Genomic DNA, 144,179 nt, shown 5'->3' with positions numbered 1-144,179 from the left:
CAAGTTCTCGTTAGTTCTGATTGATTGTGATGCTGTGGACAGACTTCCAAGAACCACAGGGCTGGTTTATAGCGTCTCCGCTATCGGTGCATGATGTGCTCCAGTGTGCACGTTTATTTCAGTGAGATCTTTTAAAACGTTTTCGCAACCTAATTAATGCATCAATCTCCTAAAAATCGAGCCCAACGCCCAGTGCACCCTACTTGTACATTTCCTCGACAGTAATGAAGTGCCGAACAGCCGATCGATTTCGCAAAATTTAGCACAAAAAAAAATCGAGCCCAACGCCTCCGATCCTTAAATACCCCAAATCCTAAAATCCAACTGAACCTGTTAATAAAGATTTTTGAGATAGGATAGCAGACTTACCAATGGGATGTTCGCTGTTCAAACCGTAAACAGTGTTGAAAAGTTTCATATATTTGGAATATTTGCCTAGTTTTTTTTACCTTCGCTAACCCTAACGTGCTCCTCGTCGATCCTCGCTAAAATGCACCCTTGTACTGGCTCCAGTGAGCCCGGCACTCACTAGTCTATTATTTTCACCAAAATATATGAAAATTTATGCAAATGTAAATCAGTACAAATTGCTCTCTGATGTTTTACTTTTTCTTGGTTGGGGAAACAAGCTATGGAGAATGTTTATTTTTTAAGGCAAGATATATTTCTGGTCTTTTCCATCTTAACTATTGACTTTTAAGCTTTTTCATGGGGAGACATATAGTTCTTTTCGGCGGCGCATTCATGTTTCATCAGTCCACCTGAGACGCCTTTAAATGCGTGCACTCTGAAATTCGTGGCAGTAATTTAGACAAAATCCTCACTGTATATTAATGAAAGACGGCCCCATGGCACCGCTCCTATACTCCCCATTCAGTGTAAACAAAACCACGAGACTCGGTTTGAGAGTGGTCCAAGGAAAATCTGCTGGAAAGGAAACATGCTGTTGGGGATCTGGCACAGACTATTCAGCGTCTGCACCTGGAGTTCAGAGATTTAAATGAGATCTGTGTTACATCTATAAACTCTTCAGCAGCCGCGAATGGAAGAAATTCGTACCGTTTGAGGCTTCATCCAGTCTTAAGCTTCAAACCAGCTCCATATTTAACGAGTATACTAACGCCAAAGAAAATTTTAAAAATTGTGTGTCTGTTATTTGGTCCCCCTCAAATTTTGAACCTCACACAAAAGCCTAAGATGATGCAGTGGACGAAGTTTATTTTTGCAGGTCTGATTGAATCGCTAAGACGGAAACTGGCGCATTCGAAGTTTATGATTCCAACGCGAAAATGATTCGGTCACATTTCTTACTCTCAAAGACACGCAACTTGTTCGTTTGAAAATTCAGGACTAAGTTTATTTATTTTTGTTCACTCCCTCAGGAATGGCCAACTTGTCCTTGTTTTGGATGCTACTTTTGTTGTTTAAAAAAATCTATTCTCTTGATTCACCAAGGCTGAGCTGTTTGCAGCTTTTCTGCTTGGTCGCATCTCCCTCTCGCTCCCCCCTCCCCTCCCCCCACCGAGAACGACAGGCCCCTAATTAAAAAGCAGCCAATCGGAACCGCCGGAAGGAAGCCGCGCGCCCGAGCCTGGCGGTCGGAAGGTGTCAATCACTCAGCGGGTAGCCAATCAGCGGGAGGCTCTGGCTGAACTTCCTCCTTTTTTTCTGTGGTGTGCGGGGAGAGCGCGGCGCGGCGGCTGAGGTAAACACTGGCTATGTGAGGAGGGAGCTGTCAAACAGCAGCTTTCCCAAGTCCCACCAGCACCAGCATCCCACACACAACAACAAAACTCTCAGCAACAACAACAACAACAAAAAACAGAGCGAAAAAGCAACAAAAAAAAAGAGAGGAACTTAAAACAAAAACAACTCACTTCATTTCTATTTATCTCTGGCAATCAAACAACAACTACATCTACAAAACAAAACAGGCGAGAGAGGGGGAAAAGCCATGGCGACAGCGACGTCCAATCCCTACATGCCGAGCAATAGCATCCTGTCGTCCAACTCTATCGTGCACAGCGACTCAGGCGGCATGCAGCAGGCGGCCACGTACCGGGATCCCTCGAAAATGGTGCAAAGCGACTTCATGCAGGGGGCCATCGCCAGCAACGGCCACATGCTCAGCCATGCACACCAGTGGGTAACGGCGCTGCCGCACACCGATGCCGGCTCGCCCTGGTCCTCGGCCATGGCCGGCAGCCCCTTGGGTCAGCAGCAACAGCAGCAGCAGCAACAGCAGCAGCAACAGGACGTGAAGCCGTCGGTGCAGGTCGTGGGCCGGGACGAGCTGCACACGGGAGCGGCTCCCCTCCACCACCACCGCCCGCCTCACCTGCCGCCTCACCAGCCGTCTCACGGCGGCCACCCGACCGCCTGGGGGGCGACCACCACGGCTCACATGCCTTCCATGGGCTCGGCCGTTCAGCCTCTCATCTACTCGCAGCCCGGATTCACCGTCAACGGCATGCTGAGTCAGGCGGGAGGGCAGAGTCTGCACCCGGGGCTGAGGGACACGCCGGAGCTGGTGGACCACGGACAGCAGCACCACAGCCATGAGCACTCGGACGAAGACACGCCGACCTCGGACGACCTGGAGCAGTTCGCCAAGCAGTTCAAGCAGAGGAGGATCAAGCTGGGCTTCACTCAGGCTGACGTGGGCTTGGCGCTGGGCACCCTGTACGGCAATGTCTTCTCCCAGACCACCATCTGCCGCTTCGAAGCATTGCAACTGAGCTTTAAAAATATGTGCAAGCTCAAGCCGCTGCTGAACAAGTGGCTGGAGGAGGCCGACTCGTCGACCGGCAGCCCCACCAGCATCGACAAGATCGCGGCTCAGGGCAGGAAGAGAAAGAAGCGCACCTCCATCGAGGTGAGCGTCAAAGGAGCCCTGGAGAGCCACTTCTTGAAATGTCCCAAGCCCTCGGCGCAGGAGATCGCCAGCCTGGCAGACAGCCTGCAGTTGGAAAAAGAAGTTGTCCGGGTTTGGTTCTGCAATCGGAGGCAGAAAGAGAAACGCATGACGCCGCCGGGAGGAGTGCAGCAGACGGACGATGTGTACTCACAGGTCGGCAATGTAAACGCCGACACACCGCCCTCTCACCACGGACTACAAACCGCCGTGCAGTGAAAGCAAAACGCAAAACATAGGCTGTTTAGACTGGATTTTTTTAAAGGACAAAACGAAATCAACAAGTTCAGGACTATCGCATTGATAGCAGGTTTTCTACTGTGATTGTGAGGCTGGCGATTGCATAGAATGAGTGCACCAAAACTGCAGATGTCTTCTTTTTAAAAATAACAAATCTGAACCCCTGGCTTGTGGTGACCGACAGGTGGACCCCAGATACTTCCAGATAAGTGTGTCTACATTTGCCTGCTGTTTCAGAAAGACTGGTTTATAAAATAATTTCAGATTTGGTCCAGTGAGATCGGATCGGCCGAGAACGCTGGAAGGTGCCTGGTGTACTTCCAGAGGCTGATATTTCTTGGCTCTATCAGGTGCATAGACAACACTGAAACAGAAAATTATTCATTCTGTTATTTGAATACTGAAGACTGTCCCTTATATAAAACATTGTAATCTGCAAGAGAAAAGGAGGTAATCCGCACTGACTCAAAAAAAAACCGGTAAAGGGGGGAGGGGGGGGGGGTCTTAAAAACACAAAACTTCTGAACAACGTTAAACCTGCCAGGCAGGGGAAATTTCAAGAGAAAACAATTAATGGGTTGATCCAAAAATAATGACAGATGGAACTTTCAGCAGCGAGGCTTGTTGGAAAAGACAAGACAAAAGAAAGACTAGGGGATTTGGGCGAGAAATCGTCCCAGATGTGGCTTTGATGATTGGTTCATTATGTTGTGTTCGACCTCATTCCCCTCCCCCCCCCCCCCAAAAAAAAAACCTTCGTCCGAATGTTTTCTAATTTCATCTCCAGCCCATTGGAGTAGAAGCATTTTTTAATAAAAAGAAAAAGAGAAAAAAAAAACTCCACCATCTGCAGCTGCACTTATTGAACTTATCCTCTTCTAAAAACCATTGCCAAGTTGAATGAATGGGTGCTGTGGATGCGACTGTATAAAACTGCCATTTCCAAGCAGTGTTCTTGGTAGGTTTCAAATAGACTTTTCAAAGACGGCAATATAGAGTCAGTAGATCAGTTACTGATCTAAAAATATTTACTTTATATTTTCATCAAAATTGACTTCTTTTAATATTTTATTCAGAATACCTATAAACTGCTGCAAAACGGTAATTTATTTTTCCCCAGATCTTGTATTAGATGTTTTCAAAACGAGCACAAATAAATGCGATGAAAAAATGGACAGTTGTTAGGTAATAAGGGTATCTTTTGATGTGATAATTTGATTGTAATTTAATTTGAGTAGTGATTCCGTAAGAGATGATTCAAGAAATAAATTTGTTAGAGTCAAACGATTTTGTGGCTCATGTGTCTGGTGTACAATGACAATACCTCAAAAAATTGCAGAAAAGCGTTAGTCTGTTTAAGACGTATATATAGAATTTATTTATGAACCATAAATTAATTGCCATATAATTAAATCACACTTTAATAACTAATATCGTTATACGTTTAAATATTCAACGTTTATTTTTTAACTCGGAAAGTATAATGTAGGTTAAAACTACGTTATGAATTTATAAATTAAATCCAATTTTGTCTGATTTATATGTTATCAGAATTAGGTAAGCTTTTAATCGCGGTTACGTCCCGTTTGTCTTGTGTCTGTTTTCTCTTTTTTAAGGAGTCTCCAAAATGCATAGTGCAACAAGCCTTTGCTTCTGTCCGATTGCGTTTGTATGATTTTATTTTTCAAGCTATTGATTTGCCTTATTTTTTGAGAGCATGAATTAGCTTTATCAAAAAACTGGTCTTTAATCAGACAGTTTGAAATAGAGTTATTTAACTAAAAAAATGTTACAACTATTTGGGAGGGAGGTAAAGGAAATTTCAAAAAGAGGTTCAGGCGCAGGTCACAGCTTCATTGAATGGGTTGTGTTGATATAGTTTAGACTGGTTTACTCTGCATTTCAAAAACAAGACCCAGTGGAATAAGGGCGTCTGGATATATATTTTTTAATCAAAGATGTCTTGTCGAATAACTCCCTGTACAGTTCTGCTGGTCAACCGCGTTTCTTATTTAGGGAATATGTTAAAATGAAAAATAAAATGGACCATCATAAAGACGTTGATTAACAGTTAATGTTTTACTTAACTATGGACAAAGGTTATAAGCAGAGTTCACTGCTGTTCAGGTTTTTCACAAATATCTTTGCATGATTTATATCAGTAGCACCCCACTAAAAATGCAGTCATTGGAATCACAATGAGGTGTAATCACCTATTTTAATACTGTATTACTCTTCAACAGTATAAGGTGAATATATGAGAAATCTGTTTTGAAGTATTCAGAAAGATACCCAGTCCAATACTTTCAAATATCGGCTTTTCCTACAATTTGATAGTTTAACATTCTTCTCAAATGACTGGTGCGATATTTTTGTTATGATTTCACAGTATCTGTATTTTCTGGTACAATATTTATAATCTAGTCTAGATGTTTTCCACTGTCAAAACGTTTGGATTTCGGGGTGGGGAGGTTGATATGGTGAGATGCTAGGCGCAAAGAGATCCGTTATTGTTTTAAAATATAAAATAACCAGAAGAGGTGACAAGGCATGTTAGGTTATTGGCACCCTCTGGGTTGAATTCTTTCTTTCAACAGCTCAGTGTGTGACGTCAGTTAAGTGTTATATTACAATTAGATCTTGGAAAGCCCGATCATGTTGCCGTTATTATTATTAATTTTTCCGCCGTTACTTTAATTCCTTTTTGAGGAGAACTGTATGTGCGGAGTGTATCTAGAGAAAGTTATGTGTCAGCGCAGCGTTGTATTGGCAATTCTCGACCACAATATGAGAAATTGATCGGTGGAGGTATATTGACCAAATGGAAACATTTCACGGCACCTACGGCCACCAGAAACAGCGTTGATAAGTAGCACAGCGATACTAGTGAAAAGTGGGGACTATGAGACATTAGCGTTGTTAGTAAGACAACGTTCGTGCTGTTCGCAAATAATAACACGTGATTCTTAAAATCCAATTTTTGTACACATTAAGTGTGCTGCTTGTTAGGAAATGATCAGAACTATATAAATTGTCCTGGAGGATGTTGTTTCCTGCGCCCAGCACAGAGTGAAATCCAGAATGATTTATGCGTCAATCTTGAGTGATTAAAAACTCTGAAACCCAGTCTGGTCCTGATTTTCTAAGTGTGATGTTTGTGGGGAAATTAAGCGTTGAAGTCAGATTATATGGAAGTGTTCCATTAGATACCGGGAGAGCCACTGGAGAATTGCATGGCATAGGAAATTGTGTTCCATATTAGTTCAATTTATTCTGGAGAAGTTGCATGTAAGGCTCCGTTTGAAGCAAACCCCTCATTGTACTCAATTCCGTGAAGATCCACTGGAAAAATAGCCAAAATTAGTGGGAAAGGCAGAATCAGCGGTAAAGTGTAATGTGAATTTAAACGATATTTTCTGAGGCGGTAATTTTTGATTCGTATGTTTCTAATAGTACAGCCTGGATCCGGGTTCTTAGCTATTCCGTTTCTCATATTTTACAAATTTGTGTTTTATTATCTCATTTCCTTAGCACCCACTTTTCTTTTCACTTATTTCATTCTTATTTCCGTTCGCCAAAAACCATGTATGGTTGCAACAAATTTAGTATGCTTGTAGGAAGATCCCTGCTGCGGGAATATCAACCTACATTAATTTCTGTCTCCTTTATCTATCTTTCAGTGACACCTTTAACTACTCTCGGTTACCAGCGGTTCACAATTTCTCAGATGCCTCGTCCCATGTTTTGTCTCATAGTGTGGAAGCCTTAATTGTCACAGTCTTTCCTCTTCCAAAACGTTTACCTATCATTTATTTACAGGGTGTATTAGCGTATTAAAGTGCATGTGCAGAACTGTAGAGAAGTTGCAATACACACACGTATGTATTATGTGTTCGTGTGTATTTCTATCTTATCTTTTAAACTTATTACTCAATGTATATCCGTTTACTTGATTCCTTCTCTGTTACATTCAGCGAGATGTTGTGATTATGAAAATTCTATTTGAGATAGTCATTGCTGTCGGCTTCATCCGTTAAAATCTATTCGCATTTAAGTACAATAGTCACAGAGAAGGGAATGAATTGCTGAAAAGAGCTCGAGGTGGTGAGGTAAATTTTAAAATAATTGGAGGTTGTTTAGAACCAGGCGATGTTCCAAAATTCTTTCCCCATCAGTCTTTGAATGGTGTTTGGCGTGATTAATCTTTATTTAAAAAAAAGCAGTAAGTTAGAAGAACATTGTGAAGTTACCTCACCAGCTCTTAGTTTATGTTGAAGTTGTGCTGCCAACTTAAATGTTAATTAATCAAAACTCGCAAACTGGTGCAACAGGTGTATTTTGTACTGAACTTGTTCAATTCCGGTAGCATTAATAATGCAAGTTTTCCATGTCACAGCGTGGGCAACGAATTTGCGTTTTCATTTTTAAAAACTTGCGTTGTCTTTAATACATATGGCTTAGATTTTAAACAAATTGCCAAATCTATGCTTCCTTTTTTGTTTAGCTTGGACGGACATGAGAACAATATGTGATACTGACGTCTGGTTGTATGTTGTGTTGCTTTATAAATAGAACAGAATCGCCGCCAAAAACAAATATTGGTGTGATCTTAACACATAATGCGTTTTAACGTTTGGGGTTGGGGTGGTATAAGGAAATCAATTTCTAGTTTATTATGTTGTATTAACAAGGTATGCAATAACTTAATCTACGCAACAGTTTGACAGCATGTTACACGTCAGTGGCAGAATGCATTGTGCAACAATAGTTTTTAAAGCTTGAGTAAGCGAGATTGACCACTGCGTGTTCTCATAATCGATCTTAATTATTATCAAGATATAAAATACACGGTATGCATACCTAATGTTGTGAGGGACCTTCTTACTACATATCGAGATCAAATGGGTTTCATTTTTACAGAAAAAGCGTATTGCATTGTAATGGGGAGCACTGAAAGGTGAATCCACATGACGCAATGGTGTTTTACGGGGGATTCTTTATCTTTTCAACTCAGACTACGTTGGGAACGATATTTAGTGCAGAAATAGTCACATTTAAGCGCAGGTATATATTTGGACCTTTGGGAATCTAATTTGTATTTTAATTGCGAGCCATAGAAGCCCATCTTGGCTCAAGTCAAAGTGCTTCCATTCTGCTGAGACTGCCCCTTTCCCATTGCAAAAAGGCTGCAATTTCAGGTGTCACAAGCTCCCACTGGTTCACCCACCCCTCCCCCTTGAAAAATAACGTTGCAATTCACAGGCTTTTACGTCCAATTTATTTTATTTTTAGGCGTATCGTCCCAAATAGAGATAGAAAAGCAAATGTCTCTGACAGAATGCAACATCCTTGTCAACTTAGTGTGGTTTGTATTCCTGCTGCACGAGAGAAGGCCTTGAGTTGGGGTGTCTGTCTTAACCGGTGCTAGCGTATTGCAAGGGATTTTGCCGAAACCAGACAGCCTTGCACGTAAGCCAGATACTGCCCATCCTACAAGTTGTATTCCTCGTGTCGACCATTCATTAAAACGCAGCAGCCTTTGTGGGGGGGGGGGGGGGGGAATCAAATTTCTCGGATTGATGAGCCAGCAGAGGTTGCGTCGCAACATATTCAAGTTAAAAGAATATGCATTTTTGTATTACTATTTATTGGTAGATCAATAATGATAGAATGACAGTTTCCCAGATTCACTTGACTTTAGTGTGTTTTCATTCAACGCTAGGGATGTGTTCAGAACTTGGGAACCGAATAAAGTTTTACTTATCATGAAGAAGGGAGATACATGTTGCAGGGAGTACAAACGGATTCTGCTCGGTTACACTGCTTAGTAGCACATCAAATCTTGGTAATCAATTGACGTCCACTAGCATTAGATTTTTTTCTAAAAATGGATTGTGAAGATGATCTCTGGAATAATTGATGAATTCAGATTCTCTCTGGTTATTTCTTGCTATGCGATTTGGGTGCTTTTTTGACGGTTCCCCATGCAAGGATGTTGCAGATTGACTAGTGAAAACGAAGCGTGTGCGTGTGCTTGGCCAGACTGGGTGGTAATTGAACAGGTCACTCCATCTGGTGGGACAACATTTTCACTTCGGGCCTGAATCCCAGTGTTGCGATAAACCTCCAGAAAACCCAGTGAGATTTCAAAACAAGGCATGTAGGAGTGGCAGTTTTCTGTTTGTGCTAAATTTACTATGCAAGCAACTTTTTAATTTCTCAATTGCTCCGATTTCTTATTTACTTACCTCAACCGTTCCTTTATTTAGCAGCTAGATTCAGATTTGTTACAGAGGTCAGCGCGAAAAATGTATAATGCCTATTACATAGCATCTTTTTAAAGGTCTGTAATAAATTTGCCACATTCAAGGTGGAATTGTTATAAAAAGTGCATAGTTCGTGTTGTTGACGCCTTGGACATATAAGAATTAAAGCATTACTGTCCATAAATGTTAGAGTTAAATTACTGCCTAGAGGCAGCTAGATACTGCCTTAGAAGACCCGCTATTCCGTTGTAGATATTATTAGAGTCCAGCTGAAGTTATACGATTGTTTGCACTTTTCATTTTATGGCCAGGAATGCTCACTGGTTCTGATGATTTGATCATTAAAATACGATACTTTCATTCTTTGATCTTTACCGTCCTGAAGTAATTATTAGATGGGGTAGTGCAATCAATCTAGGCCTGAAGTGATACCGTGCAATTATACTCACTCAAAATAACTTAAAGAAAAATATCGGAGTTTTTAGCAAATTAATCCGCTGTGGGGTTAGCCGAGTCTCAAAAAATTTCCGCACAGCTCTACAACGGTAGGGAGGTCTTTGTTCAAGCTGCATTGTTGCACCAGAGGAGAGACAAATTGACCTTATGCATACTTTATTACAGACCTTGAAGATATGCTCCTGGACTGTACTGCTTAAATTAACTGTCTATCTCACAACATAGCATTTCTACCTGCCAGTTTCATAAAACCACAACGTTGGCTTTTTGGTGTCATGCTGGTATGTGTGGTTTCCAAAACCAAAATGCCAAGAATGTTTAAAAAAAAGCCTTAATGTTTCTTTTATTGCACACATCACTGATCGGTTACAGCTGTACTTTACACACTGGTCAACTTGACCTCACAAATTACCACCGAAAAAAATACAGTAAAATTGCTAAATGTGCGCGCCCAAATATTTATTGAAACTTTATAAGCTAAAAATAATATTGATTCCGCCAAATACAAAGGTACTTGAATCTTGTTGTTACTATTGCTAGTTCGATAGTGAGGTTAATTATCGCTATGATGCAGTAGACATAATGGGAATATATTCGGTGAATATTCCATTTTATTTGCTGTTATGCTCGTAGTTATCTCAGATGACGGTCGATTTGGAGCCTGGTGGGAAGAATTAGTACGTGGGGGACAAGGATATCAAAGTTAGAGCAATTTTGACGAGAAAAACAAACTTGACAGAATACGGGATGGGGGGAGGAGAGATAAGATTTGAAACATCAAACAAGCCCCGGGGCGTGTTAACCCTTTAACCATAGACCTCATATGCAAATTTACCACAAATATTGTTGTTTAAGTGTTTCCAAGATACCTTCAGATGTTAAGCTAACTTCTTCATAAATAGTAGTGCAATGAAAAACTGGAAGGAACGATACTTTCTTCAGCTTTTGATTCACGAGTGAAATTGCAAAATTTGCATTTATCGATTACTAAAACATTATACATAAAAGCGGATAATTACTGTTGACGTTCCCCTATTTACTATTCAATATGCACTAAAAGGTAGATCCTGAAGTTAAAATAATCAGATTCATGTAATATTTGTAACGAAACATTTACGTTAAGATACATGTTAACGTCAGTGATTATTAAAACCTGGGATAACGATTGCGTCGAGCTTTGAGAAGCGTTGTTCAGAAATAGTACTGTTCTTAAATTGAAGAGGTAGGTGAGCTCAGCATTGTTACTGTTCGTAGTATTTGTATTTTTTTTTGTATATACATGAAATGTGAGGTTAATCTTTGTGATGTGGAAAAGGTAATTTAGAACTGAAGTGCACTGACTACCAGACGAAAGGATTGTACAACGCAAATTTCTATCAAAATATACGAGGGCTGTAAATGTGTGCCGTATACTCATCAACATGCACATATAAAAGATGATGTGGGACGAAATAACCACATGCACACTACCAAATATACGGTTCGATGTGCATGTACACAATACATAATCAGTAGGATAGAATGTGCACGCACCTTAAACACATACACAATGAAACATGCTTGTTAATACGAATATGGTACATCTGAATGCAATGTGGAGCAACATGCAGGTACATATAGTTAACAGTGAGTCTTAAATCTTGGTTTTGTAATGACATTGAACATAACGGTATGAAATGCTTGGACAGATGCTTAACAGCACACGTTCTCTTAGCTTGCTCCTCACAATGAACAACAGATGCCCCTTGCTATCGCTCCATTATATCCTGCTGCAGAATTTCAGATGGCACCATATGGTTGGTCAAGTCTGAGTTGAACAGGTATGTGCAATTTTGAAATGTATTTCGGAGTTACTTTGAGTCTGGCGAGTCATGTTAGATTGCATAAGTCGCACAATAAATTTAGGGATGCGCTAGAATTGGAATGAGTTGACCAAAGATCGTCGTTCTTGAATACCGCTGCATTTGTTTGGAGGAAAAAATGTTTTTTTTTACAAGGAATTTAGAGAAGGTGAATTCAGATATTGTAGTCACTGCTGTTCCTCTGGGTTTGAATCGGAAACATTTCCAGTCTCTGATAACGTTACTCTCGTTGGTCCTAATAATGATTTAACAGTATTTTAAATGCACAGGAATCTTTTATCTGCGGTCACCATACACCACAAAATTATTTTTACAATTCTGTCAGTGCTAACAAAATCCAATGACTTTGTCATTTCGATTTTGGTAATAAATTCGTTAAACATTATCGTTGAGACAAGCCAAAATAAACAAAAAGTTTTGTTTACTATACTCTTCATCTTGGTACATGTACTGTGCATCTAAACTATAAGCTATGGGAAGAAGCATTTCTTCGAGAGCTGCCCTTCTAGTTATATATCTCAATTACCATGCTATTTTCCCACTAATATTCTAGTAATTAAGAAATGTGCATAGGCCTGCGTATTCCCCTCATCTTGCTTGCTAATATTCAGCGCACCAGAATTAGGAGAATATATGTGCAATTTTTTTTTTTAAAAAAGGAAATATATGTTCTTTTTTAAGTGAGAGAAGTCTTGGAATTCTCAAAGGTTTGTATTTATGAGAATTAAATATGACTGGCTAGTATCAATAATTAGGACATGAGCTCACGAGTCCATATTTTTTGCATTTTTAACTCAATTAGTTTTCCCACAGAATCACACAGACAGTGTTTATGCTATGTGTACCACATTACAAGTATTGTACATGCAAGTATTCTAAAAATTGGGTTAAGTTCAGCCGGTAGCCAGCTTCTACATTTGAGCTTACTCTAATAGTCTCTAGGCATTAAACAATGCTGCAAATTCAACCCATGCACAATAAAACTAGCTGCGCCTTTGACCAAGCTATTCCAGTACAGCTACAACACTGGCATCTATGTGACAATGTAGAGAATTGCCCAAGTATGTTCTGTCCCCAAAAGAGAAAGACAAATCCAATCCAGACAACTAGCACTTCATCAGTTTACTCTTAATCATCAGCAAAGTGATGGAAAGGACTATTGACTATGCACTCCAGTGGCACTTACTCAGCAAAAACCTGGTCATCAATGCTTAATTTGGGTTCAATCAGGAGCACTTGGCTCCAGATCTCATTTCAGCCTTGGTCAAAACAAAAGAGACAAAAGAGTTGAATTCCAGAGGTGAGGCGAGAATGACTGTCTTTGACATCAAGGCAACATTTGTCCAAGTGTGCCATCAAGAAACTTGAGTAAAAATTAAAATCTGTGGAAATCAGCAGAAAAATTCTCAAGTGGCTGGAGTCATACCTATCACAAAGAAAAATGGTTATGGTTGTTGGAGGCCAATCATCTCAGTCCCAGGACCTCAGCAGTAGACATCAGTGCAGTAGTTCCCCGGGGCAGTGCTCTAAGCCCATTCATCTCCAGCAGCTTCATCAATAGCCTTCCCTTGATCATAAAGTCAGGAGTGAGGATGTTTGTTGATAAGTGAACAGTGTTCAGTTCTATTCACAGCTCCTCAGATAATGAGGTAGTTTGTGCCAGCATGCAGCAAGACCTGAACAACATTTAAGCTTGGGCTGATAAGTGGCAAGTAACATTTGCACTACGCAAGTGCCAGGCAATGATTGTCTCCAATAAAAGAGAGTTTAACCATCTTCCCTTGACATTCAATGGCATTACCATTGCTGAACCCCCACCATCAACATACTGGGGGTCGCCATTGACCAGAAAGTTAACTGGACCAACCACATAAATACTATGGCTACAGGAGCATGTCAAAAGCTAGGTATTCTGCAGTAAGGGGTTCACCTCCTGACTCTCCAAGGCACAAGTCAGGAGTGTGATTGAATGCTGTCCACTTGCCTGGATAAGTGCAGCTCCAACAACACTCAAGAAGCACAACACCATCCAGGACAAATCAGCCACTTGATCAGCACCCATCCACCACTTTAGATATTCACTCCCTCCACCACTGGCACAATGTGGCAGTGGTGTGTACAAAATGCACTGCAGCAACTCACCAATGCCTCTTTGACAGCATCTCCCAAACCTGTAAGTTCTTCCATCGAGAAGGACAAGGACAGCAAGCGCATGGTAACGCCACCACCTTCAAGTTCCCCTCAAAGTCACGCACCATCCTGACTTGGAAATATATCACCATTCCTTCATCCTCACTGGGTCAAAATTCTGTAACTCCCTACCTAACAGCACTGTGAGAGTACTTCACCACAGAGGCTGCAAAGGTTCAAAAGGATAGCTTACCACCACCTATTCAAGGGCAATTAGGAATGGAAAATAAATGCTGGTCTTGCCAGCGATGCCCACATCCCAGGCATGATTTTTTTAAAAATACAGATGGTAGGCAGTGCCCTGAACACAAGCAGTTCTTTTAAATCACCAACATCCTTGCTTCCAATCCATACTCCACTACCTTGCAGTAAATAACAAAAATAATGGCAGCAAATCTACTAAACAAAGATTAATTTTTAAAAATTAAGGAAATTAACTTTATTGAACACTGCAAATAACTTTTCAATTGAAGAGTTTATGTTCATTGAGGCTATCTGAGAAGCAAAGACCCAGGAGAAATGCTTAATGTGTATTATTGAAACCTCGGTTACTTCAGAAGTCCAGAAATTACTTTAATACTAGCCGAAGATCGGTAGGCAACGATATCAAGGATCAACTCGTGTACAACTATTTGATATTTTCTTTTCATCAAAATGACTTTGAATATTGTTAGAATGTTTAAACATATTTTTCTTAGAAAAATGTGTCAAATCAACTTCCAGATATAAACGGCGTTTGATGCGTTGACCACTGGAACACAGATAACAACTGCTATTGAGAACAATAGAGTTCAATTTCGGTGGTTACAAACCTTATTAATGGTTTGTTACAGTCCTCACGAGTACATGCTGAGCGCATTGTGGTACATTATAGTGATCACTCCGTTAGCCCGAAGTAAAATAGCTGTGTAACATCGTCAGAGAGCTGGCCACATTTCGGAAGCAGAGGGATTTTGCAGCACGCAAGTCTCTTCAGAAGTCTTGATTAGTTTAGAACGACTTGCAAACGATACCCCGTGTTTTTTACATAACATCCATGCAGACAGGCTGTTGCTTAGGTTGTTCTACACATCCCTAAAGCCCCGTAAAGCCGTATCTGGCATGTAGGGGCATATCAGCACTTTTCTGCAGAAATGAATGACCGAAGTGGTTCTGAAGCGTGTTCGGGTTCGCCTTTTTGTATGTAGTGATGCTGTTTAACGTTCGATGATAGCACAGTACATTAACACAGGATATCAAATGAGGAGGATGGTGTCTGACTAGATTTGCAGCATTATGCTTATAGACATTTGTATAGATATGGGGCCAGGATAATGCGACAGGTGGGGAGCAGCTTGTTGGGTGAAATTGGAGAGCAATAGTCAATACGTTCTTTGTTAGTCTCTTTTGCCGCATAAAACGTAAGTCCTGTGACCATAAAACTGACACATGAAAACCAAACTTAGACCTGGAAGATTGAAGGCTAAAACTGCAAGGTCAGGCTTTATATTATAGCATCTCTACGAATTGTCTTAAAGCAGCAATGGGCTCACCAGACAAATAACTTACTCCTTTATACAGATAATTTATGACAACCGACAAGCGCAACTAAATCATAGAATCATAGAAATTTACGGCGCCAGAAGGAGGTCGTTCGCCCCATCGTGTCTTTGCCGGGCCGAATGGAGCTGTTCAGCCTAATCCCATTTTCCAGTGCTTGGTTCCTCGCCTTATAAGTAACGGCACTTCAAGTGCACATCTAAGCACTTTTCAGGTGCGATGAAGGTTTTCTGCCTCTACCACCCTTTGAGGCACTGAATTTCAGACCTGACCACTCTCTGGGCAAAACCATTTCTCCTCAATTCCCTTCTAACTCTTCTACCAATTACTTTAAATCTATTTCCTCTGGTTATTGATCTCTCTGCTAAGGGAAATAGATCCTTCCTATCCATTTTATCTAGGTCCCTCATAATTTTATACACCTCAATTAAATCTCCCCTCCGCCTCCTCTGTTCCAAAGTCCTTATAAATGCAAAACTAGTTGCCAATAAATGTTATATTGTCACCAACATTGTGCTTTGTCATAAGTATAATCCTGCGAGAACCAGTACGTAGTTTGAATAATATATTGAAATCCTATGCTTGAGCCAGACAGCAATAGAACTCTTATAGGTTGGAGGAATTGCCGTTGTTGGTTTCTGTACACCCGGGATCGTTTCTACAATTTAAGGGACTAATCAAATCCCATAAACCGCGCAATATTTATTGTACATTAGTTTGGAAGAACATAGCTGGTGCCTTGCGTTGTTAGCAACTCATAATCGACGTCCAATAGTTGGCAATAGTGAGCCTGGTCTCCATTCCAGGTTATTGATCTTTAGCTACTCACACTTAACACATCAGTTAAAGGGTATAGTGTAATGGATAAAACTCGATTTAATACAGAATATATATAGTTAGGTTTTTTTTAGATTGATCCTTCTTGAGTCATTCTCTTTTCTTCCCTTTCCCCTTTCTTGGTTCTCAGCATTTTATTGAATTGGTAAATATGTGCAGGGCAATGGGGAAAGAGTAGTGGAGTGGGACTAATAGGATAGCTCTCTCAAACAGCCGGCACAGGCACGATGGGCCGAATTGCTCCATCTGTGCTGCGTCAGCCTATGATTCTATGGCTCTTTATTCATTATGAGGCTTGGAAGATGACAAGGGGGAGGGGATGTTACGATCACCTACTCTACCAATGCTGCACTGAAAGTGAACAATAAGAGATACGTACATAATAAGGGTCACTGACCTGAAATGTTAACTCTGCTTCTCTTTCCACAGATGCTGCCAGACCTGCTGAGTGGTTCCAGCATTTCTTGTTTTTATTTCAGATTTCCAGCATCCGTAGTATTTTGCTTTTATTATAGAGATACGTACATGTTGTGTCCTAGTGATAATAATATCATCTGATACAACCAAGTAACACGTAAGCAATCGATTTGTGAATATTATAGTTCGGATTGATGAGTTCTATCAATACTGTATCAAAGGCCCTGTGCTATAATACTTAAATAATACAATTGTAAGATCATTTAACACTTTTATTATGTCTGAGATAGTTTTCTGTATAATTATATTACCAATGACAATATACTTAACTTTATCAAGATATACATTTTCACGGACGTTAAATCGTGCATAACATACTAGAACTTTGCGTTCTAATTTGTGTCACTGGCACGATACTTTGTGTGTTCTGTGAAAGTAAAATCTGTTTTGTTCCAACTCCCTTGGCTCACCTACAGCTGAGAACTCAAATTGCCCAACCCTGCCCTTAGCACTATGCCAACTCAATTGCTGTGCTGGGACATCTACTAGGAAGCACCCAACGGTCACAATCACCTGGGGATAACTGTCGCTGCAATTGGCCTGCCCTCACAGGAAAGTGTCTGGCCCTCTCGATACAGCAGCACGGTTGAGATATAGGAAATGGAAGCTACACGGCAGGTCTGCTATGATGGTATGTGTGCATCACCGGACCACCTGTTATGATTGATCCCTAAAATTCTCTGTCGTCACAATATGACGTGGAACCCACCAGCAGTGTTCATATTCAAATATGCAAACTATTTACCATTAGGTTTCAAGCGAAAATGTTCACCTCGAGTATTATATATAACCTTGGAGATGATATATGTAGTGTGGTACATGGCATTATATATTATATGCGGAAAGGTGTTTCAAATAGTGTGGTGAATGGTTTATCCAGTGTCGGGCAAGTTTTTTTCTACCTAGTGTGGGGAATTGTTATATATAATTTGACGAAAGGTTTTAGCTAGTGTGAGAAATTACATCATTGCGGTATGATATATAGTGTGAGTAATGGTGTATATACAGGTTAGAAACTGGTATTTACAATGTAGAAAACGTATTACATATAGGGTGAAGGATGATTATATGTGGCACGGGGAATCGTATATGCACTGTGACGAACATAATTTATTCTGAATAATGTTATTACTTATGAGGTGAACATGTTTATATATAATATAATGAATAATTATATATAGGATGGTGGATGTTGTTACATAAATTGTAAAATACCATATGATATAGTGCGGGAAACTATGTTACATATAATGCGTAGAACGATATTACAGAGAATATTATACAATATAAAGAATGTAGTGTTGGAAATTTATATATGTAGTCTGGAAATGACACATAGTGTGGCGAAATGGTATAGTTAGTGGGAACGGTGTTGTATATAGCGTGGAGAATGGAGTTGGATCTAATGCAAGGAAAATACTATGTACCATGTAGGCAATAGCTTTATACATTGTCATGGAAACAGTAGAAGTCCTCGAGGTGGCCAACATACCCAGTTTATACACACTACTGAGTCAGCGGCGCTTGAGATGGCTTGGCCATGTGAGCCGCATGGAAGATGGCAGGATCCCCAAGGACACATTGTACAACGAGCTCACCACTGGTATCAGACCCACCGGCTGTCCATGTCTCCGCTTTAAAGACGTCTGCAAACGCGACATGAAGTCCTGTGACATTGATCACAAGTCGTGGGAGTCAGTTGCCAGCGATCGCCAGAGCTGGCGGGCAGCCATAAAGGCGGGGCTAAAGTGTGGCGAGTCGAAGAGACTTAGCAGTTGGCAGGAAAAAAGACAGAAGCGCAAGGGGAGAGCCAACTACGAAACAGCCCTGACAACCAATTTTACCTGCAGCACCTGTGGAAGAGTCTGTCACTCCAGTATTGGCCTTTATAGCCACTCCAGGCGCTGTTCCACAAACCACAGACCACCTCCAGGTGCTTACCCATTGTCTCTCGAGACAAGGAGGCCAAAGAGAGAAGAGAGAGATTACATATAGTGTGGGTAACACACAAACACTATATATATATAGAGAGAGAGAGAGAGAGAGAGTGGAGATTGTATTCTATCTTAATATCCCATTCTTTTTAGGATGCACGTATTATCCAGCATTTCCTAATACAAGCAAGTGACTCGCTCCTAAGACTCTACAAGTACCACTCTGGAGTGAATTTCTACAGATTTATAAGTATGTTTGACGTGATATCTGACTTTGCGATATAACAAAAGGTTGGGTAACAGCACAGTCACTAGGAACAATTGATTAACTATATCTAAATGGAGGCTTGGACTACAATCGTTTCATTTTCTCACAACTACCCGTCATTGTCCATAAATTGCATTGTGTAGGGAATTGTAAAATAGCATTTTGTTGTTTTGTGAAATTGCACGGGCATTTTGAGCTTTGGGGAATTATTATTGTAATAATACACCAAAGATAACATGAACCACCACAGGTAAGTTAGCGAAGGTAATAAACGTGGCATACAAACAGAAAATGCTGGAAATGCTCAGCAGGTCTGGCAGCATCTGTAGGGAGAGAAACAGAGTTAACGCTTCAGGTCAATTACCTTTTTATCAGAACTGGTGAAAGATCATCGAACTGAAATTTTAACTTAGTTTTTCACACCTGCTCAGTATCTTACTTGTTATATTTATTTCAGATTTCCAGTATCCTCAGTCTCTTACTTGTATAATAAAAGTAGTGTTAGTTTACCTGAACAGTCTACAGTCGGAGCAACGCTCAAAAGTTTGTTCTTTTCACCAGTGACGTAGTTACTGTAGATTTATCTGCAAATAACTAGCAAAAAAATTACACAGTCGTTGGCAGTCCTTTCACTTTAAATCAATATATTAACATTGTCGTCTTCAAATGTGCTTAAAATTTTCGTCTTGTTTGTGTTTTCTCATGATATTTATAATTTTTAATTTCAAGGTGATCTATCTAAATATTGTAGCAGTCTCCGAAAATATGACACCGTGAATGAAGCTGCATTTTGCACGTAAGACCGTCACATAATTCGAAGGTGGACTTTTTTTTAAACCATTTTTGGAAGACAACGGTTATGATCAGATGAAGGATGTCTGTGCTTTTGGTCTTGTTATTGGACCAACCTAGTCTTCAAAAGTGCCCTCTTTTATATGCTAAGAGTGAGATTTTTAACTTGGGGCACAACTTGCGTTGAACTGCGGAGAGTTGTTATTCTAGATTTGAAGTCACTAATAATCAGCCTAAATGTATTCACAATCTTCAAGAAGGACTTTCATACAGACCAGAGGGGATACTTGCATCCCATCACTTTGTGCTTGATTCGATCCCAAGTCCCTCAGTTGGAAGAACAGTTGTTAATCCATTCACCATCCAACTCTCCAGCCGTTGTTCTTGTTGCTTTGCAATACCGCACTGAAAACACCTACAACCGTGTTTGTGCGCATTGCTGCCCCCTACTGCCGGATGTAAAGTTTAAACTGTATTAACTTGATTAGCGTTCAATGGATTATTAGTCAGATCTAAGAGTGAAACCAATGTTTTCAATAAGAGGAGTGATGCCATTTACAGTACATTTATAAACAATTTAAAGAATTCTGCCATTAAGTGACTTAAGATAGACAAACTCATTTTAAATTTCAGTTGAAATTGTGGTGGAAAATTCAAAAACACACCGTCACGAAACAACGTATCACTAATTATTTAAAAGGATGTGCAGTTACCAATCTATAGAGATTCATTGGAACTGCACCATCTCAGCAATATCTCGATAATGTGGTGTGTTGTGCTGGCTACATTTACTCAGTTACCATTTGTCTAATGGGGAGTGATGCCAATTATCATGGAGACTGTCCATTGATGTGAAAAAAGAGTTGCATTTATATAGCGCCTTTCACGACCCCCGGACGTTTCAAATCGCTTTACAGCCACTTCAGTGCTTTATGAAGTGCAGTCACTGTTGTAATGCACTAAATACGACAGCCAATATATGCACAGCAAGCTCCCACAAACAGCAATGTGATAATGACCAGAGAATGTTTATTGTGGCTTTGGTCGAGGGACACCAGGGCAAACTCCCCTGCTGTTCTTCAAAATACACTTTCTTCATTTCTACCCGGATACAATCATGTTTATGTTTATTCATACGCGCACCGGTGTAAAACTAGTCCTGACGGCGATGAAATATATTTAATGATGGGTGGAAACTTTAAAGACTAGCTGTAAAGAATTTAGTTATACAGTTGGCGTTGATCAGCCGACTGTCCCCGTCCCATCAGCGCCAAAAATATTCAACAGGGACTTTACCACACTGCTGTGGCAGAGTTGGAAGGAAGCTTGTGTCTGTGATGCAAGGTGCAAAGCATAGCAGTCTCATGCTGTGTAATAATAAAACTAGCCCTGATGTCAAGGGGAGTATGTTCCAGTCGCTGTCCAGTTTTCCATCCTGTTTCAGATGTAGTGTATTAGATTGTATATTCTTTAGGTTTTATTCCTCCCTCCCCAGTGTGTGTTCACGTCACATTGATAACGTGCTGTCCACTTGACATTTGCAGCTTCTCCTGAGTTTTAGTTCCGCGTTCATTTTGCCCACAACCCATCGGTTTGCGGGGCTGTGGTTAGTTGCACGGAACACTTCAACTCTTCGCTTTACCACACACGGACGCATCAAACCTATCGGCCATGCAGATGCATCCCTCCGCATGATTTCATTTCAACCTCCACTTACCCCACCCCTGCATGCTTTCATTTCAAATACGCCGGTCTTACGACACACGTATAGTATCATCTCAAAAAAAAAAGTCCCTTTCGACCCCGAGGGGTGATTAATGGGGACACGCTCACAAAATGCTAGCTGCTGCTCTCTTCAGGCGCTTGGCAGCATCCATTCCGGGCGCGCTTCCATCATTTCAAACAGCAGCCCATAATACTTTCACTTTGAACATATGGGTGATGTCGTTGAGACAGGAAAGTCACGAGGATTTTCCTTCCGAGTCTTTACAGCTTGTCAAAAGGTCAAGCAAGACGTGTATTCTATTTATTACGATGCGCATGAATGTGAGCATAAATGCAGAGGGATTGATATTAGCATATAGCATGTTATAGTGTATCAGGGCAGTTCGTGCAAACCTCTGCAGTTGAGAAGTAAAGCCGCAAGCAATCAATGTTATGTACAAATAGAGAAGGACATTTTATCGCCACTGAGTGGTCAAAAGGTGGCTTTTCACGCAGACGTTCAAAGAACTGCAAAGGATCGATACTAAACATGAAAAATTGGCAAGTAGCCAATGTAAATTGCTAAACTGCACGATATTCACCTGGCTCCGGAATTTGCAGCAACTCTGCTCTCCATCATTCGCGATACATGCTGCCATTAGCAGTAAAACAATATTCCACAGTAACTGGAAAGGCAGAAACCTAGCCACAACATATACTGGGTAGGAATATATGCATAAACCGGGCAATATACAAAAAAATTGCCATCCCCCAAAAAATCCTGCAAAAGCACCCCCTTTCTAGTTTACACTCCCGAATGTGAGATGTTTATGTGAATCAATCTTTCAGATAGAAGCAAGATTACACATTCACCTGGTAAATTTGTCGGCATCTCTGTCAGTGCAGCAGCTCTATTGAACAGTGAGCGGAGAGTGAAGTGAATGACAGGGCTAGCGGTTGTATCAAGCCTGTCTTTAATCGTTAGCACATATTCATACACCAGCACCAGTGACAGAGCAAGGGAATATTCTTCGCTGACCCCGAGTGCAGATCCCCCTACCTCAAACAGATTAAAAGTCAAATGACCTTTCTAAGGATAGTTGCTTTGAACAGAAGTTCAGCAATCAGAACACATGAATTATCAGCTTTTTTGAATTCTATAGTCCAGTAGGCATTTGAGTTTATCAGTCACATTAAAGTTTATGAAGTTCTGATAATCACCTGGTTGATTGGTAAGTACTTGCATCGAGATGTTAATCGAAATCGCTGAGTAGTTGTGTGGAATTCCGGTTTCGGGCGGTCTTTGATCATTGTTCAGCAGTTGGACAAAATAGTTATACAACCGGCGAGCAGAGAAACCAGGAATTAAAGATGCGCTGCTTATCAAAACTAAATACGGCCTCAAAAAGCAAAATCGTATAACCCTGGAATCGTGCTATTAGCTTTCGATCAAAACAACACACACTTTTCACATCCTCATATTAAAGAATGTTCAGTCTCAATGTTTAGATCTGTTAGGTTTGCTGATAAGAAGGTTGAATTTATTTACTATACTTTTTAAATTTTTAATGTCTCTTTTGTTTGAATGTTAACTATTTGTATCGATGACATTTTCGTACACCATTAAATTAAAGGATGAAATAAATGCTCCAATTATATGCGATGGGGATACATAAATATTTAAAAGCCTACAAAAATGTCAGCAGATTAGTGTTGGTCACGATTTTTAGATTATCTGCAATGAGATTTCGGGTGGACTGTGAAAGACTGATTGACTTTGAGCTGAAGGGATTCAGTGCAGAATGAGGTGAAAACGTACAGATCGATGAGTGGGGATTAGAATGGATCTGCGGAGAGATTGCAGGCTCTGACACCAGCGGCTGATCGTTACCAGTGGATCTCTGACGATTAAACGACAAATCCCTGTTTAGTAGATCACCACCGATTGATGCCAATCCCCAAAGAATTATAACAGAGAGCATTCATGGTGTCTGTCGGGAACATCATTCAATGAGAATACGGTCATTTTAAATTATTTCGCATGTGTAATAATGGCAAAGCTTGAGATCTGCTTTCATGTTTTCTGTCTGTAATATAATATCCAAATGTCACTTTTGTTTTATAAATAAATACTAATTTTAAGGAAACAGCCACACGCCCTGCTATTTATCCTGTAAATGTTGCATCAAATCTACCCCACGTAAACTAGGTCATTTTTAGTTCAATGACTGTTAAAAAGTTATTATGTCAGATTCTAGTGGTTGCCAGTTACATCTGTCTTCATTTTAGCGACTACAAATCCCAGGATCCCTCACTATTTCAGATTGACCAGCGAATGGCTGACAGGGACTTGGGACTGTCTATATTTATCAGCTCTCACCGTGACCTATCAGTGTGTCACATGACCTCCCAATACCTCTGTCAGAAAGTGACTTGGAAGAACACGCCAGGGCAAATCTTAAATTGCCAAGCGTCAGAAATAAAAACAGTGAACAAGGTTACCAAACCACAAAACTTTCCTCGTCAGACCAAACCAAAAGGACAAGCTTGGTTGCAAGGTGCGAAAATCTCTGTTTTACTGCTTCACTGGTTCATTCCCGCAGTTAAATTCCTAATTTTCCTGCATTTATGTTTAAAGAATAGTACTAACAACGGCATGTCAATGCTCGGAAACCAGTATCCCCGGAGCTTGTAATATTTTTGAATATTTTCGGAGATATGACGGGAACAACTCAAAATCACCAATTCACTAAATTGTTTGACTTGATACGTTTATTGAGGAGAAAGAGAGCATTCCTGAAAATGACCCTCTTACTGATGTCTAATGGTCTAGAATCACATTACTGGCCAACACTTGACCTGCACACAAATCTCTGCAGTGTGGCCAACCTTCTGTGACCACCCGTTTCTCAAGTGATTTCTCGATAGATTTCAGTCTGATAGATATTTCATGATCAAAAGATAGAATCATATACAATAAAGGATTCTGGAGACTGATCCCAGATCTGCGGGTAAACCCGGGGGATTGCAGAGTTTCGTGTTTCTCCGGTGCCACGGTGACCGTCTTTCTGCAGTTGTTCCCTTCAGTAGAGCTTGACACTGATCCTATTAAACTGCTACGAGGCCACATTTGCCCACTTTCAGTCTTTAGCATTGGTCTTGCTTTCAATCACAAATATTTCAGTGTTACATCCGGCATTAGAATTGAAAATCAGCATATTATTTAGAACCTATATATAAGCTACATATTAAGCGGGAATATTGAGCTTAAACGACCGTTTTTATTTTTTAAAACCTATTTTAAATGAATAAATTTTGAAAAAATCAGAAAACAACCATAAAGAAATTGAGTCCCTGACATTTAAATATATGTTAAGGCAAGCCTAAGAATAAAAAAGCCTTATGTACAATTTGGAAAGTCTCGTATCCTGTCACTTTAAAATGGTAAACCCACCCCGCACGGATGTGATTCCGAACTATTTTTTCGTTTTTAGCATCATATTAGGGGATAGAAATCATCGCAGTACTCGCGATTTCGCTCATTCACCTTGCTGATTTTTTTTACATGTCCTATCATCTCACAGGTCGTCAGAAAGACTATAGATAAAAACACGAATTAAGAAAAACAGCACCGATCGGTATCTCAAAATCAAGGCGCTATATAATTTAATTCGAAGCAATATTCTGTTATGAAGGAAACAGATTTAAAAAAAATTATGAACGGCGTGAGATTTTAACTCTTTAATCAGTTTTATTGTTAATGCCTGATTTTAAAATAAAAAAGTATCTTCTACAATTTAATCTAATTTTTCCCTGTGAAAGGTGAACAATTTAATATATATAATTCGCGCAGCTCTACCAATAATATAACTGAAATTTCTGATCTGAAGTCTTATAGGCCTTTCAGATGGTTGACTTTACTTTGAATGTAAAATGCATGTTCTGTATGGGAAAATTACAGTGTATTAATACATTCACATGTCCAATCCAATCGTGCTTCTTACCAATAACTAGCAGGGCGCACTTTAGATAGGCGCCAATTTAAAATGTTCATATAACCGTTTGGATTAATTGCAAAGGGATTTTATTGAAACTACATGGCGGGGAGGGAGGGGGGGTGGGGGGGTGGGGGTGGGGGAAGGCTTCCTTTAATTCCTCCACCATTAAACATACTTTCTTGTGACAAGTCTCTAATGAGGACCTTTCATCTCAGATTTCTATGAAAAAATGCAGAGCCGGAGCTCGAATAATAACCCTTGCTAATAACCTGAAAATTCAAATAGAGTTACCACAAATGTTAGGAAAGAATTGTTTTAAGAAATGAAAATTACAGAGCCCAAGAAAATGTCTTTGGAAGGTTTAATGTCACAGATCTTGCATTCAAATAAATAGCAGACCTGTCATCGCAACAGAATAGATATTGGAAAACTCAAAATGTACAATACAGGTAGAGTGTATACATATAAAACATAAGTCTTGTACTTATCCCGCTCATTCAATGGAAGGACATTGAATTGGTTGAGATTCCAGAGCCGATCATTGCACTGATTTATAAACAATAACCAGCGATGCTGCAGTTTTAAACAGGCCAGGCGCTAAACCGAGACTAATCTTTCCACCCTCAGCCTTTCCGGTAATTACATGCCGAGTTAAATAGATTGAAAAAATAAAAGCGAATTTAAAAAATAAAACCGTCCGGGCATGTAGTTGATCCCTTCTGTTGACTCACCGATTGCTGGGCTGCTCCGTGCGCAGCAGCAGCAGCGGATCTGCGGACTTTGACATGTTTTAGCAGATTTTCCAATCAGCCAACCTTCACAATAAACGCATTAACAAATTAAAATGAGAGAGTCACTTCACTTGCATACAACGAAGTCCTGCTGAAAATTCCGTTTGCTTTATTTAAATTGGCACTCAAAGTCTACAACAGGTCTTTGGAGATCCTGCAAAAAGAAGGGGTTTCTGCTTTGTTATGGAAACAACAAATCTGTTTAAACTAAGGAGCGGGGACACTGGACAGAAGCCCCTAATTAATATTATGCAAGACGAAGTCGAAATTCGTAGCAAAAATGAAAACAAATGTAAAGCTTTCCTGTATATATTTTCGTGTGATTCTGTATTATTTCGATGTTAACGTCAGTCCTGTTTAAATTTTTTGAAACGTCATCGATTCAGTGGGTATAGCTTTAAATATTCATGTGGAAAGAATGAATTCTTAAAGGAGAACGCGCTAGAATTGCAGATTTACCCTTAAAGGTACGCATTCATATTTTGGCAAATGCCATATCTCGGACAGTGCGGATATGAGTTCCTGTCGCAGCTTTTTTTCTTCCTAATACCAATTCCTTCTTCTTTGGTCTGATCCCATACATACGAATGTAAATTCAGACCCATCAATCATCCTTAACGATCTAGTCTGGTCTCACTTACTGAACCAGTCCCCAGAGACACAAGAAAGCTTTGCTGTGTTTGGAGCAAATGCTTAAAAACAGAGAAACTAGAAAAATAGGACTAAAGACTAAATCTCCAATTCGAAAGCTAGCTATTACAGATGATACAATTTTGACGAATATTCGAAATCTAAATTATTTTAATCATTAATTAATTTGATAACTATCTATGTGAAGTACAAAAAAGTTTACAAACCGAATTTATTTTTAAAGGACTATATTTTTGCTATCTTTTTTGGAAACTTAAAATGGTATAACATCACGCGCGTTTGAATGTAACACATTCGTATAGGTGTAAGTTTGTTTCAAAACAGAATACTTTTCTGCTTCAAAGATAAATTTAACATTTCTGTGTAATGAACAATTTACATTAAACTAAGGTTTTGTTTTAATCTGAATGGTCAAATTAACCTTACTTAGTGCAAGTAGAATCTTAACATTCTGATAGTAGAGATTAACCCACGACTAGAATTTTTCAAAGAAACATCAGATATCACTGACGTCTTATGTATAACAAAAATTCGGTTCTTTATATGTAATATTTTTCCAAATAGACTCAATTTACATTTGTCTCATTGAATAAGGAACAGATGATCCACAAAGACCAATTGCTAAAGTCTTTACCGCCATCTAGTGTTATCAAGAGTATTACGGGACACCTGAATCAATGGTACCCTGTTTATTTGGTTCGAAGTCTAAACTGATGAAAATCCTTGGTGTTCTGAGAAACAAATGAACACTTCTATATATTCTGTCACAGAATAGCCCAGATTTCAAGGTCAGTGGTGAAGCGATGGCGCTCATGGTTAACCTCAAAGAAAGCTGCCCACAAAGATCTAGCAATCTCTGTGGCATGCATTTCCCCTTTCCTGGCATTAGTTTGAATCTGGCACCAAGTTAAGGAGATCTCCAGGTGTCAAGCAACAGTCATGTCATCAAGTAGGGTAAACAGCCAATCACATTGAACTATTCTCACAAACAGCAATCCTGGGAGTGAAATACACTGATTATTCTTCACTTTAAATTGAGCATATCCATGGCGTTAAGGCAGAATTTGAAATATCATAAACAAACTTAAAAATATATACTTTTAAAAACATGCTTTATCATAATGGAGAAATTTGATATTTTACAAATATAAAATTAGTTTTCCAGGGCCAAAGAGGCTTTTCAGTTGTAATTATAAAGTTAGTGTGCTGTTAAAAACCCAGTAACATCTTATTCAACAAGGTGGAACTTTTTCAAGTGTTTTTTTTTAACAGTGAGACTAATAGTGTGAAAGCGCAAGTTCTTGTCAGTTCACTGATTTCTACTGGATTGCAATCAGTGGGACTTCAACAGCACACCCTATGGAGAAGTGTAGAATCACTGACAGCAACTTCTAGATTTCTGCATTTAACTGTGCTTGTGCACACTCCAGAAGTTTCTGTCAGATTCAGAGGAGCAATGATGGTGAATGCTAACAGTTTCAATGTCATTACTACTGCAAATCTAGCCCAAGACATCTGTGAAACCTTTCGATCTTACAATGTAAAAGTTACTGGATGTCTAAATTTGGATACCTACAAATGTGTACGAATTGGATAGAGGTTCACTCTGTGCCTGGCCGTGCTGTTCCTCATCAAGTAGTACGTTGACACTGACACCAAGTATTATTGTCCATTCCCTGAAACTGACATTCCTCACCTTGGAGAAAATATTAACCATCCTCAGAAAAAAGTCATTAATTTCTGAGTCCTATTTATGTATGGTACATTGTAAATTCAGGAGCATATGAGAGAATCTAGCCATTAAAATGTCTTAAACAGTGAGATATAAAAGTGAAGAGTGAAATTCCATCCTTTGTGTTTTGGATCCACCCACAATTGCAGATATCTCCTAGACAATCAGGGTTCCTCAAACTGCTGTTCATTCCACATCCTGAGATCTATACTCAAGGTCATGTGCTGCCACATGCATACCCTTGACCTCTCTCTTCAGCAGCACTGACACACTCTGTTCACTGTTTCATTTCATCCTTCATCTCATCTGACGCTTTAACAAAAAACTTTTTTTCTTCCTTTCAGTACCAAGCTATAACAACTCATGGGTAGCAACATTCTCCTGGATCTTTTTTCCCCTTAACTTCCGTCTGACCCCACCTCTTCTAATTTTACTCCTTGCCATGTATTCACAATACCTTCCAACCTTCCCCTCCCCCACCCTGAACAATCTGTCCTTAACAAAGGTTTCAGCTTCATCCTCTGTGCCCCCACTAAAATGAATTCAAAACTTGGCATGACACTGAGCTCTCCTGTTTTCTTCACTTCTACGCTCACTTTCTTTGGCCAGGAGTCCTCCCCCCACACACAGCAGACCCTTTTACCCATCTCCAATATTATCCCTCCACCAGGATCCCTCCCTCTGGCCTCTTCGCCTATCTTGATCTTTTCATTGAGAACTGTAGGCATGACATTGGTCGTCTCAATTTCTCTGTTCCCCTCACTCACTCTAACTTGTCTTGCCCTGAACTTTCTGCACTTGGTTCTCTCAGTTCCAACCCTAACACGTCATTAAACCTGCCGACAAGGGTGGTGCTGTTGTTGCCTGGCCTTCTGACCTTTATTTAGTAGAGGCTAAATGCCAACTCTCTGGCACATATTCCTACCTCCCCCGGATCATGATCCCACCACCAAACATGAAGACATTGTTTCCAGGACTTCCACTGACCTCATCCCCTCTGGAGATCTTCTCTTCATGGCCTCCAACCTCATAGTTCCCAAACACAAACAGCCCGCTTCTACCTCCTTCCTAAGATCCACAAACAGACTGCCCTGGTTAACCCATCGTTTCAGCCTATTCCTGCCCCACTGAACTGATTTTTTTTCTCCCCTTGTTCAGTCTCTTCCCACCGACATCTGTGACTCTTCCAATGGTCACTTTAGCAGTTTCCAATTTTCTGGCCCTAACTGTCTCCACTTCACCATAGACGTTCAATCTCTATAAACCTTCATACCCTACTAGGACAGTCTTAGGGCTCTGCACTTCTTCCTCGAATGGAGGCCCAACCAGTTTCCATCCACCACCACCCTCCTCCACCTGGCTGAACTTGTTCCCACATTGAACAGCTTCTCTCTTCATTCCACTCTCCTCCTCCAAATAAAAGGTGTTGCTATGGATTCCTGCATGGGTCCTAGCTATGCCTGCTTTTTTGTGGGAGATGTGGAACATTCCTTGTTCCAGTCCTACTCAGGCTCCCTCCCTCATCTCCTTTTCTGGTACATTGATGACTGTATCAGTGCCGTTTCCTGCTCTCACCCTGAACTGGAAAAAATCACCAAATTTGCTTCCAATTTCCATCCTTCTCTCACCTTCACATGGTCCATCTCCGATACTTCCCTTCCCTTCCTCAATTTATCTATCTTTGTTTCTGGGAATCAGCTATCAAAGAATGTTCACTATAAGCCCACTGACTCTTACAGCTACCTCGACTACACTTCCTCATACCCTGCTTCCTGTAAGGATGCCATCACATTTGTTCTGCAACCTTCCATTCTAGCTTTTATGATATGCCTTCCTTTCTCCTCAAACAAGGAGTCCCCCCATCATGGTTGACAGGGCCCTCGACCGTGTCTGTCCCATTTCCTGCACTTCTGCTCTCACCACTTGCTGTCCCTCCAGAACCATGATAGGATTCCCCTTGTTCTCACCTTCCACCCATCCAGCCTCCATAATCAACGGATCATCCTCTGCCATTTCCGCTACTTCCAGCATGATGCCACCACCAAACATATCGTCCCCTCCCCTCCCCTGTCAGCATTCCAAAGAGACTGTTTTCTCTGCAAAACCCTAGTCCACTCCTCAATCACTCCCAATACCCCCTCCCCTTTCCATGGCACCTTTACATGCAAATACAGGAGATGCAACACCTGCCCTTTTACCTCCTCTCTCCTTACTCTCAAAGGCCTCAAACACTCCTGTCAGGTGAAATGGCAAATTACTTATACTTCTTTTAATTTAGTATACTGCATATGCTGCTCACAATGCGGTTCTTCGTTACACTGGGGAGACCAAATGCAGATTGGGTGACTGCTTTATGGAACACCTCCGTTCAGTCTGCAAACATAACCCCGAGCTTCTTGTCGCCTGACATTTTTAATTCTCCACCTTGCTCTCACATTGACCTCTCTGTGCTCGATCTCCTGCATTGTTCCAATCAAGCTCAATGTAAGCTTGAGGAACAACACCTCACCTTTCGATTAGGCATTTCACAGCTTTCCAGACCCAACATCAAGTTCAACAATTTCAGAGCATAATCTCTGCCCCCATTTTGTTTCCTTTATCTTTGCAGGTTTTGGGTTTACTCCTGTTTTCCACTTGTTTTTGCTTTTGGGCAGAAACTGTTTATCATTTTGCCATTCACACCTCCTCTAGACACATCTTTTGTTCCTTTACTTGTCCCATTACCACTCACTTTGAACCTGCATCACCAATTCTTTTGTCATTTAATCTCTCCTGCCCTCCACCCTATTACAGACCTTTCCTTTTGTTCTTTTCCCACCCTCCCCCCTTTCACTTGCTTAAAACCTATTACATTTCTAACTTTTCCCAGTTCTGATGAAAGGTCATTGACCTGAAACATTGGGCTGAATTTTACCAGCCCCTCGATGCCGTGGGTTGTGGCAGGGGGACCAGTAAAATTCTGCAGGGAGAGGCCTGCCTTGACCCATGACGTCGAAAAGGGACCGCCGCATATCACTGGCAGTGGGGGGACCTCGGTGTGGACCCCACCACCTGGTGGTGGGCCCTTCATCTGCCTATTAAAATGAACCTAAATGAGATGCAAATAAACTTACCTGCAGGCGATGGCCATCCCACGCCAATTTTACGGCCGCCATTCATCCTTTGCACACCTTCAGAGTTCAGTACGGAATTCCGAGGCAAGAGCCTGGTGGGGAGGGGGGAGGAATAAAATCTTCATGGCAGGAAGGGTGGGGGAACATGGAAGACAATTTTAATTGGCTGTGGGGATGGTGGGAAGGGGTTACAGCCAAATGTTAGAAGGTTGGGGGTAGAGAAGAAAGTCAGTTTTGTCAATAAGGGCCAATGAAATGACCATTGGGGGATTGGTGAAGGGCCTGCATAACTTTATTGTGTGTTAATAAAAAATTCCTTAATACCGTACCTTTAAAATGTAAAATGACTTCTAAGGATTTAAAGCCCTCAAAAAATGGCGCCAGCGCCTGCACAGTGGTGCCGGACACCATTGCCAGGGATGCAGCAGCCACCCCCTCTACATCATCGGGTGCAACCGCTCCGCCCCCTCCACCTAAATGAGCCCCCGCATGTAATATCGCAGGGGCTCCTCGGCAGCATGTCTGTATCGGAAGGCCACCGAGTTCCAAGCGCACTGCCGCAGAGCGCAGCGCGCTGATAAAATTCAGATCATTAACCCTGTTTCTGTCTCCACAGATGCTGACTGACCTGCTAAGTATTTCCAGCATATTCTGTTTTAATTTCAGATTTCAAGCATCCACAGTATTTTGTTTTTGTTTATATAAAATTAAGATCGCCAGGGAGTAATTTGTGTATTACAGGCTTTCAGTCATATGGTGAACAGGCTGCCTTCCCTTTTTAATGGCTGTATGTTTGTCTCTGTATCATGGACTTCCTTTCAGGGTCTTCAAGCAGTCAACAAATCTTTCTTGCCACAATCTGGGAATCACCCCACAAATTTGTTCTCAGCGAACAATAAATTACGTCAAGCATTCAGAGATGGGTCTGTAGGACTCAGTCCTTCATTTTCCATCTCTAGGTAAGTCCCTTATTTTCTGCTGTTTCACTATTTTCCTCGCATTCTTCATCAAGCACATTTATTGCCACCTCACTCTCTTTCCTTGTACTAAACCTCTACTGGACATTGTTGTTTTTGAACAACCACATTTATCCTACTCTTTTTTTCCCCCAACTATTGGGGAATTGGATACCAGGAGGTTACTTTCACTAATGCATTAGAGATATATTGCATTCAATCTTCACATTGCTGTCTAGAGTTACTTCTCTATGCACCAGCCAGTTATTCTGTCTTTCATTTACCTTTCAACTGCACATTCAGAAGTTGGGGCTGTTATTGCCATTTGTTCTTTTTGTACATGCTCCTTTTTAGTTCCAAATTGCTTACAGATAATTGTGGTTTCACTTTTTGCCTTAAAGGGATGACTTAAAAATATTAATTAGCAGCTCAATCTTTTCAGTATCACGCAATATCTTTTAATATTTCTTGTCGGAGGAAGAGAATGCCAAAATTCAGAAATACAAGTTGCCCAAAACTCAGAAGTATCCAAAATTGAGTCACCAACATGTTGGTTCAGTCCATTTATTACTTTTATGATCTCAAATCTCTAAGGAGGCCAGTATAAAGCTCAAGACAGATCAGTGTTCCAGTAAACATCAATGCAAACTCGAGGAGCAGCACCTGATCCTTCGATGAGGCACTCTACAGCCTCATGGACTCAACCTTGAGTTCAACAAATTCAGAGCATGACTGGCCTTTTTTATATTTTTCTATTTTTTTTATAATTTTATTTTATTTTTTAACCATGTGCCTGTTTTTTCATGTGGACAGAGTTGCTCATTACTCTTGGTATTAACACTCTCTCTGGACTAATGCTTTGTCTTTCACCACAAGCATTAACACGCTCGTTGCCTTTGCCCCATGACAGCTTTGTTATTTAATCTCTCCTGCCCTCTGATCTATCACACACCTCTTTGTTCTCTTCCCCACCAAACCCCAACCCCCCCCCCCCCCCCACCCCCTTCACTTGCTTAAACCCTAATTCTTTTCTAACCTTTTCCAGTTCTGATGAAAGGTCACAGACCTGAAATGTCAACTCTGCTTCTCTCTCCACAAATGCTGCCTGACCTGCTGAGTATTTCCAGCACTTCCTTTTTTAAAAATTTATATTATATATACAGATCAAGACATCTGTTTTCTGCCACTTTTATCTACATTGCCTCATTGCCCATATTTGAGTTTGTTTTGAGTAAGTTTCGAGAGGATGTAGTCACAGAGGCAGCTTCACAATCCACCCCACTCCTGATTTTAGATGCTTCTACCTCTGCCTGGATATGCTTTACGGACTGTTGCAGTCTGGTTTCCTTGCCAAACCTGACTGACTAGGATCCTTATAAAAACAAAATACAATGGATGCTGGAAATGTGAAACAGAAACAGAAAATGATGGAACTACTCAGCAGGTCAGGCAGCATCTGACCCCAGAAAATGTAATGCCACTCACCTGTCATGTCCTCATGAGGTTCTCGATCCTCTTGCTGCACTGTCTTCAGGTTAGAGGGATCACACTTCTGCTGTTGACTTGCATCCACACTGCTTGGTTGGAGAAGCTGTCCACTTCCTCCCATCCTTGGGAGAGCTCACCTCACTGCAGCCCCTCAGATCCCACAGCAGGACCTCCAGGTAAAAGCAAGAGACCCAAGGCCAGCCTTCCCAGGTCTCCTCTTCATTGTTGTGGTTGCTGCAGCCACAAAAATCCAAGAGCTGGTGAGCCCTTGTAACCCATACCAGGATCCCTTTAATTAGAAATAGTTTCCTTTGACAGAATGAATGCACCATCCCGCTTGATAGTCTGTTCCTTCACTATTCGATTTCCTGACCCGCAAATGGTCCCACCATTCCGGCAAGGTCTAAGATGATTAAATTCTGTCCGTCAAGTCAAATGATGCTTTGTACTTTTCTAGGACTTAATTGCTGCACTTGCTGTACAACAGTGGCATTCCCTAAAAGCTCTCCAATAGTTGATCTGGTTACCCTAAAAAAGGAGTTTGCTGGTTGCATTAACCTTCATGAGACATGTGTTCTGTTGCATACCTTGGACCGAAGCTTTATCTATGTTTCATCAAAGTATATTATCAGCAGAACATAGGTTCTACATAACAACAGTGTTTACTATTTAAATATGAGTTGTTTGCTGTAAAACACATTGAGATGTCCTGAGAACCTGATAATGTACTTTCCTTGCTAATTCAATTAATCCACAAAGAAATTGCTTTATTAGATTTCAAAGTGAATTCCTTTGAAGTTCAGGGCTGTTGTTACCGTGGACTTTCACACATCAAAATCCTACAAACAGCAATGGAATGCTTCTAATTGGGCAGTGTACGTTGAGGTAGGAACATTGTTGGCCAGGACACCAGGAGAATTCCCTTTTTAAAATACTGTCATGGCATTCTAATCAAAGACCTGAGCAAGCCACAAGTTAAACATCTCATACAAAGGACACTATCTCTGGCAATAGAGCATTTCTTCAGACCTGAACTGAGGATTCAGCCTAGATCATATGCTTATTTATGTATGGGAGTGGATTTTGAACCCTGATCCATCTGACTCAGAGGTGAAAATATGCTAACTGAGCCAAGCTAACATTTGTAAAATCACTGTGATACTACTTCATCATTTCAAAAACCTATAGCCTAGAAATGTCTGTTAGCAAATGAGTGCCTGTTGGCTAGCATCAAAACAGCTTTATTCCCAGGGGCGCAGTATTTTATTATTTTGGTGAAGAATTTATTATTTTCTCTATTCCCTTTTCTTGGAGACTGGCAACCATACCAACATTAGCCAAAGGCTGGGAGAATAGTATACAGCCAGCCTTTATCACTGGGGCTCTATAACTGGTTTGTAGGAGGTGAGTGATCTTCTGATTATCCTCCCTTCCAACTGGAGTAGCTTGATCTCTGTTCAGCACCTTTCCTCAATGACATAGTTCAGATCATGCATGCAGCCTCTGAGTTAATATTCCATGGCATAGTACATTGGATCCGAACTGATATCCTTGGGATCCTTAATGTTTCCAGTAACAGCAATTAAAAACTATGGTGTAATGCAGATTTCATTGCATGATATTTAATGACCCATTATAAAATTTATTTTGCATGCAAGCTATGTTTATACCTAAAAGTGCTTTGCTTTATAGTAGCTTTTTATATTAATGCTTTATTAAGACATTCGCCAATTGTTTTTAAAATGCCAAAACAAATAAACCCTGATTTGAATCCCTATGAAGGTGCTTTGCAATGTGGATTTGAATAGATTTAGTGAAGAAGGTCTCATCTTCACCCTCTCTGTCCATCATAGTCAACAAGAAATGTTTTACTTTGCTGAATGAAGATGTTAAGAGGATGATAGCAACAAGAACTACCAGCAGCACTTTCATGGCAAACAATAATGACTTGTGGCATTGCCGGTTTTCAGAGGTGAAGCAGCCATTTGGAAGAAATAGCGATATTTCCTACTAGGGTGCATGCCGATGATTCAATAAGCCATAATTTCTGAGAGCCGAGGACAAAAATCAGGACTTCCATGTTAACTGAACAAGTTTTTCCACTTTGATTCATAAATGATATAAGAAAAGTAGCTGACGGGGAGTTCAGTCAAAACCAGATTTTAGAAAAGCGTTGAACTAAATGTCTGCATATATGGTTTTGCAGAAGCTTATAACCTTATCCAAACATGTTATTTTTCAATATTTTGCACCTTTTTGCACTGCTGATTGCACCTGCTCGATGGTATGCTGCAGTTAAATTGCAATGTAATGTATTTGGGTGAAATAGAAGTTAAAATGCATCATATCAATGGAGTCTTCACTAGAAGCAAGTGTAGCACACTTCACTGCTGTCTGAATAATGATATTTCATGCAATTCAAAAAGAAAATAAAAATTCTTGCACACACCCTCCAACACACAGAGCAACGAAAACATTAGTCATTCAAATGTAATAGATCATTTGTTGACTGTTCAGCAGATGAATAAATTATATCTGCACCTGTCATAATGTTTGATTTACCTCATTTATTTTTTGAGTGGAACACTATTTAATCTCTCTGCACCTTTATAACACCAGCCTCCCCTATGAAATATTTGAAGTTTTGTAAACAAGGTGGGAATATCCACATTTCTAGTACCACTTAAACCTGTCACAAATGTATTATGACGTATTGCAAAAATAACATGAAAGTGTAAAAATACAACAGAAAAAATGTGGCATTAAATTGTTGGAAAATATTTTTGAAAATAAGCCCTTCACGTTGTAGCAATTTGATAATTTAAATTGCTGGGCACAGTATCGTTAGTGTGATGTTAGGCAGTTGTTATAATGGCTCAAAATTTCCTGTGTCAGGGCAATGAATGGTGTCTGCTGTTAGACTAGTCCTTGCCCATTCAATGTCAACAAAAGTTTGCTCTTCAAGTTGCTGGAAGTGCTAGACGGAAATGATGTTACGCCTCTACAGGGCATCTGGGATTTGAGTGTACAGGGAAAGCAAAGGTCTTATCGCCTTAACCAATCAGATTGAAGTGTTAATGAAGGATTAAGAGAAAGAGCAAAATGAGACAGAAAGAAAAAGTTACAAAAATAAATCTCTAACCACAATTTAAACCTGAAGGAATGAAATTGCACACTTTATTAGCTTTTAGTGCCAGAGAGGTTGACTGGCTGTAATTAACACTTATCAGATTGTGAAAATGGTACTTAGATTTGAAATGACTTGATTTAACTTTCTGTGATGAGTTTACTTTAAAGGCCGGCTCAGGTCTGCAAATGAAACCGACCTGAGCCCAACAGAACCACATCCGACCCCAAGCACGACCCGGCCGGAGTCCTTTCATTTTTTCCCACGCCCGACCCGACCATCAGTTAACCTACCTTCCATTTTTCACTTTGTTGCTTACCTGCACAAGCTTAAAATAACTGTAACAAAGCCACATTTCAAATCCAAAAAGTACATTAACATTGGAGCCACTTACCGGAGATGGTGATAGAGCGTGTCCGACCCGGCCTGACCCGACCCGAGCCCGAATGCTAGACCAGGAAAGTGCAACCCAACCCAACCCAACCCGAATCCGATAGATGTCATCGGGTCCCACAGGTTCGGGTTGGGTAGCCAGCCTTTAGTTTACTTCATATGTACCATGTAAGTACAGGAACTTCACACCACTCAATGCTTTTGGAGAACCAGACAGTGAGATGCCATATTCACAAAACTAACAGCAAAGCTGTGGGTGGATCTCCGACAGCAACTTGTTGATTTCTGCATTTAATTGTGCATCTGCCCTTGCCTGAAGTTGCTGTGACATTTGTACATAAATAACGGTGAACACTATTAACCTTGCCGTTATTTTGACAGAAATGTTTGGGCCAATAAATTGGTGAGGACAATGATCTTAATGCATATTCAAATTACCACTCAATGCACTGCATTACTGTTGTTTCATGTATTATTAAACAGGTTGATCAAAATAAGTGATTGCACATGACTACATGCATGTGTGCATGCTCTTGAACTGCTTCCACAATAATATCTATATTACCACAGTTGTAATTACATTATATCCCTTTTATTTTCATTCTGTTTTAGAATGTCACAATTGTAAGCTTTTCCGTTATTTTGTAACCTTGAATAATCACTTGGCAACAGTGGTAATTACTGGTCATATCCAACTTAATATTTTTGGTCATTAGTGCTGAAATTCTAGATAGAATAGCAGGAAGTGATAAGATAAGAATGTTACACAATCATCAGGAATCATCTTAAGGCACAATAGCACATTTTAAGTTTTACTATATCTGAGCCCTTCAGGCTTCCAGAATTGCCATTAAATCATTTATGAATATTTATTTTATTTAATATATAGACTATGCGGTAAAGAAATTCAAATATTTAAAATATCTTTGCGTGCATCCTTACTTAAATGAAAGCAATTGTCCTCTGGGTGTTTAATGGCATCCTACCATAAATAAATATAAGCTGTAGGTGATGTGAAATGCTTTCAGGTAGGTAAATAAAAGTTACTGTGCATGGCTGAAGGTATCAAAGGATTGGTCTTCCAGGTGATCTGCAGAGTTATTCACTTCGCTGCATTTATGTTACATAATATATGTAGGATTTAAATCAGTATGAGAACAGCATGGCTTTACAGCGCCATCAACTCAACAAAGTTTCTTTTGTCAGTCAAACATCAAAGTAAAGTTAAATCTACATCCTTATTGAAAGTCATGCCAACAGAGAACTGGGAACAATCTAATGCAACACTTTTGAGGACTGTAATGAACTTCTACACCAAAAATAAAGAAAAAAGCTATACAGTTCATTCAACATTTAATGTTAATTAAATAAAATGTTATTGTTCCATGCATTTCTCTAATTCTACATAATATTCCACATTCAAAATTGGAAGAAATTTATTGCAAAAAAAGCATGAATACTTTAAACTTACAAAGGTTATTCAGTACCCAAAGGGTTTAGATGGAGTAATGCATGCTTGCATATTTACAAAACAACTTTTAGAGTCAAAGCCTGTAATTACAGGCCAATCACTCAACACAGAGCTCTTGAACCCATTAAAGCTTGGGCATGGTTGGTCAAAGATTTCGGTCAGATGTCAAGGTCACATATTTCTGGTTCCAGGCATTTTTCAAACTGTTCCAAAGCTAAACTTTGTTTCAAAAATAATGGATACCTGGAAATGATTATAAAGCAGTAATCTAATTGTGGGGTTCAGATTATATCATAAACCATGAAGACCGAAGCTCCAGTATTTTATAATTATTGTGTGAACCCCAAGATTTGATTGCAATGGTAAAATATGTTGCTAGCATATCTTTATTGCAGCTTTAGTGTATAGGATTTAATTTCATGTGTGCCTGCGTGTATGGGGATGGGGGGCTGGAGGTTGTAGGGGGGGTGGGGTGGGGGGGGTAGTGTGGGTAGTGTGGGTGGTTGGTGGGGGTTTGAAGTATCCTGTTTTTGTTCAGTTTTTGTGCTGCAGCAGCTGTCATTACAGACAACAATGTTAGTGTGCTGTAGGTCATTGATGTGTGATGGTATTCCCATAAGAGGATTAGTGATTGTGACATAATTGTTACAGGTTTATTTGAAATAATGTGCAAATGATTACTGGGAAACTTTATGTCCAGTGTCTATTATTATTATTTTTTATTAAAAAGGTATTGGCCCTGAAATTAAGTTGGGGGATATTATCGGGTAACGTTTCTGCTAAAATAGTGAGAAGAGAAAATGTAAGTGTTAATATTCACACAGTAGTATTGCACAGCTTAATTTTAGGGTATTTGTGTCTTTGATATTGTGTGATAGTGTGACTATAGAAACAGGAGTAGGCCATTCAGCCTCTCAAACCTGTTCCAGCATTTAATTAGATTTGTATCTAAACTCCATTTATGCCCTTTTGCTCCATATCCCTTGAAACGCTTGTCTAACAAAAATCCATCAGTTTCAGGCTCAGTCATTCCAATTGATACAGCATCTACAGCCTCTTGGGCAGAGAGTTCCAGATTTCCACTACCCTTTGTATGAAAAAGTGCTTCCTGATTTCACTCCTAAATCACATAGCTCTAATTTAAGATTATGCTCCTTTGCTCCTTTGTTTTAGATATCCCCACTAAGTCATAGAGTCATAGAGTTATACAGCACAGAAACAGGCCCTTCGGCCCATCGTGTCTGTGCCAGCCATCAAGCACCTAACTATTCTAGTCCCAATTTCCAGCACTTGGCCCGTAGCCTTGTATGCTATGGCATTTCAAGTGCTCATCTAAATACCTCTTAAATGTTGTGAGGGTTCCTGCATCTACCACCACTTCAGGCAGTGCGTTCCAGACTCCAACCACCCTCTGGGTGAAAATTTTGTTTCCTCAAATTCCCTCTAAACCTCCTGCCCCTTACCTTAAATCTATGCCCCATGGTTATTGATCCCTCCGCTAAGGGAAAAAGTCTGTTCCTATCTAACCTATCAATGCCACTCAAATTTTGTATACCTCAATCATGTCCCCCCTTATCCTTCTCTGTTCTAAGGAAAACAACCCTAGCCTTTTCAGTCTCTCTTCATAGCTGAAATGCTCCAGCCCAGGCAACATCCTGGTGAATCTCCTCTGCACCCTCTCCAATGCAATCACATCTTTCCTATAGTGTGGTGCCCAGAACTGTACACATTACTCCGGCTGTGGCCTAACTAGCGTTTTATACAGCTCCATCATAACCTCCCTGCTCTTATATTCTATGCCTCGGTTAATAAAGGCAAGCATCCCATATGCCTTCCTAACCACGTTATCTACCTGTGCTGCTGCCTTCAGTGATCTATGAACAAGTACACCAAGGTCCCGCTGACCTTCTGTACTTCCTAGGGTCCTACCATCCATTGTATATTCCTTTGCCTTGTTAGTCCTCCCAAAATGCATCACCTCACACTTCTCAGGATAAAATTCCATTTGCCACTGCTCCACCCATCTTACCAGCCCATCTATATCGTCCTGTAATCTAAGGCTTTCCTCCTCACTATTTACGACACCACCAATTTTCATGTCATCTGCAAACTTACTTATCATACCTCCTATATTCATGTCTAAATCATTAATGTACACTACAACAGCAAGGGTCCCAGCACCGATCCCTGTGGTACATCACTGGCCACAGGCTTCCACTCGCAAAAACTACCCGCAACCATTACCCTCGGTTTCCTGCCACCAAGCCAATTTTGGATCCAATTTGCCAAATTGCCCTGGATCCCCTGGGCTCTTACCTTCTTGACCAATCTCCCATGCAGGACCTTATCAAAAGCCTTACTGAAGTTCATGTAGACTACGTCAACTGCCTTACCCTCATCTATAAATGTAGTCACCTACTCGAAAAATTCAATCAAATTAGTTAGAGACGATCTCCCCCTGACAAAGCCATGCTGACTATCCCTGATTATTCCCTACCTCTCCATGTGGAGATTAATCCTGTCCCTCAGAATTTTTTCCAATAGTTTCCCAACCACTGATCTTAGACTCACCGGCCTGTAATTACCTGGTCTATCCCTGCTATTCTTCTTGAATAATGGTACCACATTCGCTGTCTTCTAGTCCTCTGGCACCTCTCCCGTGGCCAGAGAGGATCTGAAAATTTGTGTCAGAGCCTCTGCTATCACCTCCCTTGCCTCACACAACAGCCTGGGATACATCTCAGCTGGGCCTGGGGATTTATTCACTTTTAAGCCCGCTAAAGCATCCAATACTTCCTCCCTTTCAATGTTAATATGTTCAAGTATATCGCAATCCCCCTCCCTGATCTCCACACCTACATTGTCGTTCTCCACAGTGAAAACAGATGAAAAGTAATCATAAGTAATATACTTATAAAACGCCTTAGGATTTTCCTTTATATTGACCGCCAATTTTTTTTCATGTCCCTTCTTCACTCTCCTAATTATTTTTTTAAGTACCCCTCTACACTTACTATACTCCTCTAATGCCTCCGCTGTTTTCAGTGCTCTGAATCTGCCATAAGCCCCCTTTTTTTCCCTGATCCAATACTCTATATCCCTTGACATCCTGGGTTCCCTGGACTTGATGGTCCTACCCTTGACCTTAACGGGTACATGTTGGCTCTGAACTCTCACTATTTCCTTTTTGAATGACTCCCACTGGTCTGATGTAGAATTTCCTACAAGTAGCTGCTCCCAGTGACTTTGGCCAGATCCTGTTTTGTCAAATTGAAATCGGCCTTCCCCCAATTCAGTACCTTTATTTCTGGCCCGTCTTTGTCCTTTTCCATAACTACCTTAAATCTTAGAGTTATGGTCACTATCCCCAAAATGCTCCCCCACTGATACTTCTACCACTTGTCCAGCTTCATTCCCTAGGATTAGATCCAGTACTGCCCCTTCTCTTGTAGGACTTTCTACGTACTGGCTCAAAAAGCTGTCCTGTATGCATTTTAAGAATTCCTCCCCCTATCCCCAGCTGATTATTAGGTAAGTTAAAATCCCCTACTATTATTACCCTATTATTTTTACACCTCTCTGAGATTTGCCTACATATCTGCTCCTCTATCGCTCCCTGACTGTTTGGAGGCCTGTAGTACACGCCCAGCCAAGTGATTGCCACCCCTTTTGTTCTTAAGTGCTCGCCATATGGCCTCATTTGAGGAACCTTCTAAGATATCATCCCTCCTTACTGCAGTAATTGACTCCTTGATCAACAGTGGAATGCCACCTCCTCTTTTATCCCCTCCCCTATCACACCTGAAGATTCTATACCCTGGAATATTGAGTTGCCAATCCTGCCCCTCCCTCAGCCATGTCTCTGTGATAGCAATAATATCATAATCCCATGTGATAATCAATGCCCTCAATTCATCTGCCTTATTAGTAAGACTCCTTGCATTAAAATAGATGCAATCCAGCCTTGCATTTTTCACTTGTGCCTTAACAGGTCTATATTTGCTCTGCCTTCTGGACTGACTCAGTTTCTCTTCTATATTTGGCTGTGCCTCACCCCCTACTGTACCTCCACTCTGTATCCTATCCCCCTGCCAAATTAGTTTAAACCGCCCCCCCCACCCCCCCAAAAAGTACTAGCAAACCTCCCAGCAAGGATGTTGGTCCTGTTCCGGTTCAGGTGCAACCTGTCCAACTTGTACATGTCCCACCTTTGCCAGAAACAGACCCAGTGATCCAGGAACCTAAAGCCCTCCCTCCTGCACCATCTCCTCAGCCACGCATTCATCTGCTCTATCCTCCTATTCCCATACTTGCTAGCACGTGGCACAGGGAGTAATCCAGAGATTACAACCTTTGAAGTCCTGCTTTTTAATCTGCTACCTAGCTCCCTAAATTCTTGTCGCAGGACCTCATCCCTCTTTCTACCTATGTCGTTGGTACCAATGTGTATCACGACCTCTGACTGCTCACCCTCCCCCTTCAGAATGTCCTGCATCCGCTCTGTGACATCTTTGACCCTAGCACCAGGGAAGCAACATACCATTCTGGAGTCACGTTTGTGGCCACAGAAACACTTATCTGCACCCCTTACAGTAGAATTCCCTATCACTACAGCTCTTCCACCCCTTTTCCTCCCCTGCTGTGCAGCAGAGCCCTCCATGGTGCCACAAACTTGGCGGTTGCTGCTTTCCCTGGGAGGTCATCCCCCCCCAACAGTATTCAAAGCAGTATATCTGTTTGAGAGGGAGATGGCCACAGGGGACTCCTGCACTACCTGCCCGCGCCTACTACTCTGTCTGGTGGTCACCCATCCCTTTTCTGCCTGTGCAGCCATTACCTGCGGTGTGACCACCTCACTAAATGTGCTATCCACGACGTCCTCAGCATTGCGGATGCTCCACAGTGAATCCACCTGCAGCTCCAGCTCCATAATGTGTGTAGCCAGTAGCTGCAGATGGATACACTTCCTGCACACATGGTCATCAGGGACACTGGCAGCGTCCCTGATTTCCCACGTAGCACAGGAGGAGCATATCACGGGGCTGAGCTCTCCTGCCATGACTTACCCTTAGATTAATTAGCTACTCCCTTAATTAAAAAATACTAATTACACTAGGGGCCTTGTTCTAAACACTACAATCTAAAGTTCTTAATAAGTTATACTGAATTAAAAAAAACACTTTAGTAGTACTCACCTTATCACCAGAGGATTTTTTTTCAACAAAAAAAACTTTCCCTTATTTTTTCAGCTATTTAAATGCACTAACAGCTGCTACTCACCCAACCAGTCACCTTGCAGATTTCCCATGATGTCACTAAGTTTTTTTTCGAGTCTCAGCGCGCACCAAGAGAGGGAGTAGGTCCGCCAGCTGCCACCACTCCTGTCTTCAGGTAAGTGAGGGCCTCGAGTCCCACACTCTCTTTTACAGCTCCCGCTCTGGATCAGCTTCCACCCAGGTCCGCCAGCCGCCGTCACTCCTGTCTTCAGGTAAGTGGAAGACTAAAGGAAATAATTTCTCTGTATCACCCTATTGAATACTTTTATCATTTTAATGATCTCAAATAGATTAACACTGCCACCCCACTCCCCCCACAACCACCACAAACTACTTTCTAAACTCAAGGAATACAAATCAAGTTTATTCAACCTGTTCTCATAATTTAACCTTTAAACCCCGGTAGAATTCTGATGAATTCTGTATTGTAACTCCATGAGGCCAATATTTCTTAGCTGAGGTTGGTGTCCAGAAATGAATGTAGATGAGGTCTGACTGAGGCTTTGTACAACTGAAACATCGCTTTCTCACGTAGTTATTCAATGCCATTGTGAGCTTTTAGAATTGCTGATTGGTCCCTGTGAGGAGGGTATAAAGAAGCTCCAAAGAGATAGAGACAGGTTAAGTGAGTGGGCAGCAAGGTGGCAGATGCCGTATAATGTGAGGAAATGTGAGGTTATTCACTTTGGCAGTAAGAATAGAAAAGCAGAATATTTTTTAAAAAGGCATGAAACTTTTAAATGTTGATATTCCGAGAGACTTGGGTGTACTCATACACGGAACACAGAAAGTTAGCATGCAGGTACAGCAAGCAATTAAGAAGGCAAATGTCATGTTAGCCTTTATTACAAGGGGATTGGAGTACAAGAATCAGGAAGTCTTGCTACAATTATATATGGCTTTGGTGAGACCACACCAGAAGTAGTGTGTGCAGTTTTGGTCTCCACATCTGAGGAAGAATATACTTGCCTACTTGCCTTGGAGGCAGTACAGCGATTGGTTCCAGGGATGAGAGGGTTGTCCTATGATGAGAGGCTGAGTAAATTGGGCCTATACTCTCTAGAGTTCAGAAGAAAGAGAAGTAATCTCATTGAAACATACAAGATTCTCATGGGGCTTGAAAGGGTAGACAATGAGATGTTGTTTCCCCTAGCTGGGGAATCTAGAACACTGGGGCACAGCCTCAGGATAAGGGGTCAATCATTTAGGACTGAGATGAGGAGAAATTTCTTCACTCAGAGGGTTGTGAACCTTTGGGATCATCTATCCCAGAAGGTTGTAGATGTTCCATCATTGAGTATTTTTAAGATTGAGATTTTTGATCTCTCAGGGAATCAAAGGAAATGGGGAGCGGGCAGGAAAGTGGAGTGGATGTAAATCAGCCATGATCATATTGAATGGTGGTGCAGGCTCGAGGGACCAAATGGTCTACGCTTCCTCCTATTTCTTATGATCTTACATTCTTATGTCCATGCTAACTATATTTTAAGATTGAACTACCAGTTCCTAATATTGGTCCATATTAATCACATAATACCATGGACAAACCAAACCCCACAAGAATACCTAAGTTGGCCATTTTCCAATTTTATTTTTAGCTTTCTATTTTTAATTATCTTTAGCATTCTATCCTTTTCTAAATTGGCTGAAGCCCAACCAGTGTGGATTCTCTGCTCTGCTGACCCAAATCTCACCATGGAGCCTATAAGTCCAACATAGTTATTCCACTCTGTCCTGTACAACCCATTCTTGACTCATACATGTCTTTCTGCCTCTGCCTTCCAGACTTAATGTCCAGCCTGACATTATGGCCTGAATTTTAAGCAGCAGCATGCTTTGAACTTTGCAGCCTTCTGACATGGAAGTACCACCGAGGAGCATCAGCGATATCACGCGTGTGGGCTCATTTAAATGGAGGGGGCGGAGCAGCCACCCCCTATGACACGCAGGCGCAGGCGCCATTTTTAAAGGGCTTTAAGCCCTTAGAATTAATTTTAATTTTTACAGGTACACAAATCCACATTTTTTTATTAACAATTAATAAAGATGTGGAGACCCTTCCCCAACCCCACAATGGTCATTTAATTGGCACTTATTGTCAAAAAATACTTTATTCCCTTCCCGAACTTTCCCCCCCAACTTTCTAACATTTGGCCTCTAACCCCTTCCCACCATTCACACAACCAGTTAAATTTGTTTTCCCCGCTCTCCAACCCCTCGCACCCTGAAAATTTTATTCCTCTCCCCTCTCCACCAGGTTCTCGCCTTGGAACTCCCTATGGGGTTCTGAAGGCACGCGAAGCAGGAATGGCGGCCATAAAATCGGCGTGGGACGGCTGCCACCTGCAGGTAAGTACAGTTACATATTATTAATGTTAATTTAAATATGCAGATGAAGGGCCCACCACCAGCTCTGTATCTATCTTATTCCCAACTAGTGGGGTGAATTTTACAGACCTCCCGATGTCGGGGGTCATGGTGGGGGGGGCCGGAAAATGCCTCCAGCAGAGGCCCACCACGGGCCTCAATGCCAGGAAGGCCCGCCCCAATATTTCCGGCAGCGGCAGGGCGTCATGGCGGCCCCCCTGCCGCTCAGCGACAGGAGCCAAATTTAAATATGTAGATTAATGCAAATAAATGAATTAATTACCTTCACGCTCCCGCCATCTGTCCCTGTGTAATATTCGTGCCGGTGGCCGGCACTCTTGCACCTTCGAATCCCTATCTGGGGATCCGAGGAGGAACACTGGTGGGGAGGGGGGAGCAGGTAAGTTTTTCAGTGCGGGAGAGGGGGGAGCGGCATCAGAGTCATCTCATTGGTGTAGGGGATGGTGGGAAGGGTTAGAGTGTAAAGTGTATGAACTTTGTGGGGGGAAGGTCTTGTGCATAAGGTAAGTGTTTTTGTGGGGTGGAAGCACAGGTAATTAATTCTATGGTTATTGAGGGGGGGGTTGGGAGAGGGGCAGGATACATTTATTTGATATTTTCAAATCATTTTTACATCAATGCTTCTCTAATTATTTAAATTGAAATGTAGGGCTCGAAGCCCTTTAAAAATGGTGCAAAGGCTGCTGATGCCATTGCCTGGGACGGACAGCCCGCCCCCTCCAAGTCATCGGGGTGGGCGTTCCGCCCCGGTTATTTACATGAGCCGCCACATTTAATATCGTGGCGGCTCCACAATTCGCAGCCCACACGGGTGGACTGCCATTGTTCGTGTCCACCTGCCGGTTATGGTGGCGGAAGTATAAATTCTAGCCCAGTGTGTTTTAGTGGCCAGCCTTTCTGCTATTGATTTTTCCACTATTTCTGTTCCTGCTCTTCTTCCCACAAGTCACATGAATAAGATAATGGAACTACCGAAGCCCATGCCCCATTAAACAGACAGAAATCTCATGTGGTTAGTATGACAAATTAATAGTTAACAGATCCTAGTGAACCATAAAAACCAACATAAAGCAAACTTTTAGAAAGCTTTTAGCATATATGCGCAGACATACATAGTAGATCAAATCTAGATCTGTGCATGAGTTTCAAAGGTCCACCAACTGCAGCATTCTCAGAGCAAATTTTATAACTGTTCTATTTAGTAATTGAAATAATCAAGGGTCCAGTATGTTTAAAATGGAAATTATACAGGGAGCTAACATTCTCTTGGTTTAATTATTTCTTGGGATCTGTTGCAGTTTAAATGCACTGGAAAATATTAGCAATTTCAACAACAATAACAACAATTTGTATTTGTACAGCACCTTTAATGTGGTAAAGCATCTCAAGCTGCCTCACAGGAGCGTTATCAAAGTTTAACACCGAGCCACATAAGGAGATATGTGGCTGATGACCAAAAGCTTGGTGGAAGAGGTAGGTTCTAAGGAGCATCTTAAAGAAGGAAAGAGAATTAGAGAGGTGGAGAGGTTTAGGGAGGAAATTCCAGAGCTTAGGTCCTTGGCAGCTGAAATTATGGCCACCAAAGGTGGAGTGATTAAAACTGGGGCTGCTCAAAAAGTCAGAATTGGAGGAATGTAGAATCTCGGAGGGCTGCAGGGTTGGAGAAGGGTACAGAGATAGGGAAGGGTGCTGCCTTGGTGGGATTTGAAAATTTGAAAACAGGATGTGAATTTTAAAATCAAAGCTTTGTTTAAATTTGTCAGCGAGCACAGGGGTAATAGGTATACAGGACTTGGTACGTGTTAGGACACAGGCAACAGTGATTTGGACGACTTCAAGTTGATGGAGGGTAGAACATGGGAGGCAGGACAGGAGTGTATTGAAATAGTCATGTTTAGAGGCATGGATGAGGTTTCAGCAACAGATGAGCTGAGGCAGGGGTGAAGTTGGGCAATGCTACAGAGCTGAAAATATGCAGTTTTAGTCACTGATATGTGATTGGAAGCTCATCTTAAGGCCAATATGACACAATTGGATGGGTTTTGAATGGGTTAAAATGGGTCTGTTATGTCCGCAATGACCTTTGAGGCCACAGGAGGGTAAGCAGCAGCTTCCAAATGGTGGAGAAGGACGCAGAGGAGAAAGACAGGTGGCTCCTCTGCGCAGAAGGAGGTACTCTCCAGAGAGGGTCTACAGGTCGAAGCTCAACTACCTACAGATGTCCGAGAGGCAGTGCCAACAGAGATGCCGCCTCTCCAGGGAGGCTGTCACTGACTTATGCTCCATGATTTAGGACAATCTGTGCTCCAGGGGACTTGGTGGAAATCCATTGACGGTCACCATGGCACTAAACTTCCACTGAACTCTGGAGCATTCCAGGGATCCACTGGGGAGTTGTGTGGGATCTCACAGCCTGCAGCCCATTGGTGCATCAAGGAGGTCACCAATGCACTTTTCAGGAGGGCTGGCAACTATGTGCACTTCCACATGGATCCCACCTCTCAAGCTGAGAGGGCCTTTGTGTTCAGGGCTATCACTGGATACCCCCAGGTGTAGGGTCTCATCAACAGCACACATGTTACCATCAAGGCTCCTGAAGACTAGCTAGTGGTCCTCATCAACAGGAAGGGCTTCCACTCCCTCAATGTGCAACAGGTCTGCGATCATCAAAAAAGGATCCTGCAGGTCTGTGTATCCTTCCCGGGAAGTTGCTGCGATGCCTGCATTTTGTGGCAATCCCAGGTACCAGACCTTTTCTGGCCTCTTGCACACCTTAAGTGATGGATCCTTGGAGACAAGGGCTACCCACTGAGGACATGGCCACTGATGCCTGTGAGGAACCCACACACAGCTGCAGAGGAGAGGTATAACTTCTGCCATGGGATAACGCGATTCAGTGGAGCCCTTCAGTACGGCGAGGTTCTCATGTATCGTGGTCGTCTGCTGTGCATTGCACAACCTGGCGCTACGGGGGAAGGCATTGAACAATGAGGAATGCGAGGAGTGTGAGACCTCGGATGATGAGGATGCAAAGGAGGAAGCTTGACAGGCATTGCCAGATGAAGGACCACAGAGACAATAGGAGAGACGCCATCAGATATGGGCAAGGGAGGCTCGTGACACCCTTGTACATCTGTATTTCCTTTGATCCTTACTGCTAGTTGTACATTGACCAATAAAGACTTATCTTTATGCAGCCCTGTTGTTGCCTTCTTTCCTTCAGGAAACAATCGCTCATTGACCAGTTATGCAGCACTGAGCTGCCAGGCTCCAGACTGGACCCCTCATAGCATGATGCTTTACCTCGAGCCTCCACAAAAGAGTGGGTAGAAATGAAGCACCAAAGGCCTTACAGAAGAGGAAGGAGATCTTGTTTGTTGGGGAAAAAATCTTTGATGATTGTGACAGCAAATGCTACCATCAACAATACACAATCACCCACGAAAACCCCGTGCTTCTAGGTGCTCTCCTTCATTCTTCTGCATGCACTCCTACAAGGTGCTCCCCCTGAGCTGTCAGCTGAGGTGGAGGCAGGCTTCTGACCTTGCTGCCCCTTGGCTAGGGATGACCTTGGTGGCCTGAGGCCTGGTGGGCCCTGGCATGTTGGAGTCCTCCTGCACAGAAGTAGTAGCACCCTCTGTTGACAGGGATGATGGAGGCCCTGGCATTGTTGGCAGAGGGGCAGAGGAACTGCAGGTGACACCAGGAGCACCCTGAGAAGAGCCCCCAGGAGCGGTGGCCAGCCGCTCCTCCTCTCTTGCAAGGCAAACTTGTGCCTCCCTGCTGACCTGAAAGCGTAGAGGACCTGGTAGTGTGTCCAGGTCCCCTATCAACCTCTTGCCTTGCCACTGCTGCCTTGTGCTCATGGTCCAGACGAGGGTATGCAGGTCTGCACAAATGTGCTGCAGACAGTGGGCAGAATTTAGTGGAGTTGGTGGGGCTCCTGGTGCTGGGCTGAAAAGGCAGTGGGAACCCCACCACGGTCATTCGGAGCCCCCCAGCTCTATTTAACAATGCCCGGGTGATTAACAGCCTGGTACCGGGATCCCGCCTCCAAGAGCTGCCAGCCACTCAGAGGGAGTGGTGGCCACTGCCGGTACTGCAGGAGGCCTGGAAACTAGGTCCAGTGCTGGAGACCTGGGATCAGAGGTAAGTGAGGTGGGATCGCTGGGACCAGTCCAGCGGGCCCCAGTGATGGGGGGAGGGAGGGTGGGCATGGAATTCAGGGGAGGGTGTTCAGGGAGGCCACAGATTGCCCATGGAGGAGGAACCCTCCCCACGCCTGCAGGGAGGTCGCCTTGTTTTACTGGGCAATCTCCTGGTGTGGCGGATTCCCACCCCCCTCACCACTGGCTTAATTAATTAACTGATGGTGGGAAGAGGCCCTTAAGTGGCAGATAATAGGCCTCCATTGGCCTCTGGGCAGGAAGGCTAAATTGCCATGCAACGGGAAGGCAACGGACCCTTTGACCTCTGCCTCCTGCCACAATTCTATGGGTACCCCCCACCTCCTAGACCACCTCCGGGGGGCCCATTAAATCCAGCCCCGTGAATGCTCTGCTGGATCTGGCTCTCCATCAGAGATGCCAGTCTCTCAATGGAGGATGCCACTTGTGCACCAAGGCCGGACGGACTCCTCTATCGTCTGCACTTGGGCACGCATAACCTCTGGTATCTCTGCCAGATGTTTTGCCTGACCTCCCACTGCAGCTGCAGCATTTCCCGTGATGTTGCCGACACCAGAGGCACGTCATAAGCCTGGGGCTCAGCATGGGCCTGGCCTCCCACAGCCCTCCGACTGTCAGAGGCCTGGGCTGTCACAGCCTCCGTCAGCTGCTCGGGCACTTGTGTGCTATGCGTTGTGTGAATCTAACTGCGAGCGCATATCCACAGACATGCAAGTATCTGTGTTGGTGGAGGGTGCGGGAGTATGAAGTGATGATGCACCCTCTGAGACTCTGTCCTCCCCCTCAGAGGTGGCAGGCTCTCCCACAGTCTCAGAGAGTCTTCAAGTAGGCACCGTGTGACCTGCATGAGAGAACAGAAACATTGAAGGGTCAAGGGCCTCCCCTCCTGAAATAGCACACATCCCTACTTTGGAGATCCCTGTAGACACTGGATGCCTGATGAGCGCATGGCTCCATCGTTGCAGATGCACCCTTTTTCTCCATGACAACCTTGTCTTGGGAAGGTGCCCCTGTCTCTCCATCCACAATGTATCTTCCATCTTGTGGTCCATCCTGTGGTCCAGCCAGCTCCATGGCCTCAGGACATGGAGAATCAGCAGCCCACCGCCAGTCTTGATCCACTCTCCCTGATTGTCTGCAATCTCCTCCTGCAGACAGAGGAATGGAAGCTGTTGGTCCCTCAGCAAGAACAATCCCAAGCCATAGGCTAGTAGTGGTCCAGCTGTTACTAATGAGAGCACACGGATGCCTCCTGCATCCAGCCCCTTTCCAGGGACCTTGTGAGGGTCTGCATTGACAAACAGCTTCCTTTTAGGGCTATTTCACCATGCTTCAGACAGTTTGTCTGAATCTTGTGACCATTTGTCTGGGTGGATACTCCCTTTCCACCCAACACAACCTCCTGCTTTGCCAGATGCAAGGCTCAAGAGGTGAAGGCACTGAGAGGTCATTAAGCATTGCATTTAGGTCCTTGGTGTGACCCCCAGCTGACCTCCTCTGTTATCTGCAGCCAGGCTTGCTTGTCAGGCTCCCAGCCCTCCGCCTCCCGTCCCTAAGTAATAGCATATGCCACCTTTCCCTGGCAGCCTGTAGGAGCACCTGGAGGGAGGTATCACTGAACTGTGGGGCCACCCGGGGTCTACTTTCCGCCATCACTCTGCAGCCTTTTAGAACTCTGCCACTCCTATGACTGCAGATAGCAAGACTGAATGCAGGTCTGACAGCCCTTTAAAAATGGTGCCAGCACCTGCCACAACATCAGCTGACACCAGCATCTCCAACTCTGCACTGCTATTGACCACATAACTGGTTGGCCCCCACAACTCTTTGCCTTTAATTAGCTGCGCTCCTGGCCCCAATGTGGCACCCACCTGGTTCCAGTTTCGACGGCGGGACCGGCATCTATTAAAAAAAATCCAGCCACTGTCTCTGTTAAAATATCAGACAGAGTAAGTTATCAAATGTTCATATGGAATCATTTCAGAATTTCAATATTAAAAGTTAGGGAAAGAATTATACTTAAAAAAAAAATCAAGCTTCTCATATTTCAAACAACTTTTTGATAACTACATTCCTACGTTTCTCAAAAAGCTAAAGGCTGATTTTAACTGTACATAGCTGGCAGCAGAATCTGGGTGGTTGGGCAGTTAAAATGGGAAATACAACTTACTAGCACAGATACCACTGCCATCACGCTGATTGCAATATTAACCTGCACTTCTGAGAAGGCGAGAGTGGTCGCCCTTTCAACACACAGATCAGATTCAGATGGCAGCATCAGGGCCCAATCTAACTGCAATATTAACTGGAGGCATGTGTCAGGTAGAAGTTGTGTCTTCCTTGCTGGCAAGATGAGCTTGCGCAACAGAATGCCTCGAAAGGTAAGTGGATTTTATAATTTTTTTAGTTTTCTTGGATCACAAGGAAAACTTGGGTTTTCCTGCCCTGCTTTATCCCAGTGCCTTCCCTACCACTTACCTAGGCATGGGAAACATTTCTTCGGGTCTCCACTGGTGGGCCCCTGGTACTTGACATCCTGCTCCTGTTTGCTGGGTAACTGGTGCTTTGAGTCGGGTTTGGTTAGGAAACTGAAGAAGCCTATGCAGATGAGGCCCGGGAGTTAAAAATCTCTTGGGGTCTTATGGTCCGGACAGTTTATCGGCTGCCTCAGTTGCGCCTCCCCCTGGTGGCTGGTCCCAAGTTAAAATCGGGGCTTTGTGTTTTTTGATGCTCAAACATCAGTATTTCTTATTTTAAATTCTTTCAATGATTGTTTTAGGCAATTAATGGCCCTAATCCAACTGAACACAAGGAAACACTATGCAGTTAGTGTGGCAGATATCGGGAAAAGGACTTTAATACCTAATACATTCTAGTGGACCATACAGACCAACATAAGAAAACTTTTAGAAACTTTTTAGCACATAACTAAATGCAGATGAGCATAATAACATGTATCATTCACAATATTTTCCACGGGAGTAATATATTGTTTTTTTTGACAATTCATCATTTTATTTGCAGAATATCTCTAGTTTCACCATTTCACTCTGTTGGTGTTTTCATAATCACACTGCCAGTATAAATGTCAGGGAAATAAACTTTCATACAATGTAACCTCTAATGAACCTCTAATTAAATGTAATGCAATATGCTTTTGAAACAGAAATTTTGTCTACCTCTGATTTGAATTATTACTCTATGGTAACACACAATGAATAGAGGATACAACTTTTTGAATAATAAATATTTTCAAAAATCTAGGTTTTGAAAAGTTTTAATGTATTTTGCACTAAAAATAGAAGTATAATAGTGGCCCTATTTACATGACTACAACAGAAATTCACGAGTCATCTCGAAACAAGGGTGTTTCCTGATTTTATTGTTCTAACACCCACTGTGAAGTGATAGCACAGAATGGATCAGTTGTGTTTTGTATGGTATTCTCCCCTTGTTTGCTGTGGAGGTCCAGTTGAACCACACATCTCCTGTGACCAGCAAGAAGTTCAGATGACCTGTTCTGAGGTTTCTTCTAATGCCAATCTTCAGCCAGATGCCAGGATCTGCCGAGATTTGGTAGCAATTTTCTTTTGCTCCAAGTGGATGCCAGGTACTTCCCTTCAGTAACATGGCTGACAGTGGAACAGGGAATCAAACTTGCACTTTGACACTCTACCGTGATAAACATTATCAAAAATCTTTATACCGTTGCATCATGACTGGACAGATTTTTTTTATCCAGCCGAACATCTTTCGAAATAATGTGGTACCTAATGAAACCGCACAGAATAGGAAAATGATTAGTCATCATAAAATACATGTTCCTGTAGAATTTGTCGATGTGTTTGGCATTACCCAACAGCACATCTCTTTGTAATAAGTCAAGTTCTATGAAGAACTCTTTTCTCTTTCCTCACTCATCTTGTCTGCTTCTCTCCTGGATGGTGTTTATCCTGGGGTGTGGTTTCAATAGTAATGGACATGATCCACTACCCTGCTGGGGTGACCTTTACACATGTATGAACCTTGACAGTGAGTTTCAGAAAGCTTCACAGAGAGGCATCACAAAGTGTGATCCTGTCTCAATTTTGCTCTAGTGTGTTTGGCTCCGCTACTCATTTGCTAAATCATCAAGGGAGCTCTGTGAAGTTATTAATATCTATTAACAAGTGTTCTGTGCAAATACTATCCATTTCAATATGGGAAAGATGTCTGTAATGCCTATACACACGTTAGATTGGATAGCAATATTATTGCGTGTTTGGCAAAAAAATACTGTGAATACTGGAAACCTGAAATAAAAACTGAAAATTCTGGAAACACTCAGCAGGTCAGGCAGAATCTGTGAAGAGAGAAAGAGTTTGTTTTAGGTTGATGACTTTTCATCAAAATTCACTCAGCATTCTGATATAGAGGAGGAAGATCTAGCTATGTATATTCTAAGTTGCCACTCAGGCTACAATGACATTATCATAGACATAGAGCTATTGGCTCAATTTTTAAATATTTGGCCAGTAAATTACTCAGTTTGTGATCTGACAGTTATGTTGGGGGACTGGTCAATGGTGCTGTCCAGAACTTACCTCACCAGAGTTTGCAGGGTTGGTGGGAAGATATTACATTAGCTTGGGGCAAGTGGGTGCTAGAACCACTAGAGATGCATCATTGTTTCTGACCTGTCCGATGCCCATGGAAACTCACCCATTTGCCTGCTTTCGGAAGGGCTGGGGTAATTGTTCACCACACCACTCCCCCATCCCATAATATATGAGCACTCTGAGCAAGGGGGCCAATCTGCAACATTTTCAAAAGAAATTCTGAGGTCTTTGTTGGTCCAAGACACTTGCTTGGTCTGGAACCTACCAGTGGTGCTCAAATATTGGTATCAACAGTGAAGGATGGCATTGAAATTCTTTATAGTGAAGTAGAATTATAGAAAGCAACACTGAAACAGATCTCTGGTTATCAACACTAGAAGGGCATTTAAATGAATACTTTTTAAGGAAAGCAGGTTTGCAGATCTCATGTTGAAATGAGACTCTACCTTGCAGCACTGATGTTGACCATCATTAGTTATAGTGCTGACAGGACTGATGACAGTCATAAAGTTGCTCATTCAGTGTGATAGAACATCTCGTTTCACTGTAATGTTGAGAAGTTGTCTCTCCTTTATCACTGATTATCTCTGCTTGTGTCCTGAAGTATCTTATAAACAGATGAGACAAAATCGCCAGATTATTTTACTTACTATAATGAATTGTTGAATGTATTTGGACTGAAGCAAGATCACAGTTTTAGCACAGTGCTTTGTCTTTCTGCAATTTGCCAATGTCCCAAAGCACTGTACAATACAGTGATAATTTAATAATACATCCTATTTGTTTTCCAAGCAAAACTATTACATGACAGTGGAGAAGGCTAACATCATTTTTTTTTTGTCTCTCCTTAAAAGCATTGTGTGCATGCAATGACATAAGGGGATATGAGGATAGTGTGGGAAAAAGGCACTGAAGTGGATGACCAGCCATGATCGTACTGAATGGTAGGGCAGGCTCGATGGACTGAATGGCTTACTCCTGCTCCTATGTTCCAATGCATGTGTAACATGTTACGGTCATGTGAAGAGGGGTCAAAGGGCTTCCCTCTTTTCCCTCTCCTTGTTTGACCACAATAGGTTTCATTCTTTTTTAAAGTGGATGGTACTGGCCAATTCAGTAAGTGTTTTATTACTTACTTGCTATGATCAAAACAAGAACCAGTCGGACAGGTTTTGCTGAGTTTAACAAAGAAAGAAGTTAACCTTATTGTACTTAAACTGAACTAAGTAAAATAAACTACGCTCCAACTTTCACATACACACACAAAAATAGGTTACAGAGTGAGGAAGGGTAAATTGATTCAGCTAGAGTCCATAAAAAAGGGGTATACAGTCTGTGGAGTTTGGTGATTTGGCTGGCTTCTAGCTGAATTCGGTGGTCCTGAGACTTTAAGTTTGAAGAGATAGATGACTGATTCGGTGGATCTCTTGGAGACAGCAATGCGGATGATTTCCTCCAATCGGCTTTCTGATTGTAGCCGGAGTATGCAGAGGTGGTCAGTCAGCGGGCAGGGTTTGAAGCTTGCAAGCTGGAATGAAGTGAGAGAGAGACAGGAGTCTCTTGGGTCTGCTAGTGTCAGAGTCCAGATGCTTCTCCTTGCTGCTGCAGAGAAATGCCATCTTAAAACCACAGATTGAGGTGGGGGGGGGGGGGGGGGGGGGCTTGTCACATGATTCAAGCATGCTAGTTAGCAGTATATTTCTTTTTGCTAAAAAGAACAGGCAGTTCCTTTAAACTTCCTGGGTCTAGGTTCTTGCTGGGATGAGCAGACATTTAGCCTCCACCACACAGGCCTTGCAATGTAGGATAGTGTTGCAAACTAGGTGGCCATCTTAAGCTGCTAGCAAAGTCATCTTTTATCTGTTCCTGTTTAAATTTCTTTCAAAAAATAAATTCAGATCTCCAGGCAGTAGATTAAAGAAAATTATCATTCAACAAAGCATGTTGACGTGACAAGCACATAAGCCATCCTAATCTTAGCAAATTATATATTTGTTGTTTACTGATTCACCCATTGTTTGGGAATGGGAATGTGTGGAGAGCTGTATTCAGTGCTTGAATTAAATGATATATTTGCCCATTAAACTGCAGCTAAAGCTGATGTACAAGGGAAAAATATTTGCTGCAGAAGATGTTGCAGAGGTACACGGCATTTTTGCCCACGTCTCACTGGTCTCTGCATGAGATGTAGTGTACAGCAAGTTGTTATGCACTTGCTCCAATATTTAGCAACTTCTTGAGGCTATGAATGTAAATGTTGAAAACAGAATAATAAAACAAACATGGAGACTACTGTAGAAACACATATAGCCAATATCATAGTACCCTGAATGTATCTTTTTATGTACTGTAGTAATTAATAGCTACCTTAATGGTCCATGAGTTGAACTTAGCTTAAGGTATCAGATAATTAATGAAATATACATGCTTCCGATCACAGGGATCCTCTCTGATTATGTAACAAGGAAGATGCATCCATGCTAGTGACAAATAACAGATGCTGCAAATATTGCCAAGCAAGTATTCTTGGCTTCAGTGAGCTCTAGCTATATTTGGAGAAGCTTGGAAAAAGAAATTGTAGATCTTGAATTTATTGTAAATGATATTGCAACAATAGGCTATAGTCAAGTGAACCATTCATCACGTATTTTATTACAGCAAATAATTAAATGTAATGCTCACCATAGATACTTGTTTATAAGTATCATGGTCAAATCTATCAGCAACTACTACTATGTCCTAATTTAAGTAGCAGAATCCCTTTTAAAAATTCACAGCTTTGGCCTTTGCTTTAACACAGCAAGGAAGAATACTTCTAGAATTTTGTCAAAGTCAATGTCCAGGATACCTAGAAGAAAAAAATGCAATTGCTCCCCAGATTGTGCCTCTATGAGCAGGAAAAATATTGCCACAGGCTGTCTTATAAATATTTAATTATGTTTGGAAAACAGCAGAGACTTTAAACTTAAATGGGAAAAGTAGCCACTAAAGTGTCAGGTGACATTTGGAGATTGACCTGTGAAGCTTTTCATAGAGGGTTCCTGATGCAAAATATATGCTTTCAGCTGAGCAGTGGCCCACTTAGTAGTACTCTCACTTGAGTCAGAAGGTTGTGAGTTCAAGTCCCACATCAGGGCCGGAATTTAATGTGGAGGCGGTGGCCCTGCCCACTGGCTGGAAAGTTGGGGTGAGATGCCTTCTCCTAAAAGATGCCTTGGAAGCCACAACTGTATTTTATGGTCCTCAGGCAATTAACTGTTGGCAGTCATGGCTTCTGCCCCTCTTAGGTATGATGTCCTGCCTTCAAGAGCTGCCAGGAGCAGTGGCCACTGCTGGGACTGCAGCAGTCTCTGGTGCAGCAGCCATTGAGGAGGCTCAGAGTGCAGGTGAATGGGCTTGGGGATCACCGGGGCCAATTAGACAGGCCCCAACGAGGAGCGGGCATTGATCATGAGGCAAAGGGGAATCTTCCTGCAGGCGCAGCACTTGCCATTGGTCACAGGGTGCCTGATCTGGAGGGCCCATCCCCCCCCCAAACCAAGCTGCAGGGAAGCTGCCAGGTATTACTGGGCGGCTTCCCTAGGTAGCGAAGTGCCCATCTTCCGCTGGTAAAATACCAGCGGCAGCGGAAAGTGGCTATTCATTAGCCACTTAAGACCCTCAATTGACCAAAGGATGGGAAAGCCGCCTGCTACCTCCCCTGCCACTGGTAAATTACCAGCAGTGGTTGATAGGCAATGGGCATGGCGTCCCCTGCCTTCGTACCCGATTTTACGTCACCCCACCCCTCCCCAGCCTCCCAGACCACCCCCGGGGTTGGGGGGGGGGGGGGGAGGGTGACGGCGAGTGTAAAATTCTAGCCCAGGACCTGAGCACAAAATTCAAGGCCAACACTCCAGTGCAGTACTGAGGGAGTGCTGCACTGTTGAATGTGCTGTCTTTCAGATGAGGCGTTAAACCGAGGCACCTTCTGCCCTCTGAGGTAGGTATAAAAGATCCCATAGCATTATTTCGAAGAAGAGCAGAGGAGTTATCCTCAGTGTCCTGGCTAATATTTATCCCTCATAAAACCAGATTATCTGGTTATTATCACATTGATGTTTGTGGGAGATTACTGTGTGTAAATTGGGTGCCACGTTTCCTACATTACAACAGTGATTACACTTTAAAAGTACTTCATTGACTGTAAAGTGCTTTGGGACATCCTGTGGTCATGAAAGGCACTATATAAATGAACGTCTTTTTCTTTTTAGTGACTGCCTTGTTTAGCTCTCCACATAGATTATATAGATTCCCAACTGAAGTTCTCTTGTAACTAGCTCCAACAAATAATCCTACTAATATGCAGTAGGAAGTCAAGATCTTGTAGTGCAAGAAAGTACAGGAGAGGAAGAAATAGTAGCAAAGACAGCCTGAGGACATAGGAAATGCAGGCAGGTTCACCATTTTTAACTTTGTTGAACAATAATATTGATGAATAAAGTGCAATAGCACAGCAAATGCGTCCATTTTTAGTGCTATTCCCACAACTCTCCAAATAAAAACACCAATCAGTGTCCAGGACGATCTTACGTTTGATCTCTGGTCTGAGTTAGCTGATTTCAGCTGGAATGGCAGTTGGGGACATTACAATTGCCTTCAGCACCTCTGAGTGAGAGAACAGAAAAATGTGCTTGGGTTTTTGATCCTGTTTGCTACTGAGTGACATGCTGCTAGCAAGCGCCCACATGTGGATATCAGACATAAACAGGACTGAGCTTGGCTTTGATATCTATCCCTGTGGTTAGATATGTTGACACCCACTGGCAGACTCATATGTGAGGAAGAAGTAGTTGGAGGAGGTACCAGGGAACTGTCGGTGCTCACAAAATCATATATCAGCAGGAGTTGGTACCTTCAGGATTGGAGGGAAGAAAATTGAATGAATAATCAGCTTGCAGGTACAATGTGCCACTGCTCTGATGTTGTAGTCCTGATCTCAAGAAGCAAACATGATAGCGACTTCAGACAGTGGTACACCCTTCTTCCTTATACAAGAAGGCCAGTTGCATGTCAAGTGCCTTCATGTTACAGGTTGATGAAGAAAAATCATTGATTAAGATCTTACTCTAATTGACATGGGGAAAAATGTGTGACCTGTACTAAGAAAAACAAACCATGCAGATAAAATTGCAGGGGTTAAACGGGTCATAGACAAAACGGTGAAATGCATATTTGGAGCCAGAGATAAGATTTTCTGAGTGTAAGGGGAGAAAGCCTTATGTGGGAGTGATAATCCAAAATCATGTGATACATAGCCAATATCAGAGATTGTAGTTGTGGGAGCATGATATGCTAAGGGTTAATACTATTTCACCACCACTGCAACTCTGGAAATATTAGATTAAATATGAGGTCAAGCCTGGAGAAAGAAATGCAGGCAGAGTAAAGAAAGGTGGCAGCTCTGCAATGCAGCCATAAATATGTGATTTACTCATTTAAAGAGACATGTTAAATTATATTCCCTACAGATGGTTATGCAAAACAATAACCACCTTGGATTCTGATATATATTATAAATACATCTGGTAATGATTTCTTTCAAGCTCAAACAAAAACAGAAAATGATTGAAACACTCAGCAAGTCTAGCAGCATCTGTGGACAGAGAAACAGAGTGAACTTTTCAGGTCTGTGACCTTTCATCAGAACTGAGAAAAGTAAAAAATCTGTTACGACCGAGTGAGGAAGGGGTCTCAGGCTCCCCTCTTGGCCCTTTTCTGGTTTGGCCATAACAGGGTTTATGTTTTAAAACACAGTGTTTTTAGCTTAACACCTCAGTGAGTCCTTGCTCACTGCTCTCTAATTGTAATTGTAAATGAACCAACCAGACAGGTTTTCTCAGGTTTAAACAAGAAAGATGCAAGTTTATTAACCTTATCACTCTAACTTGGCTAAAATCACTAAAGTACGCAACGCACCCATGCTAGCATGCATACAAGATAAACACACACTCAAATAGATATAGAGGGGAGAAAGAATTAAAGGGCGAGGTTTAAGTGGGTTGGCAATAAATAGAATTCAGTTATTGTCTTTCGATTTGGATGTAAAGTCCTTGATTGGAGTTGAGGTCTTACAGTTTTCACTGGGGTCCAGTGCACACTTTCAAACTTGTTTCTCTGGTACTGGAAGGCTGAAGAGGTCCTCTGTCTTGAGGCTTAGGCTGCTTCTATGGGTCCCTGGGACTTTGCTTGAGAGAGAGACAGGGAGAGAGAGCTTTCTTCTCTTTGGTCTTCAAATTTCAGTCTGCCCAAACCTTTCTGTGAGGCACAATTCAAACAGTTCCCAGTCTGGCCAGCAGTTAAGTCACGTGACCCGCTCTTTGTTTGAAACAGCATCGTCTGCGAGGGTTGTTGATTCTCAAAGTTCTCCAGTCACACTCGGTGGTGGGTGGAGCTCTGGCTCTTACACAGACAAAGAAGGTTGATTATTATGATTGCCTAGATCAATCTTGTTAATTGAATCAGTGAGCACTCCTATTGACTCTCTATTCAACTGTCTCTCAGAATGCAAACATGCAGTCATGTTTCAGCTGTCCAACTCTATGGTCTTTTTTTAGACAAGTTCTGTGCAATGTCCAGAAAAAAAAGACGTTCAAGTAGTGTCCCATCTGATGAAATTAATATGTTTCCATTTGGCAGGCGTGGTTTCTGTCACAAATGTAATAGGTTGTGAGCAAGTGAAAGGGCGAAGGTGGGAAGGAAAACAAAAGGGAAGGTCTGTGATAGGGTGGAGGGCAGGAGAGATTAAATGACAAAAGGTTTCATGGTGCTAAGGCAAAGGGAGTGGTAATGGGACAAGTAAAGAAACAAAAGATGTATTTAGATGAGGTGTGAATGACAGGATAGCAGTCGTCTGAATGCAAAGTAGAGGAATTAAGAAAGAAACAAGAGAAAAAAAGCTAATAAAAACAGAAAAAACAAATCAGCAAAAAAAAACACAAAACAAAAGGGGCGGTGGTAGTGTAGTGGTATTGTCACTGGACTAATAAACCAGTGACTCAGAATTTTGCTCTGGGGACCTGGGTTCAAATCCCAGCAGAAGGTAGAATTTGAATTTAATTAATAAATCTGGAATTAAAAGCTTGTCTAATGATGGCCAAGAAACCATTGTTGATTGTTGTAAAAAAAAGAAATGGGCGGCGCAGTGGTTAGCACCACAGCCTCACAGCTCCAGCGACCCGGGTTCAATTCTGGGTACTGCCTGTGTGGAGTTTGCAAGTTCTCCCTGTGTCTGCGTGGGTTTCCTCCAGGTGCTCCGGTTTCCTCCCACATGCCAAAGACTTGCAGGTTGATAGGTAAATTGGCCAGTATAAATTGCCCCTAGTATAGGTAGGTGGTAGGGAAATATAGGGACAGGTGGGGATGTGGTAGGAATATGGAATTAGTGTAGGATTAGTATAAATGGGTGGTTGATGGTCGGCACAGACTCGGTGGGCCGAAGGGCCTGTTTCAGTGCTGTATCTCTAAATAAAAATAAATAAAATAAAAATGGGGACAGAGTTTATGATCTAAAATTGTTGAACTCAATGTTGAGTCCAGAGGCTATAAAGCACCTAGTCGAAAGATGAGGTGCTGTTCCTTGAGCTTGCATTGAGCTTCATTGGAACACTAGCAGTCCAAGGACAGAAAAGTCAGAGTGGGAACAAGGTAGAAAATTGAAATGACAGGTGACAGGAAGCTCAGGGTCATGTGTGTACACCACATCCACAGGTGCCCCTTTATCTACATTGCTTGTTGCTTCCTCAAAGAACACTAATAAATTAAGTAAACACAATTTCCCTTTCACAAAATCATGTTGAGACTGCCTTATTTCATTGAGACTTTCTAAATGACCTGCTATAACCTCCTTAATAAGATTCCAGCATTTTCCTATGATAGATGTTAAGCTAACTGGCCTGTAGTTTCCTTAATTTCTTGAATAGCAGATTAACATTCACTATTTTCCAATCTGATGGGACCTTTCCAGAATCGAGGGAATATTGGAAAATTAAAACCAATGCATCCACTATCTCAGCAGCCACTTCTTTTAAGACCCTAGGCTGAAGTCCATCAGGACCTGGGGACTTGTCAGCTTTTAGTTCTAATAATTTTCTCAGTACCCTTTCCCTGGTGATGGTAATTGTTTTAAGTTCCTCCCTCCTTTTCAACTCTTGATTCACAATTATTTCTGGGATGTTATTTGTATGCTTTACAGTGAATACAGATGCAAAAGATCTGTTCAATTCCTCCACCATTTCCCTATTTACTCCCCAGACTCACTCTCTAGAGGACCAACACTCACTTTACTTACTCTTTTTCTTTTTAAATACCTGTAGAAACTCTTTTCATATGTTTAGCTAGCTTCCTCTCATACATTAATTTCTCTCTCATTATTCTTTTAGTCATTCTTTGTGTTTTTTTATATTCTGTCCAATCTTCTGACCTGCCACTACCCTTCACTGAATTGTACACTTTTTCTTTCAATTTGATACTATCTTTAACTTCCTTCGTTAGCCACGGATGGTGCGTCCTTCCCCTAGAGGCTTTCCCACTGGAATGTATCTTTACTGGGTGTAATGAAATATCTCCTTAAATGTCTACCACTACATCTCTACCGACTTATCCCTTAACCTAATTTCCCAGTTTGCTTTAGCCAGCTCTGTCTTCAAACCCTCATAATTACCCTTATTTAAGTTCAAAACAGTCGTCTTAGATCCACTGTTCTCACCCTCAAACTGAATGCGAAATTCAATCATTTTGTGATCACTGCTACCTAGGGATGCCTTTACTATGAAGTCATTAATTACTCCTATCTCATTACGCATTACCAGATCTAGAGCAGCCTGCTCTCTGGGTTGGCTCTAGAACATGCTGCTCTAAGAAACTGTCCCAAAAATACTTCATGAAATCATCTTCCAGGCTACCTTTGCCAATCTGATTTGTCCAATCTATCTGTAGATTAAAATCATCCATAATTAACTTTCTCACAAGCCCCCATTATTTCTTCCTGTATACCCCATGTGGTTACTGTTAGGGGCCCTATAAACTACTCCTACAGATGACTTCCTATTTTTACTATTTCTTATCTCTACCCAAACTGATTCTACATCTTGATTTCTAGAACTAAGGTCACATCTCTCTATTCTACTAATGTCATCCTTAATTAACAGAGCTACCCCTCCACCTTTTATAGTTTCCTGTCACGTACCCTTAAATATTCAGGTCCCAGCCTTTGTCATCTTGCAGTCATTTCTCTGTGATGGTGATCAGATTATATATATTTATTTCTATTTGAGCTATCAATTCATTTGTTTTGTTATGAATACTACACACATTCAAATACAGAGCCTTTGGTCTGTCTTTCTACTATTTACGCAACCTCTAGCCTTAGCTGCTTGCACACTCTTAATTTTGTACATTCTGTCCCTTCCTGCCACGCTCTGATTATTATTTCACTTATTGCTACCTTAGTCTATTGCCTTGTGCTCTCTCTTTAATTTATCATATCTTCTCTCACTTGATCCCTCACCCCCACTACGTAGTTTAAAGCCCTCTCCACCACCCTAGCTATACAACTCGCCACAACACTGGCGAAGATCGTCCCAATGGTACAGCTCCCACTTTCCCCAATACTGCTGCCAGTGCCCCAGGAAATGAAACCCACTTCTCCCACACCAATCTTTGAGTCACACATTTAACTCCCTAATTTTATTTACCCTACTCCAGCTTGCTCGTGGCTCAGGTAATAATCCAGGGATTATTACTTTTGAGGTTCTGCTTTTTAATTTAGCCCTTAGCTGCTCATACTCTCTATGCAGAGCCTCTTTCCTAGTCCTATCTCCATCGTTGGTACCCACGTGGACCACAACAATTGGATCCTTGCCCGCCCACTGCATTTTCCTCTCCAGCCCTGAGCAGATGTCCCAAACTCTATGTTTCTGTAAGTGTCTCTGTGTGTCTGCAACTCGGTCTCCAACTCATCAGCTGAGCTGAAGCTCCTTGAGCTGCAGACATTTACTACAGATGTGGTTGCTGTGAATCACACTGGTGTCCAGAGCTCCCACATACTGCAGCTGCAACACATCACATGCCCTGTCACCTTATTGTGTTTTAAATAACTAATTAACTATTTACTTAATTAAAATTTAAATTAATGCCTCTCCTCACCAGCACTTACTGCATTAATTTAAACCTTGGTAATAAAATAAACCTTACCACTTAAAATAAAACAGAACAGTAGACTCACCAGCTTCTTACTTCCCTTCTGCTTGCCTGGCTCAATTAATTATAACTTAGCTGCATAAATTTTAATATATTCTAATTTCCAGCTATTAATACTATTAACACACACACTCTAACAGCAGTGTACTAACCTAGCTATTTGCAGAGATTCCCTAACAGCAGTCGCTCACCAACCAATCAACTTTCAGCTTTCCTGTGATGTCACTGTTTGAATTTTTTCAAACTCAATCAGTGCGCACCGACTCCTGAAGCTGTTTAGGTGCTCCCTCGCAGGTCCGGCTCCTCTCCTCTCCCTGAAGGTGAGTGAAGGCCCCAAGCCTTGTGCTGTATTTATCCACTCCCGGTTCTAGGTGCTCCCATGCAGGTCCGGCTCCTCTCCTCTCCCTGAAGGTAATAATGACAATCTACCATGGCATATCTGTACTAATGATTTTTAATGCTTAAGCAGTAAAAGTCACTTAACCAATATAAATGAAGAACTTTAGAGTGCACACATTGGGCTGAATTTTATCAGCCCATTGTGGGTCCTGGCAGTGGGACCGGATGAGGGTGACGTGGTCGCTCGTCACATGTGCAGCCAGCCAACTACGATCACATGGCGGCCGGCCCATTTGAATGCAGGAGGCGTGGGGCCCATCCCATTGGACGATGGGTGTGGGCGGTGAGATGCTGATGGCGTCGTCAGCCGAGATGAATGCAAGTGCTGGCGTCATACTTTAAGTGCTGCCAGCGCTGCTTGAACTGATGCTTCACTGATGACTCTGGTGCTGCATTACTGCTGTGCTGCTGACACCCTTGCCTGGAGGCCCTGTTCTATTGACCAAGGCCTCATAAGGCCTGTAGCTGTCCAGAAGCCAAGAGGGACCATGTCAGGCAGAAGACATCGGGTGGCCCCACTGTTCAGCGATCTCTCCCTGCAGAATTTCCTCCATGTTGTAAGGGAAAGGGGGGAGCTCCTGTTCCCAAGGGACAGCAGGAAGAGACCCTCCTGCCTGACCAAGTAGCCTGGACAGAGATCGCAGAGGAGGTCAGCAGCCATGAGGTCACCCTCCAAAACTGGGTCCAGTGCTGCAAGAGGGTCAATGACCTCCTTTGCTCCAGGAAAGGGCGAAGCTTGGAGGTGAGATCCTGGACATCTGAGAACTGATCCTGGCAGAGGAGGAGACCCTGGAACTAGCAGGTTCCCAAAGCAGCCGATCCATAGCAGACAGAGAGACTGGAGTGTCCACCCAAGCAAGTGAGGAGGCATTGTGTTCATATGGTGACCACCAACCTTCTAGAGAACCACATCACGCATGGTTGGCATAGGCAGATCCATGCAGCTGAACCCATGAAATGTTTGTTTTCTCATGAAGGTCCTGGCACCTCGGAGGGAACATTATCTACTGGCATCACTGTAATCCCATCATCCTCCGAGGATGAAGAGGAAGAATCCTCAGAGGGTGCACCATCACACTATTCCCCTGCACCCTCCACCAGCGCAGATACTCTCACCTCAGAGGGTTAGCGCTCGGGCTTAGACACAGGGTCACAAGCAGGTGAGAACACCACACACACATCCGAGCAGCTGACAGAAGCCATGGCAGGCGAGGCCACCAACAGTTGGAGGACTCTGGGAGGCCAGGCCCATGCTGAGCCTCAGGGTGATGTTGAGCCTCTGGTGTCAGCAGCAAAGAACATGCAGGAGCTGCAGAGAGAGGTAAGAGAGCATCTGGCAGAACTCCCAGAGGCAATGCACAGTTATGAGCAGACGATGGAGGAATCAATCCATGTCATGAGTGCTGCCATGTCTCAGAAGTGCGAGTGCACGGCTTCCTCCATCGAGATTTTGGCGACCCTCCTGGAGAGCCAGATCCCAGAGCTGTGCACAGACCTGCACACTCTCCCCTTGGCCATGAGTTCAACACAGCAGTGGCAAGGCAGGAGATGGCACGAGATGCCTGGTTTCTTCTCCAGGTCTTCCTCTGTTTATTGTCAGCAGGAAGATTCAAGTGAACCTTGAAAGGGAAGAGGAGGCTGACAAGCAGATCTGGGAGTACTCCCAGTGTGGACAGTGGCTCGTCAGCCCCTCCGTCAGTGAGCCCAGCTCCAGTAACCGCAATGACTGTGCAGGAACCCCTCAGCCAGCCAGGGCCCTCCAGGCCTCAGGCAGCCAAAGTCATCCCAGGCCACGAAGCAGCGCGTTCAGTTGCCTGCCTCCACCTCAGCTGCCAGTGCAGGGGAAGTACTTCATGAAGCACATGGAAGCAAGAGGAAGAGCACCTAGACACACTTGGGGTTTCATGGGTGCGTGCAACTTGGTCCTGTTATTGAGTATTGTGAATGTTTCAATAAACGGAGGTCACTTTCATTGCTGAGAATCCCTCATGCTTTCCCTGCTGTCCTGTCTGATGCCACCTTCACGCTTGCTCCCTCAATGGGCTGCCAGTGCAGGGGCAAGCTGCATATGGGCACTTTCTCAGCTTTGTACATGCACCTGGCGAGCCTGGGTGCAAGGCACGGTAGTGCGATAGGGAAGAGGCGACAAGTAGAATACAGTGAGGTCAGTCTTTATTGAGTTCATTTTGAATGGGTAACATGGTGACAGAAACCGGGTATGTATAAGATTGTTCTGAGCCTCCCTTGCGCGTCTCTCAATGGCCCTCGCCTACAGTACAAGGGCTTCATCAAACCGCACTGCCTGCTTGGCAGCCTCCTCCACATCCTCCTCACCAGATGAGGAGTGGCGACCAATCATGTCCTCTTCATGCTAGGCTTCCCCCGTCTGCAAGGCTAGATTATGCAGAGCGCAGCAGACTCCCACAATATGCGAGACCTTTGCTGGGGTGTACTGCAGGGCTCAACCGGATTGATCGAGGCACCGGAATCTCATCTCCAGCAGCCCAAGGGCCTGCTCGATGGTTGCTCGGGTGGACCCATGGCAGGTGCTGTATCTCTCCTCTGCTACAGTGCGACGGTTCTTCACAGGTGTGAGTATCCAAGTCTTCAATGGGTAGCCCTTGTCCCCGAGAATCCATCCCTGAAGGCGAGCGGAGGGCCGGAAAAGCTGTGGAACTTGGGACTGCCTAAGTATGTAGGCATTGTGGGTGCTTCCTGGGAAGTGGGCACACACCCGCAGGAAATGTTTTGGGTGGACCAGTTGAAAGTTTATGGAATGAAAGCCCTTCCTGTTGATGAAGGCCGCTGGCCGCTCTGTGGAAGTCTTGATGGTCAAATGTGCGCAATCAGCGATGGCGCCGAATCTGATGGCCCTCTCAGCCTGACTGTCAGGGTCGGTCCAATAATGCACATATTCGCCAGACCTACTGAACAGGGCAGTGGTGGGCTGCCACCTGGGAGACCCTACACATATCCCCAGTGCATCCCTGGAAAGATCAGTAGGTGTACAAGTTGAGTACCACTGCGATCTTCGGGTCCAAGGGCATAAGATGTCCACCAAGGTCTATCGGTTGCAGTTCATCTTGCAGCATGGTGCTTAAGTCGGTGACGGCCTCCCTGGAGATCCGCAGTTTTTGCTGACACTAGTGTTTGGATATCTGGAGGTAACTGAGATGAGTCCAGTACACTCTCTGAAGTAGATAGGCCCTTTTTGGCATGGCTGCCTGCTGTGGCTCTCCTAGTCAATCTTCACCAGCTTGCCCAGCCGCTGCCTAGTCTGCCTCCCTCTGAGTCTCTGCTGCAAAGACTAGGAATCTACAAAGACTGGCTGTAAGAGACCTATTCTGGCTAGTCGCTCCTCATCCTGTGTGCTGTTCCTGGAGAGATGAGCTTGTCTTTGGAACCTTACCCTTGCCACTGCCCACTGATCATGTGCCTAACTTTGCTGTGAGGGATGCACCCCCTTTGCACCCACCCTTGCCTTGAGGGCTACACCCCCTCTGTGCCCACCTTTGCCTCGAGGACTGCACCCCCTTTGCACCACACTTGCCTTGAGGGCTGCATCGCTGATATGCAACGGCTGCCGCACCCCACCGTTGCCCTTCCTGGAGTCATGTAACATTTGCTGTGGCTGCCTTCCTATGGCACCACAGAGGCCAGGGATCTGAAGGCATGTGATACCTATGCTTTGTTCACTAAATAGAAAACTCCCCATTAAATCCGAGTCAGCTGATGCAAATATATGGCCAATACCTTTTCAGTAATTATAATTGCAGTCTCGCTGCATTATAGCGGCAACACTGCCTTGGAGCTTTCCTGCCACTGACAAAATCTGGAACCGACATCACGACATCAGGTTTCCGGGCAAGCACCTCTACTCCCAATTTTGTGGCCCCCCCCAAGCCTCCACTCCTGCTCCTGCTGGCTAGATAAAATCCAGCCCATGTTCTGCAAATTATATAATGGTTAGTTTAAGAAAATTGTTTTACCAATTGGCTCTGGATGTACAAATAATTTTTGTTATGGAGGAAGGTGAGTATATTTTTGGTAGGACAGTACAGTCTCCAAACTGCAAAGAAGACAACAAGCAAAGCAGCATAACTTGGTATGGAAGACTCAGATGACCTGGCAAGATGTCCAAAAGAGGCTGCACAATCTACAAAAAAGTGCAAAGGTAAGGCATGAATGCTACTCTAAAGTAGCAATGTAAGACATCAAGGAGTTGACTTTCATTTGCTTACTGTCCCATTCATACTGGAAAATGGACGGTAGGTAAATGAAAGTTTGAATTAAAGGCCCACGGAACGTGAAGCATTAAGGCTGGCAACTTTGACAGATAGCAGAAAGTGGTCTTGCACAAAGTGTGGGTTATGGTTGTTTAATGTACGAGATGGGTTCTTCAGATATGCATTGAAGAACACTGTGTTTCCTGTGCTCCATGAAAAGACAAGAATATGATACATAAGCATACTTATTGATTTTGGGAACTGCATGGGTAGGCGGTGGCGTAGTGGTATTATCACTGGACTAGTAACCCAGAGACCCAGGGTATTCCTCTGGGGAAATGGTTTTGAATCCCACCACAGCAGAAGGTAGAATTTGAATTTAATTAATAAATATGGAATTAAAAAAGCTCGTCTAATGATGGCCATGTAACCATTGTCGATTGTTGTAAAAACCCATCTGGTTCACTAATGTCCTTTAGGGAAGGAAATCTGCTGTCCTTACCTGGTCTGGCCTACATGTGACTCCAGACCCACAGCAATGTGGTTAACTCTTTCATGCCCTCTGAAATGGCCGAGCAAGCCGCTCAGTTCTACCTAACTGCTACAAAGTCGATAAAAAGGAATGAAACCGGACGGACCACCCGGCATCTACCTAGGCATCGGAAACGACAATGGCAAACCCAGCACTGTCAACCCTGCAAAGTCCTCCTTACTAACATCTGGGGGCTTGTGCCAAAGTTGGGAGAGCTGTCCCACAGACTAGTCAAGCAACAGCCTGACATAGTCATACTCACGGAATCATACCTTACAGACAATGTCCCAGACACTGCCATCACCATCCCCGGGTATGTCCTGTCCCACCAGCAGGACAGTCCCACCAGAGGTGCTGGCACAGTGGTATACAGTAGGGAGGGAGTTGCCTTGGGAGTGCTCAACATCGGCTCCGGACCCCATGAAGTCTCAAGGAATCAGGTCAAACATGGGCAAGGTAACCTCCTACTGATTACCACCTACCGCCCTCCCTCAGCTGATGACTCAGTACTCCTCCATGTTGAACACCACTTGGAGGAAGCACTGAGGGTGGCAAGGGCACAAAATGTACTCTGGGTGGGCGACTTCGATGTCCATCACCAAGAGTGGCTCGGTAGCACCACGACTGACCCAGCTGGCCGAGGCCTAAAGGACATATCTGCTAGACTGGATCTGCGGCAGGTGGTGGGGGAACCAACACGAGGGAAAAACATACTTGACCTCGTCCTCACCAATCTGCCTGCCACAGATGCTTCTGTCCATGACAGAATTGGTAGGAGTGACAACCGCACTGTCCTTGTGGAGACAAAGTCCCGCCTTCACATTGAGGATACCGTCTATCGTGTTGTGTGGCACTATCACCGTGCTAAATAGGATAGATTTCGAACAGACCTAGCAATGCAAAACTGGGCAACCATGAGGTGCTGTGGGCCATCAGCAGCAGCAGAATTGTACTCAACCACAATCTGTAACCTCATGGTCCGGCATATCCCCCACTCCACCATTACCATCAAGCCAGGAGACCAACCCTAGTACAATGAAGAGTGCAGGAGGGCATGCCAGGAGCAGCACCAGGCATACCTCAAAATGAGGTGTCAACCTGGTGAAGTTACAACACAGGACTATCTGCGTGCCAAACTGCGTAAGCAGCATGCGATAGACAGAGCTAAGCGATCCCATAACCAATGGATCAGATCTAAGCTCTGCAGTCCTGCTACATCCAGCCATGAATGATGGTGGACAATTAAACAACTAACTGGAGGAGTTGGCTCCACAAATATCCCCATCCTCAATGATGGGGGAGCCCAGCACATCAATGCGAAAGATAAGGCTGAAGCATTTGCAACAATCTTCAGCCAGAAGTGCCGAGTTGATGATCCATCTCGGCCTCCTCCTGAAGTCCCCAGCATCACAGATGCCAGACTTCAGCCAATTCGATTCACTCCGCGTGATATCAAGAAACGACTGAAGGCACTGGATACTGCAAAGGCTATGGGCCCTGACAATATTCCAGCAATAGCACTGAAGACCTGTGCTCCAGAACTTGCCGTGCCCCTAGCCAAGCTGTTCCAGTACAGCTACAACACTGGCATCTACCCTGCAATGTGGAAAATTGCCCAGGTATGTCCTGTACACAAAAAGCAGGACAAGTCCAACCCGACCAATTACCGCCCCATCAGCCTACTCTCAATCATCAGTAAAGTGATGGAATGTGTCATCAACAGTGCCATCAAGCGGCACTTGCTTAGCAATAACCTGCTCAGTGACGCTCAGTTTGGGTTCCGCCAGGGCCACTCAGCTCCTGACCTCATTACAGCCTTGGTTCAAAAATGGACAAAAGAGCTGAACTCAAGAAGTGAGGTGAGAGTGACTGCTCTTGACATCAAGGCAGCATTTGACCGAGTATGGCATCAAGGAGCCCGAGCAAAACTGAGGTCAATGGGAATCAGGGGGAAAATCCTCCGCTGGCTGGAGTCATACCTAGCACAAAGGAAGATGGTTGTGGTTGTTGGAGGTCAATCATCTGAGCTCCAGGACATCACTACAGGAGTTCCTCAGGATTGTGTCCTAGGCCCAACCATCTTCAGCTGTTTCATCAATGACCTTCCTCCAATCATAAGGTCAGAAGTGGGGATGTTTGCTGATGACTGCACAATGTTCAGCACCATTCGTGACTCCTCAGATACTGAAGCAGTCCGTGTAGAAATGCAGCAAGACCTGAACAATATCCAGGCTTGGGCTGATAAGTGGCAAGTAACATTCACGCCACACAAGTGCCAGGTAATGACCATTTCCAACAAGAGAGAATCTAACCATCTCCCCTTGACATTCAACGGCATTACCATCGCTGAATCCCCCACTATCAACATCCTAGGGGCTACCGTTGACCAGAAACTGAACTGAAGTAGCCATATAAATACCGTGGCTACAAGAGCAGGTCAGAGGCTAGGAATCCTGAGGCGAGTAACTCCTGACTCCCCAAAGCCTGTCCACCATCTACAAGGCACAAGTCAGGAGTGTGATGGAATACTATCCACTTGCCTGGATAGGTGCAGCTCAATGGCAGCAGTGTGTACCATCTACATGATGCACTGCACCTATGCACCAAGGCTCCTTAGACAGCACCTTCCAAACCCGTGACCTCTACCAACTAGAAGGTCAAGGGCAGCAAATACATGGGAACACCACCATCTGCAAGTTCCCCTCCAAGTCACACACCATCCTGACTTGGAACTATATCGCCGTTCCTTCGCTGTCGCTGGGTCAAAATCCTGGAACTCCCTTCCTAACAGCAGTGTGGGTGTACCTACCCCACATGGACTGCAGCGGTTCAAGAAGGCAGCTCAGCACCACCTTCTCAAGGGCAATTCGGGATGGGCAATAAATGCTGGCCTGGCCAGCGACGCCCACATCCCATGAATGAATTAAAAAAAAAATTGTTCTTGCATGCACTGCATCACGCATACACTAGCTGATCTCCTGTGGCATTGCTTATTGATAGTTTGGAGAACAGTTGTGATGTTTCACTCACAACATGAAGCCTGTCTGTCCTGTCTGGGGAAATGGGTCAAATAGGCACATGCTAAAGTGAATTAGAGGCTAATGGCTGTTCTGAGAGATGTTTCTATAGGTTGGAAGTTAGTTCCTTCCTTTGGGGAGAGACTAGATTTTGAAATTCCAAAAAAAAAAGGAATAACTGATTTTCTTTCTCATTTTTTCAAACTAATTTTACAGATTATTCAATTGTTATTTTCTAAATATACATTTGAGTCAATTACATTCAAGCATAGCTCATATTTTACATGTGTGAAACTTTAAACTATGACACTGATGTGTGGCACTTGACTTGACCAATCAACTGCAACAGGACATTGATAGGCTCACAGAATGAGTAGACAAGTGGCAGATGGAATTTAATACAGAGTCATAGAAGCACGGAAGGAGGCCATTTGGCCCATCGAGTCCATGCCAGCTCTCTGCAGAGCAATCCAATCAATCCCATTCCTCGGTTCTATCGCTATAGCCCAGTAAGTTTATTTTCCTCAAATGCGCATCCAATTTCCTTTTGAAATCATTCATTGCCTCCACTTCCATTACCCTCATGGGCAGCGAGCTCCAGGTTATTACCACTCACCACCTCACATCTCCCCTGCAACTCTTGCCCAATAGCTAATTCTGTGTCCCTAGTCCTTGTACCATCAGCTAATGGGAATAGCTTTTCTTTGTCTACCCTATTCAAACCTGTCAGCATATTGTACACCTCTATCAAATCTCCCCTCAATCTCCTTTGCTCCAAGGAGAACAATCCCAGCTTCCCCAACATAAACTTGTAGCTAAAATCCTTAATCCTTGGAACCATTCTGGTAAATCTCCTCTGCCCCCTCTCAAAGATCCTCACATCCTTCTTAAATTGTGGCAACCAGAACTGGAGGCAAAATTCTAGTTGTGGCCTAACCAGAGCTTTCTAAAGGTTCAGCATAGCTCGTCTGCTTTTGTACTCAATTTATGAAGCCCAAGATCCTATGTGCTTTGCTAACTACTGTCTCACTATGTCCTGCCACCTTCAAAGATCTAAGCACATGAACCCGCAGCTCCCTCTGTCCCTGTACACTATTTAGAACTGTGCCATTTAGTCTATATTGCCTCTCCCCATCGTTTTTGCCAAAATGATTCACCTTACATTTCTCTGTATTAAATTCCATCTGCCACTTGTCTGCTCATTTTGCGAGCCTATCTCTGTCCTGTTGCAGTTGATTGGTATCATTCTCACTGTCTGCCACAACTCCAAGTTTGGTAGCATCAGCAAATTTTGAAATTTTACTCTGGATTCCAATATCCAACTCATTTATCTACATCAAAATAAATAGTGGTCCTCACACTGTACCTTGGGGAACACCACTGTCTACCATCCTCCAGTGTGAAAAATAACCATTTACCATGACTCACTGTTTTCAGTCCTTAAGCCAACGTTTTTATCCAAGCTGACACTGACTCTCCTATTCCATGAGCCTCAATTTTGTTAAATAGCCTTTTATGTGGTACTTTGCCAAAGGCTTTCTTAAAATCCATATTGACAACATCCATTGCTTTCCCTTCATCAACCTTCTCTGTTACTTTATCAACAAAATCTTTTTTAAAATTCTTTCATGGGATGTGGCCGTCACTGACAAGACAAGCATTTGTTGCCCATCCCTAATTGCCTTTAAGAAGGTAGTGGGGAGCTACCTTCTTAACCTGCTACAGTCCATGGGTACACCCACAGTGCTGTTAGGGAGGAAGTTCTAGGATTTTGATCCAGCGACAATGAAGGAATGGTGATATATTTCCAACTCAAGATGGTGTGTGACTTGGAGGGGAACTTAGACTAGTCAAGCACAATCTTCCTTTTACAAATCCATGCTGGCTTTCCTAATTAACTCAAATCTTTTCAAGTGCTTGTTGATTTTTTCCCCTGGTTATTATTTCTCAAACCTTACCCAACACTGATGTTAAACTGACTGGCCTATAGTTAGCAGGAATGTCCTTACACCCTTTCTTGAATAATGTGTTACATTTGTCACTCTCCAATCCTCTGGCAGTGAGAGGCCCACACCATCTTAGTGGTTGGGCCTCATCAGCATGCGCTGGTAAGCTATTCCTGCCAAATAGGCAATCCTAGGCAACTTGAAGATTGAAGATCGCCCCACTCGATTTTCAAGTGGACCTCAAAGCCCAATGCACCAAAACAGATAAGAGCTTTATTTAAATATTTAAGTTAGGGTCCTGTATCCATCATAGGACGCTTATGCTTTTTTGTGTACCAATAGGCTGCACAGGCCCCATCATTGGTCTCTGGCATGGCACGAACCAACCACCGTTCCTTAAAGGGACCGCTGAAAGTCCCTCCAAAAATAGCCAGGAAATGTTTTTTGGTTAATCTCTCCTGACCCCACAAAAACATCTCAGACCTTGTATGTTACCTTCAGGAACGCTTCCTTATCACAGGTCTGTACTGGTATCTGGCTCAGCATATGAGCAGGCTAATTTCCTGCCCTCCCTGACCGTGGAGTTGCCAAGGTTTTCCCGTTTGTCAGTAGCAGCTTACCACGGCATGCTGATGATTTTGCATACCTTACATTAGCACCTTACTCAGCAGCAGAATTGTTGTTTCAACATTTTAGTGTGCTCCACAGTCACTCAGGTGGTGACAGGGGCCTCCTTGTATCAGTATTCTGCTGCTGTGTGTGCGTTTCTAACGGGGCTGTTGAACCTTGGGTGCAGAAGGTAGCCCTGGTCTCCTAAAAGCCATTCTCTGCTGCAAAATAAATTGTGGGTGCTTCCTGCATAACAGGTATTAATGTGCAGCAAAGCATTTGTGCTCTGAAACTACCTGCACATTAATGGAGTGGTTTCATTTCCTTTCCAAGTGCACTGGGATTGGAAATCCCTTGAGACAAATTGGGTTCCATCTATAATCCCAGGGACTCTTAGGAAGATTGCCATGTGGTAAAGGTTCTGCACCCTTTCCAGTAGATGTCTCCACAGCATATGACAATGCAGTCAATCATGGTATCGATCACTTGCTTTATGCAGGAATTAACTGCAAATTGGGGTATCTGGCAGATGTTCTATGCAGGTTTCTGGAAGGATCCTGTTCCATAGGCCTTGGTGACGCCAAAGGTCTCCTCTGATGTGCCACAATAGGTGTAGTGTGATCTATAAATATGGGTCCAGAGTGTACACATAATGGGTGAATTTCTGCAGGGGTTCTCTTGCTCACCTGTATTAAGTTTGGCAGAAGTGTCATAGGATCACAGTTTATTGCCAAAGTTACAGCAGGTAAGCTGGGGAACCCACACTGAAATTCACCCAAGTAGTGTCTTTGCATTTGCAAATGCTTCCTGCTCATCACTCATGTGCCCACAACACTTGCATTGCTCAAACCAGTGAAATTCAGTGTGGGACTATTTTTGCAAATTTTGTTAATTTATTTGAAGCTTCCTTTCCCTCTCCAAAAGTTATTCATTGGAAAATCGAGCAAGACCACACACCCGACTTGTAAGGTCCTAAACAGTAGGTGAGCCTCACAAAATCAGAGTCACTGCAGTTTCCTTTAAATATATGTCATGATATAAAAGCGATTATAAATATGCAGATGAAATATATTTTGGTATCTTGCAATTAATAGAGTCTTCTTTTGGCCTTCTTGTCTCGAGAGACAATGCGTAAGCACCTGGAGGTGGTCAGTGGTGTGTGGAGCAGCGCCTGGAGTGGCTATAAAGGCCAATTCTAGAGTGACGGACTCTTCCACAGGTGCTGCAGAAAAATTTGTTTGTCGGGGCTGTTACACAGTTGGCTCTCTCCTTGCGCCTCTGTCTTTTTTCCTGCCAACTGCTAAGTCTCTTCGACTCGCCACACTTTAGCCCCGCCTTTATGGCTGCCCGCCAGCTCTGGCGAACGCTGGCAACTGACTGCCACGACTTGTGATCAATGTCACAGGACTTCATGCCGCGTTTGCAGACGTCTTTAAAGCGGAGACATGGACGGCCGGTGGGTCTGATACCAGTGGCGAGCTCGCTGTACAATGTGTCTTTGGGGATCCTGCCATCTTCCATGTGGCTCACATGGCCAAGCCATCTGAAGCGCCGCTGACTCAGTAATGTGTATAAGCTGGGGATGTTGGCCGCCTCGAGGACTTCTGTGTTGGAGATATTAATAGAGTAGCAACAGTAAATTGCTACTGTTTTTGTGTCTCTGATAGTTCTAACTTTCAGTACTGATTATAATTCAAATTACAGTTGCTAATAAGCCATAATACTTCATTGCACATTATTACCCTTTCTCCACCCTAATTTCAAAACAACAACTTGCATTTAGATCGTGCCTTTAATGTAGTAAAACATCCCAAGGCGCTTCACAAGAGCGTTATCAATAAAATTTGACACCGAGCCACATCAGGTGATATTAGGACAGATGGCCAAAAGATTGAAACTAAGGAGCACCGTAAAGGAGAGGAGAGATGCGAAAAATTGCCCATACTTTTTTTAACATAATTTCTCTGCAAATTAATTTTGTTTACCATGGAAATAGCCTACTGATCCAGGACTGGCCTGTTAATTAATGGCAGTAGAAGTACAGAAAAGACCAGAATATGAAGAGGGATGACCTGTACTTCAAGTGATCATTCAGCAATTTTCCAGCACAGAATCTATCAGTGAACCTCAGTAGTACTTGACCTAAAAGTTTAAATTGAGCGTTGTTCTGTAGGTGGCAATTTTTACATACCATTATATACCATTTCAATAAATGAATTTGAGCTTACATTTTGAAGGTCATATATATAGTCTGTGCTGTAAGCAGAACTCTGAACTGAATTTTTTCAAACTCTGTCTCATAATATAGTGGCCACTTATTACATGCACTGTTATGACATAAATTTAAAGCATTGTTCCAGTTTAAACTCTGAATCAAACATCACTTCTTCCTTAGTGTTTATCTTTCATAAAATAGGACAGTAAAAGCAATAGTTTCCCAGGTATTCAATCATTCTCTCTGTGTCACAGGAGAGGCAGTTTGGGAATGAGTCTACCCACAGTTCACAGCTGACAGCACTGAGATGGAATCATAAAAGTCAATTAATCATTAAAAGCTGTTACAAGCACACATCGAACAGCTCTGGCATGAAATGTTAATCAGTCCAGTATCAATATAATAAATTCCTGCAAATTGGAGAAATCAATAGCTTTGAAGCTGAAGAGATCAATTGCAGGGCACCAGGTCTCTCCTTTGGGCCCTGGTGACATGGTTGCCACACGAATAAAACACCTCCAGGCATGTTGCCAACAGAGGTCATCTTCCCAACAGGCTGTTCATTTCAGCAATAGTTACCACGGTGACAGCATGTCACAGTTGCCCTAGTGTCCTGCTGGGGAAGGTGGAAGCCAATGCATCACTGGCTTTGATGGATTTGTCAATAATACTTAGCAGGGGAGGAGAACTGCTCACATAACACTTGCAGGTCTGCTGTCCCAGAGTGGGTCAGGGTAATTTAATTGTTTGCAGGGAGGTGTGAGCCTGCATACATAGAAGGATTAAATAATGTGCACAAAAAGCACAAGGTTTTCATCTGAAATTGCTATAGGTTAAAACCCCAGTGTAAAAGAACAATAAACAATGCACACTGGTTAATTATTCTATTCAACGACAAAATATGAAACTATTGTAATCACGCTCATACCAACATAGTATATCAGAGTTTTAAAGGGTAAAAATTAATAAGTTACTCATATCGGTTTTACATTTAAATAGATGTCAGTTGATCATTAATTCTCCAATAGTTGTGGTAGCATGAATTTATTAGAGGCAACAGATTCCGGAAGCAATTTGTGTCTTGCTCGGCAAGTAGAAATTGCTTTAAAAAAGATGAAATTATACAATAGCACTGAAAGAAAATGCTATTAAAAAACCTTAATTAGCTGTTACATTTTTAATTTTGTTAACATGCTTTATTAAAATTTGTAAATGCAGATTAGTCGAGTGATGTAGCAGATTAGCATGCTGCTTTTCGACCTCTGGATTCTGCAGGTAAATTCTCTTCAATTCCTAATCTGAGGGAAAACTGATGCAAGCATAAAACAGGATTGATAAATGGAACTAAGGTACTAGTGCAGCAGAGTGGTCTTCCTCAGCCAGAATCTGGTGAGGCATAGTACAGAATATTATGCTCTAAACTTATCCTGCACTTATACCTAAGCTGGGCATACTTGATAATGTCACAAGGAAATGCTCCTTCCCCTGCATTTTAATTCACACAAATTTAATCGCCCCATTTACAAAAAGGACAAATTACAAATATTTCATATCGTGCAGTTTGAACCACATTATCTGACTGCTATGTATAAAGTGATCCCACAAGCAAAGGTATTTTAACTGGGAGAGGGAGGTTGGAAAATTAGAAGACACAAGAGGTAATTTTCCGCCTTCATGCTGCTGGCTAGAAGCTTCACCTGACACCCGCACACAACAGAAAGTTAAAATGCACACTCAGCATGATTTTCTGCCCAAGCGTTTAAATGATTGGAAAATGATGCGTAGTGCATGTTCAAATTTCTGAGTGAGGAAGAGAGAAGTAAGAAAATTACCCCGATGCTGTTTAAGTAAAGTGAGACAGTAGCAACCAGATCAGCTAATACATGCTACAAATGCCTGAAAAGGCTTGCATGATTCTGTATTCAGTATCCTTGTCATGTAAGCGATGGGTAAAAGAATAATAAAGTGTCAAAGATAAGGGTGCTGGTCTAGAAAAGGCACAGAAAGGATCTGGCCCAAATTAAAAGGACACAAAAATTAGCAAACAATAGATCCACAGTGAAAAATGTTCAAAAATGAGATGGATTGAGTAAAAATAGATCTATTGCTAGAAGGCAAAAAGAGGATGCAGTAAAGAACAGACTTCTCTTGATTAGTCAAGATTAAAAGTAAACTGAAGCTTAAACTGGAGGTACATCATGATGAACAGAATCTTGCTCTATGGAGATGAAGGTATGGTGCTGATATTAAGTAAATATTTTGTGTCTGTTTATAAATAGTGGCCAAAGTAAGCATGTAGGTGCATTGGAGGAGAGTGTGGAAAAATTGTTAGAAATAACTGTGTTAAGGATTTGGTTCTGAAACAATTAGCAAAATGAATGGGGATAAAATTGTTCTTGAGCAACAGCTCAGATCAGGCAATAGCAAATCGGCAACCTGTTTTAGCATCACCTGATTTATTTTCCATTGACTTTAATCAAAAAAATATTTGGGTTGTGTGTAAAACATGCTTCTAATATACTATTGCCTGTTGTGTACTACCACCCAAGACCAAAAACCCACGCCCCCCCCCATAAGTCAGTGGATTCTGATGTGATGCACCTAGGCTGTCAAAGGACATCAGAGAGGGAATGGCCATAATTTTTCAATGCTCTTTAAATCAGCAAATTGAGCCTGGGAAACTGTAACCATGTTAGTCCAACATCAACTGAAGACAAAGATCAAAAACAAGGATTCTTGGATGACGAGGGAGATAGAGATTATGATGAAACAAAAAAGAGGGTGTATGATGCACGTCAGGTGAATTCTTCAAGTGAGAAGGAGGTGAAGAGGAAAATAAGACTGGCAAAGAGAGAATAGGAGAATAGAATGGCAATCAACTAAATAGGAAATCCAAAAATCCTCTACTGGCATGTAAATAGTAAGTGGGTAGTAAGAGGTGGAGTGGGGCCTATTAGGGACAAAGAGGATAATATATGCTTAGAGGTGTAGGGCAAGGCTAGAATACTTAATGAGTACTTTGTATCAGTTTTTCCTAAGGAAGAGGCATCTGACAAAATATTGGTAAAAGCAGAGAGAGTACAGGCAATGGATAGGGTAAGACTTTAGAGTGAAGAGGCACTGAAAAGGCTGGCTATGCTTAAGGTAGATAAGTCTGGATGGCTTGCCTCCCAGAATGTTAAAGGAAATGATGGTGTCGATAACGGAAAGGCTTGCCATAATCTTCCAATCTTCCCTGGATACGGTGCCAGAGGAATGGAAAGTGGCCAATGTGAAATTCTCATTCAAGAAAGGGTGTAAGGACAGTCCTAGCAACAAAGGCCAGTTAGTTTAACATCAGTGGTGGGTAAGATTTTAGAAACAATAATCAGGGCAAAAAAATAAACAGGAACTTGGAGAGGTTTGAGTTAATTAAGCATAGCCAGCAAGGATTTGTAAAAGGCAGATCATGCTCAACTATAACTGAATTTTTTGATGAAGTAACAGAGAAAGTTGATGAACGGAATGCGGTGGAGTTGTCTATATGGATTTTAAGAAAGATTTTGACAAAGTACCACATAAAAGGCTAGTTAACAAACTTGAGGCTTATGGAATAGGAGGATCAGTGTCCAATTGGATAAAAAAAATTGGCTCAAAGACAGAAAGCAGCGTGTTGTGGTAAATGGTTGTTTTTCAGACTGGAGGATGGTAGACAGTGATGTTCCCCAAGGGTCAGTGCTGGGACCACTGCTTTTTTTTTCAACATATAACTGACTCTGATCTTGGAAATTAGAGTAGAATTTCAAAATTTACTGATGATACCAAACTTGGAGGAGTGGCAAACAGTAGGGATGATACGGACCATCTGCAACAGGACATAAAGAGGCTAGCAGAATGGGCAAATAAGTAGCAGATGGAATTTAGTACAGACAAGTGTGAGGTGATGCATTTTGGCAGAAGGGATAGGGTAAGGTAATATAGTCTTAGTGGCACAGTTTTGCAGAGTGTGTAGGAACAGAGGGACCTGGGAGTGCACGTGCTCCTGGGCTTCATAAATAGACGCATTGAGTACAAAAGCAGGTAAGTTATGCTGAACCTTTACAAAGCTCTGGTTAGGCCCCAACTAGAGGATTCCGTCCAGTTCAGGTCACCGCATTTTAAGAAAGATGTAAGGGTACTTGAGAGGGTACAGAGGAGATCTACCAGAATGGCTCCAGAGATGAGGGATTTTAGTTACAAGGTTAGATTGGAAAAGCTAGGGTTGTTCTCCCTAGAGCAAAGGCGATTGAGGGGAGATTTGATAGAAGTGTACAAGATTATGACAGGGTTAGATAAGTTAGACAAGGAAAAACTGTTCTCATTAACTGAAGGTACAAGGACTAGGAGACACAGATTGAAGGTTTTGGACAAGAGATGAAGGGGGAATATGCGGAAGAACTTTTTTACACAGCAAATGGTAATGACCTGGAACTCGCTGCCCACATGGGTGGTGGAGCGGAGACAATCAATGATTTCAAAAGGAAATTGGATGGGCACTTGAAGGAAATAAACTTGCAGGGCTACAAGGATCTAGGGGTGGAAGGGGACTGTCTGGATAGCTCCCTGAAGAGCCGCATGGACTCGATGGACCGAATGGCCTCCTTCTATGCTGTAAATGATTCTATGACTATATCAATTTAGTAAAAAATTTAGAGATGCATGGATTAGTGAAGGGCAGACAGTGCGGCTTTGTTAAGATCAAGTTATGTTTGACAAAAATAAGATTTTTTTGAAGAAGGGATCCATGATATATTTAAAGGGAATGAAGTCAATGTGGTGTTTATGGAATAAAAACAAGAAATGCTGGAACCACTCAGCAGGTCTGGCAGCATCTGTGAAAAGAGAAGCAGAGTTAACGTTTCGGGTCAGTGACCCTTCCTTGGAACTGACAAATATTAGAAAAGTCAAGGGTTTTAAGCAAGTGAGGTGGGGGTGGGGCAAGAGATAACAAAGGAGGTCTAGATTGGAGCAGGCCACACAGCTGACCAAAAGGTCACGGAGCAAAGGCAAACAATATGTTAATGGTGTGTTGAAAGACAAAGCATTAGTACAGATTAGGTGTTAATACACTGAATATTGAACAGCAGCAAGTGCAAACCTGAAAAAAAAACAGTGGGTAAGCAAACTGAGCAAACTAAGATGAAATGAAATAAATGCAAAAAAAGATTGTAAAAAATGTAAAAAAGAATGTAAAAACAAGGAAGAAAAAATAACTAAAAATGAAAGTAAAATGGGGGGCTGTCATGCTCTGAAATTATTGAACTCAATGTTCAGTCCGGCAGGCTGTAGTGTGCCTAATCGGTAGATGAGATGCTGTTCCTCGAGCTTGCGTTGATGTTCACTGGAACACTGCAGCAATCCCAAGACAGAGATGTGAGCATGAGAGCAGGGGGGTGTGTTGAAACGGCAAGCAACCGGAAGCTCAGGGTCCTGCTTGCGGACTGAGCGGAGATGTTCCGCAAAGCGGTCACCCAGTCTGCGCTTGGTCTCCCCAATGTAGAGGAGACCACACTGTGAGCAGCGAATACAGTATACTACATTGAAAGAAGTACAAGTAAATCACTGCTTCACCTGAAAGGAGTGTTTGGGGCCTGGGATAGTGAGGAGAGAGGAGGTAAATGGGCAGGTAGTACACCTCCTGCAATTGCAGGGGAAGGTGCCATGGGACGGGACTAGGTGGTGGGGGTAATGGAGGAGTGGACCAGGGTGTCGCGGAGGGAATGATCCCTTCGGAATGCTGACAGGGGAAGGGAGGGGAAGATGCGACCACGAGTATTACACAGCAAATGGTAATGACCTGGAACTCGCTGCCCACATGGGTGGTGGAGTGGAGACAATCAATGATTTCAAAAGGAAATTGGATGGGCACTTGAAGGAAATAAACTTAGGAAATAAAATAAATACTATCGTCAGTAGTATTAAAGACTGCTGCTTTGAATGTTGAAGAACTTAGATCTATTCTGGATGACTCTTGAAATTTGTATATTTCTAATTGAAAAGTAGATAACGTTTGCTCATAGTCCAGTGATTTAAAAAAATGTTCCACACACCTTAAATCAAAATTGTGGTTGTGGACATTATCATTGCCGATCATGTGAAGTTGTCAAAGATATTTGTTGTTTTCTAAGTAAACCAATATATATAAGTCTGGATTGTCAGTATAAGTGTCAAGCATTTGTTGAAAAATGCCCTAAGAATTGCACCTTATTGCTGTGGATTATGGATGATCATTATTTTCTGAAAAAATAGACTGAGAAAGGCTACTGAATAATTAAATTTCACTCACATATGAACCTGGTCAGAAAGATTCAAACCCCACTCCAGAGACTTGAACACATCACTGCAGTACTGAGAGAGTGCTACATTAATGCCGAGCAGAATTTGATGAAACCGTTTAAAGTGAGAATGGTGGTGTGGGGGGGGGGTGCGGAGAACCATGTTGGAAGTGTCTGCCTGAAAATCCGGCATCAGGATGTCGGTTCTGGATTTTGTCAGCAGCGGGAAAGCACCAAGTGGAATCGCGCCCCAACATGACGGGAATGTATTTTAAATTGCTGAGCAGTTAATTTCAATGTATTTACATCTAATTCATTGTGATTCAATGGGGGGCTTGCGATTAAGTGGAAGGTGGGCGGCACTCACGTGCCTTTGTGTTCATAACCGTTAAAAAACCTAGTGGTATCGGGGCAAGGCTTTAGTACCACGACAGGTAGGCAGCCTTGACAAGCGCTGCATAGGGAGAGAGGAGGGTGCGGAGGCCATTTTCAGGCTGCAGTGCTGTGCGCTCTGCAAGGGGGGTCAGGATCTTGGGGGCTCTGCAAGGGGGTCCAGCAAGGGGTTTCGTGTCTCAGGGTCCCTGCCAGGGGAGTTGGGGTCTCTGGGGCTCTGCAAAGGAGGGTTGGGCTCTTGGGTCCCTGCAAGTGGGGGCTTAGGTTTGGGTGGCTGTAATGAGTGAACAAACCTTTGGGTAAGATATGTAGTTGCCCATACTGCTGGATGAGAGGGTTGGCCTTCAGCATGGGTGGGCATTGTGAGCCATCAGGAAGTCTGCAAGGAGAAGTAGTAAAAGGTCAGTTGCCCGGGCAGGATCATCTCAGCATAGGCAGCGCCCTATAGGCTGACTGGTCACCTGGCCTGGCATGGGTCTCATACACACTGTCTTTTTGGACCCCCGTGACATGATGCGGCGCCTCCAATGGAAGAAGGGCCAAAAGGCAGCTGCACCTGCCCGTGAAGCTCCAAGTCGTGAGCCGCAGCAGCCAGCCATGACAAGAAGGGCCCACCTGCATGCCAGAGTCTATTGGACTCAAATCAGCTACCTGCAAACATCCGAGCGGTATTGCCAGTGAAGACTATGCCTCTCCATGGAGGCCACCACTGAGTTATGCGCCATGCTGCAGGACGAGTTGCGATCTATGTGATTCGGTGGTCACCCTATGCTAGTGGCCCTGAAGATCACAGTGGCATTCAACTTTTACATGTCTCGATCATTCGAAGGATCCACCGGGGATATATGCCAGGTCTCCCAGGCAGCAGCCCAACGCCCTGTTCAAGAGGGCCAGTGACTATGTGCACTACCAGACCGACCCCAACAGTCAGGCCAAGAGGGCCATTGGATCCAGGGCCATTGCTAGATTTTCCGCAGGTGCAAGGTCTGTTAGATTGTATGCGTGTAGCCATCAAGGCTCCCAAGGACCAGCCAGCTTACCTTCATCAACAGAAAGGACTTTCATTTCATTAACATTCAGGTGATGTGCTGTCACCAAAAGCATTTCCTGCAAGTGAGTGCCTGCTTCCCAGGAAGCAGCCACAAAGCCTACATACTTCAACAGTCCCAGGTGCCACAGCTTTTCAGGCCCCCCGCTCGCCTTCAGGGATGGATTTTCGGGGACATGGGCTATTCATTGAAGACATGGTTACTCATGAGGAACCTATTATGTTTACGCTGGGTTGCTGGAAATCTTGGCTGGAATTTTATGCTCCCCCAAAGAGCGGGATGGTGGCAGGGGGTGGGGGGTGCGTAAAATGGAGTGGGAGGCTGGGGGGCCCTTCCCGACCCGCTCCTGCCTCCGCCACTACTTTACGCAGGGCAGCAGCGGTGAAAAACAGCCGCCTGCCCCACACCAATCAAGGCCCTTAAGTGGCCAGTTAACAGCCACTTAAGGGCTTCCACCCGCTGCCACTGGGAATTTACCCTTTGCTGGCGGGCAGCCCAGTCCCGAGAAAAGCTGCCAGTTAAAAGTAGGTGGCTTTCCGACAGCCTGGGGGTGCCGTCCTGATCAGGCACCCAGTGCCTGACGGAGGGCTGCCCCTGATGCCCCAACCACCCCCAACGCGCCCCCCCCCCCCGTCCCCCCAGTCGACCACTCTTGTCTTGCCGGGGCCCAACCAATTGCCCCTGTCGAGGCCCCAAAAACTTACCTATTCTCCGGGGCTAACGGACATCTTCCCTCTTCAGCTGGGTTGCAGGCCCAGCAGTGGACAGCACTCCCGGTGGCGCTGCTGGGACTAAGAACTGCCAGCCTGCTGATTGGCCAGCAGCTCCATTAGGCGAGACCTCCTACCTCAATGAGGTAGAAGTCCCGCCTTAGACCAATTAAAGGCCTGGGGACTGCAAAATGCAGTCCTGATCCCCAGGCCAGGGGGAGGCAGGTTCGCCACCAACTTTTCAGTTGGTGAACGGATCCCGTCCACCGAGGGTAAAATTCCAGCCATATTATGTATAGCTGATTTATCTCAAAGCAATGCATGTATCTCTTCTACTTCTTCTTTGGCTTCCTTATCTCGAGAGACAATGGATAAGCGCCTGGAGGTGGTCAGTTTGTGAAGCAGCGCCTGGAGTGGCCATAAAGGCCAACACTAGAGTGACAGACTCTTCCACAGGTGCTGCAGGAAAAGTTTGTTTGTCGGGGCTGTTACACAGTTGGCTCTCCCCTTGCGCCCCTGTCTTTTTTCCTGCCAACTACTAAGTCTCTTCGACTCGCCACACTTTAGCCCCGCCTTTATGGCTGCCCGCCAGCTCTGGCGGACGCTGGCAACTGACTCCCACGACTTGTGATCAATGTCACAGGATTTCATGTCACATTTGCAGACGTCTTTAAAGCGGAGACATGGACGGCCGGTGGGTCTGATACCAGTGGCGAGCTCACTGTACAATGTGTCTTTGGGGATCCTGCCATCTTCCATGCGGCTCACATGGCCAAGCCATCTCAAGCGCCGCTAACTCAGTAGTGTGTATAAGCTGGGGATGTTGGCCGCCTCGAGGACTTCTGTGTTGGAGATACGGTCCTGCCACCTGATGCCAAGTATTCTCCGGAGGCAGCGAAGATGGAATGAATTGAGACGTCGCTCTTGGCTGACATACGTTGTCCAGGCCTCGCTGCCATACAGCAAGGTACTGAGGACACAGGCTTGATACACTCGGACTTTTGTGTTCCGTGTCAGTGCGCCATTTTCCCACACTCTCTTGGCCAGTCTGGACATAGCAGTGGAAGCCTTTCCCATGCGCTTTTTGATTTCTGCATCTAGAGACAGGTTACTGGTGATAGTTGAGCCTAGGTAGGTGAACTCTTGAACCACTTCCAGAGCGTGGTCGCCAATATTGATGGATGGAGCATTTCTGACATCCTGCCCCATGACGTTCATTTTCTTGAGGCTGATGGTTAGGCCAAACTCATTGCAGGCAGCCGCAAACATGTCGATGAGACTCTGCAGGCACTCTTCAGTGTGAGATGTTAAAGCAGCATCGTCAGCAAAGAGGAGTTCCCTGATGAGGACTTTCCATATTTTGGACTTCACTCTTAGACGGGCAAGGTTGAACAACCTGCCCCCTGATCTTGTGTGGAGGAAAATGCATGTATCACACTTGTATTAATTCACCAACTGGTTTATTTACAGCACTTTAAACTATCTCAGCACTACAAGATCTCAGCACAATGTCTTCTTCAGAACAATCTCTGTCTTTTTTAGTCGAACATTTTAGCTCTGGATCTTTTTTGGTTTCAGTTTCAAACTCTTAAGCTCCACTGATAGGCTTAAGCAATCAAGCACAGTGAACACAGATAAGTGGACAGACTAACACAATCAAACCCAGATCAATCAAACACTACATTTTCCCAGACCTGGAAGTTAACTCTGCTTCTCTCTCTACAGATGCTGCCAGATCTGCTGAGTATTTCCAGCACTTTCTGTTTTTATTTTATACTACATTTTCCCCCCTTTTGACTAAAGACATTATTTTTGAATTAAAGTATTCTAAACATCAAACATGTATACATCAAATTATTTCTTAGTGTTCAGCTTGTGTGTTTTCTCCAAGTATAGAAATAGTCTTTGAGATAGGAAGGTATTTTAGGTCTGCGATTAGATTTACGAATTTGGGGTTGTGGATCTGTTTGATTAGCTTGATGAGGTGGATGATCAATATCACTCATAGGAAATAGAAATGTATCCTCATAACCACTATTCTCAAAATATCCTGGTCTGCTCCCTATCAAACGTCTCGGATTCCACTTGGTGTTGTCATCCAACAGATAAGCATTGGTACCGAGCAAATGTTTAATCTGCTTTGGACCTGATTCTGATGAAGCAAGTTTGTGGTCACAATTTGGCCATTTGATTCGAACCCAATCTCCAACTTTAAATTGTGGTTCCCTTGCGACTGTACATTTGTTAAAGTATGCTTTTGCTTTATCTTGTCGCTTTGCGATTTCATCTGCTTTCTCTCTGACATTCTCGTTATCTGGTAGCGATGACTTAAGAATAGTCAGTGGCATGTGAAAGTTACAACCCATCATAAGTTGGGCTGGTGTCTTTTGAGTCAGAGCGTGTGTAGGCTTTGCTCCAGCTGCTGTCATTCTGTAACCTAGAAAGTCAATCTCGGATGCTGCAAATGCGCACTTGTCCTTATTTAGCATCAAATTGTGTTTTGCAAGTTGAGTGAGCAATGCTGATAATCGTTGATCATGTTCAGCTTTGTCCCTTCTCTGGATAACAACGTCGTCATGTAAGTTGAGCATCCCCTCAATATCCAACAAGTCTGAAGAAGCTATCTTCTGGAATGCGCTAGGTGCTGAACTTAGTCCATAGCTACATATGGAAGCTACATATATTAATACACAGGGCCCTGTTCTTTGCAGACAGAAAGAACATGTACACACATTGCGCCTGTTCCAGCTAAACAAAATAATTGACAGCCATTCGCTGGTTCATTCCTCAGAGCAATACCTTGAGCAATTCGAGTCAAGCTGTCTGGTTTAAATTTCAAACAAAGGTTAGCAGTTAACTGTCAGTCACCATAAACTGGTGCATTCTTCATGGCAAAGCCTCTACCAATCAGAGTCCACTTGCCAACCAATCAGCACTCTCTTCTCATACAGTATAAATTTGGTGCTTTCCCTTACATTGGCATTCTTGCAAATTGTCCTGATGAGTGCAAGACAGAAAGCTGTGACAAAATGTCTGTTTTCAGCAATACTCAAGTTCTGTACTACCAAACAACTATTTGTATTGTAGTATATTGCTACTCATGGGGTGGTTCTTGCAGCACTGACTGAGACACCTCCCTCTGTACTGCCTGCACTATTCTTTTCTGGGGCTATCTATCTTCATTGCTAAATAGTTTTTCCCTTCTTGCTTTTACCTCTGCCAACATCACTCCGCAGAAGATTCTGGGAATGTTGGGTTCTTGGCCACAGCAGATACCCCTAAATCTGATCCACCTTCTGCCATTCTCCTGTCACTATGCACTTGCTCCATCTCCTTAACGACTGATTGCCTTCTGGCCCTTTAAACTGCAGCAGTCTTTTAACTGTAGCAGTTAAGTAGCATTTCCCTCCCTCCCACTGAGGGAAGATCATTCAGCAGCGGGATTCACATCTTGAACCTACCCTGCATACTTAATTAATGCCCTCTCTTCGGATAAAGCTGCTGGTTGCCAGAGGAATCGTGTAGGCAATTGGAAGTCCCGCCCCTCCATGCTTTCAACAAACCAAAGAAAATCGAGTTTTTAGACTTCAACATTGCAGGACGCCGGAATTAATTTGGTTGAAACCAAAACCAGTCATCGTAATAAGTAGCTGCACTTTGAAAACCTCATATATTTTCAAGTTCCTGATATAAAAGTTTTCCTCAAGTGGTAGTTTAAAAAACCACCCAATTTTGGAGTTAGAATTTTGTTAGAATCCAGTCGCCCCACCCACCACGAACTGTGAAACAAAATTCCACCTTTGAGAAAATGTGTAGACAATATGTCCTAGGTTACTGCAAATGCCAATCTTGATTTGACCACAGAAAGTTACACTAAGAATTGTCCTCCAAATTATTAGTCCCTACTTCCCTCTGAATGAACATCTCGCCTTGATACCCCCCATGATTTTGCAAATTTACAGTATGGAGAACTGTAAGGAGAACTGAAAGGGAGGAGAAGCCAGTCTGTGTGCATAGCCAAGCAACAGGTTTTCATTTGTTCCCCACACTGCAAAATGTTAATTCTGCCCTGCAGGGCACATAAAGTTGGAACTAACATACCTTTAAAACCAGAATCCAGACTTCACACTCTAGTTCCTTAGTGATGTCTGTGGAAGAGATGAATGGTCAGTTACAGTCAGCTTCCATCACACTGGAAGGAGGGGCGATGAAAGCCCTTCACATGCACGATGAAGCGCACGCATGAGTGCAATTTGGCAGTCTTCTGTACTGTTACTTATTTCTACTGATCGAAAATATCCGTCAGGACAAATAAAAATTCATGCAGAACTGTCTTTTGGAGATGGTAATGACTCAAAGTCAGGAAAGCATCAGATATTAAAAAAAGAAAATGCTGGAAACACTCAGCAGGTCAGGCATCTGTAGTGTTAACCTAGGTTGGAAGCAGAAGCAGAACTCTCAGAATGCACTGGTGGAACTCTGCAAGTAATTTTGAACACAAGTTTGTAAAAAAAAACTGCCTCTTTTCTAAGTCAAATAAACTCTAGCACATTTTGGAGCCGGAAGGTTTATAACACATCAGGATTTTTTGCTTTTTATTATTGACAGCAAAGATCTGTCTCACTGTTGTCTTCCTGCTGTCTAGTGATGGAAAATGCTTGAGGAATGACTGGATTAAGAGACATGGAAACATTTTGGAACTATGAAGGTAACAATGAATTGTGTTTGTTTCAAAACAAGGTACATCATTAACCTCTCAACTTGATCTGAAGTAGCTGTGACAGTAAATACGAGTTAATTATATTCAAGGGATTGTTTATCTATAGAATTAGATCGTCAGATCACAAAATAATTCATTTGCCTTACTGTCACAACTTGCGCTTTAAAATAATATTCTGGTTTTACCTTTTCCATACCCTTAACTATCTTGTACACCTCTGTTTGGGGAGGGTATGTTGCTCATGGTGAATACTTGGAGGAAGTATTCATTCAGAATATTTACTCTTTTGTGCTTTCTTCAGTTTTCATTCCATTTATCTCTCTTATGGTTTTCACCTCTTTGAACGCCCCATTAGAATCATAGAATGGTTACATCACAGAAGTAGGACATTCGGCCCTTCATGTCCATGCTGGTTCTCTGCAAAAGCAACTCAGCTAGTCCCATTTCCCCACCTTTTCCTCGTAGCTCTGCAATTTTTTTCTCATCAGATAATTATCCAATTCCCTTTTGAAAGCCATGATTGAATCTGCCTCCACCACACTCTCAGGCAGAGCATTCCAGATCCTAACAACATGCTGCATAAAAATGTTTTTCCTCATGTTGCTGTTGGTTATTTTATCATTCATCTTAGATCAGTGTCCTCAGGTTCTCGACCCTTCTGGCAATGGGAACAATTCTTGCTATTTACTCTGTCCAAGCCCCTCATGATTCTGAACACCTCTAACAAATCTCCTCTTAACCTTCTCTTCTCCAAGGAGAACAGAGCCCCCAGCTTTTCCAATCTATCCACCTAACTGAAGTCCCACATCCCTGGAACCATTCTCGTAAATCTTTTCCATACCCTCTCAATTGCTTTCATATCCTTCTTAAAGTGTGGTGCCCAGGATTAGACACAATACTCCAGTTGAGGCCGAACCAGTGTTTTATAAAGGTTCACCATAACTTCTTTGCTTTTGTACTCAATACCTCTATTTAAGAAGCCCAGGATCACATAAACCTTATTAACCGTTTTCTCAACATGCCCTGCCACATTCAATGATTTGTGCACATACACCCTAGTTCCCACTTGTCTCTGTTTCCTGTCACTCAGCCAACTTCATATCCATGCTGTCACTGTCCCTTTTATTCTATGGGCTTTAATTTTGCCGACAAACCAGTTCAGCGACACTTTATCAGATGCCTTTTGGAAGTCCATGCACACCACATCAACCCTCTCTGTTATCTCATCAAAAAACTCAATCAAGTTAGTTAAGCATGATTTGCCTTTAACAAATCCATGCTGACTTTCCTTAATTAATCCTCATTTGTCCAAGTGACTGATAATTTTGTCCCGGATTATCGTTTCTAAAAGTTTTCCCACCACTGAGGTTAAACTGACTGGCCTGTAGTTGCTAGGCTTATCCTTACACCCCTTTTTGAACAAGGGGGTAACATGTGCAATTCTCCAATCCTCTGGCACCACCCCTGTATCTAAGGAGGATTGGAAGATTATGGCTAGTGCCTCCACAATTTTCACTCTTACTTCCCTCAGTATCCTCAGATGCATCCCATCCAGTCCTGGTGACTTATCAACTGTAAGTACAGTCAGCTTTTCTAATACCTCCTCTTTATCAATTTTTAGCCCATCTCCTGTTTCACCGTGACTTTGGCAACATCTTCTTCCTTGGTAAAGACATTTAGTTTGCCCTTTGCCTCCATGCATTAATCCCCTTCTAGGTCCCTAATTTTCCCTACCTCTCTTTTTGCTTCCCTTTTACTATTTATTTACCTAAAGAAGACATTTTTTTTCCCTTTGCTGTTATGTTAGCACAGCTATTATTTTTTCCAGATCCTCCTTTGCCCCTCTGCATACCCTTTATTCTTATTTCCACATTTTCTTGCATTCACCCCATTGAATCCATTCCTTTTTCTCTCTGCATGTTTAAACAGAGCATATAATACATTTGTTTGTTAATCCCACAAAGGTCATGTTTGCTTACTCCGAACTTGTTCATTTTCAGTATGCAGTTGTCCTGCATTTTGAATATTATGGCCCAGGTATTTTGCAGGTTGTGTAAAACTCATGCAAAAAAGCCAGCAGGAAATCTGATTCACTGTAACCAAAACAACAGGACACCTGTTAGTAGAGGTAAAACAGTAGTTGCACCTAGAAGGAATTCATCACACATGCAGTGTCCAACTCACTAAAAATCTGAATCATCTCAAATCTTCAGCAACCAATTAAAAATCTTTTCATCCATCTTCTTTCAGCACATTTGTTATAAACTACTTTCCAAGTTCTTTCAGCAATCATGTGCACCCCTTTATGACTTCCAATCCAACACCCCTTCTTTTGCAATAGCATTACCTCTGAGTCATTGCGGGCAATATCACAGAAGATCTACCAGTTTATTTTGATATTCACAGTCATTAGGTTTATATATGAATCTCATCAGAAGCAAAGGAGTTTATTAATACAAACCTCTGTGGGAATTAATAACTAATTGTGAAAAATAATTAGCATTTATTCCAGTGTGCACGTTTTCTGGCTGACAGAGAAAACTTGTATCATGGGCTGGACACATTCTGCTTTCCCAGTTTTTGCCTTTTTTTGAGTTTGCTTGTGTTTTTCATATAACATCAGGGAAATTAAAACTCATTATAATTACACTGAGGTTTTATGATGAGAAATCCACTGGGAGTTTCTGTTGCCAACAGCATGAAGGAGCTTGAGGATCAGATAAAGTTGCAGAAGAATAATTAAAGGGAAGTCTCCCTCCACCTGAAGCAGGCTGCACAGACCCACTCCCAAGTTGACAGACTCCATCGGAGTTATTTGGACATGTGGCCGACGGATGTTTTTGAGAATGGAAAGCAATTTCCAGTGGCATTCCACAGGGCTTATTGTTGGGTCCCTTGCTGTTTGTGGTATATATTAATGATTTGGACTTAAATGTGTGGGGCTTTGCAGATGACACATAAATTGGCCGTGTAGTTGATAGTGAAGAGGATAGCTGTAGACTCCAGAATGATATCAATGGTTTGGTTGAGTGGACAGAAAAGTGGCAAATGGAATTCAGTCTGGAGAAGTATGAGATAATGCATTTGGGGAGGGCAAACAAAGCGAGGGAATACACAAGAAATGGGAGGATATTGAGAGGAATAGAAGAAGTGAGAGACCTTGGAGTGCATGTCCGCAGGTCCTTGATGGTGGCAGGACAGGTAGATAGAGTGGTGAAGAAGGAATATGGAATGCTTTCCTTTATTGTCCAAGGTATAGAATACAAAAGCAGGGATGAAATGCTGGAACTGTCTAAAACACTGGAGTATTGCGCACAGTTCTGGTCACCACGTTACAGAAAGGACATAATTGCTCTGGAGAGAGTACAGAGGAAACTTACAAGAAAGTTGCCAGGGCTTGAAGGTTGCAGCTATGAGAAAAGATTCAATTGGCTAGGGTTGTTTTCCTTAGAACAGAGGAGGTTAAGGGGTGTCTTAATTGAAGTGTACAAAATTATGAGGGGCCGAGATAGAGTAGACAGGAAGGACCTGTTTCCTCCAGTGGAGAGGTCAATTACAGGGGCACAGCTTTAAGGCGATTGGTAGAAGGATTAGAGGGGACACAAGGAAAACCTTTTTCACCCAGAGGGTGTTGGGTGTCTGGAATTCACTGCCCGGATCAGTGGTGGAGGCAGAAACTCTCAACTCATTTAAAAGATACCTGGATATGCACCTGAAGTGCTGTAACCTGCAAGGCTATGGACCAGGTGCTGGAAGGCGGGATTAGATTGGGTGGCTAGTTTTTTCAGCCGGCGCAGACACGAAGGAATGAATGGCCTCCTTCTGTGTTGTAACTTTTCTATGGTTTTATGTCAGAGGACACATGCCTTCTCCATTCATGCTTCAAAATGGAGCCATTCTCCAGGTCAGGATTGTGCTCTCAATGTACCATCTTGTTGTCAAAGCAGAAAATTAATCTTCAAATACTAGAAGCTGAAGGAACTCATGCACAGTGATAAATATCTGCCCAACTTGTAGACTAATTTGAGTGTCAGTAAGTAATCACTCATCATGCAGCAAGGTTCCATTACAGTAACATGGAAGATGTGAGTTTTGCAAAGTTTTCAATTGTACATTGCATCCTGAATGTGCACCCTATTTACAAATAGAGTCATAGAGCTATACAACACAGAAACAGGCCCATAGTCTTGTATGCTATGGCGTCTCAAGTGCTCATCTAAATACTTCTTAAATGTTGTGAGGGTTCCTGCCTCTACCACATATAAGATCCAACAAAAACATTATAAGGGTTATCCATGAGTAAATAGTAATTGTATTGGCAGTAATGTTTTATGGCATGCAATCTTGAGTCATCTACCCAATACAAAGTACTGTCAGCTAGTCTTACACTGTCAAATATTTAAAAGTGGGTTGTTATATTCTGCAGATAGTATGCATAGCATTGAACAGGAGAGAGTACCCTGAAGTGCCAAACATGAAAAGTTTTCTTGCACTCACTTCATGCAACAGAAAGTCTACTTTGCCAGCCATCAAGCAGAGATTTGGGTGCCTGACTGCTCCATCACATACCCACAGGAGGAATTTTATGCTCTGTCCCACGGTGGATTAGGAGCTGGGGAGAGCATATAATCGGGTGGGATGGGCCTCCACCAAAATTATGTCTGGGATTGGGAAGGCCTGTGAATGGCTTGTCTATCCTGCTGCCAATTGAGGCTCTTAACTAGGCAATTAATGTCCAATTAAAGGCCTCATCCCATTCCCACCGCAATTAGCCATGCAGCAGGCAGCCCTGTCACTGCATGGGAAAAACCACTTGGGCTGCTTGGTAGCTCCTGGGTGTGGGGGAGTGGTGGGGAGTCCCTCAAAATGCACAGTGCCTGAACAAGGGACCTGACATCGGGAATGTGGGGGCCTGCTGAGAGTCATTCCCCTGCCCTTGCTACTGACCTCCCTACACCCACCTCCCCCATGACCCTCACCCTGTGAGACCCCTCCGATTTGACTTATCTGGGGCCTGGATCCACCACCACTCTGCGCCTCGGGTGGGTCCTCTACCAGCAGCAACCATCGCCTCCGCAATGGTGCTGCTCAGTTAAAGAGCTGCTGGCTTCTGATTGGCCGGCAGCTCTCAGAAGGCAGGATTTTTGCCACTAGGGTCCTTGATCCTGTGGAAGACCCACCACTGCTCAGTTGTGCCTAATTGGCACTTGATTCGGTGGCCTCCCACAGAAGAGGCGACACGGGGTTCTCAGCGTCGCCTTTTCCGGATGTCGAGACCCCCGTCACCCAGATAAAATTGCAGCCACAGAGTCTGTTTCATTCCTTCATATTGGGTTTCCTTCCACTTCAGGTTTGCTTCTATTTTCCCTCTTACCCTCCCCGCACCCCTCCCCCCCTCCCCCGACCCTGACCTTGACAAACACTGCTGGATATTTAAAATTAATCTTGAAACTTTATAAAAGGTTGAAACAGTAATTATCCTCCTATGCAACCACTTATAAGTACACACATACCTTTAAATCTGAGGAAATGGCCAGATTTTGTCTATTCCTCATCAGATTAGCTCTCTGCACAAAGTCAAAGCTGCAGAAGGAATTATGAACTATAAACTATTCAAATAAAATGACCTACCAATTTGCAGGTAAGTTTGTATCAGCAGGTACACATAAACAGAATCACAGACAGGACTGAAAATTGGCTCTTTTATTTCTCTGTGCCAAGAATGATGAATTCTGTTCTTGTATACAACAAAAACATTTCTGAAGCAATGTATCAGAAGGAACTATAAAGTGTAAAAATGTAAAGATACGTTGTTTTATGGCTTATTTGGCAGGGCAATGTCAGTAATATTACAATCGCAATGTAGGAGAATAGTAGACTTATTTAAAAATCTATGCATTAAGTAAAGATTAGATGAAGTTTACTAACCTCAAATTCCCTCTTGATCTTCCTACTTTTGCTTTCTCGGCATTTTCAGTGCTTCAGTGGTGTCAGCGTTTTTCAGCTCAGTTCCATGATACGTGAGAGGCATGTGTTCCATTCACACTGATAGCTGAAATGTTTCACTTCAAGGTGAGGTCTCTCCTTTTATGGACTCTTGACCTTCATTTGGACTTTTATTTTCTAGATTTGGAAGAGAATATATATTCATTTTTAATACTAATGTTTGAACAAGCTCAGAAAAATAAAAAGCTTTACAGTCCAATATCTACCATTGACAAAATTATGTAATAAAAGATAAGTTGACAAAGAAAGAAAAAGTTTCTATTTTATTGATGCCTTTATATGTGCACCTTTTTCTGAACCATTTCCCCAACACTCAGCTGTTTGGCACAAAATGTCAAATATATTTTTGAGTCAAAATAAAATTATGAGAAAAGCATCAATAAACAATATTTTAAAAATGTTGCAATTGCAGATCCTGTACTTGCACTTCCTAGATGAAATTGCTTCCGTTCCCACCTGATTAGAATGCGAATGTCATGCCAGGTCTGTCAAAGCAACTGCTGTCACCGTCTGCCTCAGGACACAGCAAGTAAACGGAGATGCTGACACATGCAGGATGAGAGGAGCTTCCCTAGGACTTAACCTTTAACCCTGTTTTTGAACTATCAGCATCACATTAAACATAATGTCAGAAAGCATAGTTTCATTGGCACCTGAAGGATGCAGTACTTTAAATATTGAACAATGAATTCCTATGCTTAGTTTATTAACTACAATCTACCATTTGCTTCAAAATTTGAAATAATGGAACAACTTAAACAATAATGCATAACCAGAAACAAATAGACCACTGTATTTCTTTGCAGATATTTAATGTATTATATTTAAAAGAATGCAAAACAAGCTATGGAATTTAGCTTTGCTGTAACACAGATTTGTGTTAGGAGGAAATTGTGTCCTTATGAGCTCATGAGATGTCATGATTTCTGAAAGTTTAAGCAATTATCTCTCAGGCTTCCCAGTGACTGATTTTCTCTGAGGATGTGCTTTTTAAAATAAGTTTAAATTTAATCTATTTTATTTTGATACAAACATTGTTAGTATTTAACAGACTTTTATGATATTTACTTTTCAATATATCTGATTGAAAATAATCCATTTTGCATCACAATTATATTTATTTAAATAAATAAAATAAATAAATTATAAAAATATGATCTCAACAAATTCACCTGATGTCCGATGTACTATAAATGAACATTCCTATTATAAAAAAACAGTGATGCAGTCTATGAAAAGTCTCCTACTGCTCGAATTACGTTGGTCTTGTGCAGTAGAATTTTTAAATCAGCAGATTTAACAGAAATGATTTAAGGTCAGCTGTTATATTCATAGTAGATATGTTAATGCAATTGTACAAAACTTTTCTGTCTGCTATTTTAACATGGTATTAACTCAGTAAATAAACATAATTTCAATCCAAATCATTTCCAATTGGTAACCATCAATTCCATATAACAATAAGTTATACTCTAGAACAAAACAATATTTAGGCTGTGAAATTGGGCCTGAGGACAGCAAATGATGCACACAATGCTTTCAGCGCAGCCGCCCCCCCACCACCCCCGGTGCTCCATGCAGACTGACTCAGGATGAAGGCATCACAGCCGCTGCCTGGATAGCGAACATTCACCAACAACATGGTTTGTACATGATTGCACACCAACTGTAGATTAATGATTAGTAGCCCTCACGATTCTTGTATTCTCACCTCCAGGATACAGTGATGGGAGGCATACTGGGAGATGTTTGTTACGTCGCTTGCTCCCGCTTGGAAGGATCTGGTCGCATGGGAGCTTAAAGGGACTGTAGCACTTAAAGTACTGCAGGGTTTCACCCAAGCTGCCAGGCATTGGAACCATTGCTTAAACACTGATTGTCTATTTCATGATGTTTCTGGTGGCAGCATGGCTTTCATTGTACACCCATTGTCCTCAAACAGTTGGGTGGCAGAGCCATGTGTAGAGGAGTATCCCTTGTCCCTGAGCAGCCACGTTCTTGTTCTTCTCAGACGCTTGATGGTGGCAGGAATGGCAGATTGCCTCAGGAAGGCTGCTGACTTTCAGTGGGGGAGACTGCAGATGACCTTGCAGGATGCCCTCCAGCAGCTCTGGGCCTTGAGGGCACAGCTTTGATCTGCACCACCGTGACATGGGTGGCAGCAGTCTGGGCTAGCTGGCTCAGAGGCACCAACAAGAGCACTGGCAGAGAGGCAGTGTTGGGAGCATAAATGCTGTCATTCTGAGACAGGCGAGCAGGTTTGTGTTCCACTGAGCCTCTGGCACTTCACTGGGGTGGTACCTCTGTAATCTGCTACAGTACAGTTTGCTGGACTGCTGCGAAAGCCTGCAAGCCCCTTTGAACACTGGTATCCGCTGCCATGATGGCAGGCGTCTGAGACTGCTTGGCACCAAGCATGGATTTCATGACCTCAGTCTGAGCTTTCACTGAACCACTGAAATGTTGGGTAGTTTCCATCTGTGTTGCAGTGGAAGCTGAGACAGCAACCACCAGATGGTGCATCACAGCTGAGTTTGTAAGTGCAGTCATGGAGTTGGCCACCATTTCCAAGCTGGAAAGGATGGGCTCCAAGCTCTGCGTGATGCCCTGTGCCACATTGGAGCTGGAGTCTGGCAGGTCTGCCATTGTACCAAGCATCTTAATGTGTGAGCTTATCACCATTCTCCTGTATGCTGCTTCATCAAAGTCCTCATCTGAGTCCCAGGTAGCAAAACATATGTGTGCCCACACCTTCCGGTGAGTGCACATGAACTATCCTTGCCCCTGGCCTGGCTGAAGCAGACTCATGCCTGACGACATACCAGGCTGGATTTAGTGGAGCTGGTGGGGCACTCAGCGCCGGGCCAAAAAGGCAGTGGGAAACCTGCCTCGGCCATTCGGAGCCCCTGCCGGCTCTATTTAATGGCACCTGGGCAATTAACGGCCTGGCGCCAGAATCTACATCCTTTTAAAGACGGGGATCCTGCCTCCAAGAGCTGCCAGCCAATCAGAGGCCTGTCAGCTCAGTAGTATCGGCAGTACCACCAGGAGTGATGGCCACTGCCAGTACTGCAGGAGGCCTTGAACCCGGTGATAGGGGAGGGAAGGTGGGCGTTGAGTACGGGGAGCAGGGGTTCAGGGAGGTGGCTTGTTTGCTGATGGGAGCCCTCCGTGGGCCACAGATTTCCCGTGGAGGAGGGCCCCCTGCATGTTTAATGCCAGTGGTGGGGGGGGAGGGGGGGTGAAAGAGGCCCTTAAGTGGCTGATAATAGGCCTCTTAACGGCCTCAATTGGCCTCTGGGCGGAAAGGCCACCATCGGCATATCCCGCCCCTAACTTAATTGCAGTGCGACGGGAAGGTGACGAGCACCCCCTGCCCCCACTCGCGTCTCACATCACAATTCTGATGGCACCCCCCTGCCTCCTAGCCTGTCTCCAAGGGGCCCATTAAATCCAGCCCACCATGTGCAGATTGCAACTCTATACTCGCCACTAAGATATGTGCAGTGCCAGTATCTGAGCTGGTGGTTATGTTCATCAGATCAAGTGATGGTGCTTCTTCATTATCGGTGTGCTTTTGCTCTATCTTCCCCGTCTGAGGTTCCTGTAGCTGGGCAGGTAACAGTTCTTGGGTGTCTGAAAGCAGAAAATCAGAAGGGGATGGTTAGGGTGTGGGAAGGGGGTGGGTTGGAAAGCAAGAGGTCCATGATCACACCATCAGCAGCTTGCACCGCATGTCAGTTAGCGGGATAAGTATGAAGAGTTGAGGAGGGGGATAAGGCAGGAAGATACCGTCATCCTTAATATTCTTGGCGAAGTTGGATGCAATGGGCTCTGTTGCAGCCGGCCCCATGATACGAAGCACCATCTTCTCTGTAGGGCTTAGATGATGCAGGCATGCCTGACCCCTCCGGTACTGCTTTGCTCTCTCCAGTTGTGTGCTGCCTAGTCCTGCAAGAGAGAGGGAATAATGTTACTGATTATTGTGCCTGACAATGCCGAATAGCTGGTAGAATGTGGAGGCTGTGAGAGGTGGGTATGTAGCTTCCATCATTGGAAGGTGTGTGAGGATGAAGTGAAGCATCTGAATATTAGGCCTGAGTCCTGGCTGCTAGTGACTGTTGATAGATGAGTGATGAGGGTGTGGTACATTGAACAACATAAGAGTTTGATGGTGCAGTTGCTATGAAATGTCCTTTGAGGATGCATTCACGGACCTTTACTAGCTGCGCGAGGTCACTGAACTTCTTGCGGCACTGCTGCCAGGTCCTTGGGGACAGACTCTGAGAATTAACCTTCCTAGTCACCTGCTCCCATTCCCTTTGGAGGGGATTTCTTGAAGGCCTTCTGGTCACCCATGGAAACATGGCCTCTCTCCTCCTGTCAATATCCATCAGTAAGACCTCCAGCTCTACATCCGTGAACCTTGGAGCCCTCCCTCTTCTCTGGTGCTCCATTCTTTTTTGTTTCCACTTGCAGCCAAATCCACTTCGGGCAGTAAGCAGCAGCGTCTTTCTAATGAGTGCAGCTCACCTTTAAGAGGGGCAATCTGCCTTTAAGAGCTGGAGGCTAATTGCAAACTTGCTAGCCATGCACGCTGCTAGACCTCCTGTTAAGAGTTCAGCCAGCCAGCAATGCGAATCGCACTCAACTGAACATTACAATCATGGAAATGAGGAGGCAGCATAAAGTTTGCATGATTCTTGCCTCAATGGGACTGGGTGGAGGCAGATCGAAAATCGTGACCCTTATGCCCTAAAACAAGAGGAGACAAATTGTTAGCTCTTAATGTTTTAAAATAAGATAAAGTATTTTACTTTGAGTTACCCTGAATATGTAATTACAATATTTTCTTGAACAGGCATAGTTTTCAGAAACCATCTATTGTACACATCATATTTCACCTTATTCAGTCTATAGGGTCAAAATGATTTACGGCTGTTATGTCAACAATGTTAAATATTGCTCCATATAGTAACAGAGTGATTAATATCATGAGTGCCAGCATTATATCACACACAAAGTCAGATTCTTTTTAGGTTGGGAAAAAATATTCACTGCAATAATATTGCTAGAAGAATATAGCCAGCACTTGTTGCAATCATAACTGGTGAGGCCGCTAGGACCACAGTTTTAAAATGATTTTGTTATGTACTGTTAATGCTTTTTATACGCCTTATGTTTCTCTTATTCTTTGAATTTTTATATTGTTTTCTTTTCATTCTCTTATTATTCCTGGATTACATATTACAAATGTCCTCTGCTAGTTCTTCAATAACAGCTGCTTGAGCATAAAATTCTTATTTAACATTGCAATCCTACCATTATCTGTAACTTTTACTGAAGAACGGATTGCTTATGGCTTACTGGCAATTAAAAGGGTTTAGCAAATCTCAGGGAAGGTCAATGGGATCTCAAGAAACAGCTCAGTAACTATGGATGTTCCACAAAAATGCATTCCAAATTTCCCTAGAAAATTGAATTTCTAAACCCAAAAATGAGCCACAAACAATGCAGACTCATTTCTGTTTGAGAGTTGGATAGTGGCTACATAGAGAACTTTGAACAAGGGCCCAGAAAAAGAAAACAGCCATTAGGGTCAGGACACTTGCTTTTCATCGCTCTGGAGTCAATTTGAACCCCAATTTCAGGGGTGAAGGAGTGTTCTAGCACTGCATCTTTGCAGTTCTTTTCAAACACAGATTATAGTAGTTGTGAATAAAGCAATCATAAAACCCCAGGATTTCAGAATTCCAGCAAAACTCTTTTTCAAATAGAAGAATGAACTTTTTTTTTTAAATTGTCACAACTTGAAGTGGATTTTGGCAAGTTTGAATGTTTTCATATCCCAGTATTGCTAGGCTTTTTGTCCAAATGATTATACTTTGCAAAATAAAATACATTTCAGTGTGACAAGCACTTTTCACTGACAAATTGACACTCTAGATTTAATCTCACATAACCGCATTTAAGACAATCACAATTGAAATCTTAGCCCAAGGGTGTAACGGATATCCAGTACAGTACTATTCCAATTATCAGGTTTCCAATTATCTGAACAGAGGCATTTTGTGAATCACATTTACGTCAATCAAACAATTTAGCTACAGTATTTACTTATTGACTTCCGGTTAGCCAAACTCAATTACTTGAACTGATTTGCCATCTCTTGAGTTGTCGGGATAATCAGGAGTCTACGGTGCTTAACACAATTTCCATATACTTAATAATATTCTTATGTTTAACTTTGCCTTTTCATCTGGCCTGGTGTGAATGGGATTTAAAATTTGTTTTGTGAGATATATTGGCTAAAAGCCATGGACTGTCTTTGAGAATCCTCAGTCCATGTTGGGCCTCAAATTTAGTACTGGAAGATGGCTGACTTTTTCTGAGTCCTTGCCGAAAATTCTCTGTGTTGACATTATCCACCTCTCAAACAGAGGTTAGTCCGAAGTACAAAACCACCATGAATGTGGCCCAGTCCTGGGTTTAGAAATCAATTGTCTAGAGAAATTGGGATTGCATATTTATGAGACTTTCATAGTCACTGAGCTGTTCTGAGAATAGAGAAACATTCTGCACTCACTTTCTATTTTTCTATCAATGTTTAATTTTTTAATAAACATAAGTCCCATAGCACAACCTTTTTTGTACCAAGAAAGATCCAACATGCCAAGTTTATTCAAAGAATAATAAAAAATAAATAGCTATGACGTGTGAGATGAGTAAGTTTTAGGGATGTATACTTGTCTAGTTATATGTTATATTATTTTCCTGCTTTCATTGGTATTGGTGCTAATTGGTTATTACTGCAGGGCAGAATTGGGTATTTGAAAAGGATTGTGGACTGATTGACCCAAATCCCACTTTTTTAGTTTATCCGGTGTAAACACGGCCCATTTATTAAATGTTAATTACCAATAAAAATGGATCATATGTCACTGGGATTAGATTTCAAAGTTAAGAAATATGAAGAAAGGCCTTAATTTATCCACTCAATCAATTGTTTTGCTCTCTGTTTGCCACTAGCGCTGACAATGGTTCTGGGTTAAACACGAGCATAACAGTGCCAAGCAGTCATTGGTCCAGATTTTGCATAGATAATAATGCCGAGGCTAATAGCACTCACCGTTGTAGCAGAGTATACTGGACAGCAACTTCTGGAATCTGCACGTGTGCAGTTAAATGCAGAAATCCTGAAGTTGCTGTCAGAGACACACTGCTCCTCCATAGAGTGCACTGTAACAGTCCCCTCCAATAGAGTTGACACTGAAAACAAGGCAATGGCGTGAACTTGGGGTACTTGCCCACTTGTTTGGCATGAACTTGGGGTACTTAGCCACTTGTTCCCCACAGTGGCGCAGTGGTTAGCACCGCAGCCTCATAGCTCCAGCGACCCGGGTTCAATTCCGGGTACTGCCTGTGTGGAGTTTGCAAGTTCTCCCTGTGTCTGCGTGGGTTTCCTCCGGGTGCTCCGGTTTCCTCCCACATGCCAAAGACTTGCAGGTTGATAGGTAAATTGGCCATTAGAAATTGCCCCTAGTATAGATAGGTGGTAGGGAAAATATAGGGACAGGTGGGGATGTGGTAGGAATATGGGATTAGTGTAGGATTAGTATAAATGGGTGGTTGATGGTCGGCACAGACTTGGTGGGCCGAAGGGCCTGTTTCAGTGCTGTATCTCTAAACTAAACTAAACTAAAAAGATGCCTGAAAATGTTAGGGCTGGTGCACTCAGGAGTAGGTGAATTTTTAGTGGTGTGATAAGTGTTCATTACTGCCAAACAATCTCTCTGGCCCTGAAATTTTTATTTTATATGTGTGTAGTCTCATTCTTTCAGATGTGAATTAGTTTTGGGGATTTTTAAAAAAAAAGTAAAATAGAAATGTTATTTTTTTTACTTTTTCTGTCCCTTTTATCTTTCTCACTTAATCCCATCTTTCTTTCTCTATGCTTATTTTGCTTTCTGTACATGATTTAAATCCAAATTTATAGCTCCTGTCTTATACTTCGTGGATTAGACTCTGCATGTCTCAGTGAGGATTCTTCAATTTGATTGGTTGAATACCATCGCCGTTTCATGCTCTGGTCATAAATGCCATTGATGCCCTGTAGAGGATGCTGTGCTGGATCAGACGCTGGATTAGATTACGCCCCCATTCAAAAGCCTGTGAAAACTTTGTAGGCAGCTATCAGCGAGGTGAATGGCATGTCCTGGGCCTTTGCTGCTGACTGCAAAATCCAGGCCATTGAATCAATTTGTTTACAGCAGTGCAAAAATGGTTGCAGTGTACACCAAAAGCAATAACCAGGCTACTGTTATTGTAAATCCTGTAAAGAAAATTCAGTACTCAAAACGTTAATGAGTAAATGGCACCTCTTTAACAGATTTAACCACATGTGCATATGAAATTCTTGTTTTAACAGAAGAAAATCCACTTTTTTGCCATAAAGAACAATCCAGCAACAAGGTTGCTGTCTCAGAAATCAAATGTGTACAGCGCAGAAGGAGGCATTCAGCCTGTCATGTCTGTGCCACCTCTCTGCAACAGCAACCTACCTAGGCCCACACTAACCACCCCCTCCTCCACCTTTTCCTCATAGCCATGCAAATTTGTTCTCTTCAGATAATTATTCAGTTCTCTTTTGAAAGCCTCGATTGAATCTAACTCCACCACACTCTCAGTGCATTCCAGATCCCAAACCCTCACTGCATAAAAAAGTTTTTCTGCCTGTCAGCATTGCTTCTTTTGCCAATCACCTTAAATCGGTGTCCTCTGGTTCTGGCTCCTTCCACCAATAGGAACAGTTTTGCCCTATCTACTCAGTCCAGCCCCGCATGATTTTGAACACCTCTATCAAATCTCCTCTTAATCTTCTCTTCTCCAAGGAGTACAACACCAGCTTCTCCAATCTATTCACATACCTGAAGTTCCTCGTTCCTGGAACCATTCTCGTGAATCTTTTCTGCACCCTCTCTCATGGCTTCACACCCTTCCTAAAGTGAGGTGCCGAGAAGTGGACACAATACTCCAGTTGAACCAGTGTTTATAAAGGTTTATCATAACTTTCTTGTTCTTGTACTCTATGCCTTATTTAAAAAGCAAAGAATCCCATATGCTTTATTAACTACTTTCTCAATCTGCCTGCAACCTTCAATGATTTGTGCACATATACCCCAGGTCCCTCTGCTCCTGTACCCCCTTTAGAATTGCACCCTTTAATTTATATTGCCTCATAAGAACATAAGAGCATAAGAAATAGGAGCAGGAGTAGGCCATTCAGCCCCTCAAAGCCTGCCCCACCATTCAATAAGATCATGGCTGATCTGTCCCAGGCCTCAACTCCTCTTTCGAGCCTGCTCCGCATAACCCTCGACTCCCCGAGATTTAAAAAATCTATCTATCTTCTCCTTAAATACATTTAGTGACCTAGCCTCCACAACTGTCTGAGGTAGAGAATTCCAGAGATTCACCACCCTCTGAGAGAAGAAATTCCTTCACATCTCAGTTTTAAATGTGTGACCCCTTATTCTCTAACTATGTCCCCTAGTTCAAGATTCCCCCATCAGTGGAAACATATTCTCAACATCTACCCTGTCAAGCCCCCTTAGAATCTTATATGTTTCAATAAGATCACCTCTCATTTTTCTAAACTCTAATGAATAAAGGCCTAAGCTGTTTAGCTGTTCTTGATAAGACAACCCTTTCATCCCAGGAATCAGCCTAGTGAACCTTTTCTGAACTGCCTCCAATGCTAGTATATCCTTTCTTAAATACGGGGACCAAAACTGTACGCAGTACTCCAGGTGTGGCCTCACCAACACCCTGTACAGTTGTAACAAGACTTCTCTATTTTTAAACTCTAGCCTCCTAACAATAAAGGCCAAAATTCCATTTGCCTTCCTAATTACTTGCTGCACCTACATGCTAACTTTGTGTGTTTCATGTACAAGAACACCCAGATCCCTCTGTACTGCAGTATTTTGTAGTCTTTCACCATCTAAGTAATAATCTGCCTTTTTATTCTTCCTACCAAAGTGGATGACCTCACACTTTCCCACATTGAACTCCATCTGCCAAGTTTTTGCCCACTCACTTAACCTATCTATATCCCTTTGCAGATTCTTTGTGTCCTCATCACAACATGCCTTCCCACCTATTTTTATATCATCAGCAAATTTGGATACACTACACTTCCTCCAAGTCATTAATATAGATAGTAAATAGTTGAGGTCCTAGGACCGATCCTTGTGGCACCCCACTAGTTACGGCTTTCCAACCTGAAAAAGACCCATTAATCCCGACTCTCTGCCTTCAATGTGTTAGCCAATCCTCAATCCATGCCAACACATTGCCCCCAATACCCTGAGCACTTATTTTGTGTAATAACCTTTAATGTGGCACCTTATTGAAAGCCTTCTGAAAATTCAAATACACTACATCTACCAGTTCCCCTTTATCCACTCTGCTTGTTATATCCTCAAAGAACTCTAACAAATTTGTCAAACATGATTTTCCTTTTATAAAACCATGTTGACTCTGTTTGATTGCATTATGTTTTTGTTAATGTCCTGCTATTTCTTCCTTAATAATCGATTCTAGCATTTTCCCAATGACAGATGTTATGCTAACTGATCTATAGTTTCCTGATTTCTATCTTGAATAGGGGTGTCACATTAACGATTTTCCAATCCGCTGGTACTCTACCGGAATCCAGTGAGTTTTGGTATATTACGACCAATGCCTCCACTATCTCATATAATAAAAGCAAAATACTGCGGATGCTGGAAATCTGAAACAAAAAAAAGAAATGCTGGATTCACTCAGCAGGTCTGGCAGCATCTGTGGAAAGAGAAGCAGAGTTAACGTTTCGGGTCAGTGACCCTTCTTCGGAACTGACAAATATTAGAAAAGTCACAGATTATAAACAAGTGAGGTGGGGGTTGGGCAAGAGATAACAAAGGAGAAGGTGCAGATTGGACCAGGCCACATAGCTGACCAAAAGGTCACGGAGCAAAGGCAAACAATATGTTAATGGTGTGTTGAAAGACAAAGCATTAGTGCAGATTAGGTGTGAATATACTGAATATACTCCACTATCTCTGCAGCCACTTCTTTTAAAACCCTTGGATGCAGGCCATCATGTCCTGGCGACTTGTCTGCCTTTAGTCCCATCAGTTTGTCAAGCACCTTTTCCCTCGTGATAGAGATTGTTACAAGTTCCTCCCTCCCATTTACACCTTGCTCATCTATTATTGTTGGGATGTTTATAGTGTCCTCCACTGTGAAGACCGATGCAAAATACTGGTTTAAATTATCTGCCATTTCCCTGTTCCCTGTTATTAATTCCCCAGTCTCATCCTCTAAGGGTCCCACACTTACTTTAGCTACTCTCTTCCTTTTTATATACCCATAGAAGCTCCTACTGTTTGTTTTTATATTTCTTGCCAATTTACTCTCATAATCAATTTTCTCCCTCTTTATTTGTTGTTTTAGGCCTCTCCTCATTCTTCCTACCAAAATGAATCACTTCACATTTTTCTGCATTAAATTTCATCTGCCACTTGTCTGCCCATTCCACCAGCCTCTCTATGTCCTCTTGAAGTCCATCACTATCCTCCTTACAGTTCAGAATACTTCCAAGTTTTGTTCATCTGAAAATGTTTTAATTGTGCCCTGTACACCCAAGTCTAGGTCATTAATACATATCAAGATAAGCAGGGGTCCTAACACCAACCCCTGGGTCCCCTTCAAATACCATCCTCCAATCCAAAAAACTATTCATAACTAGTCTCTGTTTCCTGTCTCTCAGCCAACTTTGTATCCATGTTGCTACTGTCCCTTTTATTCCAAGGACTCTAATTTTGCTGACAAACTGGTTATGTGGTACTTTATCAAATGCCTTTTGGCGGTCCATGCATTACCCTCATCAACACTCTCTGTTACCTCATCAAAAAAAACTGAAGCAAGTTAGTTAAACACAATTTGCCCTTAAAAACATCTGTGCTGGCTTTCCTCAATCAATCCACATCTGTCCAAGTGATTATTAATTTTGTCCCAAATTATTGTTTCTAAAAGCTTGCCCACCACCAAGATTAAACTGACTGTCCTGTAGTTGCTGGGCTTGTCCTTACACCCTTTTTGAACAAGGGTGTAAAATTTGCAATTCTCCAGTCCTCTGGCACGATCCCATATCTAAGGAGAATTAAAAGATTATAGCCAGTACCTCCGCAATTTCCTTACTTCTCTCAGTTTCCTTGGATGCATCTCATCCAGTCCTGGTGACTTATAAACATCAAGTATAGCCAGCCTATCTAGTACCTCCTTTATTTTAAATCAATTTTTAGCCCATCCAGTGTCTCAACTACCTCCTCTTTCACCATGACTTGATCAGCATTTTCTTCCTTGATAAAGACAGATGCAAAGTACTCATTTAGTAGCTCCGCCATGCTCTCTGCTTCCATGCTTAAATCACCTTCTATATCCCTAATTGACCCCACTCCTCCTTTTACCACCCTCTTATGATTTATATGCCTATAGAAGACTTTTAGATTCCCATTTATGTTAGCCGCCAGTCTCTTCTCATACTCTCTGTGTGCTTTTCTTATTTGTTTTTTCACTTCCCCTCTGAACCTTTTATATTCAACCTGGTTTTCAATTGTATTATCCACCTGACATCTGTCATATGCATCCGTTTTCTGCTTCATCTTACTCTCCATCTCTTTCATCATTCAGGGAGCTCTAGATCTATTTGCCCCACCTATCCCCTCGTGGCAATGTACCTTGACTGTATCCAAACTATCTCCTCTTTAAAGGCAGTCCATTGTTCAATTACAGTTTTGTCTGCCAATCTTTCATTCCAATTTTCTTGGGCCAGATCTGTTCTTGCTTTATTGAAGTTGGCCCTCCCCCAATTAATTATCTTTATTCTGGATTGCTCCTTGTCCTTTTCCATAGATAACCTAAACCTTATGATACGATGGTCACTGTCCCTTAAATGTTCCCCTACTGACACTTGATACACTTCACCCACCTCATTCCCCAAAACCAGATCCAGCAATGCTTCCTTTGTCAGTGGACTGGAAACATACTGACGTAGAAAATTCTCCTGAATACACTCTAAAAACACTTGTCCCTCTCTTCCCTTTACACTTAGTATCCCAATCTACCGTAGAAAATTAAAGCCCCGTATTATAACTACTCCATAATTCTTTCACCTTTCTGTAATTTCCTTGCAAATCTGTTCCTCTATATCTTTCCCAGTAGTTGTTGGCCTATCGAATACACCCAGCCATGTAATGATACCTCTATTCTTTCTTAGCTGTAACCAAATAGATTTTGCCCTTAACCTGTCTAGGACATCCTCTCTCTCCAGCACTGAAATGTTCTCCTTAATAAATATAGCTACCCCTCCTCATTTCCTTTCTTCCCTATTTTTCCTGAACACCTTGTATCCAGGAATATTTAGGACCCAGCCTTGTCCTTTTTGAGCCAGGTCTCCATTATCGCCACATCATATTTCCATATGGCTATCTACACCTGCAGCTCACTAACCTTATTTACAGCACTTCATATATTCATATACATGCACAGTAAACCTAATTTAGACCTTATTACATTCCCTCTTACTCTGACCACACCTAATATGTTGCTATTTCATACTCTGGTGCTATCTGTCTTTCCTAATTCTCTGTGCACCTTGGTTTTCTTCTCTAATATTATCTCCTATTTCCCACACCCCTGCCAAGTTAGTTTAAACCTTCCCCAATATCACTAGCAAATTGCCCCACAAGGACATTCATCCTGGCTCTGTTCAAGTGCAACACATCCTGCCAGTACAGGTCCCATCTCCCCAGAACCATTCCAATGTCCCAGGAATATAAAGCCCTCCCTCGTGCATCATCTCTCCAGCCATGCATTCATCTGCTCTATCCTCCTATTTCTATACTTACTTGTGCGTGGTACTGAGATTAATTCAGAGGTTACTACCTTTCAGGACCTGCTTGCTAGTTTCTTTCCTAGCTCACTAAACTCTGCCTGCAGGACCTCATCCCTCTTTCTACCTTTGTCATTGGTACTGATATGGACCACAACCACTGGCTATTCACACTTCCCCCTCAGACTGCTCTGCAGCTGCTTAGTGACATCCTTGACCCTGGCACCATGGAGGCAATGGATTCACGGCTACAGCTGCTGAAATGACTGTCTGTTCCCCTAACTATAGAATAACTATAGAATCCCCTATCACTATTGCTTTTCCAATCTTCCTCCTGCCCTCCTGTACAGCTGCAGGGTTATGGATTAGACTCTGGCTGCACACCCCAGAGGACCCATCAACCTCACCTGTATTCAGAACGGAATACTGGTTGGTGAGTGAGTTGTAATGAAAATGTACTGGTATTCCCAATTAGATAAATGAACTGGCTTAAATTTCTTATGTGTCAGAAAAAGATGAAGTAATGGCTTTATTAAAAGTATTGTAAATTTGACAGAGAGTTATTTTTCTCTGACATAACCAAGTGATGATAACATTAATTATACATGAATCATTATTTGCAGAATGGAACTTCTAATATGACGGGGATCGCTTGCGGGAAGGAAAATGATTGATTCTGTATTCAAAACAATGAAAGGTAAGTGCTAGGAATATGCTTTTTGGGTTGTTGTCCCTGGAGTTTTCTTTCATCTGAGACAAGCGACATCAACTGACTGGCTACTATGGAAATCAAGTTCATTACATTTTTGTCAGGAGTCAAGTGTTAAACATTGTGAGCTATTGGGTCAGACTATCACCAACTATGTATAAGTTATTTTTATGAATTCTGATCAGTCCACAAAATATTTATCACTTAATTAAAAAAAAAAATTAGATATCTGTCAATAAATATACATTTTAGATTAAGGCAGCAGCCAATCATAAATAGACAAACATTTGACAACTCTTTTCACTGGGCGTAATAATCACTAATGAATTATATAAAGGATTTAATTTTCCTCTTCCCAGATTTCATTCTAGATTTAATTATTATATTTAATGCAAATAATTAATTCCAAAGTTCTGTTTTGCAAATGGACTTAATGGGGGAATTTTAACTGACCCGACCGGGGGAAAAGGGTGGGCATGCAGTTAGAATTGCTGACCTACTGCCCCATTTCCACTCACTGTCATCTTAACTGAGCCCTTCTGCAGGCGGCCGAGGCACCAGCTGGAGTCAGGTAGGAACCTCATTAATATATGATAATTGGGATTATATTATATCTACAAAGATCTGCTGTTATTTTAACAGTTAAATGAGCAGGGAAGTAGAGAAGGCTCCCTAACTTGTCAAAAATCTTTCTTAATGGGGCAAAGAGGAGCAGGTTAGGGTTAGGGTTAGGCTCTCAGAAATTCTGGGGCTCTGATGCTCTGGGCCCCCAATCCAATGGGCAAAAAAACCCTGATCTCCCCCTGCAAGTAATCTTTGTGCCACTGGGCAGATGGATGGTTGGGCCTCGATGCCCCGAGATTCTGACCTTCCTAAAGCTGGCCACCTACCTGTTTCAGATCACTTCAGGAGGGTAGCTGACCAACAGAATGTAAATGAGGTGCAGCCATTAAAATTGAGCAGAGACTCTGGGGCATGAACGCCATCTGCTCCCACCAGCTTCCAGCCTGGCAGTTCAAATCCACCCTAACATGACTGGCAAGAAAGTACACCATATATATCAGATTCCAAGCACTCCTCCAAAATGTGTGTGATACTTCATTAATAAATGATAATTGGGATCATAAGCTCTCAACTAGCCTCTCCAGCTGGGAACAGCATTCTGCATATTGAAGTAGTCTGTTTGTGTAGACAACCAATTACAATATGTTATATTGTTATGGACAGGAGAGAGATGATAGGGATGGCTCCCTCTTTTCACCTCTTGACTGAGCGAAGACACTGTGTTTAAAAAAATTGTTTTAGCTCCTGAGTGCTTTAATTGTCAGGAACAGACAAATGACGGGTTTTCCCTTAAGTTTTAAAAGAAAGATAAATGTTTATCATTCAACACCCAAATATATGCAATTACACCGACTCTCACACTCATACAGATACACACACACTCAAGAAAAAATTGCGATAATAAAAGTAGCATGCATTCAGGTCTTATGATTTCAAGAATCCTCTGTTACACTTGCTTTTCCCCAGGGTGAAGACTTGAAATGATGCAAGCCTGTAATTCTTTTGTTGTCCACTGAAGAAAAGCTCTGGAGGTTTAGGAGAATGGATTTATTGTTGTTTTATGTTCACAGTAGCAGATTTCTCTTGTTATACTCCAGTCAGGATTCAATGGTGAAGCCCTGGTATGAGTTCAGGACCAACTCAAGTCTCTGGCTTAAAGTTTGTGGTCTTAGGCAGGGTCTTTTTCTTCACTGACATAGATATTTTTTCTGGTTCTGTCTGCCCAGAATTGCCTTATTAAAACCCCTTATCTGAAACCTAGTTTCTGTCATGTGACCAGAGCATCTCTTTCTATTGTCTTCATAAATGTTTTCTGAGAGTTAGGCCATTGGCAGACAATGGAGTCCCAGTATCAGTCACCCACATACCATCTTGATATGATAGAGCTTTCCACACCCATTTTCTGGATTTCTAGTTTGGAGTCAAAGGGCCTGCAACAGTATTGTGAATCCAGTTGTTTTTTAATTAGTTGGAGAAATGCAGCCATTATCCAGGAAGAGTTGTTTGCATTTTAATGACTTTGCCAAGACTTGTCCAGACATGACAATTAGCTTGGGGTTCTTGCAGTTCCATGTGTATTAGCAGGAAAGAAAAGGTCACCTGATTTCTCAGCTCCATGTTTTACAGGAAAGTGTCGATTTTGGGTTTGCTTCATAAGTTCATATTTATAGTTAATAAGTTCATATTGTGTGAGTGTGAAAATATGCATACTTATACAGATACAAATTTAAAAAGATGGTGTGGTAGATTTTGTTCTTTACCGCTTGGGAGTTCAGCATCTCATAGCTGAAGTGGAAAATCTAACATGGAGGATCGCACAAACTTTATTTTCAATGGATGAAAATCTGGCAGGTTCTGTTATCGGCATGTGATCCCCCCCACCAGATTTTCCTTTCTATGCTCCATCCGGTCGATGCTTAATGCCTAGTGGTAAAGATCAAAGTTTATCCCAGTGTCTTTTTACTGGATTTAAATGTGCATTGAAGTGTAAGTAAAAGGAAAAAATACTTGCATTTATAGCAGGGCTTTCACAAACTCAGGATGTGCCAAAGCAGCTTGCAGCCAATGAAGTATTTTTGCAATGTAGAAAAAGCAAAAGGAAAAAGTAGTAATTTGTTTTCTATCAGCGGACAGTCATGAATTTAAATCAATCTATTATTCTATCTATTTATTTATCTGGCATTCTATTTGCATAAAAGTATTGCATAAAGTTTGTTGCACTTGAAAAGTGTTATCAGACTTTAAAGCATCATAATTCAAAAATATCCAATAGCCAAAAATGATCATAATTCGATCAAACATATGAATAAAATGTTAAGCGATTACCATCCATAATCTGATTGTGATTACACTCACTGTGTTCAGTACCATTTGCAACTCCTCAGATACTGAAGCAGTCCGTGACTGCATGCACCAAGACCTGGACAACATTCAGGCTTGGGCTGATAAGTGGCAAGTAACATTCGTGCCATACAAGTGCCAGGCAATGACCATCTCTAAGAAGAGAGAATCTAACCATCTTCCCTTGACGTTCAACAGCATTACCATCACTGAAACCCCCACCACTAACATCCTGGGGCTTACCATTGACCAGAAACTTAACTGGACTAGCCATACAAATACCATGGCTACATGAGCAGGTCAGAAGCTGGGAATTCTGCGGTGAGTAACTCACCTCCTGACTCCCGAAAGCCTGTCCACCATCTACAAGGCACAAGTTACGAATGTGATGGAATACTCTCCACTTGCCTGGATGAGTGCAGCTCCAACAACACTCAAGAAGCTTGACACCATCCAGGACAAAGCAGCTAATTTGATTAGCACCCCATCCACCACCTTCAACATTCACTCCCTCCACCACCGGTGCACAGTGGCAGCAGTGTGTACCATCTACTAGATGCACTGCAGTAACTCGCCAAGGCTCCTTCGATAGCACCTTCCAAACCTGCAACTTCTACCACCCTAGAAGGACAAGGGCAGCAGATGCATGGGAACACCAACAGCTGCAGGTTCCCCTCCAAACCACATACCATTCTGACTAGGAACTATATTGCGGTTCCTTCAGTCACAAGGTCAAAAACCTGGAACTCCCTTCCTGACAGCACAATGGGTGTACCTACACCACATGTGCACTGCAGCGATTCAAGGCAGCTCACCACCACTTTCTTAAGGTCAATTAGGGATGCACAATAAATGCTGGCCTTGCCAACAATACTCTCATCCCACGAATGTATAAAAAAAAATCTGGCAACTGAACAATGCTAATTAATGAAACCTACTTTCAGGTACGAAAAGGCAACAAGTTAGCAGCAGCAACAATTGTAAATAAAATTATGAAAGGCATAGATAGGGTAGATAGCCAGAGTCTGTTTCCCATGGTAGGGGTGACTAAAACTAGAGGGCATAGATTTAAGGTGAGAGGGAGGAGGTTTAAAGGGGATCAAAAGGGTAAATTTTTCACACAAAGAATAGTGGGTATGTGGAATGAGCTGCCAGAGGAGGTAGTGGAGGCAGGAACAGTAGCAACATTTAAAAGGCATCTGGACAAGTACTTGAATGAACAGGCATAGAGGGATATGGAATTAATGCAGGCAGGTGGGATTAGTATAGATGGGCATTATGGTTGGCATGGACGCGGTGGGCCGAAAGGCCTGTTTCTGTGCTGTACGACTCAATGACTCAATACATCACATTTTCAGAACTAAATAATCATTACCTTAATTCAATAAAATGATAGGAAACAGCTACCAATCAGTAATCAGCAGACATCAGCAAACCAGACAGACAAATCACTTGAAAGATTCTTTCAAACTAGTGTCAGTTGCCATCTCAGTTCCTGGCCCAACCCTATTCACATCCATAAAAGTAACGGTAGACATGATTGGTAGAACATCCTGCTCCTTTGCAGTAATAATCTATAATTCTAATTTGTACAATGTTCTCTATTATGATCTAACCGCATATTCTGAAAGTTACGGTGAGCAACATCTTGGGAGACATTATGAATATACACATTTTAATGAAAGCCAGGATGTTTTCATGAGATATGTTTCACCATAATCAGCTGCCCATGACAGCAGATGACGTGGGTGAAAATCACCTCTATGAATTCTTAATATAAGAGATTATAGACAGGATTTTGAGCCCCCGTTGGGGCCAGGAACGGAGGCGGTCACTCTACTTGTTTCTTCATCTATGTCTCCAGTTTATTTCAGTCTAAATAAATTCATACCTAATGGATATATCAAATGACAGTGCATCACATCACTTGCCATTCTCTCATCGTATAGAATTCCTTATCTAAGCATACCATTTAATATCAAAATTATAAATTCAAAAGACTAAAAATAGGCAACCCAATGTCAAATTTTACTAAAGTAAAGCCTAACAAGTTTTTGAAGCGTAATGACTTATTGTGTAAAATATAGGCCAATTTTACAAGTTTGCACTCCTGACAAGGGGTTTAACTCAATTTACCATCCATTAATATTTGTTTTAAATGTTTTCTTTTGATTATTTTTGGCTTGAATTGCTGAATGAAAGATTAATGGGGTGTGATTTGCAAATTTCTAACTGTAGCTTATAGAATTCCACGCCCAAGTACCAAATTTCTTGTAAAACTATTTATGTTTATCAGAATATAGATAGGTGAATATTTAGAACAGGAAGCTTCTGCTATAAGTTGTCACACTATATCTGAAGATGAACCAAATATGGATGTCTAATCTTTGAAACATTGGATCTGTGTGTGCAGTTTCTACACCATTACGCAAGCCACAGGCAAAGTCCAACCATAACTGTGGTGAAAACATATCACTGGAACAAGATGAAATTGCTTTTTAAAGAGATGTGTGAACTTCTCAGATTCCATCTGATATTTTCAACAGCTCACGACTACTAGTTCAACCATGCTTAACATTTAAGCAAGTTTTAAATAAAACTGCACAATTTTGGTTTGAACACAAGACGACTTTGACTGAAATGGTTACAAAATACATAATTTCTAAATCAGTGGCATGGATCACTATTTCAGGGTCAACACCAAGTCTGGATAAGCCACAATGGCATCAAACTTATGAAATAGATAAGGTTTTAACAATATTACAATGTTTTGACATATATCTCAAATAGAATATATCTATTATGGATTAAAAATGGTAGGTGGGTCACAATACTCCATTTCAAATGCATTGAGCACCCATATGCCAACATTTTTCTGTTACATTTGCCTGCAATACCTGTTATCCTGCATTTGGCACGACAATAGGGTATTTTCAAAGATATAAATGTTAGATAGCCTTAGTGACACCCTAATGTTAGTGATAGACTAACTGCTAACACCTAGGGCAGGATTTTCCCTGTAGGCTTCTGAATCTTGACATCAGGCTGAAATGTGGGTCAGAAGCCCGCACTGTGTGGGAAACCCCGGGGCAGCCAATTAATGGCCAGAGGGCAGGCTCAATGTACAATTAAGGGCAGTAGGTGGGCTTTTGAAGCTGGACTGCCAATAAGACGCCTTCCAGATTGAAAGGAGTAGCAGCCTGCTATAAAGGCAAGTAAGGGAGAGGACCCTTCAAAATGGTGGCGCCCTCTTTCCAACTCTTTAAGATTTAAATTAAAAAAGACTTTTGCCAACACTATTGGGGGGGTGCTGTGGGCGTGGGGTAGACCATCTACAGGGCAGCCTTTGGCTGCTGCAGTGCCCAGGCAGGCAGGGAGGGCCTCTAGGCCTGCCTGGAGCTCTGGCCACCCCGGTCTGCTGCCGGGAGGCCACCTCTAGGCAACTAAATTGGTCGCTGCTGCCTGCAGGAGCCTGGAGGCCAACTGGAAAATCTCCCGGCTGCATGTGGGTGGACGGGGGTAGTCCTACTGCATTCCCCCCCAACATCGCACCTCCACAAAAATTACCTGGGGGTGGGATGGAGCTGGAAAACTGGCACACCAGTTGGCGAAGCTATTTTTAGCTCCTGCCTGCCTCCGTTCCCAGCCCCAGCGGGGGCTCAAAGTCTTGTCTATAATCTCTTATTTTATATTAAGATTTTCACCCACATAATCTGGCAGGAATGGGACAGGCAGCTGGTCTTGCTGACCGCCATTTTAACCATGCAGTCTTTTTAGTTGGCTGAGGCGTCTGCCAGAGGGAGGTGGAAACCTGATGAATACATGCAAATTTGGGTTCTTTGACGTCTTTAGAAAACCGACATGATCTTAAACATAAAATTGTGGAAGTACTGCTCAGCACCCAAGCTGCTAGTAAAAGCTAACGGGATTGGTCTTTCAGAGCATATATAAAGACACACCCACCTACGGGTAATTGGATCATTCAAGCTGTGTGCCATTGTGTAGTTTTGATTACCAGAAGAGTTTCCAGTTTCCAGATTGCTTCTTTCTGACCTTTTTTTTTGCCCTGCTTATCCTCAGTAAATTCTAACAGCTTATCATGTGTGCCATTATTGCCTGTTTGATTTGGATGGAGGAAGAGGTGAAGTAAGACAAGAAAGAGCAGCAGCCTCAGCAGCATGAGCAGCATCTGGGCCTATTGGAAGGCAACTGATGAGGGGTGGGGGGGATGCTCTTAAGAGGCCATACCCAGCACACATGGTGTACTGGCCATGAGTCACTTCTTTCTAGAAGGCTCCTCAAACAAAGATACTCCCTACAAATAGGTCCCACAAAATGTCTCATACAGCACAGTGATGTGTTCATTGTGCTGTCGCCTTCTCAACCTTGTCACATTGTAATAAATTTTAGTTCCTTTGTACTAGCTGGTCAATAATTTGAAGCTGACACTGTATTAGTGACAGTTTATGGTTTTTATTTAAGCATAAGTGAGACTTAATACATGTAATACTTGAACAGCAGTTTGCAAGGAACAATTGCAATACTCTGTTGATCTTGGGTAGAAGGCGGGACCCATTCCCAGTACTGCCTACTCACATATGCTTGTTTGCCTGTCTGCTATCCTTCTTGGCCCTTCTACACTGAAAAATCCAAAACCACTAGTACATACGTCAAAAACCGGAACCGCAGAAAAATACATCCAATCATGTATCTACCCTAACCCCCCCCATTCTACCCAATCATAGGCCCAGCAAGTTCTGTGCCCAGGCACAGATGTTGGGCCTCCCTATCTGTCTTTTAGCCTTGGACACAAGCTTTGTTTGTTCCTATGGACCTTGAAGACAACAACAGTTCTAATTATAAATATTTTCTAGGTCCTTTTCCCTAATTCTAACAGAGGAGAAATTAAACTAAATCTAATGGCAAATACAATAATTGCCAGTTCTCACCCAACTGTTAGCTCATGCTGCCTTTCTTAAAAGCAATTTTACGAACTACAACTCCTATAAAGTACTCTCCCAGTGGGCGATGCAAAACTGAGTCTGGTGTTGCTCATGTGGAAACCTTGAGATGCTCATGCCGACATTTAAAAATTTCTAACAGGGATCCAAGCAGCCTTGAACCCACCCACCTCTGGTTTACTGGAGGCAGTGCAAGGGCCAAGCGACCAAATAGCTCTCAGGAAATGGGTTGATGTTAAGATGTATCTCTGTTTTAACAAGGTTTGTAATTTTCACTGCTGTTTTCTGGTCCTCAGGAAACTCAACAGGTAAAAGGAGGCAAGAAGGGCTGAATCCATAAGTTAAGTGCCTTTACAGCACTGTTTGTGGGTCAGGAGGAACAGGAATATTTCCTCCAAGCCAACAAGCTTGCTCTGTAAAGTGCCACACCTGCAAGCACCTTCATGATCTTCCACCCCTGCCACTGCCTCGCAATCTGGCAGCTTCCCATTTCCCTCCCCCACCTGTCATGATCAACCCTGGCTCCCACCAGGATCATCCTCAACCTCCCGTTGTAATGTTGCTATGTCGTGTTGCCTTGTTTACTGTACACCAAGATACCAAACAATTGGTATGAACACAAGATAGGTTTGTTTTATTTGAGAACTCAAACTGCTACAGATATATTACAACTATGTTACAGAGAGTTCATGAGGCACATCTAACCTCGGGGATCCACATCTCACAACTGCAATGGTCATATGCTACATGAGATCATTTCCCTTTGTGATGATCATGCCCACACTCTTAAAGTTCTTAAAGCAACATAAAACAACACCCGCGATCACTCTGTCTCCAGCGATCACATCCGGCACCCCCCTGCAATCACATGCACTTCCTCGTTCCTGGATCATAAGAACATAAGAAATAGGAGCAGGAGTAGGCCATTTGGACCCTCAAGCCTATTCCGCCATTCAATAAGATGGTGGCTGATCTGATTGTGACTTCCACCCCACTTTCCTGCCTGCCCCCCCATAACCCTTGTCGATCAAAAATCTGTCTCACACAGCTTTGAATATATTTAATTACTCAACTTCCACTGCTCTCTGGGAAGAGAATTCCAAAGTCTACCTATCCTCTGAGAGAAAAAAGTTCCTCCTCAACTCCATCTTAAATGGGAGACCCCTTATTTTTAAGACTGTGGCCCTAATTCTAGACTCCCCATGAGGTGAAACATCCTCCCAGCATCTACCCTGTCAAGTCCCCTCAGGATCTTATATGTTTCAATAAGATCACCTCTCATTCTTCTAAACTCCAATGAGTATAGGCCCAACCTGCTCAACCTTTCTTCATGAGACAACCTCTTCATCCCAGGAATCAGCCGAGTGTACCAACTCTGAACTGCTTCCAATGCACTTATATCCTTCATTAAGTAAGGAGATCAAAAATGTACAAAATACTCCGGATACCATCCCACTAAGGCCCTGTACAGCAGTAGCAACATTTCCCTACTTTTATACTCCATTCCCCTTGCAATAAAGGCCAACATTCCATTTGCCTTCCCAATCACGTGCTGTAACTGCATGCAAGATTTTTGTGAGTCATGTACAAGGACACCCAGATCCCTCTGTGCCACAGACTTCTGCAGTACCTCTCCATTTAAACAGGAGGCGGTGGCGCAGTAGTATTGTCACCAGGCTAGTAACCCAGAGATCCAGGATATTGTTCTGGGGACATGGGTTAGAATCCCACCACAGCAGAAGGTGGAATTTGAATTCAATTAGTAAATCTGGAATTAAAAGCTAGTCTAATGATGGCCCTGAAACCATTGTCGATTGTTGTTAAAAACCCATCTGGTTCACTAATGTCCTTTAGGGAAGGAAATCTGCTGTCCTTACCTGGTCTGGCCTACATGTGACTTCATACCCACAGCAATGTGGTTGACTCTTAAATGCCCTCTGAAATGAACTAGCACTTGTATCTAACCGCTACGAAGACAATAAGGAAATAAGGAGTGAAATTGGACAGACCACCCGGCATCTACCTAGGCACCGGAAATGACAACGGCAAACCCAGCCCTGTCAACCCTGCAAAGTCCTCCTTACTAACATCTGTGGCTTGTGCCAAAGTTGGGAGAGCTGTCACACAGACTAGTCAAGCAGCAGCCTGACATAGTCATACTCACTGAATCATACCTTACAGACGATGTCCCAGACATGACCATCACCATCCCCAGGTATGTTCTGTTCCACTGGCAGGACAGACCCAGCAGAAGTGGTAGCACAGTGGTATACAGTCGGGAAGGAGTTGCCCTGGGAGTTCTCAACATCGACTCCAGAGCCCATGAAGATTCAAGACATCAGGTCAAACATGGGCAAGGAACTCTCCTGCTGATTACCACCAACCGTGCCCCCCGCACCCACCCCCCCCCTCAGTTGATGAATCAGTACTTTTCCATGTTGAGCAGCACTTGGAGGAAGCACTGAGGGTGGCAATGGCGCAAAATGTACTCTGGGTGCAGGACTTCAATGTCCATCACCAAGAGTAGCTCGGTAGCACCACTACTGATCGAGCTGGCTGAGTCCTAAATGACATAGCTGCTAGACTGGGTATGCGGCAGGTGGTGAGGGAACCAACAAGAGGGAAAAATATACTTGACCTCGGCCTCACTAATCTGCCTGCCACAGATGCATCTGTCCATGACAGTATTGGTAAGAGTGACCACCGCACAGTCCTTGTGGAGACAAAATCCCATCTTCACATTGAGGATACCCTCCATCATGTTGTGTGGCACTACCACCGTGTTAAATGGGATAGATTTCAAACAGATCTAGCAATGCAAAACTGGGCATCCATGAGGCGCTGTGGGCCATCAGCAGCAGCAGAATTGTACTCAACCACAATCTGTAACCTCATGGCCCGGCATATCCCCCACCCTACCATTACCATCAAGCTGGGGACCAACCCTGGTTCAATGAAGAGTGCAGGAGGACATGCCAGGAGCAGCACCAGGTATACCTCAAAATGAGGTGTCAACCTGGTGAAACTACAACCCAGGACTACTTGCTTGCCAAACAGCACAAGCAGCATGCAATAGACAGAGCTAAGCAATCCCATAATCATCAGATCGGATCGAAGCTCTGCAGTGCTGCCACATCCAGTCGTGAATGGCGGTGGACAATTAAACAACTAACTGGAGGAGGTGTCTGCACAAATATCCCCATCCTCACAGATGGGGAGCCCAGCACATCAGTGCAAAAGATAAGGCTGAAGCATTTGTAACAATCTTCAGCCAGAAGTGCCAAGCGAATGATCCATCTCGGCCTCCTCCTGAAGTCCCCAGCATCACAGATGCCAGTCCTCAACCGATTCCATTCACTTGGCGTGATATCCAGAAACAACTAAAGGCACTGGATACTGCAAAAGGCTATGGGCCCTGACAACATTCCGGCAATTGTACGGAAAACCTGTGCTCCAGAACTTGCCGTGCCCCTAGCTCAGCTGTTCCAGTACAGTTACAACACTGGCATCTACCCAGCAATGTGGAAACTTAACCAGGTATGTCCTGTATACAAAAAACAGGACAAGTCCAACCCAGCCAATTACCGTCCCATCAGTCAATCATCAGTAAAGTGATGGAAGGTGTTGTCAACAGTGCTATCAAGTGGCACTTGCTTAGCAATAACCTGCTCAGTGACACTCAATTTGGGTTCCGCCAGGGCCACTCAACTCCTGACCTCATTACAGCCTTGGTTCAAATATGGACAAAAGAGCTGAACTCAAGAGGTGAGGTACCTTTGACATCAAGGCAGCATTTGACCAAGTATGGTATCAAGGAGCCCTAGCAAATCTGGAACCAATGGGAATCAGGGGGAAAACTCTCTGCTGGTCAGAGTCATACCTAGTGCAAAGGAAGATGATTGTAACTGTTGGAAGTCAATAATCTCAGCTCCGAAACATCACTGCAGGAGTTCCGCAGGGTAGTGTCCTAGGCCCAACCATCTTCAGCTGCTTCATCATTGACCTTCCTTCAATCATAAGGTCAGAAGTGGGGATGTTCACGGATGATTGCACAATGTTCAGCACCATCACGACTCCTCAGATACTAAAGTAGTCCATATAGAAATGCAGCAAGACCTGGATAGTATCCAGGCTTGGGCTGATAGGTGGTAAGTAACATTTGCGCCACACAAGTGCCAGGCAGTAACCATCTCTAACAAGAGAGAATCTAACCATCTCCCCTTGACGTTCAATGGCATTACAATCGCTAAATCCCCTACTATCAACATCCTGGAGGTTACCATTGTCCAGAAACTGAACTGGAGCAGGTCAGAAGCTAGGAATCCTGCAGCGAGTAACTCACCTCCTGACTCCTAAAGCCTGTCCACCATCTACAAGGCACAAGTCAGGAGTGTAATGGAATACTCTCCACTTGCCTGGAAGGGTGCAGCTCCAACAACACTCAAGAAACTCGACACCATCCAGGACAAAGCAGCCCACTGGATTGGCACCCCATCCACTACCTTCAACATTCACTCCCTCCACCACTGATGCACAGTGGCAGCAGTATGTACCATCTATAAGATGCACTGCAGCAACGCACCAAGAGCCCTTCGACAGCACCTTCCAAACCCTCGACCTCTACCACCTAGAAGTACCAGAGCAGCAGATGCATGGGAACATCACCATCTGCAAGTTCTCCTCCAAGCCACACACCATCCTGACATGATCCTGGAACTCCCTTCCTAACAGCACTGTTGGTGTACCTACCCCACATGGACTGCAGCGGTTCAAGAAGGCAGCTCACCACCTCCTTCTCAAGGGCATTTAGGGATGGACAATAAATGATGCCCACATTCCATGAACGAATAAAAAAAAAAATCTGCTTTTCTATTCTTCCTGCCAAAGTGGACAACCACACATTTTCCCACATAATACTCCATCTGCCAAAGTTTTTCCCACTTAACTATCTATATCCCTTTGCAGACTCTTTTGGGTGGAATCTTCTAGGGTCTGTGGTGTTCCCAATGGCAGGACTGTAAGTTCATAGTCATAGAGTTATACAGCACAGAAACAGGCCCTTCGGCCCATCCTGGCCATCAAGCACCTATCTATTCTCATCCCATTTTCCAGCAGTTGGCCCATAGCCTTGCTTGCTATGGTGTTTCAAGAGCTCACTAAATACTTCTTAAATGTTGTGAGGGTTCCTGTCTCTACCACCCCTTCAGGCAGTACGTTCCAGATTCCAACCTGGGTGAAAAAATTTTCCCTCAAATCTCCTGTAAACCTTCTGCCCCTTACCTTAAATCTATGCCCCCTGGTTATTGACACCTCCGCTAAGGGAAAAAGTTTCTTCCTATCTACACCTCTCATAATTTTGTATACCTCAATCATGTCCCCCCTCAGCCTTCTCTGCTCTAAGGAAAACCACCCTAGCCTATCCAGTCTCTCTTCACAGCTAAAATGCTCCAGCCCAGGCAACATCCTGGTGACTCTCCTCTGCACCCTCTCCAATGCAATCACTTCCTTCCCATAGTGTGGCGACCAGAACTGTACACTGTACTCCAGCTGTGGCCTAACTAGCATTCTATACAGCTCCATCATAACATCCCTGCTCTTATATTCTATGCCTCAGCTAATAAAGGAAAGTATCCCATATGCCTTCCTAACCACCTTATCTACCTGTGCTGCTGCCTTCAGTGATCTATGGACAAGTACACCAAGGTCCCTCTGACCCTTTGTACTTCCTAGGCTCCTACCATCCATTGTATATTCCCTTGCCTTGTTAGTCCTCCCAAAATGCATCACCTCACACTTCTCAGGATTAAATTCCATTTGCCACTGCGCTGCCCATTTTACCAGCCCATCTATATCGTCCTGAAATCTAAGGCTTTCCTTCTCACAATTTACGACACCAACAATTTTCGTGGCATCTGCGAACTTACTGATCATACCTCCTATATTCACGTCTAAATCATTAATGTACACTACAAACAGCAAAGGTCCCAGCACCGATCCCTGCCGTACACCACTAGTCACAGGCTTCCAATCGCAAAATCAACCCTCGACCATCACCCTCTGCCTCCTGCCACCAAGCCAATTTTGGATCCAAATTGCCCTGGATCCCATGGGCTCTTACCTTCTTGACCAATCTCATATGCGGGACCTTATCAAAAGCCTTAATGAAGTCCATGTAGACTACATCAACTGCCTTACCCTCATCTACACACCTAGTCACCTCCTCGAAAAATTCAATCAAATTTGTGAGACATGATCACCCCCTGACAAAGCCATGCTGACTATTCTTGATTAATCCCTGCCTCTCCAAGCAGAGATTAATCCTATCCCTCAGAATTTTTTCTAATAGTTTCCCAACCACTGATGTTAGACTCACTGACCTGTAAACACCTGGTTTATCCCTGCTACCCTTCTTGAATAATGGTCCCACATTCGCTGTCCTCCAATCCTCTGGTACCTCTCCTGTGGCCAGAGAGGATTTGAAAATTTGTGTCAGAGCCCCTGCAATCTCCTCCCTTGCCTTTCATAGCAGCCTGGGATACAGCTCATCTGGGCCTGGGGACTTATCCACTTTTAAGCCTGCTAAAATCACTAATACCTCCTCCCTTTCAATGCTAATATGTTCCAGTATATCACAATCCCCCTCCCTGATCTCTACACCTATATCGTCCCTCTCCATAGTGAACACAGATAAAAAGTAATCATTTCAAAACCTCACCTACGTCCTCCAACTCCACACACAGATTGCCACTTTGGTCCCTAATGGGCCCTACTTGTTCCCTGGTTATCCTCTTGCCCTTAATATACTTATAAAACGCCTTGGGATTTTTGTTTATCTTGCCCACCAGCGTTTTTTCATAACCCCTCTTTGCTCTACTAATTACTTTTTAAAATACCCCTCTACACTTTCTATACTCCTCTTGGGCCTCAGCTGTTTTCAGCCCTCTGAATCTGCCATAAGCCTCCTTTTTTTTCTTTATCCAAACCTCTATATCCCTTGACATCCGGGTTCCCTGGACTTGTTGGTCCTACCTTCACCTTTACGGGAACATGCTGGTCCTGAACTCTCACTATTTCCTTTTTGAATGACTCCCACTGGTCTGATGTAGACTTAGCTACAAGTAGCTGTTCCCTGTCAACTTTGGCCAGATCCTGTTTTATCATACTGAAATCGGCCTTCCCCCAATTTAGTACCTTTATTTCCAGTCCATCTTTGTCCTTTTCTATAACTACCTTAAATCTTCGAGAGTTATGGTCACTATCCCTGAAATGCTCCCCCACTGACTCCTCTACCACTTCATTCTCCAAGATTAGGTCCAGTACCACCCTTTCTCTTGTGGGACTTTATACGTGCTGGCTCAAAAAGCTCTCCTGTATGCACTTTAAGAATTCCTCCCCCTTTAAACCTTTTGCACTAAGACTATCCTAGTTAATATTGGGGAAGTTGAAATCCCCTACTATTATTACCCTATCATTTTTACACCTCTCTGAGATTTGCCTACATATGTGCTCCTCTATCTCTCCCTGATTGTTTGAAGGGCTGTAGTACACTCCCAGCAAAGTGATTGCCCCCTTTTTGTTTTTATGTTCTACCCATATGGCCTCATTTGAGGAACCTTCTAAGATATTATTCCTCCTTACTGCAGTAATTGACTCCTTGATCAATCGTGCAATTCCACCTCCTCTTTTACACCCCCCACCTGTGTCATGCCTTAAGTCTCTATACCCTGGAATATTGAGTTGCCAGTCCTGCCCTTCCCTCAATCATGTCTCTGTGATAGCAATAATATCATATTCCTATGTGTTAATCAATGCGCTCAATTCATCTGCCTTACTTGGAAGACTCCTTGCATTAAAATAGATGCAATCTAGACTTGCATTGTTCGCTTGTGCCTTAACAGGTCTATATTTGCTCTGCCTTTCAGACTAACTTAGTTTCTCTTCTATATTTGGCTGTGCATCACCCCCTACTGAACCTCCACTCTGTATCCCATCCCCCTGCCAAATTAGTTTAAACCCCCCGCAACAGCACTATTGTCAGGTTCCACCTTCGCCAGAAACAGACCTAGTTTTCCAGGAAACTAAAGCCCTCCCTTCTGCACCATCTCTTCAGCTACGCATTCATCTGCTCTATCCTCCTATTCCTATACTCACTAGCATGTGGCACCGGGAGTAATCCAGAGATTACAACCTTTGGGGTCCTCCTTTTTAACCTGCTACCTAGCTCCCTAATTTCTTGTTGCAGGACCTCATCCCTCTTTCTACTTATGTCATTGGTGCCAATGTGAACCATGATCTCTGACTGTTCACCCTCCTCCTTCAGAATGTCCTGCAGCCATTCCGTGACATCCTTGACCCTAGCACCAGGGAGGAAACATACCATCCTGGAGTCATGTTTGCGGCCACAGAAACGGCTATCTGTACTCCTTATGATAGAATCCCCTATCACTATAGCTCTCCCACTCTTTTCCCTCCCCTCCTGTGCAGCTGAGCCACCCGTGATGCCACAGACCTGGCTCTTGCTCCATTCCCCTGAGAAGCTATCTCCCCCAACAGTACCCAAAGTGGAAAATCTGTTAGTGAGGGAGATGGACCCAGGGGACTCCTGCACTACCTGCCTAGTTCTTCTACTCTGCCTGGTGGTCACCCATTCCCTTTTTGCCTGAGCAGTCTTTACCTGCGGTGTGACCACCTCCCTGTATGTGCTATCCATGATGATCTCAGCCTCGCGGATGCTCCACAGTGTCCTCAGCCACTGCTCCAGATACGAAATGCGGACTTTGAGTAGCTGCAGCTGGAGACATTTCCTGCACACGTGTTCACCCTGGACACTGGAAGTGTCCCGGACTTCTCACATTGCACAGGAGGAGCACTCCACTCTGCCGAGCTGCTCTGCCATGACTGACCCTTAATTTACTCCCTTAATTTACTCAAAAATTAGAGATTATTTACACGAGGGACCTTGATTCCTGAAAAAACACTACTTACTATATAAAAAAAACTGTAGACCTTACCTTTCTCTTTACTTTAGTTACTAACCCAGCTACTTACTGATACTCTCTAACAGCAGTTACGTGCCAGCCAATCACCTTGCAACTTTCCTGTGATGTCACTGTTCACTTTGTTTTCAAACTCCGGCGTGCCTGGACTCCTCTCCGCTCCTCTCCCAGACAGTAAGTACTCTAGGCCACGATCCTCGGGCTCTATTTATTGGCTCTCGGGCTCTATTTATCGGTTGACGTAACTTTCGCTTTGCTGCAAATAGCGATTTTGTATGTAAATCAGCCATGCGGCAACGGGCAGGGGGAACATGTAGGTCATGCATCAGGGGATCATTGGTGGAACTCACCATCCCTGCCCGGAGTACCATGATCACCACAGATATAAAACATTCCGTGCTTGCAGCCTTCCTTTCATGCAAGTATCTTTAGAATAACTTAAATTGAAGCTTTTACTTCAATCAAAATGTTTTGTCTCCCTTATTTTGTGAAAGTCACCACCAACTTCAAATCATTTATTTTCCCTACAGCCAAAGTGAATCAAATGACATATAAATTTACCAGGAAAAACAGACCTGAGGATAGGGAGCAGTTTAGAATTCAGCAAAGGAGGACCCAGGGATTGATTAAGAAGGGGAAAATAGAGTACGAGAGCAAGCTTGCTGTAAAAACTGACTGTAATTTATTATGGGGAATAAAGAATTGGACAAATTGAATGAGTGGGCTAATGCATAGCAAATGTGGGTAAATGTGTTCACTTTGGTAGCAAAAATAGGAAGGCAGATTATCTGAACGGCTATAAACTGAGAGAGGGGAATATGCAGCGAGACCTGGGTGTTCTCACACACCAGTCGCTGAAGGAAAGCATGCAGGTCCAAAAGGCGGTAAAAAAAGGCAAATGGTATGTTGCCCTTCATAACAAGAAGATTCGAGTACAGGAGCAGGGATGTCTTGCTGCAATTATACAGGGCCTTGGTGAGGCTACACCTGGAATATTGTGTGCAGTTTTGGTCTCCTTATTTGAGGAAGGATGTTTTTGCTATAGAGGGAGTGCAGCAAAGCTTTACCAGACTGATTCATGGGATGGTGGGACTGACGTATGAGGAGAGATTGAGTCGGTTAGCATTATATTCGCTGGAGCTCAGAAGAGTGAGGGGGGGGATCTCATAGAAACCTATAAAATTTGAACACGACTTGACAGGGTAGATGCAGGAAGGATGTTCCTGATGGCGGGGAAGTCCAGAACCAGGGGTCATAGTCTAAGGATACGGGGTAAACCTTTCAGGACTGAGATGAGAAATTTCTTCACCCAGAGAGTGGTGAGCCTGTGGAATTCGCTACCACAGAAAGCAGTTGAGGCCAAACCATTGTATGTTTTCAAGAAGGAGTTAGATATAGCTCTTGGGTCTCAAGGGATCAAAGGGTATGGGGTGAAAGCGGGAACAGGCTACTGAGTTGGATGATCAGCCATGATCATAATGAATGGCGGAGCAGGCTCAAAAGGGCAAAATGGCCTACTCCTGCTTCTATTTTCTATGTTCCTACGTTTCAGCCATCAGGCAGCATCCTGCCCCACAGTTCAGTGATGCCTCCCGGCAAGGTTCTGCTCCAGGCTGTCAGGGAAAGGCAGGAGGTCCCTGCAGATGGAATGTGAACACCCTCCTGCCTCATCAAGGCAGCCTGGATGGAAGTAGCAGAGGAGATCACGAACCCTGTGGTCATAGGAGTCAGGAGCAGGAGTAGGCCATTCAGCCTATCGTGCCTGCTCCGCCATTCAAACAGATCATGGCTGATCATCTACCTCTATGCCATTTTCCCCACTATCTCCATATCCCTTGATGTCATTTGTATCCAGAAATCTATCGATTTCTGTCTTGAACATGCTCAATGATTGAGCTTCCACAGCCCTCTGGGGTAGAGAATTCCAAAGGTTCACTACCCTCTGAGTAAAGAAATTCCTCCTCATTTCAGTCTTAAATGGCCTGCCCCTTATTCTGAGATTATGTCCCCTGGTTCTAGTACTCGTAGAACATGGGTGCAGTGTTGCAAACGCATCAATGACTTGCTCAGTTCAACGAGGATAAGTGGTCCTGGGGAAGCTTCTCCATTATTTTCTTCCATAGCTCCGTGTCTTTAAGGCAGAGGGTATGCAAGGAATGCAGTGGAATGTGTGAACAGCCTTGGTGCCATTCACTAAATGATGTTTCGCCATGATGAAGATCGGCATTGTTTATGTGATTGGATGTGTCGTGCGAAAGCCAAGGCAGAATGAGTGACGTTGATACATGTATGCAATGGTTGTGATGCATCTTTTGACATGTCATAAATCTGCACTGTTTCCTGTAGGATAAACGCACCCACAACCAGCATGTGCGTGCTAAGACAGGTGGAGGTGTCCCAGACATCAGGGTGCTGACACCAGCTAAGGAGGAGGCATCAGTGATCGCAAGACAGGAGGGAAGCACGAAACGTAAGGATGAAGTGTCATCTCTACTCTTGCAGCTATATGTGGAAACTGAAGGAAATTGTGTGAGCTCATGTGAAGCAGACACTTAAAGTGCTTCCGTTTGTGTCTCCACTGCAGGTGCCTGCAGTCGAGTCGCAGAACATCATATGGCCCAAGAATCCTCCTCTGGGGAGGAAGAAGAAGCCAATGCCCCAGAGCGTACACCATCACTTGCCTCTTCTTCAACCTCCGCCATCGCAGATACATCCACACAGTCCGCGGGTGGTTTAAGATTAGAATCTGGGTCACACGACACGGACACGACCCAGCAGCTGAGGGAACATGCGCCAGCCGGGTCCCCTGACGATCGGAGGACTGCTGCGGATCGAGTCCCTGCTCAGTCAATGCTCATGATGATCCTCTGTTTGTAGCTACGAGAAGTCTGCTGGATTTGCAGCAAAGCCATGTGAAAAATGTCAGAGATGCCTGAGGTCATGATTGGCTTTGCACGTGCCATGGAGGAGTCCATGCAAGCCATGACGTCTGCCATGTCCCAGGCATTTGAGCATACGGCTTCCTCAGTCGAGAGTCTGACGAGCTCATTGGTGAGTCTGGTTGAGCACTTGAGCCATATGCAATCTGAACTGCATTCCATCGCTGTTGCCGTGGGCTCCATGCAGCAGAGTCTAAGCGAGAGGGGGGACGAGGAAACTGGACCTCCCCCCAGGAGCTCCATCCCCTCAGGGAGACAGGCAGGTGCCATTGTGCACACAGATGGAGGAGGAGCACGTGCCAGCTGCGCCAGGGCCTTCCTCTCAGGATACCCCCAGGGTAAGCAGCAACTCATTCCCCCCACCGACATTGACCTCCTTACCTCCAGCAGGCGAGCACACGGGGGACAACTGAGCACCATTGCTGCAGACCCCCAGTAGGATGGAGCCATCAAGGCCCCGTACCTTCAGAGGACACCTGCCACGGTCATCCACAGCAACGGAGCAGCGCACTAAGCAGACTGCCTCCACTTCAGCTGCTAATGTCGGGGTAGCACCTAGACATAGTTGGAGAAAAAGGAAATTGAAAGAGTTTTGATCATGAAGGTGGCATGGGTACTGTACAAATGGTGATGATTTCAAAATTTATTAATACATTTTTATTTCATGCAAATTTGATCCACTATTGTTAATGTTTTGCTTGGTGACAGATGGATACAAAGATGATTTTTGGAGGCCTATGGCAGGAACACATTAATGTTTGCAAAGCATCTCAGGAAATGTCCAGTGTCCATATCTCATTGGAATTTGAACCTTCACTCTTCAATGATGACTTTTTTCCTATTGATGATTAATAACTTTTTCCAATACTGTCATGCTTTACTTTTGTTTTCTATGGTCATAACTTAACGCTGCTTGCAGTGGTGTGTAGTCGCATTCATCGTAGCCCATAAATGATTTCAAATGCCAAATCACATGAAAGTGCAGCAATGCTTCATTAAGATTGCAGTGATGAATAAGATCTCATGCAAAAGGTAATTTCTGTAGGTAATTGTTATGTTTCTCCTCTCAACATTCCTTGATGATGTGGCTTATTATTGGCAGAAACGTGCTGAAATTCGGTTCTCCCTGATGTCCCTTGCATGGCTCTCCATGGCCCTCGTATCGATGATGGTATCGTTGTCACTGTTGTCCTTTCCTCACACTCTTTATAGTCATCCTTGTAAAAATGTGGATTCTGTCATTTTTACTGGCCTTTTTATATCTTTTGCATTATGAATTTTATGTACTTTCATATATATATATATTATATATATCTTTTGTATTTTGGTAAATGAAGAGTTAATTTTAGCTGTGTACCTTACTGAATAAAAATGCAGCCTGCACAATTTCAGTCAACCAGAATTACATTGTGATGCAGACTAATAAACAGATAAAGGGAAAGAAAAGAACAGATATCGAAAACTATATAACAAGTTGCGATCAAAATGTAACAGAAAAGCAGGATGAGTCTCACTGGTGTCATGCTAGGCCCCCACCTGCCAAGAATAAGGCACATTAATTTTGGCATGAACATTGATTTTAAACTATTACTGGAGTGAAGAAAGGACGCATTAAACAGATCTGCCGTGGCTGGAAAAGATATTTGCATATTAACAGACGGTGATTGGAAGGACAAAGCAGCCATTCCCTGACACATTCAATCCGCAATGGACCCTGATCACCAGGTATTGTGTAAGAGGAGCATTCCAGAGAGTGTCTGTTTGCTCCTGGACTGAGAAGATCTCTCCTGCCTGCTCCCATCTCTTTTACACAAGCCTCTGAATCCACTGAAGACACATGAACCCCAAGAGAGAAAAGTCGCCTACAGCGAACAAGGTTTAAGAAGAATACTGGGCCCCAACAAAAAGCAAGATCTACCTACAATCAAGGACTCTACAGTGAGGTGGAAGAACCGTAGCAAAAACTCTTCAGATATTGCCTCAAACTTTTCCACTTTATTTTTCTTCTCTTTTCTGTCTCTATTTGCATGTGTGTATGCGTAGGCGCATTGTGTATCCGTCGGCGTCAACTGAATTAGAGTTAAACTCAAGTCTAATAAATTTCAATTTTTCTTCCTTAAACCCAAGAAAACCTGTTTGTGCTGGTTTCTTTGCCTTATAATTGGAAAGCAGTAAACAAGGATTCACCAAGAGGGAGCTAAAAACAGTGTGTTTAAAAATAGAACCCTGTTACAGTAAGACCAGATGAAGGCTGAAAGGGAATCTTAAACCTCTTCCTCACCTGGTCGTAACACTGGAAATGTATGATCTAAAGGACCTCAAGGTTATAATGGACTGTTTGTACACATTGCTTTGCACATGTGATCATGATTTTTTGACACCGCAACTCAATCCAGGAACATTTTCCAAGTGCTAACCATTTTTTTCATGAATAAATTCTTATTGAAATCTGTGCTAAATTTCCTTTCACCAGTTTTAGACAATGCCCTTTGCTCTCATGTCTGGACTGACTTTGAAGTACTGCTCCAGGTTTACCTTATCTAAACTGTTGAGTGTCTTTCTCTTGAACGTACCTTCTGAGTTGCCTGCTTTCAAAATCTTAATTTCCTTTCCTCATAAATTGGTCCTTTAATGCCAAGGGTCAGTCTTTTGGTTTTATTGTTCCATGGCTGGAAGGTTTCCTTTTGGTAACCAAACGAATGAATGGAATACTTAGTGTTGTTTGTCCAAAGCATGGTAGTTTTAGCATACACATCTCATGTTATTCCACTAATTTACCAATATAATTCACTATTCTATTCACTTTGTTTATTGCTGTTCTATTGGTTTACACATTAAATGCAAAATGACCATCAAGCCAGATCCTTTTCAACTTCACCTTTGGATATTTCTACATCAACCATAGTGTAAGTGCAAGACCATCTTTCCCTGGAATAACCTTGCACCTTTCTGTAGTTTCATCTGTTGCTGTTCTGTTCATTTATAGATTTTATCTAGTTCTTTTTATTAGGTCCCTAGCTGCTTCTACTGACTCAGCTGGCCACCCTAGATAAGTACAATTTTAACCAATTTTCATTGGCTTTCAGAATATAATTTGAAAAGCATTTAGCTCTGGGTACATCACTAAGAACTTCCCTTATTAAGTATCCATTACCATACAACTTCTCCAACCAATCGAGAGGTGTGTACCATTTCTATCACAATGACACCATGGATAAACAATGTAATGACATCACAACATGATAATGTTTTCATTGATACACAGTGTTTAAAAACTCACTGAGCAACTTCACAATAGTGGTGACTGTGCGTCTGATTTAAATAACCCCCTTGGTGGGAAATTGACAGGAATGGTTTGAAAGGTTGTTTTACATTCCACCCATTATTACACTCCACTGACTTCAATTGAGAGTAAAACTGGGAGGGGTATAAAACCAACATTCAACCCAACCTCATCAGTTTCCCACCAGGCATGTTAGGTTAAAATTAGCCCTATTTTATCTGTGATTTTGCTCTCCTCTAATCTCCCACAATTTGTGTGTATTTTCCACATTTGCAGAAAAGGTTTTACATAAGTTAAAATAGAATTTTTTTTGTTCTTTTTCTGTACAATGTTCCTAATTTCAAAGTGCTTCTTTACACTGACGAATGGTCAATTTTGTGCAATGTATGAGAATATAATAAATTCAAGTTCTGGGTACTTACTACTCAACTCTTCCTGCCACAGTTACTGAGTTTGCGCAGTTCTTGACCATGTGGTTAGATGAAGTGCTGTGTAGAAATGAAGCATTTCCCCAGGCCCCACTTTCCCTGAGGAAAGAAAGGTTGACATAATCCAGCACACCTAATTTGAATTCAGCCTTCTGCCAGCTAAGCACAGGATAGTAGTGAGAACACAAGAGAAATTTACAGTGTAATGTTTCCTGTCGTGCCTATGTGATGGCAAACAGACTATTGCGTGCGTGTGTTGGGGCTGGAGGGAGCAAGAGAGACAGAAGCATAAAAAGAAAATATAACAGAGCACCTTAGAATATACATGAACAAAAAGCATTACTTTTCTTCACAGAAAATCAAAGCTGATGTCGCTAGTTATTTTCAATAGTAGCATCTCCTGTTTAATAAGAAAACAATTAATTTTGTTAATTGGCTTTTAGAGCTGAATTCTACTTTATGATCACATGAATTCCAGCAAAAGATTAAATAAGTTTCAAGAAGTTGCATTTATTATATTCTCAGTTGTGGATGTAGATGGAAAGAGACAGAACGGGGGAGAAAAATAGAGTGGAGATTGGAAGAAACCTATTCTGTGTGGCAAGAACAAGCTGAAACGATGGGTCTGTTTGTGGATCATGGGAAGGAGTTAGAAGCAGCCTGTGTGGGTTGGGAGACGGTGAGGTCGGAGGTTATGGAGAGAAGATCCCTAGAGGAGATGAGGTCAATGACAGAATTGAAAACAATGGCTTGATGTCCAATAGTGCGTTCATAGTCCAGGGAAAGGTAGGAAGAGGTGTCAGAGAGTTCGGGGGCAATTTTATGCTCTCTCCCATGGTGGGTTTGGAGGCAGGGAGAGCATAAAATCGGGTGGGATGGTGGCGGGGGCCCCCCGCCACATTCCTGCTTCTGCCAAAATTAAGTCCAGGGCGGGTAAGCCTGTGAATGGCATTCCTGCCCTGCCGCCAATTGCGGTCCGTAACTGGGCAATTAATGCCCAATTGAGGGCCTCATACCACCGCCGCTGCGATTAGCTGTGCGGCGGGCAGCCCTGTCACTGCACAGGAAGCATGGCACGAAAAACCATGCAGGCTGCTTTCTAGATCCAGACAGGGGTGGGGGGCCCTTGTTAAAAGGCACTTAGGGCCTGAATATGGGACCCAGCATCAGGAATTGGGGGGGCTGTTGAGAACCACCCCCTGCCCTTGTTACTGACACCCCTACACCCCTCTCCGCCATGATCCCCACCCCATGAGACCCTTCCCACCCTGACCTACCTGTGGCCAGGGTCCAGCGCTGCTCGTGGGCCTCGGGTAGGTGCTCCACTGCGGTGGCACTGCTCAGTGAAAGAGCTGCTGGCCTCTGATTGGCCAGTAGCTCTCAGAAGGCAGGAATTCCATCGCTGGGTCCTTCATCCTGTGGAAGGTCTGCCACTGTCCACTTAAGTGTCTAATTGGCACTAGATTTGGTGGGCCTCCCACAGAAGAGGTGGTGCGGGGTTCCCGGCGTCGCTTTTTCTGGATGCCGAGACCCCCGTCGCCAGGATAAAATCCCAGCCTTGGTGTTCAGCCTTACCAAGGTAGAAGTTGGTTCACCAAACAACAACAGCGCCATCTTCGTCAGCAGGTTTAATGACAATGTTCAGGTTGAATTTGAGAGAATGGAATGCAACAAGTTCAGAGCAACATAGTTTAGAGGGATAAAAGCAAAATACTGCGGATGCTGGAAATCTGAAACAAAAACAAGAAATGCTGGATTCACTCAGCAGGTCTGGCAGCATCTGTGGAAAGAGAAGCAGAGTTAACGTTTCGGGTCAGTGACCCTTCTTCACTGGGTCACTGACCCGAAACGTTAACTCTGCTTCTCTTTCCACAGATGCTGCCAGACCTGCTGAGTGAATCCATAGTTTAGAGGGAGTTAGCAGAACAGAGAAAGTAAGACAGCCAATGTAACACCAGTAGTTCAATGAAAAGACCTAGAGAGGGTAAGAGGCTAGAAAGACGGTTCTAAGTGGAATGAGAATTCTGAGGGCAGGAGAAAGGGTCCATTGTGCGGGGTGAGGACTCCTGGCCGAAGAAGTGGCTGCAGAGGCGAAGGCGACAAAACAGCTCAGTGTCATGCAGAGCTCGAAATTCACTGAGGTGGGACTTAAGGAGATGAAACTGAGACCACTGCTGAGGACATGTATCTTTCAAATACATACTCCCCTCCCTTTTCAACAATCTGAAGGAACCGTTCCCTTTGTGACACTTGGTCACTCCTCAATTACCCCAAACAGTCATTCTCCTGCCCTTGGCACCTTCTTGTGCATGCACAGGAGATGCAACATCTGTCCTTTTACCTCCTCTCTTCCCACTGTCCAGGGCTCCAAACACTCATTCCAGGTGAAACAGCAATTTACTTGTACTTCTTTCCATTCAGTATACTGCATTCACTGCTCACAATGTGCTCTCTTCTACATTGGAGAGACAAAACACAGATTGGGTGACACCTCCATTCAGCCCGCAAGCATCACCCCGAGCTGCTGGTCACCAGTCATTTTGATTCTCCACCCCACTCCCACTCTGATCTCTGTCTTCTGCCTCCTACAATGTTCTAATGAAGCTCAAAGTAAGTTCAAGGAACTGCACCTTATCTTTCAATTAGGCACTTTGCAGCCTTCCAAACACAATATAGAATTCAACAATTTCACATCATAACCTCTGGCCCCATTTTTTCAGACAGCAAGCAGTTTGTGATAACTCTGCTGTTCCCATTTATAGCTTTTTTAGACCAGTGGTCCGCAGAGATGTTCCGGGGGTCCACAACATAGAGCCGGCCTTGCAGTTGGGTGACATTGGCAACAGCCAAGGGTGCTGTGGTCAAGAGTAAGTAATTAGCTGGCATGCTCTGCTCCCCCTGTACTCCTGCTCTCCCCCTGCTCCCCTAGTGCTCTCACCATGCACCTGCTCTCTTGGCTTCCACTTTCACCGTACTTTGTTCTCCCCATGCTCTGGCATTTTCTATGCTGTACAGCTGCAGAGGGCTACGAAAGTCCCAAAAATCCCACAGGTGACAACAGAACAAGTGGAATTTAAAAAGGCTAAGACAGAGCCAGAAGGATTTAAAGAGGTCAATTTAGAGCCAGAAAAATTGAAAGGAGCGAAGGTAAAAACAACAAAGGTTTAAGGAAAAGCACCAGAGATATGGTTAGTTGAAACTTTTTTAAAGATTTAAATAGGGACAAGGAAAGTTCACAAAGAGGCAAGCTGAGAATGAGGGAAATGCCTCACCTAGTTGAAGTGCCAAGGGGAGTGCTGTGTAAGCTGGACAACCACCTGCAAGCAGTGGAGTCCCAGAGGACATGGGGCAGATTAGGGAAAAACCTATCCCTGAAGTAAAAGGAACAGGGAAGGTACAATACCCTAAAGTAAACAACACTTGTGAAATCACAAGAAAACTAAAAGCTGGATTTTCTTCTCCCGCCACCAGGAGCGGTGGCAGATGGAAAAAATGGTGGCCCACATGCGGCTATGCCACCGAGATCTTCCTCGTGGCTGCCCAGGATAATGAACCAGTCAGGCCCCCCACCCAATCACGTGGAGGGGGCGTGATTGCTGATGCCAGTAATGGCGTCAGCTGCTGGTGCACTGGCACTTTTAAAGAGCAGCCAGCCCTGATGGGTCATTTAAATTTTTAAAGGGCTACTCCCACAATGTACTGCCAATAAACCTATCGTCTCTTCCCCCCCACCAATAACAATTAAATTCAACAGTTGCCCTTTCCCCCCACCAAAACACTTACCGTCAACACTTGCCCTATCCCTCCCAAACCTATCAAAGTGCAAAGGGTCTCCCCTTCCCACCCTCCCCTACACTAGTAATTTGCATTAGAGCCTGTTCCCTCCGCCACTGCACTAAAAATCATAAGTTCCCCCTTTCCCCACCACGGTGGTGCCTGCTTTCCCTGGACGGGAAAGTGAAGGCTCATGAGTGCTGGCCGATGCTTGGAAGATTGCAGTCAGAAGGCAAGATCTCTGTTGATTTTATTTAAATGTATTCATTTCATTAATTTAAATATGTAAACCTGGGTCCCGTCGCCCAGCGGCAGGGAGTGGGGTGGGGGGGATGGTGGATGCCACAGAACTGCGCCGCTGGCAGAAAGAGCAGGCCCGGGAAGAACAATCTTCCAACACGCCCCCCTGCCCATCCCCCGCTATGGAGCCCGACATTGGGAGCTCCACAAAATGCCAGCCGAAAAGTGAGGTCTGTGTGGATCTACCCACTGAAGAATCAAACAATCAGGTTCCAAATCCAAAGCTAATCAAACCCAACAATTTAGATTCAGAACACAGCAAGAACAAAGGACAGGAGGAAATCCCAGATGCCTCACAGGGGCTATGAAACAATTTACCATCCACTATCACCCGAGTAGTAAGAACAATCAATATGCCAGAACCTTAACGGTTAAAGTCATGTACTGTGGAAGAAATAATTAAGAGGTTGAATTTTTAACGGACAGGGAAAATTGCAAGCAACCCAGAATAATGCAAATTTGCATACTTCAAGCTTCACCAACAACCACATGTTTAATGAGACGAACGTTCCCAAAGTACTACAAACTGATGCTAGAGAAACTACAACCCCATTTGACAACTCATAACTAAAAGAAATGCATTTTTAATGGTACCTCATCCAAAGGGAAGATGATGAAAAAAGCTCCAAACTTGAACAAGAAAATACCTGTTACAGATAAGGCCAGATGTAGCTGTTGTGAGATTGAGGTCTGGGTGCCAATTGTGCAATGGTACGACCCCTAAACCTTCTTACCTTTTCCTTTCTTTCTTTCTAAACCAAACAGACAATTTTATCCCTTTTGGGGAGGTGTCATGCTTACGAGAAATGCAGTACTAACAAAAAAGATTCAAACTGAAGAGTTATAAAAATTGATTTTACCTTTTAAACAATGGGCAATGCTGCAAAAGATGGCTGCATATGTATTCAAACCTGGCCACGCTGTCAATTTGTCTCAGAAGGGTTCAACTGTATTGGCTGGAAGCAATCTCTCTCTCTCTCTGCCTTGCTGGAATTCAAAATGGCTTTTTTGTTGCTGTACTGAGATAGCTGCAGACAGACCAGATTGATGTTGTTGTCTCCAGTCCTGTCCTGAATAGACTCCCACATTGTTCCTCAAAACGTTTGTTTACCTTTTAAGGTGAATATTTTTACAAGGGTTGGCTTTGCCCATGTGACTTCAGGTTTCAGTTCTAGCTGGGTTGTATAATGGCCTTGTTTGCTTTTATTATAATGGCCCTGATGTTGGCCCCATTCTGAGGAGATGAGGGTGGTTCACACTCTGTTGTAATGGAGGTTATTCAGAGACGAGAAGTTTGTGAAAGGTCTCGTCTTATTGCGTTTGTGTATAGCTCACATCCAGATGTGATTATCTGTCGCATTTCCATGCAGATGGGGCTTAATTGGTTTTCAGTCTTCGTAGACACAGATGTGGATTTGAGTGCAAGAGATGAGGGTCCTGTGTCTTGTCCTCCATTTTGTTGACAGCACATGTACCAGTCTCTTTAAAATTGTTCCAATTTTTTTATAACCCTTCAGTTTGGTTCCGTATTTTCATCGCTGCACTTCTCGTGAGCATGACACCGTCCTTTCAACTGGCGCAATAATTTCAACTATTGTCTTTTCCCACACACTGCAACTGTGAGCCCTGGCTGTAATACTTGCAGCCATATTAGGTATAGTTCCACCAGCATTATATAAAAATGTTCACATCAACATTTCTCCTCCTATTCTCTATTATTCCTCTCATCATGCCATAATTAGCATTAATCAATTATAATGGCACCTCTGCCATGCAATGTTCAGCAGTCACTGTAGGTGTTGAATACTTAAAACTCTGAAAAGGACTACAGCCAGGGAGGCATTGGCTCCTCACACTTATGCTTGTTCTTTTGATCACTGCTAACCACTAATTATGATGGATAGTTGGGTCAGTGTATGTTATCTTCCTTATTTACTTTGTTTGCATTATTGTGTTCAGTTTTTCACTGTTTTTGTCTGAAAATCTTAAATAAAAATATTTAAAAACAGCTATTACTATTTTGGAAATATTGCTATGCATACTGTGAAGATCAACTTATTTTTCTATTTTTAGTCTATTACTTTGTCAGCACTGATTGTTGCAATGGATGTAGACAACTAAGACATGGGATTGATGAATGATAATGTCACCAGCGAAGGAGTAATTGTTGTGGCATAATTACTGTAAATTTATCAAGTGATAATGTACAACTAACTATATGGAAATAAAAGTTTGCATGTCGTAATTTACAACATTTAGTAACATTTAAAAAAAAGGTAATTCTTTTTTGTTCACTAACTTTAAATGCAAATCATCAAAAATATATGTCCTTTACATACTGGAAGATTACAAGACATGATTTTTAAAATTCATCATATTGTATAGACTGTCTAAGAAATGTTGTTCAAGGTGCATAAGATACCATCTGTATCTGCAAAAAGCAGTGCATTTACTTGCTTCTGCAAGTTCTGCCAGTTTATACTAATGACGGAATTCATTGTTTGAATGATAGTTATCTATATATGTACAGTACATGGACTTGAAAACATGACAGCTTAATCGTTAGTAACGTTGAAAGTAATGATCTAATGCTAGACATGAGAGCAATATATCTTCATTGTTTTTAAAAATGACAGCTACTAATTGATCATATTAGTTTCAATAAAAATTGTTAAAACTCTATATTAAATTATTTAGTGTTGCATATTGGGACCTTGTTAGCTAAGGGAAGTTAGTGGAAGCACCTCAGGAAAAATGTGCACACATTGAGACTATTACACATAATGTTTATTAAATGAGCCTCTAAGGATGTTTTTTCTAGGATCTCTCTCAAGCATTTGTAAAGAATCTTGTTTCATGTTTGAGGCCCCATATTTCTGCCTCTTAAACGATGAGCAGCTGTAGCACATAGCCTTGTTCTGTGTAACTTTGTAATGATTTCCTTCCTTCAGTTGCTACAGGAATCCCTGTTATGCCTAAAACAGAGAGAAACTTTTTAATCCAAGCAAATGCAAGAGCAAGTGCTGTTGGTTTGAGGGTAGAAACTCAATACACCAAATGCATTGTACTTGGACCTCAAATTAGAGCCATCTGGACTACAAAAGCTCCGCAGGCAATTTAAGGGAAAACAGGAGAACACAGATAGATTTATGGCCTTAGGCTTCTGCTATGCACCTGCAGAAGGAGTTGAGTGTAGGAAGACAAACTGATCTTATGATGAGATTCAGTACAAAAACCCTCCCCCACACCACAATCAGCATCCACCAATAACTTGTAAGGAAGAAAATTACATAGTATATATTTATGTTGGAAGGTAGCACTACTGTCAGTTTTTCTGTGAAAATGAATCACTAACAAAGCCACTAAACCAATATCAACTCATAATCCATATAATCTTATTTTCATTTATAATTTTATTGCTGGCTTTGTTACAGTTATTCTTTACTTGAAAATCTAATATCCAGCAGTTTGAAAGTAATAAATATAACAATGTAATCAATCAATAACTCAGTCCAAATATGTTTTAATTGTTGCATTCTAACAATTGTTTTTCAAATTCCATATACAAAACACAGACCAGTATATAATGGGGGCACTTTTCAACAGCTCCTTTAAGCAGTAAAGAGCCTCTGAGGGACCACGGTGCATTTTTGAGCAGAAATACCTGTTTAGCCTAAATTTACAGCAAGGTGCCATCTTAGCAAGGTTGGAATAGCTACTCAAAGGATTGTTAAGGGGTTGACTGCCACTAAAATTAGCTATTAGCACTCATTAATGAGGGTGCACAGCATGTTAGTGGATAATGTTTGACCTAACACCTTCTCCTAACAAAGTCCAGCTGATTGGAAATAAATAAGTTGGTTGGTGAGGATTTTGAGTGGTATTTACTGTTCACTTGCTACTGGAAGTTTGAAGAGGACCTTTTGAACCACATCGGGAGACTT

At 43.0% G+C, this 144,179-nt stretch overlaps 1 protein-coding gene and 1 long non-coding RNA gene across 2 annotated transcripts; both read left to right on the top strand.

The window, feature by feature from the left end:
• The first annotated feature begins 520 nt into the window (after positions 1–520).
• Positions 521–4,572, top strand: pou3f3b (POU class 3 homeobox 3b). Its single transcript, XM_068033821.1, has one exon. It carries the CDS (start codon positions 1,955–1,957, stop codon positions 3,131–3,133), a length of 1,179 nt encoding a protein of 392 aa, XP_067889922.1. The 5' UTR covers positions 521–1,954; the 3' UTR covers positions 3,134–4,572.
• A 39,886-nt stretch (positions 4,573–44,458) lies between these two features.
• On the top strand, positions 44,459–133,698 carry LOC137371358 (uncharacterized). The gene is made up of 6 exons (XR_010975209.1): positions 44,459–44,590; positions 46,733–46,824; positions 48,225–48,336; positions 112,565–112,638; positions 131,858–131,981; positions 132,096–133,698. It is a non-coding gene; the product is annotated as an uncharacterized lncRNA (long non-coding RNA).
• Positions 133,699–144,179: the final 10,481 nt, after the last annotated feature.

Source organism: Heterodontus francisci, chromosome 6 (genome assembly GCF_036365525.1).
Source record: "Heterodontus francisci isolate sHetFra1 chromosome 6, sHetFra1.hap1, whole genome shotgun sequence".
Classification (NCBI taxonomy): domain Eukaryota; kingdom Metazoa; phylum Chordata; class Chondrichthyes; order Heterodontiformes; family Heterodontidae; genus Heterodontus; species Heterodontus francisci.
Note: the sequence above shows the minus strand (reverse complement) of the source record. Positions and strands in the feature narration are given on the sequence as shown.

Excerpts from the sequence above, each read along its gene's own strand:
- pou3f3b (XM_068033821.1), top strand. The coding sequence starts at position 1,955 with ATGGCGACAGCGACGTCCAATCCCTACATGCCGAGCAATAGCATCCTG.